We start from the raw sequence: 144179 nt of genomic DNA on the forward strand, positions 1-144179 counted from the left end.
AATCAAACACCACACATGTGTCACTTTGAGAGCCTAGTGTACTGTTTCTAAGCTGTCCAAGCCCACATGCTTATACAGCCTTCTGTTCCTTTGCAGAGCTGAGAGTTGCACATCCACCTGCACGTCCATTTGAAACAGACCCTTCAGCATTTGGGAACCTTCTTCCTATTCCCAAGCATGGCTCTGCCCAGATACGGTACAGGCTTCTCATTAAGTTCTGTTTTTCTTTAGATGTTAGGCTCTCATAATTACTAAATGTGAAATATATCACCATTAAAAATTAAATGGGAGGGCAGTAATTGTTACCATCTCTGATAGCTTATAGAAGTATGAAATTTGGTATACTGGAAAATCATGTTTCAATGGAATGTGTGCTTAATATTTGCTAACACCTTTGGGGCGAGGTCATAAGATTTAATATGTACCTTATATTACTGAGATAGTTAAATCAATTAAGTACCAGATCAGACACTTACACAATCCTCTCTGATGGACTATTATTGATGACTAGTACTATAAGAAATAACAGTTATTCCTAAATATAGATCACTTAGTTTTACTAGACCCAAGTACAAAGAAATTATATTTAGGGGTAAAAGGAGAATAAAAATATAGATTAATCTCTTGAACTTAGTCACCACTGGACTAGGCCAGGGAAATCATCCAATTCTCAAGATAATCTTACTTAAAGTTGATTTAATTATCCCATTTCACTTAGAGCAGGACATCTAATTTCCATTTCTGTAGTGTCATTTCTGGAAACACTAAAACATTTTCCCAAGTCTTCGTTCACTTTTTCATTTCTGCCTTTGCATCAGGTAATTTCAGAACCAGTTTTTTGTTTTTTTTTTAAACTAGTCTTTCCTCTTTGATCTGTCTTGGCATTCTTGTCAAAAATTAATTTACCATAAATGTAGGAGTTTATTTCTTGACTCTCCATTACATTCCATCAGTCTGTGTGTGTATTCTTTTGTGAGTACCACATTGTTTTCATTACTGTATCTTTGTAGTAAGCTTTGCAATCGGGAAGTGTGCTTTATCTTTGTTCTCTTCAAGTTTTAAAAATAGGGAAGTTCCCACTGTCTGTGTTCTTTTTAAAGATTGTTACGTCTATTCTGGATCCTTTATCTTTCCCTGTATGAATTTTAGATCACCTCATCAATTTCTGCAAAAAAAAAAAAAAAAGGCAACTCAGCTGGCCATCTGATAGGGCTTGCACTGAGTCTGAGAATCAGTTTGGGGAGTATTGCCATCTTAATTAAGTCTTCACATTTCACTGATACTAAGATGCCATCAATTATTAGATATATCATAATTTTAAATGTGACCAAGAAGAAAACACACTGCTAATTAAGTCAATTGCCATCTTAATTAATTCTTCTGCTTCCTCTTTCTGTTTCTCTTGCCACTGCTGGGTTTTGTTTGTCATTGCCACCAACCTGGATTGTAGCTTAAGAAAATTTCACTGGCTTTCCACTGCACTCTGCATAAATTTCAAACTCCCCACTCTGGACTACAATGCAATCTGTAGGCTACTTTTTGATCTCTTTGATATACTCCTACTTCTTCACTGCTTCAGTGGTTTTCTTTCTGGTCATAAACAGGCCCTGTTTGTTGCATATCAGATCCTTTGCTCTTTCTTTTCATTTGTCTGAAATCTTCTTCCCTGAAATCTTTGCAAGCCTAACTCCTATTTATCATTTAAGTCTTATCGTTACTGTCTCTTACTCAAGAGGGCTTTGCTAAGTATGGCATCTTGTGTTGAGAGAAAAAAAAACAACAAAAAACCTCACTCCCTTCTTTCCCCAGTTGCTCTCTTTACTAGTATTCTATTTCATTTTCTTCATAGTACTTATAGGCATGTGAAAATATCCCATTTGTAATTTACTCCTGTATTGTCTACCTTCTTACATAGAACATAGCATCTTAAACACTGTTTGACACATGGTTTGCATCCAATAAACACGCTAAATGTTGTTGCATGGATTTCTATAGTTATCTTCTACATGGTTTCTCAGGTAATAATAATACTGATATGTATAATAACAATAGTAGATAACATTCACCCAGCACCTATGTGTTAAGCTTTGCAGCTAAGCCCTTTACATACATTATCTAGTTTAATCTTCAATAACAACATTATGAGACAGGTACAATTATTCATCTCCATTTGAAAGATTAAAAATCTATGGTTTAGGAGGGTAAGTTATCAATTAAATGACAGAGCCAATATTCAAACTCTTGTAGTCTGGCTCCAAAGCCTGCACCCATGAACCTTCCAAGGCCTCCTAGTGACTAAATAAACATTTGTTCAAGGGCCTTTTGTGCTCTCGGTACTATGCTGGGTGGTGTGCATACAATGACCAATGACTTTAAAGAGCTCAATGTATACAAAATGATAAAGAAAATGTATGATGAAGTCATTTGGTAGAGTCCGGGATAACTTGCTGAGGAGTTTATTCTTATTCTCTTTGAAAATAGTAGGTGATATTAGACTTGATCAAGTAATTATATAATTTAGTTGTTCTATATTTAAATATATACAATAAGATTAGATTATGGCAGTTTTTTTAGTGGTTAAAATTAATAAACATCTCTGGAGAATATCTTTTTTGATGGATTTTTATTTTGCCATATAATAGCAATTCTAACTTGCTCAGAAAATTTTAAAATTTTAAAACTGTGTTCTTTTTTTCACTCTTGTATCTCCAATGACTAGAATAACACTTGGTATTTGGTAAACACAATACCACATTTCACTGATACTAAGAGGCCATCAATTATTGGATATATCATAACTTTAAATGTGATCAAGAAGAAAATACATTGCCAATTAAAGTATGACAAATTATTTATTATTGCTTTGAATTTTAATTAAATATTTATCCAAAATGTTATTTTGGACTTATTTTGACACAGATTTATCATTTATCATTCTAGTGAAAATGAAATTAGAGAATGAGAGAAGCTGAACTATTCCTATAGATTTTCACATTCAGAGTCCAACTTTCCTAACTGTGTATCAACTCAGAGTTGTTGCTATCCATGTTTTTCAGTACAATATTGCCTTTTGTTCCATAAGGGCATTTATAATGTGGTATTTCTAACAGTGCTATACTTTTGTCTCTGTGGTTTTTCTTGTGAGCCGTTCCCACCCATTCTGTAATATTGCTGCTAGTGGTCCTTTAATCTTGTCAGGTTTAATAGATAGTTTTCAGACTATAATAACAGAAATCATATCCCCTTCTCAAATAATTCTTTTAAAATAGAACTACCACATGATCCGGCAACCCCACTACTGAGTATATATCCAAAGGAAATGAAGTCAGTTATGTCAAAAAGATGTCTGCACTCCCATATTTATTGCAACACTATTCACAATAGCCAAGATATGGAATCAACCTAAGTGTCCAACTACAGATGAATGGATAAAGAAAATGTGGCACATATACACAATGAAATATTATTCATCCATAAAACAGAATGAAATCCTGTCATTTGGAGCAACATGAATGAACCTGGAGTACATTATGTTAAGTGAAATAAGCCAGGCACAGAAAGACAAATACCACATGATCTCACTTACATGTGGAATCTCAAAAGTTGATCTCAGAAGTAGAGAGTAGAATGGTGGTTACCAGAGACTGGGAAGGGTAGGGTGGAGGTTTATGAAGAGAGGTTGGTCAATGGGTACCAAATTACAGTTAGGAAGAAGTTCTGATGTTCTATGACACACTAGGATTTCTATAACTATAATAATAATAATGTACTGTATATTTCAAGATAGCTGGAAGAGAGGATTTGGAATGTTATCATCACAAATAAATGATAAATGTTCAAAGTGATAGATAAGCTAATTAGCCTGACTTGACTATTACACAATATATTCATGTACTGAAACATCACACTATGCCCCACATATATGTGCAAGTATTATGTGTCAATTATAAAGAAAAACTTTTAAAAAATCCTTAAATATCTCATTAATTGAAACCTCAAGAGAATGAAGCCATTCAGTAATGCCAGCAGGAATAACAATTAAGCTTGCATATGTGCAGGCAACGACAGGTATATACATCACAACCAACACCTGGCCCACAGTGTTTGCAGTTTCCCAACTGAAAGATGCATCCCAATTTTAGAAATGTTAAAATGTGAAAAATGTAATTTTTCAAACTGCTGAAATATGATATTGATAGAGGTGTCAGGGGAAGGCAAGCAAGATAGATGGGGATGGAATGTTTTACATGAAATAAATTAAGCATTTAGCTCAGTGCCTTATCCTTGCGTTTCCTTCCAGTAACAGAGGCTGGAAGTATTCACACAGTCATTTATACGCTCTTCTCACATGAAAACTATCATCAAGAAGACAGTTGGCCAAGAGTCTCAGTAAAACGTAATACTCTAATAAATGCAATACCATTCATTCATCTTATTGTTTATTGATAACCTACAGTATATCCAGTACTCTTCTAGTTGATGGGAATAGAATCACGAATTAAAAGGTCCACAGAGCTTACTCTCTAATGAGGGAAGGCCATATTTTAAGTAAAAATTAATTGAACAAAAATCTAGGGTAATAAGTTTTGTGATATTATTTATAGAGAATAATTGGGTTGGGTGGGGTGTTCTTAAATAGGTGGTCAAGGAAGGCCTGTTTGTGGGGGGATATATACTGACTGAGGCAACATGGATGGCTGGGTGAATAAGTGGAAAGAACATTTTAGAAGTACTGTCTCAGCATAGCTTTCACTTAACTTTCCTCAGGTGGGGATGGGTGGGCCAGTTTATTTCTGCAACAGAAATTCCTGCTACATTCCAACTTCAAATTTAAAGGGAGACAACCATTTCTCCAAATTAGAAAAGCTCTTGATACCTTTTTCTCTCTCTTTGTGAGCTTATTAAGTAATAAAACCTACACAAACCAGGGGACATCTCCCTGAATGGACTCATGATAGGTATGTGGTCAAAATTAAAGTTAGCTATAAGTCATGGTTTGTTTTTGATGTCCAGTCAGCATATGATCATAGAACCATGAATATTTAGTTTAAAAATATTTGCTGTATGTAATTACCCATCAACGTTTCTTCAGGCTTTGATTAAATTTTTGTTTTAGTAAGGGCAACTGATTTTTAAAATGTAAAAATGCCAAAATTACAAGTCTTTGAGAGTTTTTAAGAGAGATTCACCATCCTTGATCTCAGCAAAACTTCAAATTCTGAGGAACATGTGGAGACAGTTTCATTAAGTGTCACTTGGTGGTAGCATAACAAAATTGCTATAAAAGTTCCTGGCTTTGGAGAACTAAATTCTTTAACGAATAAGCTAATGAAAGCAATATGTTATGGCTGCTTTTAACATATAAAAATCATGCTAGTGTTTTTATAAGTTATGGAGGAAAATATTGTTAAACACCATAAGTCATAAAAATTTTACTTTCATTAATACAGCATTCATTAACAAATATTTATTGTTCCTATTATATGGCAGGAACTGAGTGAAGAGCTTGGGCTAGAAAGATTAATTAAAAGTAGTCTCTATTTTGGGATCTATTATGTCCCCCCCAAATTCATATGTTGAAGTCCTAACCTCTAGTATCTCTGAATGTGACTAAATTTGGAGATAGGTAGGATCTTTAATGAGGTAATCAAGTTAAAATGAGGTCATTAGGATAGGCCCTAATTGTATATGACTGTTGTATTTATCAGAGGAGGAAATCTGGACACAGACACACACGGAGGGAAAACTGTGTAAAGACAAGGGAGAAGACTGCCATCTACAAGCCAAGGAGAGAAGGCTCAGAAGAAACCAACCCTGTCATGTCAACACGTTTTGGGTTTTTTTATTTTGACTTTTGTTTGTTTGTTTTGTTTTTTAAGAGACAGGGTCTTCCTCTGTTGCCCAGGCTGGCACAATCACAGCTCACTGTAACCTAGAACTCCTGGGCTCAGGTGATCCTCCCATCTCAGTCTCCCAAGTAGCTAGGACTAAGGTGTACAACACCATGCCCAGCTCACTTTTAAAAAAAAAATTTTGTAGAGTCAGGGTCTTCATGGGCTATGTTACCCAGGCTGGTCTCAAACTCCTGGCCTCAAGCACTCCTCCCCACCTCAGCCTCCCAAAGTGCTATGGTTACAGGAGTGAGTCACTGCTCCTGGGCTCTCAACACCTTGATCTCAGACTTCTAATCTCCAGAATTGTAAGAAAATAAATTTCTGTTGTATAAGCCACCTAGTGGTATTTTGTTATGGCAGCCCTAGCAAACTAATGCAGTTTCTAGGCTCATGGGGGCTAACACCCTAATTAAAAGAAAAAAAAAAAAAAGTGGAGACAAAGTAATTATAAGACAACATGAGGGGTTTTGTAATAGACATGTTCTCAGAATGTGATGAAATCTTGGTGGGGGTGGAATTCATTCTTATGGATGATGCTGAGAGACATATAAGAAGATTCAATGTGTGTTTTTAAGAATGAATAGAAACTTCCCAGGAAGAGAAATGGTAATGAGAAGGAAAAGTATTTAGGTAAAAGAGGATGTTGTATTTGGAGATGGATAGGCATGGGAGCACAGGGAGTGTTGCAAAAACCTGAGTTGTTCTGAGTTGCTTGTGTTAGGAGACAACCCTAGAAAGGTAAGTTGGGAATAGACTTTGAAGAGATCATAAGCCCTGTAAAAGTGGATATTTATTGTCCAAATTACTTTTTTTCTTGTAAAATTGCTTACAACCCACCCAAAATGTATAAAGTAGGTTAAAAGGAGTTGACCAAAGAAAGAAAGAAAGAAAGAAAGAAAGAAAAAGAAAGAAAGAAAGAAGAAAGAAGAAAGAGAGAGAGAGAGAGAGAGAGAGAGAGAGAGAGAGAGAGAGAGAGAGAGAGAGAGAGAAGAAAGAAAGAAAGAAAGAAAGAAAGAAAGAAAGAAAGAAAGAAAGAAAGAAAGAAAGAAAGAAAGAAAGAAAGAAAGAAAGAAAGAAAGAAAGATAGATAATGGGTCAGTAAAATATGGTAACCATAAGCAGCAGAATGTTTGCAAGACTGGGCTTAATTTTAACATTTCTGGAGCCAGAGCACAATGAGAAGTGGGTAAGTGAGTTGGAGGAAGTTCAGTTTCTCAGAATATCATCTTCTTGGGGCCAACGAAGTATTTTCTGCATTAAATAAAGAGGACAATTTGACATTACATTTTATACTGGGGAATTTGAGTGATATAATGAATAATATCTTCAGCACCATTTTGCAGCTAACGCAGCAACAGGTTTAAAGTCTCTCTTCCATTATTCTGTTTTGCACAAGCTGAGGGCTTATCTTTATAGTGAGATTCCCTAAAGGTTCCAGTAGGGGATAAATTGAAGGGCTCGAGCAGTCTTCTAGGGATCTGACTGGAACCAGGTACGGGGTTTGAAGTATGTTTAAAGTTGATAATCATGCCTTCAACAATCTTTTCTAAATGTTGCTTCTCTCAGCTGAGATTTTTACAAGAGATGCTAGAAGATGTAGAACTTATCTTGTAAACATTGGGAAACCATTACAGATTAGTAATCTAAGAACCAAGATACACAGACAGGGATTTTGGAAGGAAAACTCTAGCCATCAGTAGAGGGGTAGGTTTCAGGGTAGGAGTGCTTGACTATGCAAGCAGTCTGAGCTTATGATAAAACCATGGCCACACTACTTTTGAGTGCCCCAACATCAAATACAACATTGCAACTAAAGTATACTTTAATTTCCCTGGAAAAATAGATTTATCTTTGTTCTTATGCATACTTGATAAAGATATTTGAGGATGTACTGGAAGTCATTAACATTACACATGCATATACTATTTAAACATTAATAAACTGATAGAAAACTACTTTCAATATTTCTTCAGAGCCCATTAAATCCCAAACTTAGCAATACTTGAAAGAGTCCCACAGAGTATAATTTATGATTGCCATTTATAATTATCTTTTTAACTCTTTTTTTTAAATACTTCATATTCTGTAGTCCTAAATAATAAGAACCTTACATAATTTCCCTTAAACACCTTTCTTGTAGAAAGCATATATTTGATAATATTTAAATGTTATTTTAAAACATTTTAGTAGTTTGGGAAATAAACCTAACTGATTAAAATAATGATGCCACTTATTATTTAGCTGATTGGAGGCTTCAGAAAATAATCATCTGAGCCAAATTGTTTTCATTCATTCTAAGCTCATTTCAGAACATATACCTATAAAACATAATTCTAATAGTGAATTTTAGTAAATAAGAAGATGTATCTTACAGCTCAAATTAGCAATGATGCTCAGAAAAATTTAAAGGTGGTTTGTTTGAATTGGTTTGTTGATTTTATGATCAGACGATTTAGGTTTCATTATTGAACTCCATCAATGTTTGCCATATCACTTAATCTTCCTATAAAATATTTACACTAAGTAAACTACCACTGGCTAATATGTCACATCATGAATTGATGGCCCAGAGACAAGACCTTATGCTGTTTATAGACTAATATAATTAGGAATGACATTAAGGTTAGCTTGTCTTGCCTTTCATCTAAAATATCTCTGAAGCACATGGTTAATGTGTTGCTAAATCATGTCTCCTTCAGTCTTAGAAAACAAATACACACACGAATGTATATACACATATATATAGGTATGTGTGTATCTGGTAAATATGATATCCAACAAAAATGGGCATGAAGATTGGCCTTCTAGGTAGGTGAGGAGGCTGAGAGAGGTACAGATCTCCATTCACACTCTTTTATTGCCATCACCAGTTCTCACCCAAGATTAACTGTGATAAAATTATAGAGCATAATAAGACCTTTAACAATTGACTGGCAGGTGAATTTCTAAACTACCAATTTTTACCTGGGGGGGGTATGTATATGTGTGTGTGCATGTGTAGCAGTTATAACAACTACCTGTGAGGGGTTATGTTAAATTACTCAAGATATTCAATAAACAAATCATACCCAAAGTGGGAGCTTGGAGGGGTGGGGTAGAGTATAGGTTTTATATTGATTATCACGGGGTTTGTCAACAATCGTAATTATGTTACAGTCTCTTATTCCTCAAGCACTTTGGTGAGAAGAAAGAAAAGGTTGAAATCTGTTGGACCAAAACTGCCAGAAATGATAATTTATCTGTATTGCTGGGCAAGCTCCAGCAATGAAAAGTACTTTACTGTTTATACTTCATTCTAAACCAGTGTTCTAAATCGTGGACAGTGATCATGTCTATCGCTAAAAACTTCCATGATTAAATCGGAGCCTAGCTCTTCCCTTCTGGTTTCCTAAGGCTAACAAGAAATCTCTAGACTTACACTGCCCAAATACACCTATTGAGCACTAAGTGTCAAGCTGGGAAGATGTTGTGGTAAAGCACCAGGAGTAATTCCCTTCTTAGCTTCTCAAGAGCCATCTCATACTGGGGAAAACACCAAAGACCCAATGAGAACCCTTAATTTCCAAATCCTAGAGCCCACATGAGATTGAGGAGAAGTTCATTAAACAGTTACACTTTTTCTGTACACCTGAGCCTTGTGATCAGGGAGTGTTCAATGTTGTCAACCAGAAAAGGTCACAGTGCTCATGTGTCCAGACAATGGAAGTCTACTGCATGATCAGGCTCTAAGCAGTAAGTGAGCTTTAACTTCAAAGAGTACTTAAAATGACTCTCCCATCACTATGGAGAAGTGATGCAAATCATTAAGGCAAAATATAAATGAGGAAATGTCAACAGGGAAAATGCAGACATGGAGTACTAAATGAGAGAGACCACATTATCTTGCTTTATCATTTTCTTGGCCCGTTGGTTAAGGGTTGTTAGTTCTTAAAGGATTTGGGGAAATGATGTCAGCATATAGAGTAGATTTTTCAAAATAATTGTATTTAAGTATTTCTAGTAAATCATATACATATAGTTTTCTGTTATGAGCTTAGTCATTTCAATAATTTTTGTTTGTTTGCTTTCTTCATGAAGGCTTTGATTAAAAAATGTACTCTTCTGGATTCTGTCAAGTTTCTAGCTACAGCAAATAGAGTAAATAACAATGGCTGTAACACTTGAAGTGGTATTTGGCTAATTAAGATCCCAGCAGGAGACCACTGATACATTCTATACCTCCTTCCTCCACAACTTTTATTCATTCTTATCTCTTCGATGTGAATTACTACTAATTTTAGAACTAATTTGACCATGTAACTGCACATCATCTTATTTTGATTTTTAACCATTTCATACACCTTGGCTTTCACTCTAAAATAATTATTTTAAAAAAGATCTAATACATCTTTGGTGATCCCTATGGAAGGCTTTAGAAACTGAACTAAATACGAGGCTGTCTGGAAAGTATTCAACCATGTAATATGAAAAATTATATTAATAAACAAGGCTGCATACTTTCCAGAAAGCTCTTGTATTCCCGTAGTATCATGTTGCTCTTTTCATTTCACATGAAGCCATAGTTATATTTTTACTCTCTATTAATATAATGTTTGCATAGATGAGCACTTGACCTTAAATATGTCAACTTGACTTTGTTGAAATTTACCTTGTCATGATACAGTTGTGTTTTTTTTTTTTTTTCATTTTCACATAAATCTTACGTAGTAGTCTGGATTCAAAACGTTCACTATTCAATAAACGTAAACAATGAACCATGACACTTCAGGGACATTCTAAGCATTTCGTTCGCATATCTACTCTTGGGTACTAGATGTATTCAAAGCTCTTAAAATAATTGAATCTACATGTAAGTCTTTGAACACTTTGATTTATAAAGAGAAATTTTGAGTTTACTGCTCTATGCTTGAATTTTCAGGCTGCTAGGATGGATTTATTCTGAAAACTCCTTGTGAGGGTACCTCACAAAAACATAATGACTTATACTGAGCAGCAGGAGTGCTAGGGAATTTACAGTCTGCCTTAGAACAAAATGGAAAGTTACCAAGGAACTAGTGAGGAGTATGGTAGCACGGGGTGCTTTACTCAAGGCAATCTTGAACAAATGCCTTGTCAGACAGTGTTTCCAAAATAGCAGTGAAAAATCACAGTTACAACTAATAGGCTCAAATGGACAGTTTTAAGATACAGTCTAAAAAGTGCCATGGAATAATTGAACTTCTTAATTGTCAACCAGATCTAGAAGTTATTTCCAGAGTTAGTGATACTGAGGAGTCTAGGTAAGAGCTGGGATCTGGATTCACAGAGGCTTCACTGGAAGCTGTGCCTGGAAATGCAAATTGTGTCAGGCTGGGGAGAAATTTCTGTCTGGCAACACCACTTGTCCTCCATCCTACCTGCATTATCTGTGGGAAAATGGTTTTCCCTTAGAGTCAATTTCATTTAACGAAAAAGTACATGTAATTGGATTTCTTTATATTTATTATCAGCAAAAAGAAATAAAAAGCATATAATATGAATCTTGGGAATCAGTATCATTGGATGAAAGTTTAACACAATAGTTGGAATCCTAGATTCTTAGCTAAAAATGGCTTTTTGGTTAAAAGAATATGGCCTGGAGTGGAAAATTACATCATAGGAATTTTGACAGCCAAAATCTCTTGTTAAGATTCTTCTAAAGGATCAAACTATCAGTACATACAATACCTTGGTAAACACTTTACTTTCTTCAAACAATTTTTGAATATTCCCATTTCAGGTTGAGAATTAGGAGACGCTTTCCTCTAAAACAGGGGTCCCCAACCTATGGTGAGTTGTATAATTATTTTATTATATATTACAATGTAACAATAATAGAAATAAAGTGTGCAATAAATGTAATGCTCTTGAATCATCCCCAAACCATCCCCCCTGTCCCCAGTCTGTGGAAAAACTGTCTTCCACGAAAACGGTCCCTGGTACCAAAAAGGTTAGGAACCGCTGCTCTAAAACATGAAAACAAATATGGCTGTAATGCTACTTCCATCTTTCCCTCTTCATCACACATAGAAATTTCTGAGTTTGATTTCACATTACTGCAGAAAAATACAGTTATAAAGTTTGTTTTAAAATTATGCATGTTATCTTTGGGGAGTTGGGGTGGGAAACTGGTTCTGAGTCAAAATTTTAATAAGAAAACCGATCCACTTCAGGATGGCATATGAAATAAAAGTCTATTACCGTATTTATAGAATGCTAAATGTATTAAAAAATAGTATTTAGCATTCTAAGTGAAATTGAAATTATTTTAACAGGAAATAGACAAAATGTTATATTTCATATAGACATTGTCATGGAAATGCTGAGGTTGCCAAACACATGCAGCTAAATTTTCCCACTGCTCTTATAAAATAGATTCTGCTCTTTCTCTCTGAACACCAACATGTGTTCTCAGTACAGAGACAAGTCATTCAAAACAGAAGGTGTATAGCTTCTGTTGGACTATTTCCCAGCACAGTGGCCTCCGGTGCAATCTTTGGCTATGTAAGCATGAGCCAGTTCAACAGTGCGATAAACATTCTTCCCTTCCTCCACATTAGTGGCCCAAATAGTAATTTGTCCAAGAAATTGCCTGCTGGTGCTATAATCTCAAATCTCTCTTCAACTTGCAGAAAGGTATTCATGTCCACAAACAAATAGAAGAAGAGGAGGGACATTTCTATTGAGCAGCTGAACACTAAAACACTAATTGCTTAAAGTAATTTGGAACATATTTTGGGGATCATAATACAAAGAAGAACATGACTTAAAGAAATTATTATGTAAATAGGAACAATTTGAATTATTTCTACCTGATCTCATTTCTGTTGAGCATTTACTAAGCATATGTAGCATTACTCTCCGAGGCTAAGCAAGCCAGCTGTAAAGTAATAATCATTTCTTTCCTTATGAAAATAAGAGTTACATTAAAATCAGAAAATAGCAGTAACAGCACTGTACAAATAAAATTCTCTGCAATTATGTAAGGAAATTGGCCAGAATACTAATAACCTCAGAATTAATTCAAAGTTGAGCATTTTGTTTTAACTTTACCCGGAATAAAAAATAAATTATTCACTGACAAAGAAAAACAAAGCCTCAGTTAAAATTACTTCATTCTGACCTATCCTTTTTGATCTCTCCTCTACATTCTTCCATTCTTAAATATACTCAAGGTTATGACCCCAAATATTTATTATTTGTCATATAATTTTCTATGATAATCACCTCTGTCTTGCTTAATTCTAATGGACCTTTTCTTTCATCTGACAATATCAATATGTGTGATACAAAAAACTCAAATTATTCCAGAGATTATAACATGTAGGATGGAAGATGAGTAAAAGGCAATACACATAGACAAAATTTTTAAGATCTATGTTGGAGCAAGAAACTAGAGATTTTTTTTGTTTTTGTTTTTGTTTTTGTTTTGGCTATATTTTCCTTAAATCCTGTAAGGATTTAAGGAAACATTTTGGCAACAAAAGGCAAAAGACCAGTGTTGCCTTTAAAAGGCAACATTTAAAAATATATGTATTGGATTTAGATGCTTCTTATTCAATTAAAATATGTAGAGTTATTCAATTCATTTTCATGCTATTGAAAATTTGTTAAATACTCTGCATACACAGTAGCAGGAGGCATAATCTATTTTTTATTGAAGAACGTCAATATTCTAATTTAGTTTCACTAGAGACGGTATATAATCTGCTGATGACATGATTAAAATGTGACATAAGATTTAACTTATCAGATAAGATAAAGTAACTTATCTGTACTTTATTGTTTATGATGTTTGTCTAGTATCTAGAAAAAAAAATCCTGTAAGTATAGTTGTGTTCATAACTACAGAAATAATTTTTCTTCAGTCCCTGAATGTGATCAGGAAAGATTGTAGTTAGAAAAATATCTCCATTAGTGTTAAATATTCAGATGTATTTATGTGCACAAAATTCTCTGCAAACTACAGATGAAAATATTCCAAAGATTTAACAATTCACCAGGAGGGAGGGTGGTGAGGTGAAATAAGATAAAACATTTATTGAAGGCATTTCATCTACTGAAGCAACCAAAAAAAGGAAAGACCAGTGTTGCTCAAAATTTAGTGTGCCCCAGGAGGCTGAGGCAAAAGGCTATCTTGAGCCCAGGAGTTTGAGGTTGCAGTGAGTTATGATGAAGCCACTGCACTCTAGCCCAGGCAACAGAGTGAGACCCTTTCTCAAAAAGAAAAAAAAGAAAAAAGTAGTGTGCATCAGAGTCACCAGGAATGCTTGCTAAAAATTCAAATTTCTAGATTCCACTGCCCAGAAATATTTAAGTATGCCTGGGACCCAGGGATCTGCATTTTAACAAGTACTCCAGGAAATTATAATGCATTTAATTTCGGGATCAAACTTTAAATCAAACACAGGTAAGAAACTAACTATTGGGTAAGTGTTAAAGAAGAAATTGGTAAAGCAGAGTACAGATGGGAAGGCAATCATTAGCAAATAAAGCTGATGATCTTGTTTCCTATTTTGCTGGGAAAAGGAAGCAGGAAAGGATTCCCAAAAGGTCCCCCAGAACATTTATCCAATCCTTTGCACCTATGACCCTATATTAAGTAAAATTTATTCCTTCTCGCAAACCATGCCCTTAGCTGAGATCAATCATTCCACTTGACCAGCAGTCCTGTCACCTTACCTACTAAAGATTCCAGAAATTCTTGCCTTTCTACTGCAGAACCACATTTACCTCTTTGTTCTCTGACCATTATCAAGAGCATAAAGTATTGTCACATTTCCATTACTTCATTAGAAAACACAATTCTCCATTTTACTTTCCCTTTTGGCTACTATCATAATTTTGTTTCTCCTTTTATAATAAAAATATCCTCCTAAGTTGTTTCTGATCACTGTTTCCAATTTCCCTACTTTCATATTTTCTTGACCTCTCTCCAATCAGGATTTTCTCCTTTCCATCAAAACTGCTCATAAAAAAGATCATCAGTGACCCATATGTTGCTATTAATAAAACCAATGATCAATTTTTAGTCCCTATCTCACATGGCCCAATACTGGCGTTTGACTTAGGTCATATCTCTAGATTCTATATCCTCCTCACTTGGCTTCCAGTACCTCAGGCTGCTTTACTTCTTAACTTCCCATTCCTTTTCTTCCCCTCCCACCAACATTTGTCCTTGTCTTCCTTCACTGTTTTATTGGAGATTTCACCAAGTCTCATAACTTTACACACCATCTACATGGCAGATGATTACCAAATACTTATCCCTTCAGAGTCATATTTCCCACAGTTCTTTTTGAATAGTCAATGGACACTTCAAATTTAACATTTTCAGGAACAAATTTGTAACCATTTTCACTCTTGTCTCCTCATCTACACTTCCACAACCTTTCCTTCCTCAGAAAATGGCAACTCTATACTTCAATTTGCTCAGACAAAAAATCTTTTTTTTTTTTTTTTTTCAAAAAGACATAAAGAATCTTTAATAAAAAGTTTAGGGGGAAAAAAAAAAAAACATGCCTTCATTCCAAATCCCCAGATTCAGGCTCTCAGGGACGCTTCACGGTAAAACTTGGGGCAAAGCAAGGCGGTCAAAGACGCGTGTGGAACTAAGAAGCCAGCCCCGGGCAGGCGGCGTGGAGTCTGCGCGCTGGGACTTGGAGGGAGGGGTCTCAGCCAGGTCGGTGAATTAAACTGCCAGCTACTTCTGAGATAGAGAAATTCAGAAAAAGCCCGGTGAGGGGGTGGAGAATGAAGTCATGGAACAGCTGGGAGGGTTTCTACTGGGGCAGAATGGGGTGGGGGGGGTCTCCTCACCAGCAGGACGACATTCACCCTGGACAACAGTCACTGCCAGACCCCGTGGCCTCCCTACCTCGCGCAGAACTGCTCGGATTTATGCCGCTGCCCGGCCTCGTCAGCCCTGGCTCCGCGGAAGCGACAGCGTCTGGGTTTTCTGTAGCTCCCCGGCCATTTCCTTATGAGGTAAGACCAAGACAAACCTGGCCTGAAAACACGGTGGACGCGGGGGGCAGGCAAACAAAGTAGAACGGCGCCTTCCCGCCTTTCCCCGACACGTGACTGAGGCAGGTCACGGCCCGTGGCCGCTGCGCATGCGGAGACGCCGAACTCCGCCAGTAGGAAGAGGAGGCCGGCAGTGCGTCACCTGTGGAGGCGGGGCCGCCGTGGAGTAGCCAAACAAAAAGTCTTGAAGTCATTCTCACCTTCTTTTTGTCACATCCCATATGTGATCCACTAGTGAATCCTTTCAGCTCTACTTTTAAAATTTGTGTATCCAGACTATTATTTCTTACTGCTTCTACTGCTAACATTCCAGACTAAGCTGTTCATTGCATTGTCTCACAAGGCAGACCAGAGTGATGCTATTTAACTGAAGTTCGTATCCTGTCACTCTTCTGTTCAAAACTTTAAAATCCCCATCTTACTCGGAATAAAAGCCAAACCCTTATAAGGGCCTTCTTCAATAGTAAAATTATGTCAAGTAAATTCAAGTCAAGCTATGTTGTCAAGCCAAGACATGTCAATCAATCCAAGCTGAGGCAAATCTAGTCACGTTGTGTCAGGACACAAGTCAAGACAGGTCATTTCAAGTCCTAGATGATCTCCCCACCCACCCTTTACTTCTTGACCTCATCCCTTCTTACTCTTTGTCTCACCAGGCTTCAACCACACTGGCCTCCAGCCTATTCCAAAGCTCCCAAATCATGATCTTTGCTAGTACTATTCTACCTGAAATGCTTCCTCCAGAACCTCCTATTACATGTTCAGTTATTTCTTTTTCATTTTTACTCAACTGTCACCCTTTCATTCAACCTCACTTTCCTATCCTATCTAATGCTGCAACATGCCCCCACCCAAAAGCATTGTAGCCCCTTTCTCTAATATGGCTTTGAATTTTTTAACTAATAACATAGGTTTTACCTATTTGTCTTGTTTATTATCTGTCATTTCCTTGTGTACCTCAAAATACAAGCTTCCTAAATTGAGGGATTTTTGTCGCACTTACTAACTTTTGTGCTATAGAGCAGCAGTTCCTGGCACAAAGTAGGTACTCAAAAAAAATAGTTCTTGAAAGATGAATGGAAGATAGTTAAGAGTAATATCAAAATCTAATTATTGGGGACCTCCTCAAATCTGGGCAAAATCTTAGTTAATTAATATGAAAACATGGAATGGCAGCTGATGATGAAGTAACAATCAAGACTCAGGGCAACCTCCTCCAGCCTCCATCAGCTACCTTCTTTCCTTTATATTTTATGCAACTTATCTTGTCCTTTTTAAAAGGGACATTTTTAAATATCCTCAGAGGGTTTTGGTAAAAAGTAAACATTTTTTCATCACATGGAATACTTTCTAAAACATTTTAAACATGATTGAGAAAATTCAGTTATAGACTTCCCCCTTTTCCCACTCCCTCCCTTAAAGATTTTCTTAAAGATACATGGATTGAGGGAGAGGCTTCACGATGCCTGACTAGAAGCATCTGGTATACGCCTTTCCATAAATAAGGACCAAAATAGTGACTAGATAATCACACTTTGAGTAGATCACCTAAGAAAGAACATTGGAATTCAACAGTGAAGTGACAGGAAATACCTAAAGCAATAGAGGAAAATAAGGCAGCCTGCTTAGCTGGGATTGGCTAGGAGCCTGGAGAGGTTCCCTAATGTGACCAAAGGGTAAGTGAGTGACCCCCGGCAGTCCATATTCCCATCATGGACTCTTGCATCCTAGCCACAGGAGAGCCCTTTGACCCATGTAGGCCCTGAGACTAACAGCGAGATTTCTGGAGACCATGTGAAGGCACTGCCCCAGAAAGGGAGCTCTGAGCTCTGAGCCCTAAGCAGTGACAACAGGGTGCCATTTTGAGAGGCTAGCCCTGGCCAGACTGTATCCTGTCCTGGGCCAACAGACCCTGCATCTCTATATCTTTGGAGACCCAGTGATATCCCCCAACCATAGCCACTACTACAGCTGGCTGCTGCCTCTAGGGATGAAGCATAAGCCAATGGCAAAGACCCTACGCCCCCAGCAGTGAAGCCACTGCATGTTTTCTCGCACTCTGAAGACAAACTCTCCCTCCCACAGCACCTGCCCCTGTGGGCTACCATAGCAAGGCTGAAGTCCAAGAGAAATTGCACCCCCTCAGCTGCCTGCATATAGCTGCTGCCATTAAAAGATGCAACTCTGCCCTCTCCAGTAGCAGAGCTGCAGCACAGCCACTACCACCCCCACTTGAGCATTCTGCTGGCAGCCTGTGGATTATCCCACTCCTGCCTATAACAGACAGCACCTGTACAACCACTGGGGAGCCTGTGGAAAGGTCTGCCCAACTCAGTTCCACCCCTTTCCCTCCCAATGCCTATGCATACCATCTGGGGGCCTAGGACTGCCCAGCCCAGTCCACCACTATTGTGACCTGAGTACTCCTTCTGAAAGCCTAAGTTTGGGCCTATCCAATCTGCTGTTACCACCACTGTGGGCACCTGCCCACACATGCCACCTGTGGGCCTGGGGATGTCCTGCCCAGCCCATCACACCAACACCAGCACAGACCACTTGGGACCCAGAGGTTAGTTCTGCCACTGCTACTACCATCACCTACATCACACCTGTTGCCCAGGAACCTGAGCACTGACTTACACCCACTTGGCCCACTGCTGCCACTATGAGCACCAAAGCAAACCACCAGGCCCAAGAATCTGCCCACAGAGACCTGCTAACACCAGTGGCAATGTACACTGCCCTGGGGCCCAAGGACAGGCATGCTCAGCCTACTGCTGCCATCACTTGAGCCCAAGACAGATCCATCTGGTGTCCCCATTTTCATCACAACATCCACTAACAACTGCACATTAAGCCACTGAGGAAATCACAGTCACCACTGTCATTGTTCACAGCCAAAGAAATCATATGGAGACTATACAACTACATGCACCCAGAATCAAAGCCAAAGTGCCCTACTCAACCAACACCATAGATACATATTCAGGAAACAGTTCTTTATGAAAGCAAATTTTAACAATTGAAAAAGGAGTGACTGTTATATCAGATGTTCAGATATCAATATAAGGGCATAAGAAACATGAAAAAGCAAGGAAATATGACACCTCCAAAGAAACACAATAACTCTCCATCAACAGATTCCAACAAAAAAGAAATTTATAATATTCCAGATAAAGAATTCAAAATGTTGACATTAAAGAAGCTCAGTGAGATACAAGAGAGTACAGAAAAACAAAATAAAGAAATCAGAAAAACAATTTGGCATATGAATGAGAAGTTTACCAAAGAGATAGACATCATAAAAAAGAATAAAACAGAAATTCTGAAACAGAAGAATTCATTAAATGAAACACAAAATACATTTGAAAGCTTCAACAATAGACTAGATGAAGCAGAAGAATTTTAGGGCTTGAAGACAGTTTTTTTTGAAGTAATCCAGTCAGACAAAAATAAAGAAAAAGAGAATTAGCAAAGCCTACATGACATATAAAGCAACCAAATATTCAAATTTTCAGTGTACCAGAAGGTGAAGGGAAAAATAAAAGGGTTAGGAAACCCATTTAAAAAATTAATAGCTGAAAAATTCCCAAGTCTAGCAAGAAATTTAGACATCCGGATACAAGAAGCTCAGAGATTCCCAAACAGATACAATGCAAAAAAAGGTCTTCTCCATGCACATTATAGTCAAATTATAAAAATCAAAGACAAAAAGAGAAAGCTAAAAATATCAAGAGATGAGTGTCCAGTCACATATAAGTGAACCCCTATTACAGTAACAGGAGATTTCTCAGCAGAAAACTTAGAGGAGAAAATAGAATGATATATTGAAGGAGCAGAAAGAAAAAAATAGTCACCCAAAAATACCATACCCAGCGTAGCTATCCCTCATAAGTAAAGGAGAAATAAAGTCTTTCCCAGATAAGCAAAAACTAAGCGAATTCATCACCATTAGATTAGCCCTACAAGAAATACTTAAGGGAGTCCTACACCTGGAAATGAAGGGATAATATTTACCACCATAAAGACCCACAGAAGTATAAAACTCACCAGAAGAGCAAATACACAAGTAAGGAAGAGAAAAGACTCCAATGTTACCACTACAGAAAACCACCAAACCACAATTATAAAAAATAAAAGAAAAAGAAAGGAATAAATAATATACATATAAATTAAAATGACAGAAATAAACCTTCACATATCAATAATAACTTTGAATGTAAATGGACTAAACATTATAATTAAAAGATAAAAACAGGCTGAATGGATTTAAAAAGTGACCAAAATACATGCTGCCTGCAAGAAACTTATTTATAAAGATACATATAGACTGAAAGTAAAGGAATGGAAAAAGATAATTCCATGCAAATGTAAACCAAAAGCAAGCAGAAGTAGCTATACTTAGATAAAACAGACTTGAATTCAAAAACAGTAAGAAGAAATAAAGAAGGTCATTATATAATGAGAAAAAGATCAATTTGGCAAAAGGATATAACAATTTCAAAGATTCAACACTGCATTACCCGGACATATAAAGCAAATATTATAAGATCTAAAGGGAGGGATGGACTTCAATACCCCACTCTCAGTATTAGACATGTCATTTAGACAGAAAATTAAAAAAGAAACATTGAATTTAAACTGCATATTAGACAGCAAATGTATTTAATGAACATTTATAGAACATTTCATTTATCAGCTACAGAATACATATTCTTCTCATCATCACATGAAACATTCTTCAGGATAGACCATATATTAGGACACAAAACAAGTCTCAACAAATTAAAAAAAAAATTAAAATCATATCCAGTATTATCTTAGGTCACAAAGGAATAAAACTAGAAAAAACAATAACAAGAGCAACTTGGGAATCTGTACAAATACATGGAAATTAAACAACATGCCTCTTCATGACAACTGAGTCAAGGAGGAAATTAAAGAGGAAATTCAAAAATTTCTTGAAACATGAAAAAATCACAAGACAACATATCAAAACCTATGGGATATAGAAAAAGCAGTTTTAGAAGGGAAATTTCTAGCAATAAACACCCTCATTAAAAAATAGAAATATTCCAAATAAAATAAACAATCTAATGATGCACCTGAAGGAACTAGAAAGTCAGAAGCAACAAAACCCAAAATCAATAAAATGAAAGAAATAATAAAAATAAGAGTAGAACTAAATGAAATAGAGACTAAAAAAATACAAAGGATCAACAAAACAAAAAGTTTGTTTTTTGAAAAGATAAAATAGATAAACCACTAGATAGGCTAACCAAGAAAAAAGAGAAAAGATCCAATTAAGCAAAATCAGAAAAGAAAAACTAGACATTACAACTGATACCACAGAAAAATAAAAGATCATCAGAGACTATTATGGACAACTAAATATATACTAACAAAGTGGAAAACCTAGAAGAAATGGATAAATTCCTGGACACATACAATCTACTAAGATTGAATCAGGAAGAAACAGAAAACCCGAACATACCATAATGACTAATAAGGTTGAATTAGTAATAAAATCTCTCCCAACAAAGAAAAGTCCAGGACTAATGGCTTCACTGCCAAATTCTACCAAACTTTCAAAGAACTAACACTCTCTTTAAATTATTCCAAAAAATCGAAGAAGAGAGAATTCTCCCTAACTCATTCTACAATGTCAGAATTATCCTAATACCAAAACCATATAATGACACAACAAAAAAAGAAAACTATAGACCCATATCCCTGATGAACACAGATACAAAAATCCTCAACAAAATACTAGAAAACTGCATCCAACAGCATATCAAAAAGATAATACACCAGGATTAAGTGGGATTTATCTCAGAGATGCAAGGATGGTCCAACATATGCAAATCAATAAATGTGATACATTTCATCAATAGAATGAAGGACAAAAACCATATGAGCTTTTCAATAGATGCAGAAAAAGCATTTGATAAAATTCAACATCCCTTCACAATAAAAATTCTAAAACTAGTCATTGAAGGAGCATATCTCAACATAATAAAGTCCATATATGACAATCCCACAGCTAATGTGATACTAAACTGGGGAAAATATGAAAGCCTTTCCTCTGAGAACTGGAACAAGACAAAGATGCTCACTTCAATCACTTCTATTTAACACAGTACTGGAAGTCCTAGCCAGAGCAATTAGGCAAGAGAAAGAAATAAAAGGCATCCAAATTAGAAAAGAAAGATTCTCCTTCTTTGCTAATGACATGATCTTATATTTAGAAAAACCTAAAGACTCCACCAACAATCTCTTAGACATGATCAATAAATTCAGCAAAAGTGCAGGATAAAAAAATCAACATACCTCTCCCAAGCCAGGGCTACAAGTGTGCCCTTCCCCCATACAGTGTGCTCCACACCCATTAGTTGTGAGTTTGCCCTCCCCACTATCTGTCTCTCGAAGGCATTATATGTAACCAAAATGTTTGTACCTCCATAATATTCTGAAAAAAAAGATATGGATTTAATAGATCTGGAGTAGGGCCTAGCAATTTCCATTTTAAGTGCCCTAGGGAATCTGGTATAGCCTACAGAGATGAAGGCAGGTAGGTTTCTTTTTTCTCCAATCACTAGATGAAGATAAGCCTGATTCAAAATATTTTTTCTTAATTTACTGTCTTTGTGATAATAATTTGAAAAAACTAGAATAAATAAATAACTCTTGAATATAAAAAAAATCAACATAGAAAAATCAATAGACTGTCAAGTGCAGTGGTTCATGTCTATAATCCCAGTGCTTTTGGAGGCCAAGGCAGGAGGATCACTTGAGGCTAGGAGTTTGAGACCAGTCTGGGCAACATAGTGACATGCATATCTATAAAAAATTTAAAAAATTAGCCAGGTGTGGTGGCATGTCCCTGTAGTCCTAGCTACTTGATATGCTGAGGCAGGAGGATCACTTGAGCTCAGGGGTTGGAGGTTATAGTGAACTAATGATTGTACCACTGCACCCCAGTGTGGGCAACAGAGTAAGACTCTGTCTCAAGAAGAAAAAAAAAAAAAAGAAACAATAATCAGTAGAACTTCTTTACAACAATAATGAAATAGCTAAAAAAGAAATCAAGAAGGCAATCCTATTCAAAATAAAATAAAATAAAACAAAACAAAATAAAAAAACCTGGAAGTACATTTAACCAAGGAAGTGAAAGATCTCCACAAGGAAAATCACAAAACACTGATGGAAGAAATTGAAGGGGATACAAACAAAAGGAAAGATAATGATACTCATGGATTGGAAGAATTAATATCATTAAAATGACCATACTGCCCAGAGAAATCTACAGATTCAAGAAAATCTCTATCAAAATACCAATGTCATTTTTCATAGAAATAGAAAAATAATTCTGAAATTCATATGGAATCAATAAAGAGCCCAAATAACTAAACCAATCCTTAGCAAAAAGAACAAAGCTAGAGGCATCACACTTCCTGACTTCAAAATACATTATAAGACTACAGTAACCAAACAGCATGATACGATTATACAATCAGATACATAGACCAATGGAACAGAATAGAGAACCCAGAAATAAATCCACGTATTTACAGCCATCTGATCTTTGACAAAAGTACCAAGAACATACACTGGGGAAAGGACACCCTTTTCAATAAACGGTTCTGGGAAAATTGGAAAATCATATGCCAAAGAATGCAACTGGACTCCTAGCTCTCACCATATAAAAAAATCAACTCAAAATTGATTAAAGACTTAAACTTAAGATTCAAAGGTGTAAAACTACTTGAAGAAAATGTACGAGAAACACTTCAGGACATTGGTCTAAGCAAAGATTTTATGGCTAAGACCTCAAAAGCACAGGCAATGAAAACAAAAATAGACAAATGGGACTATATTAAATTAAAAATATTCTACAGAGCAAAGGAGAAAATCAACGGAGTGAAAAGACAACTTAATAGGAGAAAATACTTACAAACTATTCATCTGAAAAGGCATTAACATACAGAATAGACAAGGAACTCAAACAACTCAACTGTAAAAAAACAAATAACCCAATTGAAAAGTGGGTAAGGGACATGAATAGACATTTCTCAAAAGAAGACATACAAATAGCCAACAGATATATGAAAAACTATTCAACATCAGTAATCATCAGGGAAATGCAAATCAAAACATCTCACCCCAGTTAAAAGGGAATGTATTAATAAGAGAAAAATTAAGATGCTGGCAAGGATGTGGAGAAAAGGGAACTCTTATACCCTCTTGGTGGGAATGTAAATTAGTACACCTACTATGGAAACATTATGAAGATTCTCAAAAATACAAAAATAGAACTACCATATGATCCAGCAATCCCACTGCTGGGTATTTGTCAAAAGGAAAATAAATCAATATATCAAAGGATACCTGCACTCTCATGCTTATTGCAGCACTATTCACAATAGCAAAGATATGGAATGAACCTAAATGTCCATCAATAGATGAATGGATAAAAAAGATATGGCATATATACACAATGAAATACTATTTGGCCATAAGAAAGAACAAAATCATGTCATTTCCAGCAACATGGATGGAACTGGAAGTCATTATTCTAAGTGACATAAGCCACATACACAAACACAAATATCACATGTTCTCACATGTAGGGGATAAAAAAGTTGATCTCACAGAGGTAGAGAGTAGAATGATAGATAGCAGAGGCTAGGAAGCATGTGTGTGTGTGTGCTGGAGGGAGGGAGGATAAAAAGAGCTTGATTAGTGGGTAAAATCATACAGTTAGGTAGAAGAACTATGTTCTAATATTCCTTAGAGTACGGTGAGTATAGCTAACAATAATGTTATATATTTCAAAAGAGCTAGAATAGAGGACTAGATCCCAAACATACAGAAATTGTAAATACTCAAGGTGAAGGACACCCCAAATACCCTGTTTTGATCAGTATACAGTCTATGCTTATAAAAGATATTATTTATGTACCCTATAAATATGTATAAACATTGTATCAATTAAAAATATATGGATCATGGAATATTTGTGGGGCTTATCAGGACACAAGCATCTACCATTACAATTATTATTTGTTTTTTAATTTAATTTTTATTTTTTAAAATCTTTAGCAGGTATAAAATCATTATTTCTTATAAGCCTGTGAGAAGTGAGGGTGGTAAGCTTGATGTGACAATGAAAAAATACAAAAGAAGGACCCAAAGTCAATAAGATACACTGCAACATCAATTCCAGTTGTAATTAGATTTCTAAATCTGTTTTATGAAAATTAGAGCTGGGCTCACATCTACATGTTCTTACTTATTCATAGCTATATCTCTATGATCTAGCACAGTGCTTGATATGTAGAACTCTATTTCTCTCTCTCTCTCTCCTCATTGAATTAAATAAAATGATTAATTGGAAACTTTGAGGACTATCTGGAAAGTATCCAGCCATATAACCATGATTGTTATAATAATAATGGTTAGATACTTTCCAGATAGCCCTTGTATATATGGTAAAATTGATTCTGTTTTGGCACTGATACCTAAAGGGTATCATTGAGGCCAACTTAATCTCAAATAGGATAGAAAAAATTACAAAAAATGAGATAAAGGTAATGAGGAGAGTCAATTCTATTTGTTTCTTTATCAAAAGCCTTGTTACATAACAGAACTGTTAGCTTAACTTTTATTTCTGAAATTCTCCAAATCAACCTACTAATAACATCAACTTTGATACTAACTTTGTTCTAGTCATGGTGCTAGATAATTTAGATACATTATTTACCTTAAATAGAACTCCTATGACCCAGAAGTTTCTTTGACCCATAGAACCCAAACTGTTTATCAGAACTCCATATATTTCATATGCATTAAACCCTATAGAGTCATAGAGTATTAACCCTGAGAAGGATTTTAGTGGATTTTCATTGATTTTGTTCTTGAGAAACATTGTTTCTCCCTGCTAAACACACTACAATTTTCCCCTTGAGGATCAATTTTTCCTGCACTCCTAGTTCTTGGTCTTCTGGTGATATAGTTCTAAGCAATCAACATGGCTCATTCTCCTGCATACAATGATTGGTTTAGAGGTGTACATGTGACCCAAAGTCAATAAGATACACTGCAACTTTTACTGGGACTTATGAAATTAAAAGAAAATCTTGCTATTCTCTTCTGCACTTAAGCCAGAAAACTTTTAGCCCTGGGACCTGTTGGCAGCATTTTGGAGCCAGGAAGGGAGAAATGCCCCCAAATGAGACCTAGATGAAAAAAAATGACATGTACATAGAGAAACTGAGCTCTAATTGCATCACCAAAGCTTTGGACAAAGCCTTGCTAAGTCCTAGACTGTTCCCTTATGTGACATAGTGAATCCCTTTTATTGTTTAAGCTGGTTTGATTTGGATTTTCTATCATATGCAACACAAAGTTTTCTAAATGATATAGAATTCTTCATATTTGCAATTCTAAGCACAGGTTCAAATAGAACTTTGTTCTTACTAGTAGTGTAAACTCAATTTAATTCATTTTTTAAAAAAGCAATCTGATCCATCAAATTTTCACCAGTGTTAGATATCCAATGTTAGATAATTCAATGGGTCAAATTTGAATGCTCGTTCCTGAGTTCAGGTGGTATAACAAAGTACCACAGATATGTCATAAATCCTTCAACTGACTTGAGGTAAGTCATCCAGATGAAAGTGTTGAGTCTGGGAGAGGGAGAGGAGATACTGTTAATGTGGTAGAGCATGGAGTCCAGCATTCTGGGCATAAGCAGAGAGAGGGGAAGGGAAGGAGGCAGGAATGGAGTCAGGCTGGGTGGAGACTTGGGGTGAGGAGTCCTTGAGGAGACAAGCTTGAAATTTAACAGGGAGCTATGTTCTTTGCTATGGGCAAAAGACAGCTGTCAGAGTTACTAAAATGGAGGAGTTGGGAGGGAGTTACTCTGGACCATTCCATGGGATGCATGTCAAGGCTAAGAAGAAGAAATTTGTAAGCAGTGTATGCTAGCTAGACATATGCCTCCTACTTTGACCTTTGGAAAGTTGTTTCTGTCCTCTCAATGTCTTTGTTTCTCTTCTTTCATCATCATCTCAGTCTTTAATTTCCAGGTTAATCTTTGTTTTTCTCCATTTGTCACTTTCAAATGGATATTTTATAGAATAGTAATAATAAGACCAGTATTCATATTTGAGTCAGTGCATTCTAGTTTTATGAAATAGTTTCATATACAGTTTCATGTGGCCCACTGAGGAATATATAATGTTTTTTATATATACATATACATACATATATGTGTAACATGTATATATACACATATATATGTATATAAGTACATATATGTATATATTTCCATATTTGAAGAAACTTTATTGCTTTCAGCTTCCAAGAAGCTGTTTAATTGTCAGTTCTTTTTAATCTTGGGAGGATTTTTATTTTCTTGTTCAGAATGTTAATGATCTTGATTCATATTCTTATCCTATCCCACATCCTCCTCTGATTTTGAGGTTTATGGTACATCAGATCCAGATGAATTCTGTTCCTTTTAGCAGAGTTATAGGTCACACAGCAAAGAAAGAAGGTAGCTAACATTTATTAAGTACAAATTATGTGACAGGCACTCTGCGAGATCCTTTATATGCACATTTAATCCTCACAATTACCCTGTGTGGTGAGTATTATGATTCTCATTTTATGGATGAAGAAATCTAGGCTCACAGAAGTTAAATAACTTGCCCAGGGCCATATAGCTAGTTAGTGGCAGAGCTAGATCCAAGAGCTCATGTTCTTTCTACTATAACAAATTACATTTCTAAGTTAATGTAGGAAAAAACTGTAGTTTTTAGAATGGCTTTTTATCTCTCCTCATATGTTATTGTCAAAAATTGAGGTGGCAAATTGAAGTCAGACTGCACTGACTGTCCAATAGAATAAGGGGCAACAAATGCAAGCCACATATGCATTTTGTAAAAATCTTAGTAACCACATTAACAAGTAAAAAGCTACAGGTGAAATTAATATTAATAGTATACTATATTTCATCTGAGATACCAAAATTATCATTTCAGCATGTACTCATAAAAAATTTCAATGAGATACTTTCCATTCTGTTTTTCATACCAAGTCTTTGAAGTCCAACATACATTTTAGACTCATAGGCTAATTCACACTAGCCACATTTCAAGAGCTCAATAGCCACATGTGGCTAGTGGCTCTCTTACTGGACAGCACAGGTGTATACCAGGCTCAATAGACCTAATACTGCTTCATTTCTTTTTCCTGACATGGAGGCTTCTTGGAGAGTCATGTATATTCAGTGATTCATCGTCCTTTGTATTTGTTTACTTACTAGAATGTGCCTGATTTCAGCCACCAGCATGCCAATTCAATTAAGATAAGATGACAAATTATCTTCTGGTTTCCTCATTCTCCACTTTTTGCTTTACTTAACTTCTCTGCTACACTTTGACCAGTATTGATCACTCTCTTCTGCCTCAAAACTCTTCTTTCTGGATTTCTGTGACTTCACTCATAACTGGCTTTCCTTCTGTATCTGTAGTCATCACTCTGATTCTACTTAGGCTCTTTCTCTCTTACATATAAACATTAGTCCACAACCTTCTTTTTACATTCTTCTTTTCTGGGATTGCTAAACTCCCACTGTCATTTATACATTGACGGCACTTAAAACTAATCTCCTCCAAATCTTCCTTCCTTCATCATAAAATAAAAGCTATATATTCAGATGCCAAAGTATCATTCTGACACATTTAAAATATAATTTGTAAAATGTCACACACACACACACACACACACACACACTCTCTCTCTCTCTTACAACTTCCTACTGACCATTAGGAGGTTGAGAGAACATTTTTTTTTCTTTAAAAAAAGTGTGGGCCAGGCGCGGTGGCTCACGCCTGTAATCCTAGCATTCTGGGAGGCCGAGGCGGGCAGATTGTTTGAGCTCAGGAGTTCGAGACCAGCCTGAGCAAGAGCGAGACCCCGTCTCTACTAAAAATAGAAAAGAAATTATACGGAGCTACTCGGGAGGCTGAGGCAGGAGGATTGCTCAAGCCCAGGATTTTGAGGTTGCTGTGAGCTAGGCTGACGCCACGGCACTCTAGCCCGGGCAACAGAGTGAGACTCTGTCTCAAAAAAAAAAAAAAAAAAGTGTGTAGGTGCTGGCCAAGTGGGTTATATTTTATTTGTCTAATTAAATAAATTGAAAAAATTAAGAAAAGCCATAAAAATGCTACATAAGTTGATAGAGTGAAATTCTTTTTTGTGGAACTGCATCTATCTCAAAATGAAATAATGGCCATCCTCTTGAATTCCATAATTTCTGACTGTCAGTTTGACTGCTATCAGCAATGCTACCATCCAAGGAATGTGACCATAAATTCTGGATAAATAATTATACTTATCAAATTCTTACTCAGACACAATATATTAGTCATATGTTAGAAACTGCAGAGTGAAGAAAATAAAAACACCAGAGTATTTATGGGCTCCATTGTACCACGTATTAATTTTCAGACTGTTTTAGTACAATGTGTGCTTTTGCACAGGAAACAAAGACCATTTTTCACATGAAGCTGAAAGAAAAATTAAACAAATTTGCTACAGTTTTTCTTTCTCCAGTAAGTTTTCCTTCCATCTTTAATTCCATTTTCTGTCTTTTCCAATTCAAATGTGCCGCTGCTGGTCATGGGGGTACATTTTCTCTGCATATGAGTGAGAGTAAAAGAGTTGTGTCATCATCATTCCCCCATCTCCCATTAAATATGTTATGTTTAATGGGAGATATATTATACATATGCATTAAATATGCTTTTTCTATTGGGAGCTGTTATTTGCAATCTCTTCTTTTTATGACTATATTTCAGATTTATCATCTGAAGGGGTTCTCCAAAGCCAGATGTGAGTCTCTTGCTATTTCTCAGTATCTTCAGTAAAATCTCTAGGTTTTCAGGCTAAATTCAGATTATTTATTCCACCTTTTCCCTTGTTTTCCTGCATTTGACTATCTACTTATTTGACAGATAAGTTTAGGATGGATGCCACCATGTCTTCTTCATAGATATCCAGCCTTATAAAGTTGTCTAGATGGGGAACACTGAAGCATATGAATGCTTAAGTGAATACAGTGTAGTTGTAATGCATGCAATAAACACTCTTCAATTGCCATGGCATGACTGTGTTTCAGACACTTGCTTTTCATGCTAATTGTCTTTCAATATCCATTTCCCCCTCTTCTTTAGTATCAGAATCCTGGATAATATGCTTAGCTAAAAGGCTCCCACCCTCACCTTCATAGTTGGCTATGGTCAGGTAACTAAGTCTGGCCAGCGGCATTTAAGCAGAAGTATGTATGTGCTCATAGGAAGTTTTCCTTAAAAGGGAGTGGCTCGCACAGCCTTGGATGTTGACATAATAGGAGGATCTCTAGTCATCATCTTGACCCTTGAATTTGGAAAGCTCAAGCCAAGAATGACAAAGCAGAAAATAGGAGCTGTGACAACACCGTGGCATGGCCATGGGAGCCCCCCGACAGCCTACTTAGGAATTCCTTTGATGTGAGGGACAGATAAATTTCCACCACTTTTAAACTATTTTTATGTTGTTTTCTTGTTAAATGAAGTCCAAACTAAGCCTAATTGGTATACACACTATGAAATGTTTCCTGAAATCCAGAGGTGTCAGATTTTAAGAAGATAGATATGATTGACCCATGTTTCCCAGAAAGATTAACAACCACGTTCTCAACATCCAAAATTTACTTTCAAGTATGATTTGTTAGTACTGTATTTGCATGTCTACTTTGCAGAGGGCACAGCTGACTACTTCATTACATTTTCAAATATATAGATTAAGTAACAGAATTGATTTGAGTTTTTCCCTTTTTCCTCCATGACACTGAAGAAATTCACAGGTATGTCTTGGACACTCCTCCCGTGGACTGTTACATATTCTGAATGATTATCAGGTCACAATCCCATGCATCCCTGCAGTAATTTTTTAATAAATCTGTATCTCTTATTTCTTTAGGGAGTAAAAGAATGTTACTTTGTAGTAATATGATTTCCCAAACATGCAAAAAATTCCCAACATACAACTGACATGCAAATAAAACATACACACAGTTGCTATATTTTTAAGAAAGTACATGGAATCTAGCAATATTTGAGAAAATTAAAGTCACAAAGAAAACAATATATCAAAAACCCATGTAAAATTATTAATCTCATTTTCTAAGATCATAGTTTTTAAGACAAATTTTATATAGTATGACTATTTGCCCAATTTCCCCTTCATAGGTCTAACTCATGAATTTTTAAAAGCTGTGTTCTAGTATGTTGAAATTTGCATGTTAGAATTCTTATGTGATTAATTTCTCACATTTGTTTGTATCGACAACCATGTATGTTTTAAGCAATTATTATAAGACTTAAATAATCAGTGATTATTCTTTCCTGTGAAGTAAAAATAATTTAGGTTATAGAACAATAGATGGAGATAATGCCTGTTTTAAAACAGTAGCAATTTTTGCAAGGATGTTTGGAAAGCTGACTTGGGTCTGTTGCCTTATTTATTCTTTATTTTTTTGAATTTACAAAGTTTTAGGCCAAACATAGTGCAGCCATATGTTGAGGACTCCTCATACATTAAAAAATAGGGAACTATGAACATCAAAGCCAAAGTTACTGGTGGATTCAGGTAATGAATTACAATAGACCCAAGTCTTTTTAAAATTGAAGAAAACCCACTAAAAATTCTTTCCTGTGGCTTTCAAATATCTTACAACAAAAGCTGCTTTGACACATACTGGGAGAAGGACTAAAATACCACACACATAACCTGTTCAGAACTGTACACTGTGTGGGCAGATTACTGACTGCTGTGGGTGTATTTCTTGGGTGTCATTATTGAATCTTAATCATTAGGTGGAAATAGTTTGGATAACAATATGCAGTACTATGGTCTTTTTTACACTGGCATTAATAAAGCTGTTCATTTATTTGTAATAAGGGAGATGTTCTGTATTCATTTAAATACTACTGTTAATAAGAGAAAATGGATTTCCAATTAAAAATATACATTTGAATTTCACTTGTCTTTCATTTAATAGCAAGAACATAACTTTAGTGCTTGACCACCAGAGCACTGGTCATTAAAAGGGAATTATTAATAGAAAAAGAAATGTAACATATAAATTTATTAATGTTTTAAGTATCTTGACATCATTTAATATTCAATATTTTGACATAGCTGTACATCCATATTCTTAAAAGTGAAAGATGAGATTGTCTAACATTTAATAAAACTTGATGATTCCCTCAAAGTGAATCCAACCATGCTTTAACATTTCCATGGAACACACTGGAAAACAGTGTCTACTGATGAAAGACAAAATAGGACAAAGAGGCAGTGCTTTCATAACAGCACACCTTAAGTGAGAGAGCAAAGGATAAATTTTTCTTTCTATAAATTTGTTTGCTTTCAGTTAAGAGCCTGGGTACCATGGTGATTATATAATAGGAACATGCACCAAATTAGCTACAATGCTTATTAGTTGTCCTTTTCCAATGAGTATTATTAGAGACTGAAAAAAGGTGATATAACTGAAAACTCACAGGAAAAATGTAATCCCTAAGAGTGAACTAGAGAGTTAATATTTGCTGAATGCCTACCATGTGCTAGCCACTGGACTAGGCAATAATCTACATTTCTCATTTAAGTTACTATTATAAGAAATTGTATGCCAAATTAATTATATCAGTGGAGATTTGCTTCATTCTGTAAGGTGGTTATTCAGTTTACTCACTTTGCAGCCTTATTCAAATGCAACTCCTTGATCAGAGAGCAATAGGATGAAATTATGAATTTCCAAAACAGTAGAGATAAGAGGCTGAAGAAGTCTGTACATGGGGCCTAGAGTGCTTATTTTAGCTCCTAGTCATTTGGTAATTTCTTTTCAATACTTTACCTTCTTCAAATTGGCATAAAAAGTGGTTGGTTCAAATCACGTTATTTAGATAACAAGGACCTATGGGATCACTCAATCCACAGTTTTCTAATTTTGCATATAAACTAAGGCACAGAGAGATCACAAGAATCACAACATTGTCAGCGGCAGAGATAAGAGCAAAAACCAGCTTCCATATTTTCCCTCTTGTGAAATGCCCTGAGGTTCCAGCCGCCACCTAGAAATACTGATCTGTTGACCCTAAATCTTCACAAAGGCAGTGTAGCAGTAGTCAAGAGTCCAGACTCCGAAGCCAGACTGTCTGGGTACAAATCCTAGTATTGCCACTGTCTTCCTGTGTAGCAAGTGTCCCATCACATTGGGCACAATAATAGTAAAAAAAAAAAAAAAAATAGTTCTTTGTGGATTAAACGACTTTACATTTGTTGAACACTTAAAATTGTGCTTTAAGTGTTACCAATAAGCATTTTAAATGATGTCTACCTTCATTCATTCACACAACAAAAATTGTGAGCTCCCACTGTGTAACCAGTATTGGGGATAGAAGGGTGAAGAATGTCAGCATATCCTCCCCTCTCCATAATGAGTTTATAATCACGTGAGAGGTAAAAATAAGTAATCAGGCATTCAGATTGCATGATGTTCTACGGCAGGATGGTAGAGGAATGCTCTTAGAACATCTAAGGGAAATACTTAACCCAAATTTGAAACTTCAGGAGCAAATTTCTACAGAAAGTACTCAGAAATGAGAGCAGCTTGGAGTGGGAGGCAGGGAAGAAAGTGTTCTAGTTAGAGCCTGCAGTAGGTGCAAAGCCCAGCTGGAATGAACTTAACATAGGAGAGACAAGCTGTGGAGTGTGAGAGTAGAAAGACAGGGACAGGAGTGATAGGTAAAGTCCAGAAAGGAGTTTATGAACCATGTTGCTTTTCAGAGTTTAAAACAATCAGAGAGAAATGGAGAGCCACTGAAGGATTTAAATGGGGAACTGATATGATTTGCATTTTAGAAAACTCACATAGGCAATAGTAGGAAAGAGAGGTTGGAAGTGGAAGCCTCTTCATATAGTTTCAGGTGAGAAGTGATGAATTAAAGCTTGAAGGTTTGTGGGAGTCTTTTCTAATGGAGCACACACTAGCTTCTGGACGGCTAGAGGCTACCTGGGGTTAACCTAAGCTTTCTATTAGTAAAGAGGACTCTGCTTAACATCACCATGTGATCAGTTTTAAACACAGGAAGAAGGTCTCTGGCCTCCTAGGGATGCTTCTGGGCAGCCAGAGACAGAGTCTGACTTCTAGTCAGACACCTTGGGATTAAATTCTGGCTCTACCACTTCCTTAGGTATGTGATATAGGGCAAATCCTTTTACAGCAAAGAATTATTATTATTATTGTTATTTTATGCCTGAAACAGATAACAGTACCTATATCATGCTGTTAAATGAGACAATACATGTAAAGATAAAGATTTTATCTGTGCCCAGCATGTATTAAGTATTCAGTAAAATTTAGGTCTTACATTAACTTTGCCTATATATATATATATATATATATATATATATATATATATATCTTATATACATAGTTTTCAGGATTTCAAGTTTCAAAAGCAATGATCCTCATTTTTCTAAAGTCATTGAAAACCTTAGTATTTTCAGGTTACAAGTCACCTAGCCCTTCAGAGTACAACAAAATACTTTTTCAATATACGAGGGAACAAAGAAAAGAAAAACCACTTTAGATAACTTTATAAAGCAGGAGAATTTGCATTTTTTAGCTCTTCACATATTCATACATTATTTCCATTATAACTTCTTCAACACTCCCTTATATTTAAGGGGCAGTTTGGTCTCTAAGTTGAGAGTTAAAAAACTAAATGGATTATTACTCTTATTTTCTGTTCCTGATTAAAAAACAAAGATACATCATGTTAATCCTCAGCAACTTCAGATGCTGCCCAGTCTCCCTGCCTCTGGTAACCTCCAGCAGGACACCGTCCTCCCACCATTCTCAATCATGATCGTTTCCACAAAACAGACCTAAGCATGTCACTGTCTGCCTGCCCCTAGCCCTCTACTCCCATGGTCACACCAGTCCTTAAACTTAACATGTGTGTTATCACAACCCTCCCTTTGCTCGTGCTCATGCCAGGGATGTCCTTCTTGAGAGTCTGACATTTCTATAGAAAGTTTTTTATGGATGTCATTCCTAGGAAACCAGCCCTATTTTTGTTAGTATTTCCAATATTATAACTAACAGTAGACTTTCATCATAAAACCAACAGATGTCTCAGTCACTGCGCTAAGCATGAGGGATAGAGATAAATAAGAGCTGGTTGTTGCCTTCAAGTAGTCCACATTCTACTTGGAGAAAGCAGATGCATAGAACTGCATTTAATACAAAGTGCTACCACAGCAGATGTACCAAATATTCTGAGAAAAAAACTAAAAGAGTTATTAATTCTGCCTTGAGGGGGTAATAAAAGCCTCATAGAAAATGTTAATTTTGGAAGAGGTAGTTCATTTTTTGCTTATTCATTTACATGCACGGTTTGTATGTGTGTTTATAAAATGGAGATCGGAGATCCACCAAATGTACGTTCACAGAAAGGCATCAGTCATAGGAAGGCTTTATTTATTTATTTACTCTGTCGCCTGAGCTAGAATGCAGTGGCGCAATCATAGCTCACTGTAGCCTCAAACTCCTGGGCTTCAGTGATCCTCCTGGCTCAGCCTCCTCAGTACCTGGGTCTACAGGTGTGTGTCACCATGTCTGTCTCATTTTTTTTATTATTGGTAGATATGGGATCTTGTTTTGTTGTCTAGGCTTGTCTTGAACTCTTGGCCTCAAGCGATCCTCCTGTCCTGGCCTCCCAAAGTGCCATGAGTCACTGTGCCAGGTCAGAAGGCATTATTTTTAAAGGCTATTAAAATTTATGTTTGGGAAAAAATATAGCTGTCTAGTACTACCACCAATACCACTATTACCATTATAGTGAAAACTCTACAACATGATAAGTGGCAACATTGAATGGTGGGAATAGGAGAGGGAGTTCCACACTTTAACTCATATTGAACATTTAACAATCTTCTCAAACTATTATTCCCTCTAATTGTGAAATCACCCCAAATAATCACTGAATAATAAATGTAACTCCAAATATTTAAGCACACAGAAACATTCACACACACACACAGAGGCATCATTTTTTTAAATGTTGGATTTCTTACTACATAACATTTACTAGACACTGTGACACCAAGCTGTGCCTTTTCTTCAAAGATGATAAACAAAATATATAGGCTGAAAGGAATAAAGAATTATGGATCTTAAATTAATAAAGCATCGCTTTTAGATTTTTATATGAAGCCTGCTTTGTGAATCCTAAGGGTTTTCAAATAATCATAATCATTGTTCATAATCATAATCATAAAGCTAGCTTCTTAAGGAAAAAATTGGAAAATACAGACTACCACAGAAGGATTTTAACTTAGCTCAAGTTACACTATTATATTAACAGCTTTTTTTCCCCTAAGTTTTTCCCTCCTATGGTTGAAAACATGTAAGAAAAAAATAAGTAAAATGAGCTTATATTTTCATGTTTTAAAACTTTATTAATTGCTGTGTAATATCTCATAAGGGAAGAAAAAATATTTTTAAGACCTATGAGAGGTATACTCCCAAAAGTATAAATTACATTTTAGCGATAATATGCCTTAGAAACCTTCTAACAAAAATATTAGTCATTTAAAGCAAATTGAGTTCAGTGTCAGTGATATTTCCAAATGTTATGCATCCTGTTTTCCTTTAATTACTAAAAAGTATTGGGCCACTTTAAAAAGCAAAACCTCCCCTGACATCTTAACACAACCAATAATGAAACAGAGCAGCTGGGAATTTCGCTGCTGTGACAGATGTTCAAAATCAGAATGAGACTCCTTTATGCACTAAGTCCTCATTAAAGCATGGTACTGATGAAGATAGGATCTTAAAAATTCATGGAGCTCGCTGAATTTACACCCAGGTGCCAAACTTCTGACAGGAGAGGAAAGAATATATTTTCTCTTTAAAACCACAATCATGATTCAGGGTCTTTTCTTCTCATATTGTCAGAAGTTTGAGGCCAATGAAGTAAAACTATAAAATGAAGATCATTTGACGTGATATTAAGAAACGGTGCAGACTCTGGAGCCATGCCAGGTGGGTTTGAATCCTGGCTTCATCTCTTCCCAGCTGTGTGACCTGAGGCAAACTGTTGACCCCTTGTAGACCTCAGTTTTTCTGTCTGTAAAATGGAAAAAAATAAAGAGTACCTAACTCAAAAGATAGTAGTGAGGATTAACATTTAGGCAGTTCCTGGTCATATGGTGAACACCATAAAAATGTTTTATATTATTATTATGAGGATTTCATCATGAATATGAATATAGGCAGCAGGTAAACACCTGTTTTAGAAAGGTTTTCTTACAGACTGTCTTCGTGAGAAATGCTGATAGAGAAGACGATGTGCCTTTGAGGGGAGACAGTGAGACTGCTTAGAGAAGTTCTAAGGGACACACAGTTTCCACTCAGGCGCCTATTCTTTTCTTTTTACCTGATCAAGGGAGATACTAACACACAAAGAACAAGTTATTACCTGTTTAGGAACACTGACAATTATGTATACAGCAAATTAGAATAACGGCATGATTACAGTTACATAATGATATAAAACTAAAGCACAACTGTCAATTGTACTTAAAGAGCTCCAAATCCTGAAGTGTTCACAAATGATGCCTAAGAAGATACTCCATGGATGATCTCTCTCTCTCTGACACACACACAAGCACCCTTTAGATGGAATTTGTAAAATAAAGTCAAGTGCAAAGAGAAATATTAAGAAATAATTGGTAATGCAGAAAGATCCACTATTAATATTTGGTGTATTTCTTTCCAAACATTTTTTTTTTGTCTACTGAGAGTTAGAAAATTAAAAAAAAGTATTTGTATTTTTTAAACTTATATCATAAATATTTACTTACATAACTAAATTACCTTATAAATTATTTCAACAATTAAATGGTTGAAATATTAGAAGTATACCATAATTTATGTAACTATCCCTCCTCTGAGACATGTAAACTATATTTTCAATATTTTGCTATTTAAACCAATACAAATATCAGTGTATAATTACCTTGAAATCTCTATTTCAATTTCTATAAATTGACCATATGGAAATATTTGCCAACATGATAGCTAAGCTATAGCTACTACATTATTAATAACCAAAGATATGCAAATTAAAACAATAAATTTTGTTCAAATAGTTTGTCTCCAGGATTTAATTTCACTAAAATACCTGTATCATACTTATCTTTCCTGTTATATCAACGAATGTCTTTCAGTCCAAAAACCCATGAATATCACCGGCCCAACCTTAGTCCCATCAACAGTCAGAACCATCTTGGCCATCCTCTTCAGACTCTGACACAGAACCAACACAAATGAGAAGATATTTATAACTGTCAAGTATGTGCTAAGAGTCGAAAGAGGGAAAGAAGAGTTTTTGTGAAAATAAAGTCAAGGTCAAAATTAAAGACATGAAATTAAATTAAAGACATACTGAGTGTATTAAAGCAAAGTAATGTCAAGTGCAAATTCAGCTTCACATAGGCAGAGATAATTTCTTTTTCTCTGTTGCATGCAGGCCCCTATAAGTGCCCAACAAACATTTATTCAATGAATATTAAAATGTAGTGCAAACAGAAAGCCCAGGCTGAGAATGACCTTAGAATTGGTATTAATTTTTAGCCAGAATTAAATTTTTTTTCTGTTTGAATAGAAACAGCTTAGTTCCTTTCTCTTTCTCTCTCTCTCTCTCACTTGAATCTTCCAAAACATAGTTTTTAACATGTAATTTCTATCTAGTCATAATTATCTCTTTCTCTCTAAAGGCTAAAAGTAGAAATTTGATTGGTTCTTTCACTGTTTCTCAAACTGTGGTCCATGGACCAGCATCATTAGCATAACCTAGGAACTTATACAAATTTTTGGGCCCCACTCACATCAACTGAATCAGAACCTCTAAAGGTGTAGCTCAGCAATCTGTACTTTTAAAAAGTCCTAAAGAATCACTGATACAATCTGGGGCTATTCTCCCTCCAGTGTATTACACACACACACACACACACACACACACTGACACACACACACTGATTTAACTCATTATCTAGGATACCTGACTTACAGAGAAGGTAGAAGTGAGATAAGAAATTTACAGTTTGAGATTAACTATTTCATCTCTATACAGATCAATGTCCCCCACTTAACAAAAGGCAAATATTCATCAAAAAAAAATCTCAATTCACAGCATAGTAACATTACAATGTGCTTGCTTTTTCACATTACAAAATGACTGTTTATAAAGATAAACATTGTAACACTTCATTTAATAATTTGTTTTCTTGGCTCGGAACATAGAATTACAATTCTTTAGCACATGACTTTTTACAATAGAACTATTAACCAAAAGAAATTATACATGTATAATATTCCAATATTGCCAAGGCAAAGTGAAATAATGCAAAATATTACCATGGCACTCTAATAATTAGTATAATATTGAGTCCTTAAAATATGTTTGTCACTCAGTTTGTCTCTGTAGGCAAAAGATATTAATACAATAAGAACCCTATGTACGATTGCTTAGTATGCTTACTATTGATCATGAAGATGGTTATGGGAAGCCATCCATATCATTTTGACTACATAATGTTCACATTAGTAGCTACATATGGAGTCAGTGTCAGTTTTAATACTTGCAATATAATTATGATATTAGTTTCCTGTTCTCACTGACAAAGCCATTTTTAGACTCTGTCAACCAAATCCTCTGGGTTCCATGGAGACATGTGCTACATGAATACAAAGCCTTATTTTTACTCTTTTCACATTATTGTGGGGATTGTTAAATAGAGGAACAGTATATTAAATGTTAATAGTTTTTTAAGCATTGAAAGCTGTTTTACACCTTAGTTAATAGCAACACACCAAATTGAAAACCAAGATACAAGGTCATCTCTCACTTAATATTAATAGTTCTGAATTCCCACTCAGTTATTCTATAGAAAGATGCTTCTCTTTTTAAAAGGCCAAACTTATCCAAAGACCTAAAGTTTCCAAATTTATTATAAAAATATAAAAAAAACAAAGGAAATACCACCTTGATAAGTGGGCGTTAGCAGTTGCCCCAATGATAATTTTATATTAAAAGATAGACCATTGTCCAAACAGGAAGAAAGGAAACAAACTAACCTTGTCATGAAGAATGACCAAATACTTCTTGCCTCACTATAGCACATCAGCAATAAATTACCTGCCTCTTACTGCTGTTTAAAAGTGAAAGTCACTTTATATTGAGGATCATTTTCCTAGTTGATTCCAATTTCTTTGTGGCTTTAGTAAATGCTGATCAGTAGTAGTTACATATATGGGTGATGAGTCAAGAGTTTAGACCACACTCTTCATTTACCACCTGTATTGTTTTGGGTGAGTTATTTGACTTCTTTGAGTCTCAGTTTTCTCATACATCAAGTGGGCATTATATTGGCTTCAAAAGATTATTGTGTTTAATTATACATACTACATATATATAATATAAAATATAATAATTTTAGCAGGGTATCTGGCACATAGTAAATATACAATAAGGATTTCTATTATTTCTATTATTAAAATATGATCTTAATCCAAATGTATCACAAATATATACTTCACATAAATTCCTTAAGCTTACTTTACTATTTTATCTGATGTTATTTAGACACTCCTTCAGGCCGATTTAATCTGAGGTGAATAAAACTTGGACATTAACTCATTCTTTGAGTATTTTTCAATTAGTACAAGCATGTCTGTTTTGTTGTCTGCTGAGGGCTGCCACTCACATAAACTGGGAAGGGTTTGGTTCTAGGTCTGTGGGAGGTGAGTATGTGTACTGGCATTTCAAAGCAAAAAATAACTCCACTTATTAGAAGTTATTATCCTTTCCTCTTTTCATTCTTACACAAGAGACTGTCCTTTCTGTTTGAAAAACTAAGACTGAAAGGGGAATTTAGGACCGTTGAAATGTTTTCCATTTTAAATATGAAATCGTTTAGAAAAATAAAAGTACATTTGGGAATCATGAAATGTATATACAGATTATTATAATGCTCATTATTTCCCTGAATTAATAGAGACTTAAAACATGATACTCAAATACATTTAAATTATTTATATATGCATAAAGGTGACTTTACTGAGTTTTTAATTTGTTAACCAGAGCCTTTTGCAAACAATTCCACTTGATATAAAAATATAAAAGACAATGAAGTTAAAACATATACATATCAATTAATTAAAAATAATAACATTAACAACTCAAGTGGAAGCAAATAATTTTAAAAATTAGTAGCAGGTCAATGTATTCTAAGAATTTTATAAGTAATCAACTTTAAACAATTACTTTTCTAATATTCTCTGGCAATGTTTTTTCCTTGGTGAAAGAAAATTTTGGCTTCCAAAGAAATCAACATTTTAGAATTAAGTATGATAATAGATTACAAAAGAGTAATGAAAAAGATATGCTATCCGATTACCTGCCCACCAACCCATCGATGTCATCCATTCCATACACACATCTAGTAAATGCCTTTGAGAGGCAGCTGTGACATTGGGCAATGGAAAGGACTTGGAATTAGGAGACCTGGATTCACATTCTGGTTCTGCCACTTAACTTCTTATGTAACTTTAATGTTCCATTTTCTTATCCATAAAACAGAATTAATATTACCAACCTCACTGGGGTGTGAATATTATATTAGATAATATATATCCCAGTGCCAAATATGATACTTATATATTGATAATGTAAGTGGGCATGGTTAAGAATCAAAGAATGGAGAAATGGTTATTTCAGTTCCCAACAGGCTGAAAAATATCATTTTGAATTTTAATTATATTTAATTTAGGATTTTTTCATATATTGTCTCATAATTTCTTTCATAGATAATGCTTTCAAATGCAAGTTTTACAATTGTTAAATAATACATGAATTCACAGCATAGTTGGTATTATGCAACTCTTTTATATTTTGTCAAACATTTAGTTCAGCTAGGTATACTGAATGTTCAATAAATGCTATAAAATATATAGGAAAATATAAAAATGAACTAAAATGGAAAAACGATGAGATTGGAGTTTAAAAGGAATGGTCATGACAATTTAAGAAGGGAGAAAATTTTTCAGTTGTTTGTTGAAATCTGTATGTCTTAGGCTAGTTTCTTAGTAGTAGCAGGACCATTGTACCTCTATTGTTTGGATGAGATATACAACCTCAGGTATTGGGGTATAATGTGAAGGAGAGACCGAAACAAGAATAATTAAATGAAACAGTATGAAAATAGACATGTTAATCATTTTAAAGGGTAGTTCTTCTCTCAGTCCTCCCTGAATTTCTGGTCCACAAGAACTTTTGAAACATTTCTTTAACTTAACCACTCATCACAAAAACAAAACAAAACAAAACAAAAAATCAAAATTTTGTTCTCACAGGTAAAGCTACACGCTAAAAGCAGTTATCCTGAATCTTTGACCAGTTTTGAGGTCCATCTAGCTATTCAAGTCTAGGACTGAAGATGCCTAAGACAAGGACTCAGCAAATAAGCATGTTCAGAGTGAGCTAATTTAGGATTTGAAATATTTCCAAATGGAGTCATAGCTCTTTACATTCCATTCTATGAGGTAGGTCTCATACAGCAATCTATCACAAGGACAGAATTTATTGGCAGATTATATAACAGAAAATCCCATGATTTTGTTGGAAACAAATTGCAGAACTGCTCCAAAGACTGAGAAGAAGAGATCAGAAGGAGAGGATGTCCTTCAATTTTATGTTCACAATACACAATATGAACCACTAACTGTGACCTGGACAGTGAGACTTCATGGATGAAGCAATAGAGGATATGGTAAATGTTTTCCCTTATTTAATTTTTAAAATTAATTTTCCCACCCCTTTGATCCATGAGAGATTACTTCATGTTATAATTAGTCTTTCCTCAATAACTGGAGAATTTCCCCTTTCTGGATCCATTCATCAGATGAATTGTTTTTAGATTTTGTTCCAACGTAAGAGTATCATAAGCTACCCAAACTCAACGTAGCCACCACTCAGAACAAGATTAATAAATTCACCTGTGTGCTCAGGTACAGCTACTAGCTGTTAAAACATTGAAATAGTTCCACACCAGGTGATAAAAAGATACCATGTGAGCCACCTCAGCACCTGCTTTTGACCTTTCCACAATCTAGTCATTGCAAAGTATTATCTGGTACTGCAAGCAGCCTTGGCTGTGTACTTGTACTAGTTGTTAAACAATTTGAATATTCCTCTGAGTCTGACTATCAGGTGACTCTCTACTAAACCACATCTATGCATGCCCAAGGAGTATGGTCCCTATTTTAAAGAACTATCGTATGCTTGTGGAAAGAGTAATGTTGTTGTATTACAATCTCTACCTATAGCCACATCACTCCTGAAATTTCAGAGAGCTTAGTTGAGAATCTTCAATGGAGGAGATACAAAAAATGACAACCATGTGATGTTTCCCATCAAAGATCTGTAAAAGAGAAACTGGGTAATGATGACATAGTCTGTCCAGACAGATTAAATTCTAGCCCCCTATCCATCTTCATCAGATTATTGTTGAAAGTATCATTCACTGATACCTGTATAATTACAAACAATTTTCACGGGCTACTTTAAGAACATTTAAATGTGGTCCAAAAGGAGTGGTTTTAAAAACATTAAAAGTCTATAAGTTAAAATCCATGCTGAAATTTCTCAAGGATAAGTGCTTTGTTTCTTGGTTTGTATTGTTGAGCTATGAATTGGTGAATCATCTTTGTAAAAGAAAACATAAATATAAATGTACATTGTAAAGGTCACTTTTAATTTGGGGGAAGTTCCCCTCTAAAACATGCAGATATTCTGAAGATCTTACAAAATTGACAACATGAATCATTTTCTCTTAACAGAAATGGAAAGATCTATAATGACTTTAGCATAGTTTATTTTTATCAGAGCAGAGTTTTTAGGTTGTGTTTTCAAGCTGCATTTTCCTTCTTTGTACAGTGCTTGAGTGAACATCAGTAACCATGGTTTATGTATAGAAAAGGGAAAAAAATGCCTGCTGTGATATCAGTGGCATTGATATAGCTAGAGAACTCTCAAGGTCAAGAATAAAAAAAAATCCTTGAAAAAATATACAGTATAAATACTGAAGCAGTGGGAAAAATTTATAAAGAAAAGGCAGGATATATGTGGTAATATAAAATTGTAAAACTATGGTTCAATAAACACAAAACTTAATATCAAAAAATAGTAAAAAAATATAGAAAATAAATAGAGTCCAAAATATATACTAAGATAATTTTATTATCTCAAGGACACAGCCATATCCTTAGTGGACAAAGGATGGGTAAATCTTTTTGACAAATTTTAAAATCCAGAATCATATGATATATAAGCACATTTAAAATGAAGAATTACATAAAATGCTAATTTAAAAAGAAATAACATCTTGCTGTTATTAAGTTAGAAATAAAGAAAAAAATAGCTAAAAGCCATTGAGGATTTTGGTAGTTAGATACATTACTCTCCTATATTATTTAAAATGTTCAATAGATTGGAAGTTAATCAGGCAATATATATCTCCTTAGTCTATATTTCTTTAAGATCCTGTACTTTCTCTTCTGCAACACTGTACTTAGGCATAATGACTTAATGAGATGTCTATCTTCTCTTCCAAACTGCAAGCACCTATTATTTGGGGACCACATCTGTATTGTTCACCACATTCTTTTAGCACCCAGCATAGAATAGACAACTATCTTATGACCAAATGAATGAGTCTCCACATAATTTAACCAATATTCCCATTGTTGGGAATCAACTCAAATTAATAATTCAAAAGAAAAAAAGTTATGTCATAATAATAGCTAATGATTATTGAACATTTATTAATACAATATATTGCTTTACATGGATTACTTCATTTAATTCTCAGGACAGATCTATCAGGAAGATATTCTGTATCCATTTAGGACATAGGTAAATTGAGGCTCAGGGAAGTTAAATAACATGTCTAATGTCACACAGGTATTCAGAGATTTGACAGGATTTGAGGCTTAATCTGCCCAACTTCAAAGCCCAAGTTCTTAAACACCAGTATATTGTATAGTGCCACAAAATGTTTATGGTTGAGTTAGTTATAAAAACAAAAACTGGGATCATCTACCTATCTAACAACATGGAATTAAATATTGTTATCATTTATGTAGTTTAAAATAATGACCAACATGAAAATAAAAACAAATATGCATAAGAAGGAAGAAGCAGCTGTCTAGTATAGTATTTCTTTTCTTTTTTTAAGGACACAATGATTGGAATAGTATTTATTTATAATGTATGTAATGACAAAACCAGAAGAATGGAGAAAATTTAAATAGTGTGTTAAGATGACGAGTTAATGGTATACCAGATTTTTCATGCTAACAATGGTTTTTAATAAATAAATATGAATATTTGACATTTTTTAGCTTCCACATATAAGTAAGATTATGAAAAACTTTTCTTTTTGTGTTTGGCTTATTTTACTTAGCATAATGTCCTCCAAGGTCATCCATGTTATGTCAAATGGCAGGATTTCCTTTTTTAAGGCTGAATAAAGATACAGAAAAAGAGAATTAAACGGTGGTAATGGAGGAGGGGAAGAATGGAAGATGTAGGTCAAAGGATACAAAGTAGCAGATATGTAGGATAAACGAGTCTAGAGATCTAATGTACAACATGAAGAGTAGTGTTAATAAAATTGTATTGTATTAGGAATTATTTAAACAGGTAGATTTTAGCTGCTCTTGTCACCAAAAAGTAACTATGTGAGATAATAGATGTGTTAACTTGCTTCACTCTAGTACCCATTTTACTATCTATATGTATCCTATAACATCATATTATAAACCTCAAATATACACAATAAAATTTTTAAAAAATAAATTGAATCTGAAATTTAAAAGTCTATTAAAATCTTTATTGGAGAAATACCAAAAATCTACCTAGTTCACTGAGTTTTTGCATTTGCAGAATTTTTAAGTGATCTTTTCACTTTAAAAGATGTGTAACATCGAGGACATTTTATACTGTGCATTCTACTGTGAAATTCATTGCGAATTCTATAGAAGTGCAATAACTAATTGGAACATATAAGACTCTGCTGCATTCGCCCTGCCAGATGCAGAGTGCCAAATTAAATATGTTGTGCACATTCCTATACATGTCCAGGGTTTCACTTCACATGAGGATAAAAAGAAAATTGCAAATAGAAAGAACTACAGCATAAGTCAGCAATACAGAAAGAAATGCACACAGATTTGACTGAAGTAATCAGACCAGTTGGTTCAAATTTGAGATCAAGATTCTATCAGTCCTTCTTGGTACAATTAAAGGTGATGACTTTAATCTGTAAATACTGACATTCATTTACCTTGGGATCACCTCTTAAAAGAGCACAATAGTGAAAATCTGCTGGGCAACAGTGTTCTCTGTTTTCCAAGTGGAACCACAATACCCACAGAGATAACCACATAGGACAATGCTCATTGATAAGGCATGTTCTTACTCTGACTAAAAGATGGAATACAGGACTCCATCCTGCCTCACTGCCACCTGGGTAATTGAACCTTTAATTGTGATGTGGTGTGTGCCTACTAGTCAGACATCCTATGTGTGCATGCTTCAGCATTACCACCATGCTGGGTTGCATGCAAGCAAGTGAAGCTAGTGACCCAGGAACATCTTCTTACCTATTTTTAGGACAAGTGATGACTGAGCTGCAATGAACATAAAACATCCTTTGTGACTGTGTCTACCTGCAAGCTTGGCATGTGGTAAATGTTCTCTAAATGTTAGTCATTTTAAAATAGGAAAAAAAACCCTTTTGGATTCATAATGATTAATTATTCCCTTTGCCAACCTACTGCTGTAGCTTTGGAATGTTTCATTTTAGGGGACAGTGAGACAAAGGGTGGGGCTATTTATATGTTGCTGTTCTACACAGAGTTTGGAGAAGCAGGGATCCAGCTCTTATGTTGCTGTTGCTTCTGCCTTCTGTAGTCTAGTGTGTAGTTTAAAAACAAACCAACGAACCTCCATTTTTAACAGGAACCCAGATGTTTCTGAGCTAGGTATCTGGGGACCAGACTTTGAGAACTGCCACTCCTACACTTCAGAATAAATCAGAGAGATAGCTTAGGTGGACATGAATGCTGTTTTAGCAGCCTTCCTTCTATCAGAGCATGCAGCAATAACACCATGGTTCTGACCAGCAAGATCAACAATGGAGATTCTGATCAAAGTCCAAACAACTTTTTAAACCAGGGTCTTTAACCTGGAATCCATGTACCCTAAGAGTCTCTTTGGATAAGCTTCAGGGGCTTTGTGAACCCCACACAATTATAGGCAAAATATGATATATGTGTGTGTGTGTGTGTGTGTGTGTGTGTATCTATGTGTATATATAGGTGTGTATATATATATATATATATATATATATATATATATATATATATATATATTTTTCCTTTTTTGGAGAAAGGTCCTACTGCTTTAATAGGTTGTGTTTCCATATTGGAACGTATTTTTGCTCCCTTGAGATTAAAGAGCCAAGAATTTTCCTAAAAACCAACATAAATGATGGAGAGTCTTGCAACTGATCCTTGAGTGAGGAGGATCACTCAACCTTCCCTATCAACTCATGGAGATACTCCCACTTTCTGCTAAGGGACAGTGAGTGCTTCCTTGCCTCTTCAGCAGCAGTCAAAGCCAAGTAAAAGACATTCTGATTCTACAGAGAAAAAAATATGATCACCTCATTCTGTTTAAACGGCTAATCAACATTTAGATGTACACTTTTTGAAATCAATATTGCCATGCCAAATTGTTCAGCATTTCTAATTTCAGCTAATTTCTAATATTTGGCAATTGTGTATGATTTTTTAGAATCCTGTTTATTTATCATCTTTGTACGGTTAAGTGATATAACCATACAAAGTTATAATTCTGTTACTTGATTTATCAGCTTTAAGTGATATCCTTTGACTCTACACTGTCGTAGATGAAGTAATCAGTAAATATTGTACCCATGATATTCTACATATGGTACTTACTCTTGTTCAGGCTGAACTTGAACAGCTGGCCTCAAGTGATTCTCCTGCTCCAGCGTCCCAAAGTGCTAGGATTACGGGTGTAAGCCACCATGCCCAGCCTCCCTAATTCTTTTTATCTCTCATTTTTGTTTTGCTTTCTTGCATTGTCTAATTAATATTCTCTTTGTCTTTCCTCTGTTTTCTACAATGTCTATTCTCATATCTGCTCCTTATAATTCTTTTATATTTCTGTGATGGCTTTAGCTTGTTTCTTCCAACTGAATTCTGCCAATTGACACTCTCTTTCTTTCCCCCTCCTTGAGTTCTTACATTTATAATGCATAGTCTTCCTTCACAGAATAAGAGCTTTTTAAAATTTTTCAATGCATAGGAAAACTTTAAGTCATAACTTTCATATCTGGTCTGTAGCAACATTTTTCTTGTAAGTGCTCATCTGTTGAGAAGTTTATTGTCCTCTTTTACATTTTTTCCTAATGGTAGTTTGGTGTCAATTATCTAGCAGTTCCTTTTTTATTATTTGTCTATTGAAAAGTTTTGATTTTTCCTACACAAGCTTTTGTATACTAATTTTCTATGTTAAGTGTGTATATGATTGGGGAGGGTGGGAGGGTGTGTGTATCTGTCAGTGTGTGTGTGTGTGTGTGTGTGTGTGTGTGTGTGTGTAAATGTCCAGAAGTGTTTTCCAGGCATCATAACTCAATAGCTCCAGCCTTTAACTTAGACTCTGGTTAAAGCCTGCATCCTTGGGACATCCATTTACCTAAGGTCTCATGGACAGGACCAGCATCCATTCTGGATCCCAGAGAATCCCTTAGTCATTTTGTCAAATATGGGAGCTCTGGCATAGAGTTATCCATGGAAAATCAGAACTCACTGAGTGAGACAATCTCTAACTAATATGAACTCTTAATACTTATTATAAAAAGTATTTACAAACTGTATCCAGTGAACTTGGCAATCTGTCTGCACCTGATAACACAGAACTTCAGTGAAAATATCCTTAAATCTAGAGTTACATAAAAGGTAAGTTTGGGCACATAGCTCTTATATGGTAAGCACTGAGCTAAGAAATGCCTGAAATTCATATGGGGTAAGAGAAAATTACTTATCCCATTATGATGAATACCCAATGGAAATAAATATTTTGGTAATAAAATTACCTGGATTTAATCTCAGTTCTAAGCACAAGATCATGAACAAATTGTTGAACTTCTATAAGCCTTGTTTATATTATCAAGAAAATGGTGTTAGTCAGCAGGGATCTGATTCATAAGTGAAGTTTAATAAATGTTCAGTTTCCTTTACCTCCTACATCAACATTGGTAGAAATAATGAATTGTGTTTATTAAAAACCAAAACTCTTAACCAAGAGGTAATACTTCTTGGATTATTTGTTGGACAAGGTGATGAAAGAACACAAGTGAAGAACCATTTGGTTAATTCTTGCACTGACCCTCAAAAGCTGAGGCCTCACTAACAAAAAGAAAAGGAAATACCTTAGAAGGGTGAGGAGTCATAGAAATCAACACTCCTGGTTAAGGAGACAGTGTGCAGTTATCTGTTGTGGCCAAGAGAGCCTTTTTCATGAGGACCAGGATGGGGAGTTCTTTCATACGGTGCTGTTGTTAAACCTGACCTGGTTAAGGATACCATTTGAAATGCCAACAGATTGAACTCTTCAGTTGAATTGCCAAGGGGTTGAGCTGTGAACATCCAATGGCTGCCTTAACTTCTCCCCCAATATTCAAGCAAGATGCTGGGAACCCTACATTACCTTGCTGCAGGAGGGAGAACTGGATAACTTCTCACACGCACCTCATGCCATCTTGGCCCTGGGGGTCACAGTTCTGCTCCTCAGCTCCAGCTCCACTTGTTTCCACTACCTAATTAGTGAAACCACTCCTCTTGAACTCATCCACCATCTTTCCAGCACATTCCTACTACACTGGAGGCTGATTCCCAGTGAGAACCTCACACAGAGGGTGCTCCTACCCATGAGGTTCCTCCCTCTCTTAGTCTCACAAGCCTTACTCACCCTATAAAGATACATTAAAAGATGTTGTATGATGAATACATTAGTGAGCCAGAAATTTCAATTCTTCCAGTTAAACCTTGAAAATATTGGATCCTCAGAAAGTAAAGGGCTTAGGCCTTGTTTTTCATTCTCTGCAAGAATAACTCTGTTAAGATAGAGTGTTATGCTCTCAGCACTGTTAGAGCATCAATAAAAGAAATGTCCCTTGAAACAAGTGCATCTTTTACAAAACTGTAGTTGAAGACATTCATGCTATTCTATGCTCCAATATCCCTTACAAAAGAACTAACAAAATGGATTTTATCTTTAAGTCAATGCTTAGATAGTTTTTCTCTGTGGAATTACTTAGATGCTTTTTACCTGTTACATAGTAAAAAGGATACAGCCTAAGAGATTCTTCTTAATCTGAGTTTCCAGAAAACCTAGAATCATATTCAGTGCTCATTTGCTAGTAGCTAAGTATATTCAGATACCAAGGACTGCGTATTATTTTTTTCCACATATTATTTTGTTTCTCTTGAGTTACTTATTTGACTTTTATTCCACATTCAAAATACTAGTCTCTACTAAGTATCATGAGGAAGCACATTTTTTTAAATGTACAGCTTTATTGAGGCATAATTGGAATACAAAATCCTGTATATATTTAATGTATACAATTTGATGAGTTTGAATATATGTATAAACCCATGACATCATTACCACAATCCAGCTAATAAACATATTCATCACTTCTGAAAGTCTCTTTGTGTCCCTTTCATTACCGTGTGTGTGTGTGTGTGTGTGTGTGTGTGTGTGTGTGTGTGTAAAAATATGGTAATGTGGAATGCTTTATGAATTTGCATGTCATCTTTACACAAGGGCTCTACTAATCTTCTCTGTGTCATTCCAATTTAGTATATGTGCTGCTGAAGCAGGCACCATGAGGAAGCACTTTGAATGTTATGAGAGGACACTAATAAACATATCTATTAACATGTACTCCACAGACAGTTAGATTTGGCATCTTGATTCTACAACTCCATCTGAAGGAGGGAGGAGACATTTATACTTATTTTTATTATTGATTTTCACCAGTCTGAAGTCCTTTCTTTAAAAAATGGAATTGGCTACAAAACTGCCTAATTACTCTTTTTCAATTGTAAAAGTAATATGTACTCTGTTAAAAAAACAGAAACAAAACAAAGTGAAGATACCACTGCCCTGCATTTCCCCAATCCTGTTTGTTGTAGCTAATCATTGCTAGTAGTAGTTCTTTATATAGCATTATAGAAATTGCTTTCAAATTACCTTTTAATTAGTTTTAATTTTCAATAGGTCACTTCAAATCTATTTACAATGTATCCAGAGTATGGGTTATAAAATCAAATAAGTAATTGGGGGTCACTAAACGGTTAGTCAGCACTGACAAAAAATTATACTAAAGTTCATCAATTCATCCGTCTATATATTTGTACAAAAGCCTACATGTCTAATTAGCTTTATATAGTGATTTAATTCTAAATGATATAATGTATAGACCATTAAATTATAGAATCTTAGAGCTGATAGTAACCTTGGAACTAAATTAGCATTACTTCCTGATTTTACAGATAAGGTAACTAAAACTCTGAGGACTAAATGAACTAGTTCAATGAGATAGAACCAAATCCCTAGACTCCCAACTATATATGAGATAATGTGGAATTCTGTGAATGGGGGAGGTGACAACTAACCAGGGGCACACAACAAATCAAAGTGAAATACAAAACAGCCACCTTATATGTCACTGATAAAAAAAAAAAGCACAATAAATCAAGCCTAACTGTGTCAATAATGTTTGAGGACCTGCATTACTCTATGAATAACAAAACAGAATGTACTTGTTCCCAAGATGTTTACAAGCCAGCTGGGGAGGTAAGACATAAACATGTGAAAACAAAACCAGAAATACAAACAGAAATTAGTACAAAATGACTTATGAAGAAAGAATACGAGTGCTATAGGAATGATAGGCAGGAATAACTTGCTGTGCATAGTGATGGTGTCATGGAAGAGTTAGGATTTCAGCCAGGCCTATAGGATACATAAAAGAGAGAAGTTTCCAATAACAAAATAGGCATGAAAAAAGGTACAGAAATAAGAAAGATTTTGGTGTGTTCAGAAGATGGTGAGTAACTGAAGTTAGCTAGAACACTGGATTTGTATATGTGAAAACTGACAGTATTAAATGGCAGGTATGCTTTGATGGGTGGACAACTCTAAACAGCATACTTAGAAACTCAACTTTACTGTGTAGGTAGCAGGCAGCCACTGAAAGTTATTGAAAAGAGGGCAATATAAAAGTGGTATTTTTTCTGGATGACTCGGGTAAAGAGTATGCTAGAGAATTGGGGCTGGGGTAAGAGTTGATGTTAAGGGAGCCAGTGAGGAGATCATCTCCTATACTAGTGCTTGGGTATATGTGGAAAACAAGCCCTCTTCTGATAAAAATTGTCTCTATATCTTTAATTTCTCTGGATAACTGTAAGAGACAGAGAATCTCAAATGAGTAGATGATCTGCAATATGACTTTAAACAATGTCCATATCCATCTATTCATTAAATAGTGTTATGGGTTGAATTGTGCTCCCCTCATTCGTATGTTGAAGTCCTAACCCCCGGTATCTCAGAATGTGACCTTGTTGAGAAATAGGGTCACTGCAGATGTAATTAGTTAAGATGAAGTCATACTGAGTAAGATGTTCCCCAATCCAATATGACTAGTGTCCTTATAAGAAGGAAAAATGTGGGCACAGAAACACACACACACACACACACACACGGAGAATGCTATGTGAAGATGAAAGAAGAGACCTGGGTGATACTTCTATAAGCCACAGAATGACAAAGATTGCCAGCAAACGACCAGAAGAGGCATGGAACATTTTCTCTCACAAGTCTAAGAAGGAACCAACCCTGCTGACACTTTGATCTTAGACTTCTAGCCTCTAGAACTGTGATACAATATATTTCTCTTGTTTAAGCTACTCCATTTGTGGTACTTTATTACAGAAGCCCAAACTAATACATGTATCAACACTAGAATCTAAGAATATAAAAAGACATCAAGTCTTGGAGCTTGGATTTTGATGTTCTCTTGAGGCTTAGAAGGAAAAAAATGCTATTAATTGAATTTGCTAAATTTGAGTACTGAGAAATTCTCATAATGCTTGGTTTTTGGATGTGTTCTAAAAAATCCAAGAATTGTGAAAAAGAAGAAAAATCTAAGTTAAAAATAAACCTTCAAGGTTCAATCTTCTTGGTTCTAAAGATTCTGTGTGATAGTAACAGCTTTTTCTTAATATGTAGTCATAACTGGCATCTTAAATGTGCCTGAGTTCAAGTCATTTTTTCACTGGTTATTTTTTAGCCAAGAAAATCACCCCTTATCTGTTATTTCTACTGTTGCATAGAAAATTGCCAAATGCGAAGAGGAATATTACCATATGATTTGGCAATAATTTCCATTATTATATTGCTCATAGGTAAACCATTTCTACATCTTTCTCTTATTAAAATTTTTCTTACATTTTACCTGTCAGATTCAAAGGAAGAATAGAAAAAAATTGGATGGGATGAACAAAGGAGTTCCTCCTTTTTGAGGGAACAGTAATACTCGCCACTGAAATTTTTCTGAGGTTACCGTTCAGACCTAATTATCAACAAAGAACCATCATTTTTTTTTCATTTCCTTATAAGGAGTCTTTCCCTAAAATCCCTTCCTATTTGCATTTCTAATCCCATTAGGAAACCACTTATTAACACAAGTAGCTTTATTTCTAACAATTGCTCTTGTGAACACCCATATAATTTCCTATGAACACTTTGCCTCTCAGAAAAATCAATCTACTTTTGCAGTTTTGTTTTCAGCATATAAAATTTAAGATGTAACACTTTACCATGAGTTTTTTCCCTTCTAAATTTCAACCTGTGGTAAGAAATCTTCCTAAACAGCCTGTGGTTCTGATTTCTCTTGCTCAGAAATATACTGCCTGCGCAATAAAGAATACTTCCTTTTCCAGGCACTAAGGCCCTCTGCAACTTGCACTTAGTCTTTCTCTAGTTTTCTCATCCATTAAATCATCTAAACAAAGGTAGCATATTCACCTTATGGAGTGCTGAACCCTCTACATTCCTGTGCTATTGCTCCTCCTCAAGTTTATTAGTGTTGGAGTACTTCCCATTCCTAAGGCCAGGATCCCAGATTAAACCTTTCTTTACACCTACCTGATCTCCTTAGGCAGAAATGATGGCTTCTTCTGCATTCTTAGAACTATGCACTCACACAAATACAGAATGGCTTGCAACCTTGTGCCTAAGTGTGTTTCCAATTCTTCCTTGAGGGCAAGGTATGTGTCCCTATACAATTGGTTATCACTCATTGAATTCACATCTGTGAGAGTAACACAAATATTCTGTTATAGTATCTTATGTGAGCACAGAGCCTCTAGCTTGCTTTAACAACCTGAGTCATTGGTTCTCAGATTCCCTGTAAATGGTACCATTTCTTTGTGGCCATTATCCTAGCAATTATCGGCCCCAACAATCCTCACCTTTCTTAGGTTAATTTGAAAGAGTCTTCCTCTTTATAGTTTTTATTTGGCCCTAACATGTCTTATACAATGTTTTCTTTTACCAAGAAACTGTTCCATAAATATTTGTTGGTTAAAATAATGAATAAGTGAGTATCCATCATGTAAACATCTTGCAGAAATATACATAGTACTCTAAAACAATAACAAAAAAGATCTGACCCTACTGTCAAATTTACTATTATATATTTAATTCTTTATAATTTTATTAAATTATTTAAAAACATGATCAACACTAAACATCCTCATTTCTGCCTACTCAGTCCTGCCTTAATTACCCAAGCCTCTCTGTTCTTCCATAATCCAATGACTCTTCCTGTGTTAGCCTTTCTTCTTTACTTCTGCCACACTGTGAATCGTTCCTATATTGGGGAATTTCTTCATTGACACTGAGTGATCAATTTTCCTTCTTAGCTTTTCAACCAGGCCTACATTGCACATGGATTATGCTACCTCTCAGAGCTCTGTTTCTCTTCTCTTGTCTCTTCTATCTTATACCTCTTCCTTGAGCACCATACTTGCACTTCCAACTTACCAGACTTCCCACATTGAAGAGCTGACTTTTCACTCTTAACTTTGACATACATAATACTGAAGGGATTCCTGAGAGTAACATGTTGTTTGTTTATCCCTTTAGTAGACTTCAGCTGACAAGTCTAAGAAACAGTAATGAACAATAAAAGCATGGATAACATTTGCGTAGTTTTTATTTGGAAATATTTCATGTATATCTTTGTATGCATGGACATATACTTTACCACTAAGGTATACTATCTCAAAATTATATCTTAGAAAAATTTTAAGTAAATTTACTAGTTCTGTATTATTTAGAAGATTCAATACCACTTAGCATCATTTACACATTATCTTCTGATGGTGATAAATTATCCTTAGAAATTATCAGGGGAAACTTGCACTGATTAAAAAGCATGCTAGTTGGTAAATCCTTTGCTCTAAAAATATAAGGACAAGAATATTAAGATTGTGCACATGATAAAATAAATAACCAAATAAGATACAATCTTATTAATGAAATAAGTTAGCATTTTTACAATTTGTGAACAATGCCTAGTTAAGAGATGATTTGCATTTTCTGAAATGTTTTATTTATTTTCCCCAAAGCAAAATGCTGTCATTTAAGCAATCTTATATCAGCTCTGTTTTAATGTGTTATAGCTCTTGTAGTTTAATCTCACAAATAAAGGAAATTACAATGATCTTTGAAAGTGAAAATCCATTGCACCTCTGATACCATTTAATGTAATCAGAGTATGGTCATAATGGGAGACCATTTAATGAATATATATGCTCTGACATTGGCTCAACTTTATTATATTTATTAACCAAACTGTTCAATGCTATTAAATAATTATACTTTGCACTGGTAACTAAGTAACATGCTAGGAAAAAATATATAACTAGTCATTGTAATGTCCTTCATAGTCAAAGCTGTGTCTTATCAATTTCACTGTCTCCACTAACTTGCATATTGCCTTGCATATAAGTGCTCAGTAATTTGTGTGTTGAATATTAATTTGAAAGGAAGTCTAGAAACTGTTTTTCTCTACGTTTCTATAAATCAAAAAGATCAGGTTTTTTTTTTCCTTCTTCTTCCTTTTTTTTTTTTTTTTTTTGCCATCAGAGAAAAACAACTTCTCAGGAAAAGTGTAGCATTCATCATTTACAGCCACTTTTGATTTTTCTATTTATGTAGCTCATTACTTTTTTTCCAGGAGAAGGAAAATATTTTTAATCTGTTGTGAAATCAGAGTTTTATCATTTTTGAAACTTTAACAACATAAAATATATGTGCATTAATCACTGTGCTCACTTCTGTTTTAGAACAAAATATGCAATGCAGAGGAAGTCGACGCATTTAAGACAACAGGAGAGAGTAACAACTCTGCTCTACATCATTAATTTTGACAAATATTCAAGCAGTCTTAAATTTTTTAGCTTAAAAAAAGACATCTCTCACATTTAAGTAAAATTATTTTTGCCATCATTTTTTACTCACAATTTTCTGTGTAATATTTTATTTGTACATAAAAGAGGCTATCATTAAGTTTTATGGACTTATAAAATATAGCAGTATGTTCATAATTTGCTACTTCCTTTTATCAATATCCATAAAAATTTACAATTAGGTGATATTATTTCTCAGTAGAAATAGGCAGATTGCAGAAAAATCTCAGGGATTTATAAAATGATACAAATAAATTCTAAATGTGCCATCAAGCATTCATTATCTTTCAAATGTTGTTTTTGCTTACGAATATAACACTAGATTGGACGTGAGGAAATCTGGATGCTGTTTCTCTATTGCTTTATAATTTTGGGCAAGTCATTCTGCTTCTTAGGATCTTAGCCTATTACTTGGAAAAGGAAAAGATTAAATAAAATGACCTCCAAAGACCCTTCTACTTAAAATTTATAATAATAATAACAATAATAATAGCCAGCACTTACTATGTGCCAAGTCCTGATTATTTAATCCTCACAGCATTCTATGTGGTAGTTGCTATTATTGTTCTTATTTTACATATAAGAAAACTGAGTCCAGAGAGGGTGAGCAAGGGTGACCTTGTTCAAGGTCACTTCGTTTAAAGGTGGCAGTGCTAGGAATTGAACCTAGGCAGCATGGATCTATAGTCTGTGCTCCTGTCATATTCTACTGACTCTTTTTATGAGGAAAATTACATGTTTCTACTTATGGCATTAATTGAAAGTTTCATTCTTTCCCTCTTGGTGTTGAGGGAAAATGAGCTTTAAAGCCAACAATCTTGAGGTTTTTATCCTAAATCTATCATTTACCTGCTCTGTGACCTTGAGTTAGGTGCTTATACTCAAGTCCCTTTCCTTTCCTTATCTGTGAAATACGAATATTCACCTATCTCACAGGGCTGTTGTTTGAGGGTTAAGACTTAAGATGCACGGTCTTGCATGTATTCAACCAATTTTATTTTCTTCCCTCATATTTAAGCTACAGGAGCAGATGCTGAGGCCAGAATTTGAAGTTAGGACTGCATAGTAGGCATTTTTAGGAATCACACTCCTAATAACTCAAATGAGACTTAAAATAAGACCAGTACAGAAGTGTGGGGAGTCATGAAACGAAATTAAAAAGAGAAAAACTTTCATGTTCCTCTAGGGTGTACCCAAGTGCTTCAAAGTCTTAAAAGCTGGAGTTCCTGGTAATTTGTTCAACTCAACCTTTATGTTAATCCCAGGGACATGCAAACCATCAAGATCATCTGGTAATGATACAACAGTTTGTTAGAATCTCAATTTTCGGTCCACAACCTCATGCACTCTGCCTTTTTTACACGAATCCTTAAACACAGAATTTATTTTAGTCTTTCAAGGGCATTTTGGGAACACAAAATTTAACACATTTCATATTATAAAGAACAAAATTCTGAGAGAAAATGATAATAAGGGCCTTGCCCAATTTTCTTATTATTCTACAGTTAAATCAATATCTGTCCCTCTCCCACCTTATAACTCTGTTTTAATTATAGATATAAGAAAAAGAAAATAAGGGAAAGAACACTTGGCATACATCTTCCTTTGAATTTCTGTGTGACAAAGACTTAAACAAATATTTTAGAAGATGGGCTGAATGAAAAATAAATTGACAGTAGGATTAGTTTTGAGGAAGATTCAAGGATATGGATTAAATAGAGTCATTTTTCCTATTAAAATTTTGAATTCAGATAAGAACCACATCTCTTTGTTTTTCTATTGAGTTCTAAATACTTTGGTCTGTTACTGAGAAATTACTGTTATATATTTTGGTGTTTAAAAAAAGTACCTCAGAAAGAATCCTTGGAAATTAGGAAAATCTGTGTCCCTTTGCTTAGTTGATTATACAAACTAAATGGACAAACCAGTTTAAATAGTTCATTGAGAAAAGTTAGAGTATTAATTTATTTTATTTAATGAAAACAGCTTTATTAGGTAACTTTTGTTACAGAGTAGTCCCATATACCTAAAGAGTCATATAACATTTGAAAATAAAATAGTGAGTTTGATTCTAAAACCAAGAAAAGTTGTATAAAGCAAAGAAGTAATATACTGCAATATAAAAAGTACACTTCATGTTAAAGAATTATATAACATTATATGTATAAATCTATTTGAAGGTATTCTAGAGTTGAAGGATTTATACTAAAGTAACCAGGATTCATGTGAATCAAAATATTATAGTGGCTCTGTTTTGTTTTGTTTCACATCTGTTAAAGTTTATTTAAAGTTAAAATTATCTGTTCACAAACTTTAATTACCTACAGTTACGTATAACAGAAGACACTGCAGAATTGTATCAACACAATAATTTCAAGTTTGTCATCTATTAACAGGTAGGGAGGGACTTCCTCAGTGAAAATTATGCTTGGAAGAAAAATTGAATAACGTACTTAATATTTTATCCATGCATGAGAAAAAGTATAAAGGGGACATGCTATTCTAAGTAAAATTCCACAACTACTATGGAAGAATTATTGTAATATGTCAGATGTATCAGTTTAGGTTGAAATAGATGTTTTAGTTAAAATGATTAAAACAGCAAATTAAGCTCCGGGATTGTGAAAACGTACAAAATTATTACAATTCGTGGAGTATATCCAAACTTTAAAAGCACTTCAATGTGAAAGATGAACATTTGCTAAAAAACATGGATCAGTCTGTGCTGTGCAGAATTCACATGAGGCAAAGCACTTATCGATTGACATGTACCTTAAATCTTTCTTCTGCCACTTCAATATTTTAAAGTGCCTGGCACTGTGGTGAGTGATTAAAAGTGTCAACTATTTCACTGTTCTCAGTGATTCAAACTTGTATAGACACAAGGCATAGACCTACAGGGAGTAGATCAAAATTATTAATTTATTTCTTCAAATCAAAAGCACAGTAATTAGCTATATTTTGTTTTTATTGAAATGCAGTCCCTTGTCAGGAACATTGCCTACATTTCCTGCAGCAATAAAGGTTATAAGAAAATGCTGTATATAAATTAAAGATAAAAATAATGCACCTGGATTGCTGGAGAATAAATGATGCATTCCTATCTTTTTAGCAAAAAAACACATTTAGCAACTCTTCATGCTTATGGGACTACTAAAAATAAATCTTGGGATTTTCATAAACTCCTCACAAACACAGATGACTTGAAGCATGAACAAACAGCTTTGTCTCATTTGAGGAAGTCTTAACCAAGCGGTGATTTGGGAAATGGTGGTCAGCCAAGTAGAAATCACTTTGAAAACATTTTCTCTGTTGGTAGATTTCCAAACACAACTTTGTGAAAGTCCTGGGTTTCTTGAACCTACTTCATACTGGTCAGAGATGGGTAGGAAGGTCTCTTAGAGGTCATCTAGCCCAGAATTGTAGACAGTTCAGAAATCTCTTTAATAAGAAGCATCCCAGACTCTGTTAAAGTATATCCAGGAGGCAGGGTGGGGAGTGGGTAGACTTTGCAATCTGGGTGTCCAAGCCCTGCTTACACTGGGATGCCTGTTCCCATAGGGCTATCATTACTTGAGGACTAACCTGGGCACCAGATAATGTATGATAGAATTTAAGGAAACATTATTCACTAAGAAGCTACAGTAATCATTAGTCTCAGATCTGAAAGAACCTTATCTCAGCAGATGAGGTTGAGAGTATAACTAACGTGTTTATATTCAAGGGAAATTAAACTTAGAGAACAACATTTAAAATAAATAAGCTCGACCAAGAGTGACACATGGTAGCTGAGTTTTAGAATTTTGAAAGAGTTCTAAAATTGGGAGCAGAGTCTTGCAAATTGTATAATAATGCCAACTAAATAATTTTGTTAAGCCCTTCCAGTATGCCAGGATTATTACTTAGTGTGCTTAGCGATTTTACATACTTTAACTTATTTCATCCTTCCATCAACCCTGTGAGATAGGTTCTATTAACACCTTCATTTTAAAGTTGAGGAAATGGATATTCAGAGAACTTGAAATGTGTTCCAAGACAAAGGAATTGCAAAAATTACAGAAAGGGAAGAAGTAGGAAAATTAAGGCAAAATTACTAAGGTGTAACAGCTTTCTCTGCTGCTCTCTGTGGCTTGTTAGCTTCCAGTTTTATGGTTTTCCTTACTTTCTAGTAGTTTTTGAGGTATACATTTTAAATTACACCTACATTTAAAGAAACAAGCTTATTGCTACTGATCAGAACACAATCACAACCCCTAATCAAAACAATGGAGACACAGTACTGTTTTAGTAAGGTTTGAATGGTGAATTATTTGAAAGGCAACCCAGATGGTTGTGGGGCCTTTCACACAATGTGTCTGTCACTGCCATGACTTTTTTGTTTTTCCCAAATCAGACAGCTACATAGATAGACTGACAGATGTAGATGTATTGCTTTAACTGCTTACCAAAGAAACCTGATTATTAATTCCCCTTTATTCTTTGTGAACTAATTAGTTATACTGACAAAAAACAATTGCTGTATATATAAACATTTCAAGACATGGTATCAACGGGGTCAAACTTCCTATTTTGAAAGAGGCTATATTAACATATTTAAGAGATTAGTATCTTCTGACTCTTATAAATATAATTCTGAATCTTAACTTTATATGATCATGCCTATATAGAAGCATATAAATATTAACATGTCATTTAGAAAATTAAATTATTTATAGAACGTGAAATTGTAGACAGTATCTTAAGAAATTACCAGAAAGAAAAATGCCCACATATATATTTACAGCATCCATCTTGCTTAAAGGATGCAATGTTGTACTATCTGTTGTTCTTAGACAATAGTATTCACAGGAGTTGTATAATAATGATATGTGAAATGAGTTATATGAAAACAGTTTTAATTCATAAAGCAGAAATGTGTAGAGTATCTAGGAATTTATACTATTACATGCATTACAAAGTCAGTTAGAACTTAAAATAATCATTAGTTAGAAGGATTTTCTGTTGAATGCTTATTCTGGAATTGCTAATGAATAACCTGCTGTGTTACAAATCTCTCAGCCCCCACAGTAATCTATATCAGCAATCAGTACTAATAAGAATAGTGGAAGTGCATCTATCTTCAGGAAGTCATTACTACTGCAGTATTTACTCTGTACAATTTAAACATTAAGGAGGAAAAACAGAAAAGTATTTTGAAATGAAAACCGAACAAAGCATGCAAATGTTTCTTATTCATAGCATCAATCAATTTTCAGAAAAATCATGTTGATCTAGGAACATTCTCAACTTTCAAAGCCTTTACATTGTTTTGACCCTCAAAAAAAAAAAAAAGAAAATACAAACAAGAACTGTTCAAGATTAAATGATAATCTGAAACACGTTCTAAAGTATTGAAAAACCTGGCTATAATACTGGCACTGACAAAAAAAAAAAAAAAAACAGTCAAAGTAGACCTTTATTTCTAGAGTAAAAGAAATAAACTGTGTCACTGTGTTTAAGAAAACCATGTCATAACCCACAGCATGACTGAATACAAGACTAAATACAAGACACAACATTTTGGGGTTTTGTCATGGGGTCTTACTTTATTAAAGAGATTATTATTTAAATCAATGAGTAATACTCATTCCCTAGGTCCAAAATTAAGGGGAAGTCTAGCAAATTTCAGTTTTGCCTGTCAGCCAAAAAAAGAAATTCTCACGTTTAAATGTACAACTATGTGTATAACCCTCAAGTTTAAATCTAGAGACAATTACAATGGGTATTAAAAATAATCCCCAAGGTCATTTCACTCATTTTGTAGATTCTTTCAGTATTGGAATTCTGACAGTCAAGCTTGTTTAATTGTTGAAACACTACTGAATAGCCAGAAGCTGTGATTTCTTCAGATTAGTAAATAATAACCCAAAGGACTTAAAATCAAAGAACAACTAACAAAGAGCCAAAGCACCAACATTGTATCTCATCAGGCTTGTTGACAATGCATCCTGGGAGACATGACTCTATACTCAAAGCAACACCATGCAAGTTTCACTCACTGAACCAGGCATCTTATGCAGGGCTCCCAGCAGAATTACTTGCCAACTCAGAAAGAGCATTTAAATCCTCACTGAAATTATGCTGACCCTCAGAAAGTTGTCTGCATATCAAGGAAACCATTTGTTCCATCAGAAAATAAAAAATGGGCAAATAAAAATAAATACCATCACTTTAATATTCTCTCTTAAGACCACCCTGCTTCATTTTTAACTTTAGATTTTAAAATCTAAAGTTAAATGGTTTACTCAAGAGTCACACAAAAACCTATAAATGAATATTCATAGCAGCTTTATTTTGCAATATCTAAAAACTGGTATCAGCCCATATGTCCTTCAACAGTCAAATGGTTAAAGAAACTGTAAGTAGGCACACACCATAGGATAACAGCAATAAAGGGATTTATTGCTGAAGAGATTTTTAAAAATCCCTTTATTGCTGATTTTTGTCACTTTAAAATATTTTAAGAATATTTTACAAATGCTTTTTAAAGTAACAAAATATTTTAAGAATATTTTTTAAAGTAACAAAATCTTGATACATGAAACAACTTGGATGAATTGCCAGGGAATTATGCTGTGTGAAAAAAGCCAATTCCAAAATATTATATACTATATGATTCTGTTTATGTAACATTTGTGAAATAACATTTCAGAAATGGAGTTAGAGACAGAGTGGGGGAGGGCTGGTCATAACAGGAAAACAGGAGAGAGCCTTGTGGGGTTGTAACTCTTCAGTATCTTGATTATGATGGTGGATATAAAAATCTACTTAGGCAATAAAATTGATACAACTTCGTACACACAAAGACACACAAATGAATCCAAGTAAAACTGGAAATATTTGAATAATATCAGTGGACTGCATCAATGTCAATATCTGGTTGCGATATAGTTTTTCAAAATGTTATCACTGAAGGAAACTGGTTAAGTATACAAGGGATTATTTCTTATGAATGCATATGAATCTATAATTATCTCAATAACAATTTCAATTTAAAAAGTCCTGCTAAATTCCAGATTCACTATTAGTGTCCTTTTCTGTCATGTTACTACTGAAATAGAATTTCTTCATAGGATATATTTTAATGTTAGGTAAAACACACACAACCTGGTAACTAATGCCTGGTATACAAGGATTTTTTTTCATATACAAAATTATCTTTATTAAAGATGGCAGTTTCCAAAACTCATTTTAAATATTTTCTGTCAATTTATAGAAATTATTTTCCAAACTAACTCAGATTTAATAGAAATATTCTCTCATTCTAGACACAGATGAACTTCTTGACTTTAAACACAGACTGCTAAGAAGGCCAAGGGTAAAACGTTAAAAATTAGCTGATTCTGGTAGTTCAAGAAAACTATAGATCAAATCCCCTCTTCGTCTACTTAACCACCATTTGAAAGAACTCTAAGATCAGAAATTGCAAGAATAGTGCTGTGGCTAATATATGGAAGAAATGACTATGAGTATATAGAAATATATGAATTAAACTAATGGGATACATGATATTTAACTATTTGTCACTTGCCAATTCTTCTAGAGGACTATACTACTGGTATAGAATTAATCAGTGGAAAGTCCTACTCAAAGAATCTTAATGCATTATTGATTTGGCTTTATTTTTATTTTATTATCTTTTAATAGTCAGGTAGTTCTAAACAAAATTGAGTGATTTTGGAAGAGGGAGGGAACAGAGTTGACCAGGCAATGCAGTAAAGAATTAAAGCACGAAGGGTTCTTGGCAGCAGACAGACATGGTTTTCACCAATTATGTTCTGTGATGTGTAAGTCAATTTGTCTAAACCTTAGTTTTCTCATCTGTAAAATAATGATTGCAATAGTAATGACTTTATAGTGTAGTGGTAAACAATAAATGAGATCATCTGTATGTGTTTAGCACAATACCTGGCACAAAATATATGTTCAATAAAAAATTCTTATCAATTTGATTCATCTAGTTTTCAGGTAGGGTTTTACAGCACTTTATTGATGAATAAGTATTTCTAATTACTTTTGAAAATCTTATAAGCCAAGACAAAGTTGGATAGATTTGGGATATCTTCCCCATTAAGCTCTTTATTAGTACAGTGGATATACCCCTGAATGCCCAGTTCTCATCAGAATTCATATCCACTTCTAACAAGGGCTGAATAGAGCCCCAAAGCCCCAAGGCTGTGGAGTCAACACCAAACCTTGATCCAGGCTTGTCTTTCACAGTGGAGTTTCCTATGAACTGGCAACCAAATGAAAAAGCATTCCTGAAACTTTGATAATCAGGAAGGGAGAATATTCTATGGACAGGACTGGGCCCTTACAAGATGACTGGACAATATATACTGTTTAGACCAGAATTTTTCAGAATGAGGCATGAGTCATTTGCATCATACTCAATTCGAGAAGGGCTAAGTTGTGCACCCAGGAAAACACAGGGCAAAATAGAGATAGTACACTAGAGCTAGACAGGGCATGTAAACCTCAGGAATCAGTGGAAATTCTAATGAAAACTTTGGACTTAACCTAGACTTGAACTGGCTAGCATCTAAATCTGTTATACCTACATCTTTGAAGAGCAGAGGGTACCTAAAATGAAACCCAAAGTGATAATTGAGTTACACTTTAGGGTCCCATCTGAAGCATCTTACACTAAGTTAGCAAGGTCAAGGTACACCTTGATTAAGTCATCTCATCTCCCTAGAGTAGACCCTCACTATGTTTGAGTGTGGAACTACTTGACGTAGGGTAGAGGAAAGTAGAGCTTGACTTTGCCTGTGCTATTCTGAGAATAACACTTCAAATTCATAGGGAAATTGTGGACAATATTTGGGGTTATGGGGCAGGAATATACAGGTCAAGTTTGGATGGTTGAGAAAGAAAAAAAGACAGAAATCTCAGGTTTCATTTTGCTCTTTGATCAGTCTTAAATCCTAATACTGTGCTGTGTGAATCAGTGTAGACTCTAATGACATCTGATGACCAGGAAGAGTTTTACCTTACCAGATGTGGTTGAGGAGTCCTGGTGTGGGAAATGTTTCCTTATATAAGGAACTAGGCAGAGCTGGGGAATGCAATACCAAAATAGGACCGAGGAAAGCATGGAACCAGAGAAGTACAAGATGTCATAAGTAGCCAGAGAAAGTTTTGATTCCTTTGCTTGTCTTTACATAAGGCTACAGGAGAAGATTTGTTGCCCCAAGAACTTGCTGGTTTTCAGGGTTCTTGGTTTTCAGGCACTTTTTTGCAATGAGAAGCATGACCATGGAGATATTTATTGAGGACTCATACCACTGACATCTCTAAGGTTGTATTTTTTTATATTGTTATTATTGTTTTGCTCTTTCTCATTCTTGACTATTTTAGAATAGTCATTACAGGAATATTCTGTTTCATTACTGGAATATTCTGATTCTTATAGTGAAGCTATTTCACAGTTGCATAGGAATTTTTCATTGCTCTGATGTATGCTAGTTTTTAATTACTAATTGGATTTGCCTTCTATATAATTTAATTACTAATTTAATTTCCCTACTATAATTTGTATCTTTAGATTTTTCTGTTCCTATATGGTCCTTTTCCAAAATAATGAATCTTTATAATTATTGAATGCTTTTGAAGGAAAAATTATTCTATTTTTAACCCTATTATTTATTATTTTACTTACTTTGTTATTTTACCTACTTCAGTTATTGATGGTGTATCAGCTAATTTTTTACTTTATTGGTTATATCTTCATTTTATTTTGGATACCACTTACATTATCACTAATTATTTTTTAAAATCTTTAATATTTTTATCTTCAGGTATATTATACTCCTTTCATATGTCTTCACTTCTATTTTACTCACATTTTAATCTTCTACCATCCCTTTTTATTTTAATGATTATTTACTCTTCTCTTGTTCATACTTTGCTTTTTTATTTAAGTTTTTCCTATTAGTAGAGTCTCCAGGGGCAAGTGCACCCATGACCAGGCTCCACTTCTGCCCTCCCAGTTGTCTCAGAGGTCACCAGCTCCCTTTGTGGGTCTCTCAGAACCACCTCACCCAGGAAGGATTGAGATGATACTGATTTGCAGCATAGTCTTGACTTTCCTTCAGATTGAGTAAGTCCTTTACAACATGAGTGGGTGTTATTTTTTAGGACAAAACATTCTTTGAATTAATTTCTTTCAGATGACAGGGTTGGGGAGGGAAGAGTCATCCTGACTTATCACTGGATTTAAAGAGTACTACTTGAGTAGTGTAAAATTCATTAGTTACTTAAGCCACAAAAGAGAAAGTGTGATCCCATCATCACCATTCCCGTGACCCATGTGGGTGTCTACCTCTTAAAGCTAAAGGTTTTTAAGATCATTATTGATCAAAACATAGGAGGAAAGAATTCATATGTGAACAGGATATTCTACAAAAAGCATATTTATCCAGGTATAGTTCTGAATCTCTTTTAAGAAGAAATAGGAACCATACCTGAGCGTCTCTACTATTAAATGTAGCTCCTACACTGCAGAAGCAGGGTATGTAGCAGGCTTTAGACAAATACCCAAACTCAGAAAACAACTTCTTGTGAAGTCCCAGAGGGTAAAAATAAGAGCATTGATTTTTAAGGTGCTTGGCAATTCTACTGCTCAGACCTAATCCCTCCTTCTTTACTCCATGTCCACAGGCTGATCTGCAGGCAGGTCTTTCTCACTTTTTTCATAGCATCACGTCAGATGAAACAACTCAGCTTAGTCTGGATTCTGCAATGAGGGAACATACATGATTCATTCAATGCAGACAGATGCAAAGGCTTTTCCATTTTTCCTTCATCCACACATTCTATGTCTATTCAGGAAGCCTGTTTGAAATTTACATAAAAATCTATTGTAGAGAATATTGAGAGGTCCCATGATGCTACCAGAATAAATAAAGACAACAGGAGGCATTGAAATTTGCAGCTACAATATCCTGATCCCAAATCTGTTTTCCTAGGCTTGTACAACTCTTAGCACAACTTAAAATTGGAAATCTACAATGTGCGATAAAGGATGTGGGCTTTTTAGTGTTGCATGTGGAATACGTAATACACATACCTACACATATGTGTGTGTTTATTGCTTTATTGTCTGTAAACTTGAGAGGAGTATCAAAATATCACTCACCACCCAGAATTGATAGCTGATCAGATTTGTTTTGTTTTATAAATAAACATAAGCAAACATCATAGATCAATTTGAAGTTTTCCTCCATCCTTAGTCCCACTTGCCTCCCCATCCCAAGAGGCAAATTCTGGCATAAATTTAGTATGTCATACCCAAAATTATTTTTATATTTCTTTATATTCACATATTATGTTTACTTCTCTATAGCTACACTTACGCTTTTATTCTCTTAAATTAGGTACATGTTAACATAAATCGTTCTTTTTAGTGGTAATCATAATATGATTAGACAGGGATAGATGTGATAACTGAATAATTTATATCTACCTTTAAGTTAGATATTTATACTTTGTGTGTTTTAGCTTTTATTTTTTAATAAGAATCTCTAGGCAATTTATTGTATATATCTTCAAAGAGAGATTGGACAATACATACAAATTATAAACAGTTATTTGATTTTTTTTTAGCACTAGCATTTGCCCACATCTTCATGACCTTACTTTTACTTGTGGAAGCAGTGGATACCTTACTGTACTAGATAACCTTATTACATTTTACTAAGGGTAAATAAAATATGTATACATTCTTTGGTAGACTCATGGAAATTGGAAAACTTAATATGCAGCTTTGGAAAGTATCTGATTTCTCTTAATGCAATTTTATACTTATAAAAAAAAGATTCATGTCTTACTTTGAATCATTATACTTATATCAATGAAGGCTACAATGTTTCAATCAATTATAATGAGTAAAAGGAAAATGATAATTCACACATAAAATAAAAATCCTTCTAGCAGGACTGGAAACAATGGGCCGGCCAGGCTTCATGGTTCAGAAAGAATTAAATTGCCCATTTTGGGGAGCTGCATTAGCTGTCTTTAATGGATGACCATTATAGAAAAGACTGACAGATAAAGAACCCTGGTTCTACTTTGCTTGACCCTTAACAAAATTACTCTAATCCCCATACTATAGCCTCAGATTCGAAGGCTTAATATATCAGTGGAAAAGTTTGTAACAGAAATATAGCACTTCTCTGCTCTTAAACTTTCCTTTTACTTCTAAAGGATGATTACATATATAAAAAAAACCTAAATTACTTAATTCATGGTCATTTTTCTCATTCTTGAAGCAACTTTTTCAGGAATTTTATGGCTTCCAGAAAGTGTAGATATTGTTGTCTATTTTAATTAAGAAACACTGGAGTGAGAAATCAAAACATAAGAAATATTATGCTTTTACCAAATGTCCATTGATGTCTAATTATATTCCAGTTTTTCCATGAAGTCTGCTCTGGTCCCTCCAAAGACAGTAATCTTTTCTTCATCTAAAATCTCACAGTATTTTGTCTATTCCTCTAGTGTTTTCTACCTAGTATTTTAAGTATTAATTTACATGTCCAGTCTCTAAAATAAAAGTATAACCACTGTCTTAACATCTTAGAATGTTCAGTGAATAGAAAAGTACTTGAGAGTTGGTAAACACTGAAAAATATTTTCAAAAATAAAAGGATTGTCAGGTTAATATTCTAAACTTGCCTCAAATAACTTACTCTATTCTTAAAAAATTGTATTACTCAAGGGCATAATAACTAATAATTATACAGTCATGAGCCACATAATGACATATCAGTCAACAAAACACCACCGATACAATAATGACAACAGTGGTCCCATAAAATGACAATATATTTATACTATATCTTTTCTATGTTTAGATATGTTTAGATACACAAATATTTACTGTTGGATTATAATTGCCTACAGTATTCAGTATAGTAACATGCTGTATAGGTTTGTAGCCTAAGAGCAACAGGCTATACTATATACCCTAGGTGTGCAGTGGGCTCTACTGTCTAGGTTTGTGTAAGCACACTCTATAAAGTTCACACAACGATGAAATTGCCTAATGGCCTGTTTCTCAGAATGTATCTCTGTTATTAAGTGATGCATGACTGTACTAGTTTTTAGAAATTTTGAATGCTTATAGGTAGTTCTTAAAGTTTAGCTTTCATAAGAATCACCTAGAGAATCTAATAAAAAATTCATTTTTAGTTCCTATTTTTAGTGATTCTGATTTAGCAAGAGGCAGCCAATAATCTACTTTGTTCCACGCACACAGGGTATTCTGATGCAGGTGGCCCTCTTTGAGGAAAATACATTGGACATTATTTTTCATGCTGTATAGGCATTATATGACTTAATATCCACTACAGAACAACCCCATGAGTTAGCTGCTGGTGTACTACGCTATTTTATCAGTTAGAATCTGAGGTCTAGCTAAAGGGTCAAAACCTATTATACGTTGCCTGATTCCACTCCCTTATTCTTAACCTATGGTACTTCATGGAATTCTAACAGAACATTAAGTTAAAAATTTGTGCTATAAGGCAGACATTACATTTCCTTTTTTTTTTTTTTTCAAATGAATGGTACTAAGATTATTGCCAGGGTAGTAATATTCATGCTATATTGAAGTTATGTCTCCTTTTTATTGTTGAATAAAGATTAATGAAAATATTGGAATTGCTCATTATTGGCAAAATCTCAGGGAAGATGATATCAAATGGGTAAGGTGAAAGAAGAAACACAATAGCTTGAATCTTCTCTGACCAATATAATTACCTTCTGAAAACTGTTAAGTACATCCAGGAGAACTAATTATCACAAGATCACAGAATGTTCAAACTTGTCTCTTCCAATTCCTATATTCCATCAATGAAAAAACAGGTCTATAGAGGGTAAGCAATTTTCCCTAAGCCACATTGGATGGAGATGGGAAAAGAATATTGGTGAAGTAGACTCTAATTGTTCTACTATATCAGAAATAATTATTATCCACTAGCATATTTTACTTTCCATCATTAAGCAAAAAGTTACTACTCAACTACTAATGAAAATATTACATGATAAGTGAGTACCAAAGAGGACATAATTTCTAGTACTCTGCTTAAGAGGAAGCTTTCTGTAGTGGACAGCATCACATCACAGTCTTTGAGTCAGAACACCTACATTCGGGTTATTATGACACTTTTTAGTTGTGTTACCTTGCAAAAATTACTTAATCATTCTCTAATTTTATTCATAAAATAGAAACAATAAATCTGTCTCATTTATCTTTTAGGATTGTTTAGAAAAATAAGTAAGTTAATGCCCAAGAAAGAATATGGCGATATCATCTTATATGCAAAAACAGGCTTTAATTAATAAATGTTTAAATTCAATGGTGCTTGTTGGTAAGAACCTTATAATCTAATCACTAAACAAAGATATGTGCATAAAAACTATAGAACAAGGCCTAACGGGGTGGGGGGTGAAGGTGGAAGCACATATGAGAGAAATGAATATATTGTAGTATGTGCCTCAAGTGGGATGAACTCCTTCTGATTGGGTTGTTAGGGGGATTCTTCATGGCTGAGTTTGATTCAGAACTCAGACTTAGCTATAATGATTACTGAAATCATTAAAAACAGTATTCCATTATAATAATAGTAATACCTGTATGCTAAAATATTAGGTACTTAATAAATGTTTTGGAGTACATCACAACGTTAAGGTATCAGTTCCATGAGATGCACAACAAAGAAAGTGAAACACTGAAAAGTAACTAGGGCTATTTTTTGATTCTCCACAATTTCCACATTTGCTTTAATTCCTTGCCCACAAAGAATCATTTCACTTATGTCTTCTATCTATCTACCTACTTACCTACCTACTTACCTATAATCTGTCTAAATCCAAGCCTATAGTCTAAATTATCCTATAGTTTGACACCACAGCTTCTGTTTAAAATAATTATGTATAAGAGGAATCGTCTCATTAAATTTGTGTTAAAGTGTAAGGATTAACACTTTAATTGATGTGAAATGTTTAGAACAGTATCTAGCAGAAGACAAGCTCTCAATATATATTATTCAGCATGATTATTATTTCACATTTAAATAAATTTTATTCCCAAAGAAAAAAAAATCCCAATTTTAATTGATAGTTTAATAAATGAAAAATAAATAAATGTAAAATATAAAACTCAAGATGTTATTTTTCACTGAAAATAGTGGCAACTTAAAAAATTTTAATTTGTTAATTTCAAATATTACTGAAGATATCAGGAAATAATACACTCATACCCTGCTGTTGGAAGTAACACTGGACTGACAGATTGGAGGCCGATTTGATAATAAGCCATCAAGTGTAAAATGCACATTAAGTCCTAACGAATCTTCTCTGTAATACCTAATTTACAGAAAGTAATATGCACAAAGCAACATTATTTTTAAAAATGAATTAAATCAAAAATTTCAAAATTCCATTAATAGGGAAATGTCTTATTGGTAACATTATGTCATGTTATTTTAATATTATGCACCAGTGGAAAAGAATATGTGAAAGCTATGTGTACTTACTGGAAAGCTCTTCAAGACATACCACTGACTGAAAAAAAACAAGTTACAGAAACACAGACTATGATGTGGTACACAAACACCCATACACACCAAACAGTGCTATTCAGTTTATAGGAACATATGTATGTAAGTGTTATGGGTCGAATTGTGTTCTTCAAAAAAGATATGTTCAAGTTCTAACCCCTTGAACCTCAGAATGTAACCTTATTTGGAAATAGGGTCTTTATAAGGTAATCAAGTTAAAATGAGATCATCAGGGTAGGCCCTAACCCAATACGACTTATACCCTTATAAAAAGGGGAAATTCAACATGGAGACACACACACAGGGAAAATAACATATTAATAAAAAGACACATGGAGAAGGCTATCTATAAGCCAAGGAACGCCTGAGGCTACCAGAAGCTAGGAGAGATGGCCCAGGGCAGATCCTTCCCTTTGCTTTCAGAGGACACATGGCCCTGCCAACACCGTGATTTTGAACTTCTAGCCTCTAGAACTGTGAGACAATGAATTTCTGCCTAGGCCATTCAGTTCGTAGTACTTTTATGGCAGCCCTAAGAAAAGGAAGTCATAGAAATAGTCTTTTATGCAATACACAAATAATATTATAGTGGAAACTTCTGGGAAGTGGACTGAATTTGCATATGGTGTTTAAAGGAGAAATGCCAATTTTTTTTTATCACAATAATGTATTACTTGTGTATTTAAATTTTTTTTTTTTTTTTTTTTTTTTGAGACAGAGTCTCACTTTGTTGCCCAGGCAAGTGACGTGGTGTCAGCCCAGCTCACAGCAACCTCAAAATCCTGGGCTTCAGCGATCCTACTGCCTCAGCCTCCCGGGTAGCTAGGACTATAGGCATGTGCCACCATGCCCGGCTAATTTTTTCTATATATATTTTAGTTGGCCAGATAATTTCTTTCTATTTTTTTAGTAGAGATAGGGTCTCGCTTTTGCTCAGGCTGGTCTCAAACTCCTGACCTTGAGCGATCCACCCGCCTCGGCCTCCCAGAGTGCTAGGATTACAGGCATGAGCCACTGCACTGGGCCCTAAAATTAAATAAATTAGAAAATTACATTTCTTTATGGGTAAGAAGAGTCCACACAATCAAAACTCAGAAGTAGACTTATGTGGCATTAGTAAAGTTTTCCCTCAGTTTTCAAGTTCCCCCTTTACAGTCCCATCTGCCTTTCTGGTGCTCAGTGGCAGCACTACTGCCTTTTGGTTACCCAGTGTCACCATTTGTCCCTCTGCTATATGCAAAGCAGTCACCAAATGACGATGTGTGCAAGTGGGCACTAAGTAGAAGCTGGTTCTCTTCTTTCTGCTTTCTCTTTTCTTTTCTTTTTTTTAAATCTCAGAATATTAGAGGGTACAAATCTTAGAGGGTATGAATCTTTGGTTACATGGATTGCTACTGTACTGCTTGAGTCAAAGTTATAAGTGTGCTCATGATACAGATAGTGTACACTGTACCATTAGGTATGATTTCACCCATCTGCTCCTACCCCTTCCCATCTGCATGATTTCCACTGAGTTTTACTTCCATCTGTGCACATGAGTGCTGATCAGTTAGTTCCAATCTAATAGTGAGTACATTGTGGTGTTTGTTTTTCCATTCTTGCAATACTTCACTTAGGAGAATGGTCTCCAGTTCCATCCACATTGTCGCAAAAGGTATGAATTCATTTTTCATGGCTGAGTAGTACTCCATGGTGTACTACTCCACATTTTATTAATCTTCTCATGAACTGATGGGCACTTGTGTTGATTCCACATCTTTGCAGTTGTGAATTGTGCTGCCAAAAACATTCTGGTGCAACTGTTTTTTTAATAAAATGACCGTTTTTCCTTCGGGTAAATACCCAGAAGTGGGATTGCTGGATCAAATGGTAGATAGGTCTACCTTTAGTTTTTTGAGGAATCACCATATTTTTTTCCATAGAGGTTGCACTAGTTTGCAGTCCTGCCAACAGTGTGTAAGTGTTCCTTTCTCTCTGCATGCATGCCAGCAACTATTGTTTTGGGACTTTTTGATAAAAGCCATTCTCACCGGGTTAGGTGATATCTTATTGTGGTTTTGATTTGCATTTCTCTGATGATTAGTGATGTTGAGCATGTTTATGGGCCATCATTCTATCTTCTTTTGAAAAGCTTCTGTTCATGTCTTTTGTCCACTTTTTAGTGGAGTTGTTTGATTTGATTTTTTCTTGCTGATTTGCTTGAGTTCTTTGTAGATTCTGGTTATTAGCCCTTTATTGGATGTGTAGTATGTGAATATTTTCTCTCATTCTGTAGTTTGTCTATTTGCTGTGTTGATTGTTTCCCTGGCTATGCAGATGCTTTTTAATTTAATCAAGTCCTTTTTTTGTTGTTGCTGTGATTGCCCTTAGGGTCTTCATAAATTCTTTGCCTAGGCTGATATTGAGATAAGTTTTTCCAACATTTTCTTCTAGAATTCTTATGGTTTCATGTCTTAGATTTAAGTCTGTTATCCATCTTGAATGACTTTTTGTGAGTGGTGAGAGATATAGATCCTGTTTCAATCTTCTACACGTGGCTATCCAATTTGCCTAGGACCATTTATGGAATAGGGCTTCTTTCCCCTAGTGTATGTTGCTGTCTACTTTGTCAAAGATCAGATGGCAATATGTGGATTGTTTTATTTCTGGGTTCTCTGTTCTGTTCCATTGGTCTATGTCTCTATGTTTGTGGCAGTACCATGCTGTTTTGGTTATTATAGCCTTGTAATATAGTTTGAAGTCTGCTAAAGTGTTGCCTCCAGATTTGTTCCTTTTGATTAAGATTCTTTTGGCTATTCAGGCTCTTTTCTGGTTCCAAATGAAGTGTAGAATTATTTATTCTAGATCTGCAAAAAATGATGATATTTTGAGGTGGATTGCATTGAATCTGTAAATCACTTTGGGTAGTATGGGTATTTTAACAATGTTGAGTCTCTTGATCCATGAGCATGATATATTTCTCCATTTTTTGCATCATCTGCAATTTCCTTCCTCAGTGATTCATAGTTCTCTTTGCAGAGATCTTTCACCTCCTCAGTTAAATATATTCCTAGATATTTTATTTTCTTTGTAGCTATTGTGAAAGCTATTGAATCTTTGATTTGATTCTCAGCTTGACCGCTGTTGGTATATAGGAATGCTACTGATTTGTGTACATTGATTTTGTAGCCTGAGAGTTTGCCAAATTTGTTTATCAATTCCAGGAGTCTCTTGGTGGAATCTTTGGGGTTTTCTAGATATAACATCATATCATCAGCAGAGAGCAATAGTTTGACCTCTTCTTTCCCCTTTGGATGCCCTTCATTTTCTTCCTCCTTTCTCAGGGCTCTAATGCTCCAGAATTACCTTTTTTAAAATTTCTGCCTATTCATAATGACTTTCACTTTTTAGTAGGTTATTTAAAAGAAAACAACTAGATTTTCAATAGTTGATAGCTTTCTCATTCTTTGAGTTATTGATAAACAAAAATAATATTTAAGAAAAGCTAAATATATGTGGATTGCTTATAATTTCATTCTATATGACCAAATGAACTGTAGAATTTAGTCCCATAAGAAAGATTGAGGGTAAGGTCAGTAGGTTGTACACTCAGCATGTAAACCTGGTTCTACCCATAAGGGGTTCATTGAACAAGCCATATGATGTGTTTGTAACTAATGATGCTCCTGACTACAGAACTGGGAAGCAGCCTTCTGTCTTCCGAAGAACATCCTTCCTACTGTGTATATAGTTAGAAACTCTAGTAACACCAACAGGAATGAGCTACAAAGAATCCTATTTTCATCAACTGAAAACAGTCTTATTGTTTAATTTGTCCCTCCAGTGCTTTAGTAACAACCCAATTATATATGGTATTTTATCTTTAATAGTATATTTTTAATACTTAGCCCATTTGATCTTCAGAAAAATCTTGTGAGGTAGGCTACACAGATCTAATTATCCCTAGTGCCTGGCGTGTTAATTCAGATGAGCTTGACTGAATACTACACTGACTACAACAAACATTGAGGAATCCAGAAAGTGACAAAAAGACAAAGAATGGGGGATTCATGATATATGGGAGGAGGTCAGTCTGAATAACAGAGAGGGTTTCAGTTATCAAATTATAGAACATTTAATAAGATCAGCTTGAATTATAGGTATTTTAAATATTTAATATCATTCTTTTTTTTCAAATTAATTAAAGACTGCTTCTAAGCAATGGTCATATTGGATATATGTTTTAAATGACTAGAGAAAATTGATGCATAACAATCATCTGGTTGATTTACATCATTTTCTTAAAGTGATTTTTTTAAATATAGGTCAATATATGATTAGTTTACCTAAAAAAACCTCTTTCATTGTTGGCCCAAGCTATACTTTTGCCATAATATTCTCACATACTTTATATTAGCAACCTACAGGTGGGTTGGTCTTAACTACATGTGTTTATATATATCCCCCTTTATATGGGAGGCCCCCAGTGGATGCCTGAAACAGAACCCTGTATATACTATGTATTTCCTATACATACATACCTATGATAAAGCATAATTTATAAATTAGGCACAGTAAGATCAACAGCTAATAAAACAGAACAATTATAAAAATATATCATAGTAAAAGTTATATGAATGTGGTCTGTCTCTCAAAATATCAGCTTATACTTTACTAAACCTTCTTTTTGTGATGATGTGAGATGATAAAATGCCTACATGATGAGATGAAGTGAAATGAATGACATAAGCATTGTGACATAGCATTAGGCTTGTATTGACCCTCTGACAATCATCAGAAGGAAGATTATCTGCTTTGGGTGATCCTGGATCATCAAGCCATGACAATGTTGATGGTTGGATGTCAGGAGCAGATGATGTTTATGACTAATGAGCAGGTAGATATACAGTGTGGATATACTGGATAAAGGGGTAATTCACATTTCAGATGGGACAGAGCAGAATGGCTCAAAATTGCATCATACTACTCAGAACACCTTGAAATTTAAAAGTTATGAATTGTTTATTTCTGAAATTTTCCATTTAATAATTTCAGTCTATGGTTGATATGGGTAACTGAAATCACAGAAAGCAAAACCATGGATAAGGAGAGATTACCCTGTTTTGTGTGCGTGTGTGTGTGTGTGTATGTGTATTTAACACAAGAAATAGTAAATGGTTATTCACCATCCATGTGCAGCTTCCTGGGTATGTGCTTTGGGAAATGCAATGATTAACAAGAAACTATTCCTCTACTTGATAGTGTACTAGGAAGGAAGAATAATACGTAAGAGAAAAATTGTGAGAATTAAAATAAAGTACTATAGGGGTTTAGGGAGAAAAGCCTTCTGCAAATATAAAACTAAAAGTTTTTTTTTTAAAGTTTTGTGCTTTACATTTCATTCTTATTAAAATATCCTTTTTAACAACTAACAACTACACATTTAAAAAGTCAGATAAATTAGGGCTGGTCTGTGAAATGGGAGTTATTTTCATCCTTCAAAACAAAATTATAAATGGAGTCAATTCAACTATTAAATTATCACAGGGATGACACAGTACCAAACTGAAGAAAAATGTACATGATTCAGCTCCACAATAGGAAACTTGAAAAATTGTAGCACAACAAGCCTCCAGCTTTAAACTACACAGTAGGCTTGTGAAATGATGGCCTCCCAAGGAGCTCTAATGGCAAGAGATTTAGACTCATTTTTTATAAGCATTTTCAGCTGGAGGACAAGATTCATTGCCATCCATTATAAACAGCATCAATATCAAAATCAATAATGATACTTCTGAACACTATTAAAATATTGGCAATGAAGCTAAGTTCTTACATTTGAGCAAGTGAAACAAATGCAAGATAAAAAAAAAAAAAGAATGCCAAAACAGCGGTTACATGATGAGGTGAGGAATGCAACCAAGCACAAGTGGACAGCCAAAAAGCTTCAAGGGCAAACTAAAGTATAATTTGAACCCATGTAACATCAACATCAATTGCTTCAGAACATCAGCAGCAGACAGGCGTCACTGGAGGGAACAATTAGTGACAGTGACTTCATTACGGAAAAATTAATGCCTACAACAAAAACAGGAGATAACAGATATGCCATCAAAAGCTACAAGAGTAATAGCTTTCATCATCCTCATCAAAATAATAATATATGTGGGTCAGATATAGGTCATTTTTTAGCCTTCCTCATCTTTATGGAAAATACCACTAGGAGATAAACTTAATGAATGCACAAGGTTCTAATGTATGTCACAAAAATACATTAAGCTGAACATTGAGTGATTCAGACTAGAGATGTTTTCACAGATAATTAAGAAATCCTGGTTAAACAGATGGAGAAGACAGATGCTGTTCCTTCTAAGTTCTCAAATTTTGGGGGTCAAGTCATCCCGTGATTTCTCTCATGGCCAGATGCAATGTAAATATGGAAAACATCTGATATGGTGGATGCTGCTCAGGTTATTATAAAAGGTAAGTGGAGTAACTAAGCTTTGATATAATTATCTAGAAACAGGAGACAATAGGAAAAGGTCATTTAGAACTTTACCCAAGTTTTAATAATAGCAAAGACTTATATATAACACTAACTATGTAGCAGTTACTTGTCTAAGTGTTCCCAAATATTAACTCATTTAATCCTCATAAAACTTCCGTGAGGTAGAATTGAGCTATTTCTCAGATGAGGACACTGAAAGACTGGGAGGAAAAGTGACTTGACCAAAGTCATACAACAAATAAGTGGCTGTAATTTAGAGTGTTAAGAGCTCATGTATGACTACAGCAAGAAATTTAAGGGATATATGACTTCGTTGTCTGGCAAAGATTCTTTGAAGTGGAAAAATAATTTCATTTATGTCCCCAAGGGTACACAGGGAAAACTGTCAAGGAGATAGCATACTGACATTAATTTTTCCACATATTTTCCAACCATCAAATTCATATTTCTCAAACCAGAGGAAGATCAAGCTCTTTATGTGGGTGATTACTATGCATATTTTTAATGTAGATAAATCACTTCAATATATATTTATTAAGTTCCTTTACTATCTACAGAATATGAACATATGGGAGAATACAGTAGAGAACGGTAATATATAATTCTCTGTTTTCAAATTTAAGAATAAGAGCTAACCATAGCTAGGAATTAACTCTTTCAGTCACAAATAATTTATGCCTCAATTTATGAGAATAATGTTTGTAATTTAAGCCAGGCATTTTTCTACTTTAATAACAAAGTATTCTGAACACAAGTTAGGTCTGAAGATACGAGTGTGAAATGTGCACTGACTTGATAGCTTTAAACAGCCCTGTGGGGGAGGCCATGCTCCAAACCCCTCTGATGCTCTGTGCTAGCTGGTCCCTCTGTGCAGCGCAGTGAGGCCTCAGGTGCTACTGAATCACCTAGGGCTGACTGCCTTGTACTGAACCTCCCCACACTGCTGCATGATTCCAGGGAATGTTCTTTCTCTTTTCTGTTCTCTTTCTCAAAGAATTTCTTGCTACTCTTTCATCTCTTAAATCCTTCACAACTTTGCCTTCTTTTGATTACTGTTTTCCCCCTTTCTTTATTTTGCCTTGTGCTTCCCGTCTATCTAACAACGATGCGCATTTTACTTTTTACAGCCTTTGCTAGCTGAAGAGAACATTCTTTCTGGTCAGCAAAAGGACAAGCCATACTGCAGAAGAGCTATACTTACTATTGTCCACTAGTTCTTGAATTCAATAATGTGTATCACCTCCAAGTTTGTTGCCCCATTGGACCGCTGAGGGTAGGAAAGTTAGTGCTATCACCCTAGTGATTTGAATTAACTGCTGAATTTGAAGCCTTTTTCTGATTTTCTGTTTTAGATTTTCACTTAACATCATTCTGTGGGTTTTTTGTTTAATCTTTTAGAAATCCATTACAATTCAATCTGAATTGTCTTATTTGTCTTTAAATGAGAAGTTGCTTCAATGAAGGCTTACAAAGGAAGTAGCATTCAGAAACTCAAGAGAAGAGGCTGCTATTTGGCTTACTTAAGACCATAAACTGCTTTAGAGTATTTAAAAGTAACTATTTACATATCATTAACAGGATACTCATTTCAAATGATGACAGTAAACATTATTGTAAGTTTTTAAGGAATAAATTTTAGTATAGTACATATGTGTATATATACATACAATAATGTATATATATTTTATACACGTATATATGTATATAAAATGATGGGTTATTCTTTTTTTAAAAAAAATATAGTTCAGACTATGCCACTGAACAAACCTGAATTAGTGATGTATTACAGCTAAAATTGTTCACAGACTTTGCCTTCTGTCCATGAACCTCAAGTTACCAGTTTGGTTCAGTGTCTTATGTCTGAGAATTCAATGCCATGTCAATGATGCTGATCTAAGTTGATGTTAAACTGTAGTCTTCTCATAGGTAATCTGCATGTCTTTTTTACTTCAACACTGTTTTCTCCTGATTTCCTAAAGAGAAATTTATAATATTCTCTTTTACAATGAATTCCAAATCCTATTTACCACTTTCTGAAGAACTCAGTTCATATGCTATACACTTTGCTATATAGCAAAAGGCTTTCTTATATTTAGACTATGCATATTCTCTATTTGATACTTAGAGACATTTCCAATTCTTTCATATTTAAATATTGTCCTGCAAGGACTAAAATGCACCAATCTTCAGGAAGATATATTAGAATGGTTATTTTCCTATATGCAGTGTCTATTAATGCAAGATACATAATGACCCATAGAGATCAGCAAATTATTAAAGATGCTGGTGAAAATACTTGCAATCAACCAGATTTGAGATTAGACTAAACTGGATTTGAGTTAATATCTTTTTATTGAAGTTCCATAAACTTTGTAAAATGAGGATGGTGGTGATGACTAAATAAGATAATGAATGGGAAGATTTTGATTAAGTGCTCATTACTAGTTTGTTAACATACTACATAGATATAGCCTTCTTTTTGTAGTTTCAAATATTTCTCTTGTAAATATGTCATTATACTGTAAACATGTTATTAATAATCTTAGTTCTAACTAAGCAAATGCATTTTAAAAGTTACTATTAAATCGAAATGAAAATTTTCATAATATTTGTCAGATCTCCTCACTCATTTGTTCTACCCTAAAAGTACAGTTCAAGTGTTCCATCATGACAACATTGATGTTAGTCCTGATACTGCTGGGGAATAGGGAGAAACAGTATTTCTTTTAGTCCGTCCTCTGTGACAGTCTAACGACTTTTGGCAAGCTAGAGAAGAAATAATTCCCAATCTCTCCTTCAGTCTTGAATCTAAATCTTACCTTTTTTATGCTCAACCATAAATTATTTATCTAGACAGGGATCTCACTGTCTCTCACATTCATTTATGATGAGTGTTTTACTTGGGATAAAAGGGGTTCTTTGAATTATAATCTAGTGGGAATTCCATTATAGCTCAAATTTACTATAGAGAAGAATAGATCAAAGCAGGTTTATTAACAGAAGAATATTTTTCTCTTTATTCTCCCCAGGAAATATATTATAATAAATTTCTACCATTGAACTCTTATTATTAGAACTTCATGATATAAATCTCATTGCACCACAACATTCTGGGTTACATGTGGCCAGACATAAGAGAACCAACACAGGGTTAAGCTTACAGGATCTGGAGCCAGATTGCCTAGGAACTAAATCACGGCTCTATCTCTTACCATATGGGCAACCCGGGGCAACTATTTAACACCTATGCCTCAGCTTCCTATGTGCACAAAGGGAATAATAATAGTGCCCATCCAATGAGTTATTGCAAGGGTTAAACAAACTATATATGTAATGTACAGTGATGGAGAGACACATTGCACATAGGAACTGACAAATAAATATTAGATGTTATTATATTAAATAAATATTGACTATATAAAAACACCATATTGGAATATGTTTTTTCATATTAGGACAATAGTTTTTGTGCAATCATACAGTTTATAACTGTGGCCGAATGAGTGACGCCTTGATCCTTAGCTCATCCCAGATTATAAACCTTTGAGGGCTATCCCCACTTCCTAAAAACTAACTTTATAAAAAGATATCACACATTTCAAGAAATCTGAAAAAAACCTCTATTATTCGATACTCCCCTTTAGCAACAATAGCAATATAAAATAATTTCTAATGTGTTTTCAAAATATCTGAAAAAAGATCAGAAACTTTTTTCTTAAAGAGGACTGAAATGAGAAATTGAAAATATGGTTTTTTACATCTAGATTCTAAGGAGTATATTTAAAAACAAAAGTGAAAACACAACTTGGTGAGCCCAGGACCATTGGTGGCTTTTCCTCTGCCTGGGGATATTGTTCCATAAATAGAACTGTCTTCATTCTGATCTATAAAGGGCCTGTGAAGTTGGATGGCCTAGAGTTTCCCAAGAAGGAATGTCCATGAGGCTTCACTTCTCTTTCTGAATTTACATTGCATAATAAATAATCATAGATTGGCTCCTCTTTTTTTATTTGATCCTAGAATTCTTAGAAATACCATAAGCATGGCTAATAAAAACATTCAGAGAAAATGTTTAAGAAGTGCTAAATAATAATATCAAAATATAATATATGTTTAAAATTGGATTTTAATGTACCTAGTCACATGACTGAAAACAAAAATATTCTGTGAATCGTGGTCCATACATTTTTAAATGAATTTTTGTGATTTAATCTATTCCTTACATAGTTATCTCTGAGAATAATAATTTTGAAAAATGTTTAAATGTTTACACACTAAAAATTCAAAGATTATATTTATTCATATTATAGTCATACTTATTTATTTTGTTCTTATTAAATAATATATCATGACCAAGACTGCAAAGACAGTTTAATATTAACAAATCTATTAATGGTGAAATTGAACATCAATAAGTGAAAAAAAATTCTGTTTATTTTGACAGATACCAAAATAATCATTTGATTAGCATAGGAGAAACACAAGGATGCTTCCTTAATATGATACAGCAACCCAAAAGCTGACATCATTTCAAATGATGAAATACTACAAGGATTCCCATTAATGGTAGGGATAAGGCAAGAGTAATATTTTGGATATACTAGACAGTGCAATAAAAGTTGAAAAAGGAATAGAAGTTATAAACATGTTATAGGAAGAGACAAGTGTATTTTAGTACATAGTTATGATAAAGCCATTCTAAAGAGTAGTGAAAGAATGGAGTGTTTAATGATTTGGGAGTAATAGATTAAGGTATCCAAGAGAAAAACCCATTGCATCTGCCTAACATTATATATAAAGATAAATTCTAGATATATTTAAAAGAAAATTGTTGGCCGGGCGCAGTAGCTCACGCCTGTAATCCTAGCACTCTGGGAGGCCGAGGCAGGTGGATCGCTCAAGGTCAGGAGTTCAAGACCAGCTTGAGCAAGAGGGAGACCCCGTCTCCACTAAAAATAGAAAGAAATTATCTGGACAACTAAAAATATATATAAAAAAAATTAGCCGGGCATGGTGGCGCATGCCTGTAGTCCCAGCTACTCGGGAGGCTGAGGCAGTAGGATCGCTTAAGCCCAGGAGTTTGAGGTTGCTGTGAGCTAGGCTGATGCCACAGCACTCACTCTAGCCCTGGCAACAAAGTGAGACTCTGTCTCAAACAAAAAAAAAGGAAATTGTTGAAATGACAATGACAAAACTCACAACAGGAGAAACATTTATGCAAACTCAGGCTAGGAAAATCATTTCTATTAATATAAAAACTAAAAGATAGGAATCAGAGAATGTTGTTAAATATAACCACGTAAAACTTATGATCACCAAGGTGAGTTGACCAGTATGAAAACACAATATGAAAACTTGAATGCTTCTTGGAAGCACTGGCAGCAAGTCTGTTCTGTGGTCTACTTTATTTTTTTTTTTTTAAGTGAACTCCCAGGACAAAAGGGATATACTTTTATAAAAGTAGTACAAAATAATATATTAGACCAAATAACAACATCTGTGGGGTCACTTGCCATAGAACTAATCATCTCTGTTAATTTTCTTTAAGAATGTAGGCAATTTGTTATAAAATAGCTTAAATATGAGAATTAAGTAAAATTTCCAAGGTATTAAGAATAAGTAGCACACTATATTTTTCTGGATAGCCACTGAACTACACACTCATGGTTATGGTTTCATGGGTGTATACTCATCTCCAAATTCAACAAGCTGTATACATCAGATATGTACAGCTTTTTGTATGTCAGTAATATCTCAATAAAGTAGTTTTTGAAATTATATTCAAAATATTTTCAGAGGTTCAATGAACAACGAATGAAACATTTAGGACACTATTTTTTTGGTAATACATAAAATAAAAAAGTTTTCATCTGTATCAACCATGGAAACTTCAAAGAGGAACATATTAAACTTGTTCATATAGATGGAAATCTAGTTTTTCTAAAACTATATAAATAGTATACTATTTCACAGAAAAATTCTCATTACACTCTGTAACCATGTATCTTCTTATTGGTATAGTGTATTAAACTAACTAGTATTAGCGTGAAAAAATTTCCAAAAAAGCTTATAGGAAAATGGGAGTTTCAACCAAACTAGCAGCACCTTTATTTTCTTTATAGCATTGTAGTCAGGAGAAGGTTTAAAGGAACTTTAAAAAGATCTAAGCATACTAAAATTTTTGCAGTAGTACAAAACAGAGCCTGTACATAAAGTGTAATAAGTGGAATGCTGTTATGGACTAGAAGGCAGTAAGATCTCTATTGAAACTATCATGTACAAGCTTCCATAAATGTAAGGCTGTAATAAAAAAATAAGGGGGTGGTTTCTGAACCTGGAGTACTATTTAACAGCATTAGTAAATTTGGATTATACTTCTTCAGGACTAGGAATGGAATAATGGTTGAGTATCATAAAAATGTTTTAAGATAAAGTGACTTTAAATTTCAGATAGTGTTTCAGTTTTAAAATATATTTCCTTCATACTTCTATTGTAGAATCAGTGAAGGTAGAAAGCCTACTATATTCCATTTAACAATGCCTTTAGCCCTATGGATTAAAATCATACTCTTTCATCACACATTATAGCAGAAGCATCTATTTTCTTTACTCATTTTTGACCTTATAAAAGTACTTTTAAAAAATATTCCACATATAAGTGAGATCATGCAATTTTTTCTCTGTGTCTGGCACACAGAGATAGGGAATGAAGCAGTGGTTACCATGGGTGGTAGTTGGGGGAAGGAAATGAGGAGAGGTAAGTCAAAGGATACAAAATAGCAGATATGTAGGATGAACAAGTCTAGAGATCTCATGTACAACATGAGGACTAAAGTTAATAAAATTGTATTAAGGATTTTTGTTAAATAAGTAAATTTTAGCTGCTCTTGTCACACAAAAAGTAACTGTGAGGTGATAGATATTAATCTGCTTCACTATAGTAATCATTTTACTATTTATATATGTCCCATGACATCACGTTGTAAACTTCAAATATGTACAATAAAATATATTTTTAAAAAATAATTATTCAAAAGAAGATGTCCTTCTCTGAAATAGGAAGATTATAATTACATGAAAATTACTTTCACTTTATTTTAAGCTATCAGAAGAAAGCAACAAGCATTTTCCAAGTAGAACAACAAAAAAATAACATTATTATGTCTGTTTTCTCACGAACTCTAGATTCTCAACACCATTAATGATAATGTATACTAAGGGTATAAATTCTAATTAAATTATTAAAAATTATAAAACTTATTAATAAAATGTTCATACATAATTAAGTCAAAATTGACAAGAATATCTGAAAGAAATTACATAGAATGTATTTAACAAATCAGTGTTGAGAAGCTGTCTGCACAGTCATTTCTAATGGTTGGAAGAATATTCTACTTGGATTCAAAACTTTGAAATAAAATATATATTTTAGTAATTGTATAGAAAAGTTTAGAGTATCAAATTGTGCACTTGGGATTTAAAAAGGAGATATTTTGGTTGTGATTGACAGCAAAGCCAAAGCAACAAGTCATCATATTACTCATAAAAAAAGAGTATTTATACCTAGTTACTCTTCTTAACTAACAGTTGAGGCTGATACTGTAAATCTGGGGTCCCCAACCTGTGATGAGTTGTATAATTATTTCATTATGTATTACAATGTAGTAGTAATAGAAATAAAGTGCACAATAAATGTAATGCACTTGAACCATCCCAAAACCATCCTCCTCTCCCGGATCCATGGAAAAATTGTCTTCCATGAAAATGGTCCTTGGTGCCAAAAAAGTTGGGGACTGCTGCTTAAAATCAGCCAATAAGACTGAATAAGCCATAGTGGAATACCACTAGGAGACAATTCTACTCCTCCGCTTCGTGGCTGCTGTGATGTGAATGTGTGCTTCCAAAATTCAGGTTGAAAACTAATCCCCATTGTGGTGGTATTAAGAGATGAGGCCTTGGGGGAAGTGATTAAGTTATGAGGGCTCTGACCTCATAAATGGGATCAGTGCTCTTAAAAAAGAGGTTGAAGGGAGATATTTTGCCCCTTCCACCATGTTGAGGACACAGCACCAAGGAGCCATTTTAAAGCAGAGACCAAGCCTTCACCAAAGACCGAATCCACTGGTGCCTTGATCTTGGACATAAACTATTATGGCTCCTCTTTATACATCTGGAATTTTTACCCATATTCACTGATATTTCAGTTTTGTTCTTCCTTATATTCTCTTTTTGTCATAGTCATCTTATGTGCTAAATTTAACTGCTAGCTTTAAATAATTTAACTTCAAATTTTGACTTTTCCTTTCAAGACTCACCTATAAGCATTTTTAAAAAAGGGTCATATATTATAGAATAACATAATTTTGCATAGGTTTAGATACTTTCTCCTACTTCCTTCCTTATTTGCCTTTTTCTTTTTCTTTTTTCAATCTGCAAACTATGAAAATTTTAATACATTTTTAAGAAAACACAATAATCATATGAGACAAATATTTAAATTTTTATTAATTTAAAACATCTGATTTCAAAATGTTGAACTTTTTATGAATAATGTATTATATGACATTAATATCAAAGTTATTTTATAGATAGTAACTAGTGATAATTATATTTCTCCAAACTAAAATAATAGTATTCCTACTTGCTTGACAATGATACATGTAGAAAAGTTTGCAATTTGAAATTAGGCTATTTATGAGATTAGAATCCAGTCTAGTGTTATTTTTAGATTCAGACCATAATCATAGTTTTTCCTGTGGTTCAGGTGTAATTCTCTTTTATTAAGACCATCCATTTTTCCTAATGCAACATTTAATTTGCAGACATGTGTCTTAAATCTCTGACCCTTATTTTTGATGAATACCTATGCTAACCATTGAGTTTACTGAAAACTATCATAAATTAAGCTTACTTTTAATTCAAACTACAGTAACACCTCAGTTAAAAAGTGTACACAGTACCCATCAATGCAGCTAAAAAATGAATTCAACATATGCAATACTTATAAAGCTATAAACTGAGTTTATTTTCATCTAATAATATCTACAAAACATGATGCGACTTTTATCAAGTATATCATTATTAAATTATTAGAAAGTTAGTTGAGGCTTCCTTGGACATTGAAGGGTTAACTCATTTTACAAAGAAAAGAATATTAAAATTATAGTAAAGAAAATATATAAATGCAATTAAGTTGATCGTTTTTATTTTATAATAATAAGAACATTTAAGGCTGGGTGCAGTGGCTCACGCTTGTAATCCTAGCATTCTGGGAAGCCGAGGTGGGAGGATAGCTCAAGCTCAGGAGTTTGAGACCAGCCTGAGCAAGAGCGAGACCTCGTCTCTGCTAAAAATAGAAAGAAATTAGCTGGACATAAAAAAAAAAAAAAAGAAAAGAAATTGACTGGACAACCAAAAATATATATAGAAAAAATTAGCCGTGTGTGGTGGCACATGCCTGTAGTCCCAGCTACTTGGGAGGCTGAGGCAGAAGGATTGCTTAAGCCCAGGAGTTTGAGGTTGCTGTGAGCTAGCCTGATGCCTTGGCAGTCTAGCCCAGGCAACAGAGCGAGACTCTGTCTCCAAAAAAAATAAATAAATAAAAATAAGAATATTTAGACAGAGTCTGCCTCACTCTTTGACTCAATAATGAATCTTACAGAAAGGCAAACGGTTTTACAGACTAGGAGGTCATGTAGTTCACATTGTACATTCCACTTTTATGAGAAAGGTGAATAAGAAAAATAATAATCAGGCTTACATCAGAGTCGTAACCAAAAAAGTAATTTCTAGTATATGTCTTGAAATCAAATCAGATTCAACCTTATGAACCACATACACCAAGTCATTAAAAAAATACAGTCTTGGCCCAAAGCAAAGTACAAGCTTAAAATAATAATAGTTTCAAAACAGAATTGTAGCAATGGTAGCATTATTAAAATAAGTATATAAGCTTCTAATAATTTAGTATACTTGAAGGGGATAAAACTTTATTTAATATTTAAATTCTGGATGCTCCTTAGAAATTCAGAAACTTTAGAGTTTCACTGTATATACTAGAAGGGTTTTTATCAAAGAATTAAAACAGCTTTTTTTAAATAAAGAGTTAACCTTAAGATTTCTTGAGATATTGAGGCATAATTATATGTGATAATGTGGTAACAAATGAAAAGCATATCTTCTATTCAGATATATCATTAATTAATAAATTATAATATTTCATGTTTTTATTTTCGATATTGACTGATATACAGGATAGTTTCAAATTTGTGTTATTTCAGAAGCAGTATGTTGAGCATGTGATAGAAGAAATTATGTGGATAACTGTCTCCAAATTCCTTATGGAATAGCTAAATTGTAAAATTCCTAGGAAAAAAAGCAAATTTCTGAGATATCAACTGAAAATGAAATTTACCTGAAAAGGGCAAAACTTTAACTTAACATATGATTATTATCGTGCATTATATGGCTGTTTTTGGTCCTTGCCTTTCCTGTCTTTGACTCTATTAACTATTTAGTGGCAAATGCTACATCATAAAGGATATCTTAAAATGCCTTTGAAGATAGATAGTATTATTCTAGATTAAAAACTACATGTATCAGAAATTCTTTTTAATTGTTTTGAGAAAAATCATAAATTTCTCCCTGATTTTAAGATATTTATTTCTTGTTGACCTGGAAACAAGTCATTATATTTGACTTAGAAATTACAATGGATTCTACGAGAATGAAAAGAATTCTAGTGTATATAATGGCAGGGGGGTAGATTTCCTGTCTGAATCCCCTTTTATTTGCCATAGGACTAAAGCTGGCTGTGACCAGGTTGAGTTTCTTGGATCTAGAGCTTTGCAATGTTTCCAATAGCTGAAACACTGGAGGACCAGGCAGGAAGCCAGGGAAGACCCCTATATAAAGCTGAGATTCAAATGCTAGGAAGAGCTCATTCATTCCACAGATATATATTGGTATCTTTTAAGTGACAGGAACTGTTCTAGGCATCAAGGAAATGGTCATGAACAAAATCAGCAAAAGATTCTCATGGAAATTATATCTTAATGCAGCAAGTATAAATCCCATGTTCAGTGGTCCAGAAAAATACTAAAAATAAGATTCCATAGTTTAGAATTCAGATGTGTGTTGACAGAAGGTAGTAGGTAGGAATAAATAAGCAGATTCCCATATGGCCACCAATCATCTTGGCTTGACAAAATTCCCCTTTATGAGCCTGGGTTGACATGACTCTTAAACATGTCTGACTAGAAGAACCAGAAACTCAGGATGCAATTCCTGTATGGATGAGAGGTGCTGAGCAGAACAAATCTTCAGGCACAGTGTTCTTTAGTGTTCTTTTCTTCATAGGTAGGAGAGCTCTATGTGACTCAATCCAATTATAGTCTTCTCCACTTTAGAATTTTGTAGACAAACTGGTCTAAACATTTCAAGGAAAAAATGCATGTCTTGGTTGAATAAAACATTAAAGCAGATTAAATGACCATGGCAATCTAGAAGCAATCCTATTTTATTTACAACTCAGTTATAAACTGCATTCACAAATTATATCAAGAAAGTTTTATTTTCTATATGAGATGATGAAGGAGGGGGCATAGAAGATGTTGTCAAGAAAAGGTAGAGTGGGGAGTTTTGAGAGAAGCTGAAGAAAATGTCTTTCTGCCACCAAAGTGGATGGTGATAGCTAAATCAAAGCACCATCTGTAAAGATTTTGATCCCAGGGCAGAGTTCAGTGCAGTCCCTTCTTCCTATCCCTCCAAGCATGGGTTTCAGGAACTCAAGTCATAATTCAGGCCAAGAAAGTCTTGGTAAAGGGAGAAAATGCTTGGCGAGAACAACATTCAGCCTAAGGGATGGATTTCAGGAGGAACAGATACTTCTAACCTCTCCAACTTGGACTGACAGAGATAGCTATACTACACTCTGTGTGACAAACTCCTTCTCTTTCAAGTCCCCAGACCTCATTTGCACAGGGGCTCATGGCCCAGTGTGAACAGCCCAATTCACAGTATCGTAAATCTGCCAAACATCTTACAGTCTGGAAAGCATTGAACTCAGTACAGGAAATGCAGCTACAGAAATTATGATATATTAATATCCTATATTGTCATCACAGGGCTTCTATTAATCCCTGACAGTTTTTTACAGAAAGAACTTTGAGAGACCTCAGAACAGCCAGGAGTCAAGGTGTCTAACTGGACTTCCCAAATAAATGAATGAAGATACCAAAATAAAGTATAAATGTCTCAAATAATCTGGAAAATTGGTAAAAAGAGCCTCTTTTCTGTCCTTAGAGGAACACAGGAGAGCTGGCTTAATAGAATAATCCATAAATTTTACACAGGTAGGTTAAGTAATATAAGAAAATGTAGACTCCTTATGACTTTTGGAACATTAGACAAAGATGTGAAACAAACTAAAAGATTTTAAAAATACAGGAAATAGCTCTATCCTGGCTCAAAACTTCATCATTACCATGTACAACTTAGGCTTGCTGTAAAATTTTTGGAAAATAAATGGTTAAAAGAAAGAAAAAAAACCACTAGGAGCAATTGCCTTTACTCAATTTTCGTTAAGTTCTGTGTTTAAACAAAGTTTACTAGGGCCTAATTCCAATTTTATAAATTCAAAAAGTACCCTGTTTCCACCCATAATAAACACTTCGCACTAGCCCAAGCAGTTCTTCCAGGCTGAGCTAAAGGACAATTCACCAAGAAGGTCTATGGGTGATGGAGGAAAACAATGGATTTAACACTCACATATTTTACTGGAATTTGATGATAACTGTCTTCCCTCCACTCTCACAAATTGCAACACAGAGACATAACATAACCTAAGCTAAGGAAGAGATTTTCACTCATCAAAAAAGTTACTCCAGCTTTTTTTTTTCTTTTCTTTTCTCCACTAGTATCTATTTGCAGCATATGCTTGGCTGGGAAACTTGATCATAATCTTTAAATTACTATGGAGTGTGTTAGTAGTTGAAATCTGTTTCATTAAATGGCTGCAAAGGTGTATTTTCCCATTTTGCTGATCTATTATAAAGACACAAATGGTAGAATCCTGTAATAATAGGCTCCAGTAACAACAGTTTAAGAACTTTACATCAGACAGGCTGTATAAGTAAAATGGTAATTACTAAATACAGCACCCAATGTTTAATAAAAAAATAGCTTTTTATAAAGTTTTTTAAAATTAGCTTTTTCTTTCTTCTTCTTTTCATGCAGTGATTCATCTGGGTAAAACAAACTCAATTCCTAATTTTCTGAAATATTAAAATTCTATAGTGCTTTAATTATCCTTTGATATGGTTATTCTGGAATGTAAACCAATGTTACAGATAAAGTTTTATAAAACTTAACATGTAACTGAAAAAAGCCAAAAAAAATTGTCATTCTTAGGTACCTATAAACTTCATTAAACACTGATTTCAGCATATTGACATTTAGAAGCAAATTTCTTGCAACACATGAAACTTCATTTTCTTTGTATTATTTGCTTCACATTAATAAATAATTAACATTTTAAGAGGAATTTGATGGCACTTTATTATTTGAACACCACTAACTCTCTTCCTCCAATGAGTTGAATATCTGAAAGTATTTTACTTGCCCACATTTTACTGATTTTTCTACAAAAATATAGTCAGTTCTTGTTTCCCTAAGATGACCCAGATGTCAGAGATAACTTTTAGGCTCTTCTCCTATTAAAGCCTAAGAAAAGCAGAGCCAGGTCTGGCTGTCTACAGAGCTACCAGGGGAGCATGGCCTTCAGATGGGATCTTTTTTCTTTTCTTTTTGTATCTGTCTTAAGGAGCAATTATCATCAAGTTGGAGACTTCCTACTTACCATCTGTACTGTATATGTCCAGTCTGCATGTCTGAACGGCTGCCGGGTCAATGGAATACAGTGTTCCTCTAAGACTTGCAGCCACATGCTTGTTCCCCAGTTTAGGAGCCCAGATGGAGGTGGGTGGGAAGTAGCCAGGCACCTCCCCTGATTTTGTGCAGACTCTTTCCCTGAGGTTAGACCTGAGACTCTAGATCCTAATTCTAACATGCCCCAGGCAACTCAGATGAGTCATCCTGGACATGTGATCTAACAATGTGAGCATAGGTCTGTCCTCAGATCTATGCCAGTCTTGGATTTATGCCAGTCTTGACTGGAAAAAGAGCTTTCCCTATCCCCATGGACTTGGACTATTTCAGAGGACAGGCAGCCATATGCCCCAATTAGTCCCATTGACTGTCCTGATTCCCATTTCTTGGTTGTCATCTTCAGGTAGGTGGGATATCCTTGAGTGCTATAAAACTGGTAACCTGTTACTTCTGGCAATTTTACACAAATGTGATATAGCATGAATAAAATCCATCCCAAACTATATAATTACAGTACAGAGAGCAAATGGTTCTCATTTTAGAATTAAATTATAAAATAGGTATTATAAACAGTGGACTAGAATGTCTCATAAATACACCCACTTTGTGCCTGGCCTCCTTTCCCGTGCCATGCCTCTTTCTTCATCCTACACATAGTAATCACGTTGTTCTTGTTGAAATGGAACTGCTTGAAATGGCAGTAGTTGTTTTTAACATTAGAAAGTTGTCACTATATAGTCTCAAAGCAAGTCTTTCTCACTTCCTCTCATTGGTTTTATTTTTCTAGAATGGAGGCAAACTAAATTTCTAAGGCCCCAAATAAAAGTTAAAACATAAAACTTCTTTCAGACTATAAATATCAGTCCTTTGAAGAACAGAGTGTTACAAATACAAATGTGCTTGGAACAATTTATGCCTTTAGTTTTTTGCACTTCAATTTTCTGAATAGATGGTAATGTTAAATTCTGAGGAAAAAAATCAGTCATATCTATAGTACTCTCAGGGGCATAGATATTATGTGCTTCTTAGGTTTGATGATATTTAGCTGAAAACTGCCTTTGAAATCAATTGGCCCAGGTTCTTTGAGTGGGTCATATTATAAAAATCAGTCCAAAGTTTAAAGAAAAGAGAGTAAAGTGCAATTAAAGAAGACCAATTTTTCTTAGAAATGAATGTAACAGTGCAATTTTTAATGAGTTTACCTTGGATAAAGGGAAAATAGTGCTGTTAAACAGAAACCCATGTAATTACACAACGAACACAAAATAGTAATTGTGTGAAATGATATGATCAAAGGAAAATATAAAATTATAAAATTTCACAATGATTATGAAACTGTATATAGAATGCTGGTTTTCAGAAGGCTTATGATTGGTATCTGAAAATAGGATTTCGTAAACATGGGAAAGTTTCATTATACCATAATGTGACATAAGAGGTACAGGAGCAAATTCTTGTGACTATGTCACCAGTGGTTTGACTTCCCCACCCTTTCTAAGGGGCTCCAGAGAGCTCTGTGCTGGAACTGTACAATGTACTATACAATGACTCACACTGTTCCTTTGTTTAGAATGTCAGTTCCCATTTTCATCTCTAAAAGTCTAAGTTCTACAATTCCATCAAGGTTGTATTTACATTGAACCACTTTTATTAAGATCATTCTGATATATTGTAATCACTCTATTATTTCCAGTTCCTGCAGAACATACTGATACAAACTTCAATATAAAATCAGGTATGTGATTCTATGCCACCTGCAGTTAGACACTGTTTATTTCATGCATGTATGTACCTTTTTCTCACTCCTTTTGTCATATACTCTAGAGCAGCTATGCAGACTTATCAAAGTGAGAAGAATACTGAATAAATGAATGAACCAAAAAAGACTGTCAAAAAATAAATAGAAACAGGAATATACAGATATTGCTCTTACAGTAGAAGAGCCTTACATAGAGACATCTATTAATTTTTTAATTAAAATTATATAAAAGTTTATCCTATACTACTGGGGATTTCTAGAGTCTTGAAATATTCATCTGTGTTATCCCATCATTTAGCACAGCAACTGGTATAATAATAGTCTGCTAGTTTTCACCAAAAATCCATTCCCACTCTTTCTTGGGCACACAACTAGATTACATTTGCCAGCATCCCTTGCAATTAGGTCCAGCCAAATGACTCATTCTCAGCAGCAAACTGTGTGTCATTTCCAGGCTATGCTCTGAGGAAGCGTCTGCCCATTCTATGCTCTCTTTTTCCTTCCACCTGATAGATACAGAAGACAGTGAAGCCCCAAGGGTGGCAGAGCCATAGAAGAGAAAGAGATCAGTCCCCAAATCAGCTGGGGAAGAACTGCCTGCTGACCAAGAATATCTGCTTGGGTTAGGAAGAGGCTAGAGATGCACAAAATTTAAGGAGGCACTTTATCTCGAGTTCATTCGGTAGACAACATTCTTAATATAATTCAGTTATTGAGAAAGATTCCTGCTGAGGAACAAGAAGCTCTGTACCACTGATGAAGTTTTTCCAATGGCGATATATAGCTACCATTTAAAATTGGAAATTAATCTTAATTATGCTAATTTATACCCTGTGGGTTTGGACAGCATATACTACCCTAATTACCACTGGACAAGTAGAAAAATAAACTCTCTAACAAGTGGGATTTAACATCAGTGAGCAGACTGGAATTAAAAAATGTGGCTATTTTAAGGGCCTAATAGAAATTACACTTAAAAGACTTATCATTCAATGGAAATATTCACATGAGTCATATATATTATGCTTCTTAAAACTGATAGCATTGACCTGGAAGAAACAGTTCCATTTCACATATACCAAATGGAACATCTTGAATGTTAAAACCTTAAAATGCATTTAGGAAATAAAAATTAAGTATGAGAACATTAAAGAGAGTTGAAAATTAGAATGTGAATTAAGATTATTTCTTACCCCCCTACAAAAAGATGTAAATATTTCTTAATTTTCTAATAATGTTTTCCTTTATTGTCAGATTATAAAAGTGTTACATATATATACTTTATTTAATTTGAAAATTAGAAGATCAATTGATCCATAAGATTCACTTTTTAGTAGTTATCCATTATTTATATTTCCTGCATACTTTATTTTATCATCTGTACATATAAATATATAGATTATATATGTGTGTGTACATGTGCATGTGTGTATATATATTAAAAATAAAATTGGAATCAGACTCATCAACATAGATTTTATTCTGTTTTCACATTTAATTACAATAGGAACTTTTTTCCATGTCATTAAATAATCTTCACAATTATAATTTTTAATAGTTGTCTAAAATTCCCTGTTTGAATTCCTTTCTATTTAGCTCCTCTCCTGTTGAAATTTATGTTGGTTGTTTTTACTGTAATATTTCTAAATATATATTTATGTATATTTTTTATTTCCCCTAGGTAAAATCTAGCCTCCTAGGTTTTAGATGATTGTGACCATCTCCAAGTTGATTTCCATACTTCCTCAATTGGTGCATATGTGTATTGATCTCATCATATGCTAATCAGCATATAGTAATAACATTTGTTAATATTTGTTAATTTGATAGGTAATAATTATCACCCATGGTTTTTTTTAGTAGCAATTCTTTGCTTACTAATTTGAAAAAAAAATATTCATGCTTTTATGAGTTGTTACTTCATGACTTTTGCTCATCTTGCCCTTCCCCCATCCTTATCAAGCTGTATGCCTTTTGTGCAATTTAAAAGTATTCACCAGATATTAACTTTATTAGCTTTCAAGATATCATGTATATAGCAAATATCTTTTTTTCAGGATATTACTTATGGTATTTATCATACAGGCTCAAATTTTTAAGATAAACACACTTATTTAAACTTTTCTCCCAGTTTCTTCCTTTGGTTTTATGTACAGAATGTCCTTATCTAACTCCAGAAAACATAGTTAATTCTTCTCATACATTTTGCTCATGTGCCTTTAAATTTGTTTAGTTTTCCTTTAGCTTTTTAAATACATATATTTTGGTGCAAGAAATGGTCACATAACCTGTCATGCACGCAAGTCTTTTGTCACATGCATTTTCGAAGCTCCTCTGCTTTCTGATAAGAGACATAGTGACCAGCACAACTAATTGGACATGGCAGCAACATGTGGCCTCAATGTAGTGAAATTAGGTCATTGGGAGCCACCTATTTTTACACCAAGATCTTTTTTCTTTGAAGCTTAGTATAGAGCACTATCCATTTGGTCTGTGTCTCATTTCCCTTCTTTTGTTCCTTCGGTCTTTGTCTTAAGACCCAGATTTTCCTTTTGGATTTTACTGGCTGAAAAGAAGGCTGTAATCTTCTTGCATTCAGTGGGTTCATGATGTCTGTGAGAGGCATATCTTGAGACAAATTCCGAAATCTGTCAATGTCACTATAGCCTGAGATTTCCCTGATAAAAAGCAGCCAAGTATAATTGAACAATGTAAGCTTTGGAGAAGTATTCTGTAGTACCATTTTTCATCAGTGATTAATTCATCTGGACAGGAAGTTGTTTTCCCCAAACCTAAACCAATTACTTCCATACCAGTAAAATCCTTTCTAGCACCAGTGAAATCCCACCCATGGAAAATTCATGTTTATTATCCCCCTCCAAACGGTTGTGAAATTTAAATGTAGGGTTTCTATTAGTTCATTTAAATTGTTAATCTAAAAGGTTGATGTTATCTGATTTTTTTTCTTGAACTAATTTTTCTTTGATTCAAAGGACCTAGTATTATCATGTAAATAACAAGTAAAAAAGAACTGATCTATAGCAAAATACAGATGTAAAGGAGATAAAAACTCGTTATGAATATAGCTTAATTGTTATTGCCATAGAGCTTAGATCAAATTTCTCTAAGAACCCTAAATTAGCCAAGATATTCCATGTTCAAAATATTTCTTTTCACATAACAGAGCTCAGGAAACTTTCTGTTTTTCTACCACTTTATTCAGAATCATGAATTTGGGTCTCCTTCCATTCACCAGTATCATTTCAACTCATGCAGGAATCACTATTTCTTAGGGGCTAGTAGGTTGAGTTGCATAACTGCCAGGATTGTAGAGAGCAATCTTGTGGCTGGGTAAAGATTAGGTACTATTATTATATTATAGGAAATACACACCCTAGGTACACAATACAAAAGCAATAGATGCAAGTGGAATGCTTCTAGAAGAAGGCCTATCAGCAGAAATTTTCCCCATGTGTCTTTTGGGTAATTGGTAGATTATGCTCTAGTTTAACAACCCTTAATTCTTTAAAAGATCCTATTACTATTAAAACTATGTTTTTTCTGTGTTCCAATAAGTTGTATTTTCAACATTGATGTTTCCAATTCAGTCTCAGAATGAAAGCTGCAGCAAATATTAAGCACTTGCCTGAAATAGATGCTAGGTAAAGATTATTAAATCCAACTGTTTTCCAACTGTCATATATCTGCCCTAAGACTATTACATCTGTATTAATCATAATTCTAAATAACACAGTATTAGTGCTCATATAGCACTAATCTATTTATGCATTCAAAATATTTAGAAGAATATTTTAGTTCCATTTTATTTTATGTAATGAGAAAAATAGGGGGATATATGTGAATTCAGCAAAGGCTGTCAGAGAGAATAGAATTCATGGACCATACTGCTCTGCTCTATCTCAATACAATCTTATTTTTCTCCACCCTTTCCTTTTTTTAGCTGTTCTCTTCAATAAGCAGACATACCTATAGGGAACAGAAAGAAGGGCTCTCACAAAAATGATACATATTGCAGAACTACAGAATAACAATGTTACCAATGTGTACAGTATTACTGAATTAATGAAATTATGTTTTAACATTCTATTGTTCATATATAAAAAAACTTAATAAGGTACACATGTACATTAAAATTTGTTTGCATATAAAAATAAATACTTTGGAAGAGTAAAATCAATTATGCTTTGAGGAGAAATCATTTAAAAAAAAAGGCTATAGTGCTGACTTTGTGTTTCATCTTTGGAGGTACAAAAGCTATCTGCAAAGGCAAGTAATTTATAGTCACAGTTAACATATACTCCAAGGGAAAGATGTACAGAACAGCAGCAGAATAAAATCTTTGCCCTGTGGCTTCACTACAGAATTCCCTAAATACATACTGCAGTGATTAATATAGTATTCCTTAACTGATTTTCAGTAACTGTATATTCCTCGTCATGACATACATTATAATTCGTGGAGCTTATAAATAAATATACTCTCTTGGACTCATGCAACTGCACTTCACAGTTAAAAAGAATTTTTCTACAATGATACACTAACCACAGTATACATAAGCATGTTCTTTAAGCACAGCCATCCAAATGTTTAGCAGTTCTTTAGAAGTGTCTGCCCCCATTACAGTGGTTACGTTCAGTGTAATATGAATTGCCACCACCCAACATGCCAGACCTTGATCATGACCATGGAGATACACAGGATCAGTTATGGGTATATTTAATGTATTTCACATATTTTGTTTAAATCTCATAGGTTAAATACCTACGATCATCAAAGCATATTTTTATTACACTTAAGTGGTATTTTCAAAGATTTTTATATTTATTCTTTACAAATAACAACAGTGTCATGTTCTATCAAATACAGATAATGTTTAAAACTGAAAACACCCCAGCAAATAGTCTTGATTTGTGTATAGATACACATGCCACATGCAATCTTTTTCATTTGTGCATAGGCCATGATTAATCTGTACACAAGCCAATTTGCAAGTCTATTATTTTAATAGCATTTGCTATCACCAATGTAGTGTCATAGAAAAGTGTAGTGAATCAATGATTTATTTGAAAGATACGCTGCTTCTCTCATTCTGGCATCACTTTTCAGGCAAGATATAGGATGTCCAAACTTGAAGAGTGACAAATAATGTGGGCTTATTCTCAGATGTCATTTTCTAACACATTATAACTATGCCATATTGCCTGTTTTTATTTGTTGACTTTTAATTAAATTGGAAAAAAGACACATGCCCTCAATCTTTTGAAGGTGGCTGGATGCCAGCCTAGCTTTAGAGATAAAAGTCCAAACTTAGAGACAGAACACAAATAATGACACAACTCCAAAATGATAAGAGGACTGAAAAAAATACATGGATAATTACTATATTGGTATTCTATTCTTAACATGCTAAGATTTTTAAAAAATGAGACCTGTGTAGAAACAAAAAGATAAACTTATTACTACATGATCAGTTCAGGCCCCCACACATGATGAAAGTAAAGTCTCCGAAAGTCAAAGAAATGAGGAAATGAATAAAAACAGCTTTTCAAAGTATGATCACAGCATCAACAGAAATAAATAAAAGGGACATGATCAAATTAAAAAGCTTCTGCACAGCCAAAGAAACTATCACTAGAATGAATAGACAACTTACGTAATGGGAGAAAATATTTGCATGCTATATATCCGATAAAGGGCTGATAACTAGAATCTACATAGAACTCAGAAAAATCAGCAAGAAAAAAAACAACTCCAGTAAAAAGTGGGCAAAGGATATGAATAGAAGTTTTTCAAAAGAAGATAGACTAATGGCCAAAAAGCATATGAAAAAATGCTCAACATCTCTAATCATCAGGGAAATGCAAATCAAAACCACAATGAGATATCATTTAACCCCAGTGAGAACGGCTTTTATCAAAAAGTTCCCAAACAACAAATGTTGGTGTGGATGGCAGAAAGATGGGAACACTCATACACTGCTGATGGGATTGCAAACTAGTACAACTTGTATGGAAAGAAGTATGGAGATACCTCAAAGAGCTAAAGGTAGAAAGAACTACCATTTGATCCAGCAATTCCACTACCAGGTATCTACCCAAAGGAAAAAAAGACATTCTATAAAAAAGACATCTGCACCCAAATGTTTATAGCAGCATAATTTACAATTGCAAAGATATGGAAACAACCCAAGTGCCCACCAATACATGAGTGGATTAATAAAATGTGGTATATGTATACCATAGACTACTACTCAGCCATAAAAAAAATGAACTACCTATTGTATTATCCTGGATGGAGCTGGAGCCCATTTTTCTAAGTAAAGTATCAGAAGAATAGAAAAAAAAACAACACATGTACTTACCATCAAATTGGTACTAGTTGATCAACACTAACGTGCACATATGGGAAGTAACCTTCATAGGGTGTCAGGCAGGTGGGAAGAGGGGTTAAGGGGATGGATAAATCCACACCTAACGGATGCAGTGAATGTTGTCTGGGGAATGGGCACACTTGTTGGGTGATGCAAAGGCAATATATGTAACCAAAGCATTTGTAACTCCATAATACTCTGAGATAAAAAAAAATGGTTAGGTATTATTAACAAATTAAGAAAATCTCAAAAGTGAGGTTTTTCTATTTGAAAACCTAAAAAACTATCAATATACAAATTAAATTGTAACTCTATTGTACATCTCAACAAAATTGCTCCTGAAGCTTGGCCATTTCATTCTTAATTTTCTATGTAATAATAAATGATTAAAAAGTAAAAAAAAAAAAAAAAAAAACTTTGAAAAGTGATTTAGCTAAATTCAATTAAGGTATGTCTCAACTTCACTAAATATCCCCCCAATAAAGAATAGACTTAAATTTTGTAAGGAAGGTTTAGATTAAGGATAAAATAATATTCATGGTTGCAAATATCATGAACATTAGAACTGGCTGTGTTAAAATTTTCTAACACCAGATTCTGATACACTATTAGCTGTCCTAAATCTTCATACTAAGTAGATAGCCTTTTAAGTTCTTCTTAAGCTACACAGTTCTAGGAAAATAACTATAAAAATACAGTTTTAAAAATCCAAGACTATGTTTCAATAAAATAACTATTAAATTATTTACAATGAACTAATGGATTTTTTTAAAGGGGCAATTTTTATGGTAACCATGAGATTATATAGATACTAGAAAACTATGATATCATCTAGCCTAATTCTCCTATTTTTCACTGAAAACTGAGGCTCAGAGAGAGGGAAGGGTATAGGAAGAAGGTCAGGAACTTTTATTTCATATTCATCTATTATACAAATTGTTATAAAATTGTATACACAATATTTGATTTAATCCTCATACCAAGTCAGTGAAACTGACTTTCCATATGTTCCAGTGTTACTTTCCATATTTTATAAATGAGGAAATTGAAGCTCAGAGAGGGTAAGGTGACTTGTTCAATGCCACACAGTCCTTCAGTGGCAAAAACCAGGACCAGTTTCTCTCCTCTAAGTCTGTTCCTCTTTTACAAATCCAGAATTTCATGGAAAATGTACTATTATTCTTTCCATTATTTTTTCATTCAGAAATGTTTTTCAGTGTCTACTGACTTCCATTCCCTATAAATTCTATAACTTTCCAAGAGCAATACTATATAGTGAAGAAATTCAGAATGACTAATTCAAACTTCAAACTAGTTCCACCCCATATTAGTGTGTGACCTTAGACAAATCACTTACACACTCTATGCATCAGTTTCCAAATCTGTAACATGGAGACTAAAGTGCGCCTATTTTATTGGGGTTGGTGTGAAGATTTAATGTGATCAACCACATAAAGTCCTTAGAATAGTGCCTAACACACACACACACACACACACACACACACACACAGGTGCACATTGCACCTGAAATTTTTGCTCTTGTGTTTTTTTGCTATTTCTAGCCAATGTATAATAAAAAATAGGGGAAATTTTACATAGTTTATTCATTACTTATATATTTACTAATTTCTCCTTATGTCAAGTATATTAACAGTATGTAAAAATGATTTAGCATGTTTCTTAATATTTAATGAATTGATATATCAACTGTTAGTTTTTTGATTACATGACTATTTTATGAATAATATGTAAAATACAGTTGAAATGCAGACACCTTGAAGAAAACATTTCTTGCTTTCTTTGTAAAAACCGCTCAATAGTAATCCCTTTAAAATTATTTAAAAAATAATTTCTGGATGAAGTGCAGGTATATATATTTTAGGTAAAAAATATAACCACAGTCAAAATTTTATAAACTCTTTCCAGAAAGCACAGTATTCAATTCCAGCTAAATTTTTGTTTCTAACAAACAATTTGAAACTAGGCCACATCCTGCGCTATGCTTGCCAAGAACGAAAATTTCAAAATCTGAACTCATGTTCTACTTGCAAGGCACACACAGAAGTCATCTTATATTTAATCTAGTCAATTCAAAAATTACTATTAAGACTTTAAAGAAAAGATAATTTCAAAATATAAAGTGAACACAAATTAAATCTCATAATTCAACATTAAATCTGAGAGAGATGACTGCATTATATAAAATATGAGCAGCTGCAATGACATAGAGCAGTGTATGATATGAATTTCTACACAGGAAAACTGCAGTGTTAAACATAGAAACCTGCAGCACTTTGGCACCTGCTGGAATTTGGTGACAAGAAAGCAGAGGTATTTTCAAGGGCCAAAAAGAGAGTAGAAAAAGGCTCTCCTTAACTCTCCTGCTTATAGGGGTGACAATGTTCATGTTTACCTAAAGAACTAATTATAGCCACCTGCTCTGCCAACTGTCTGACAGCCCAGCCCTATGACCCAAACAGCTAGAGAAATAACATCCAACAAGAACACAGCAACTATGAATTTCATTCTCAATTTTTCTACCAATGTTAGCTAGGTTCTTATATAGTCTTATTAATATTCTAATTCATTAACAGGAAACATTGATCAAGGTAAATGGAAAATAAGATCAAGATCAAATAGGATGAATCTCTGTTCATAGTCTTTTGTATTAATTTTGTCTCTAATATTTCTTTTTGACTTACAGGAATACATTTTTCTTTTTAGAAACTGCTATGCCATCACTGTCTTCATCACACACAGTTGCATATTTCCCAGGAACAATCTCTCATTCAGGAAAAGGCATGTTTAAACAAACACACGAAAAAGCCAGACCGTCCTTAGACCCAGACCCTTTTCCTAGGCCCAATACTGTTGTTCTTCTTGTCACTACCTTTCAAGGAGCTAAGGATCTATAGGGCCTAATGACTTGACCACCCAAAGCCCATATCCCTCTATCTAGACTGCTCTCTCAGTGCTTGGAACTTCCAAATTCCCTGATTTTACTTCCAAGTATTTTCCTTAGGTCTGTCTTCCTAAGGGGAACCTTGTTACCCACGTGCATACCTCTAGGCCCAAGGGAGACCAAACAGCATTTTGTTAGGGTCTGGAGTGTGGCTGCAGATTGGTCATGCAGGCTGAGGAGCCCACATGAGTACACGAGTCTCCTCATGGTGCTGGATGGAGTCAGGATAGGAAGAGAAAAGAGCAATCCATGGACCAGGACTAGGCAGTCAGATTCCAGCATGAAACTAACTGCAGGGTGTCAGAAACATCTAAATTTGAACTTGGCTTCCTTAGTCATTGTGGAGCTGTATTTGATAAGATAGGAAAGACAGGAGACAGATCAGCTATAATGTTATAGCTTGTTAGTTTGATTTACATCAAATATTTAGACTTACAGTATCCATTTGTACTTGCCCCAGGCCATGCATGTGTTAGGGGTTAGCTTGAAGGAGGTCAATGGCTTTACCTGTTCAAAATGTTTTCATTCATAATATATATCAGGGAACCTTCCTCTTCCTTCTCTGCATGTCAAAATTTAACTTTTTGTCTCAGGAACTTTAAGTGAATAAGAAAAGAAAAGCATAGTATTCAGACAGCATGGTCACATTCCATAGTTTATAAATTATTCCACAGTTTATAAATTCAGGAAAAGATAGCAATCCTTATTGATACTTATTTTACTAGGAGCTTCACCTTTGGAAACGAAAATTCAAATGGTACCCTAATTCTACTGCTTTCTCTATGGCTCACTGCACATTCTCTTCATACCCCAAGAGCAGTACTATGTTCTTTGCTATATTTGTATAGAGATCACCACTGTACCTAGGCCTTTAAGTCAATGCAAGTGCTGAACTTAAATGAGTTCCATGGGACCTGAGCAAATTAAAAAACACATTCAATATCAGGAGTAATTTTAGACTCTAAACTTTTAAGCTCCATATAAATCACTTAAGTAAACTGGGTCAGAGAAAATATCCTTTCCTTGATGATTGACTGATCTAATATTTTTGAGAGCCCAAAATATCTTTCATGCTGGTAAGAGACACATCACATTACCCTCTAGGGGGCTCCACTCTGGAACAAAAATGACCTTGTAATCACAGTGCAAAATAAATGGATGGCTTTGCAGTTTATGACAAGAGGAATAATTTAACCCACCAAATCATGTTGTTTGAGTATAAAAGATTTTTCTGCAGTCCTATGCATTTGACTATGTAGAATATCTAAATGAATAAATAAGAGTTCTAAAAATTTAGTAATTTCAAAGTTTACTGTGTAAATTATACCAAATATTTTTATTTTTAAGTACATTTTCTGTTTTGATAGTGGCATTTCTTTTACAACTGGAATCCATAAATCCCTATTTAATAGATTTAAATAAAGGCAAGGTACAAACAGACTACAAATAGTAACATATTAGAGTATACCAAGATATTACAGCCACGATCATAAGGGATCTGAAAAACATTTCATATAATTTTAAATATTTGAAGGCTTATAATATGGTAACATGGGAGAGGTGCTAGCTTTAAAATGATTTCAATTAAAAGAATGCAACTAGAGCTGAGGCAGGGGGCATGTTACAAGAATGCAGCTCTTCCTTAATTACATTTGAGCAGCTAGAGTTACTGCAAAGAGGACTAGTACTTTCTGAGTAGTCATTGTCTATCAGTGAAAGAGTGGACATCTGGCTGCATTGCAAACTGTCAGCCATACTTAGAAGAGGATGTTTCATAGGTTGGGAAGCTGAACAGAGAGAGTTTCAGAGTTTATGTCAATAAACAGGTTCTGTGATTTATAACTAATAAGTTCCTGTAAAAAGGTAATATAATCAATTCTTCATCTTCCAGGTTCTGAATTTTCTGCTTTTGAGTTATATAAGGATCTCTTACATTTATCTTTGACTCAACTGCTCTGATTCAGCAAACATTTATTGAGTGCCTACTATATGTAAAACCCTGTGTGAAGGGCTATTAAGAAAACAGAAATGAACATTATCTAGACTTTTCCATGAAAGATGCCCTTATGAAAGTTGAAAAGGAAGTTAAAATCTAAATCAGTCATTAATGCAATTTACTAGCAGTGCCTCTCAAAAGGTAGGGTAGATAGATATGGGGAGTTGTGAGATAGAAAAAGAAAAATAGAAATTGAATGCTAATACTAGCTTTCTAAAATACCTATGGCCTTCTAATTGTCCAGATACCCTTGCTCTGTGGCACAGTGGCACCAATGCTTTTGAGACGTTTTTGGTTTTTGGCTTAGAAAAATGGACTATTAAAGAAAAATATATATTTTACAAAAAATGACAGGGCTAAAAAAAGTTCTATGTGTTGTGTAAAAAAATGTTATAACAGTATAAAATAAAATTGCTTTAGAATCATAATGATGAATTTCACATTTGTAAAACCTTGACCTGATATTCATGCCCATGTCTATTAATGGCTAATAAAGATAAATCTTGGATGAAACTGGCATATGAACTGCCACATTAAAGAAAACCTTCACATGGCCATTCTTCCAGATCAGCCAAGTGACTCTTACACATCCTAAAAGCCATATTATCTCAGTTCTTGGCCTTGATCAGTCCCTGTGTCTCAATATGAATATTGCCATTTCCAGCATCCAGAATAGCTTTGACATCCAAAATTTCTGATGTAAAAGCAAGTGTTCCTTATGAAACATAAGTTAACAAGATCACATGAACTTGTTTGTTCTAATTTGCACATTGATGTGAATATGGGCAAGACACTTCCTATTTCTGGGCTGTGCATGAAAGGTTGGTATGATCAACACTGCCATGGGTTCATCTTTTATAAAAATTTTAGTCAGTAACAAGGGCCAAGGCTTCTCCAATCAAAACTCAATTTTGGTAAGCAAAGCAAATTCTGCTAAAACTACAAAAATAACCATAAATATGTCCTAAGTTATAAATTTCAAATAGTCCTAAAATCCAAACACATTTCTTATAAGAACAATATATTCTGAGTTATTTGGAAAACAATTAGACACAAACATCTACAACTTTGGGTTTTCATGTATGCGTGGCATACGAAATGTACATATAAGCCTGTGTTTCTATATTTGCATATATTTATATTATTAAACCTTTAAATTCAGATGTGTCACCCTAACCACAGACAACAGATAAAAATGCGCTTTTATAACGGTTAGCATTTAAATAATATTTGTACAATTAAACTTTTTAAGTTTTCCCATATAACTTATTCACTCTGGCATGGCTTGTCTGAGATAGCTAATATTATGCCCCATTTTAAATGCTATAAATAGAAATAGCCTAGCCCAGAAACCTTGATTTTACTACAGCTAAATTTTACTTCTACTAAATATTTTGCTTACTGTTAGAACAACAAAAGCTATTTGTGTGCTTTCTCCCTATTTCTTTCATTGTATATCTCCTAAAGGCAATAAAACTATTAGTATGAATACTATAAATTATAGATATTTTATAATTGATTCTGTTTTACAAACTTTCTAATAAAATGTATTTTAAGAAGTACTATATCAACATTTATCACTAAAATATAGGGAATAAAATATTGAACAGAAATCATTAAAATCAAAGTTGATAAAGAATGTCTAGAATGGATTTCTTTGGAAGTTTACCTACCAAAAATAGTAATTACATGGGTTAGGAGATGCTACAGAGACAAAAGAAAATAAAAGAAATAGGAAAAAACTAGGGTCTGTTGTTCCCATGAATGAGGGATGAAATAAAGGACTAGTTTCCATGAATGAAGGGTGAAATAAATGACTAAACGGAAATGTGTACTTAAACAAAATTAATGATTGAGTGAAAGAGCAGAACGCACATCAAAAGTATGAAGCAAGTTAGAAAACTTAGTTTATTAACAATTAACCCAGAGAGGCAAGCGGAAACCAGGAACAAGGGAAACAGAAATTTATGGAAGACTTCTGATGTTGTAATTCAGGCTGGGAGAAAAAAAAAATGATGAATAAGTATTTCCTTCAAATTCTACATTTCAAATCTGTAGATTATTAATTTAAGGACTTACAAAACTATGGTTTAAAAAGTGAAGATAAATCAGTCAATTCTACAGGTGTGAATTCTAAGATAAATTCAAATCAATGTCTTAAGCATTTTCCAGAAAGAAATTGAACAACTAATAAAGTAAAAGCAGCCAAGGTTTAACATGCACAGAAAATATGTGTCATTCTAAACAGCTGTTGTCACATAGATGAAACAAGTATTTCAGATGTAAATCCGAAAACAATCCTCTACAGAAATATAGGCTGAACCGTGTTCATACCCAAGCTTTAGCAGAACTTAAATGATGTTTTTTCACAGCTACCTGTGGAAACAAAATTACATTTATCAGATATACTCAGAACAAAAATTAAAACAAGTATTCCTTCATAGCAGTGCAACTGGGAACTTCATAGAGGTGCCAAAGATTAAAAAATATTCTCAGAGAATGTCAGTAACTGAAATCTTTTTTGATTTAACCTTTTTCTTTTCTCTTTTTTCTTTTTCTTTCTTTTCTCTTCTTCTCATCACATTAAAGTGATTGCTACCACAAATACTCTTATTTTTTGAGACCTGAAATGTTATTAAACCAAAGGCTGATATACATATATGAGCTTGAGGACATGAATAAAGTAGATTATTTCAGTATGAATTTAACAAAGATTTAAGAAAAGCACTTTCACAATAGGTGACATCCTAAGGCAAGTGGAAAAAAAGATTATATGTCACAACAAATCTCTCCCATTATGTCTAATACAGCATGGAGTAGCCAGAGTACAAGATTATTTCAGTCTTTACAACTGAGAGTGCAAAGGAAGTAAGAAGCTTACAGGCTTTATCATTTACTTACATGTCCTAGGTCAATTTAATCATTGATATTTAGTACTTTTTTTTGTCATGAAAACAAAGGATAACATTTCTAATTAAAGGCTGTCAAAAGTTGAATCAATTTTAACTGATATAAATTAGACATAGGCAGATAGAAAAAAACATACTTTCATTTTTTAACATTTGATGAGCAAAACAGAAATCACAATTTCAAAAAAAGTGCAAATAGAGAAAAAATTTAAAATGCGTGTAGGAATCTGGGTGGTGGTATTATATCATTATCAAAATAAAATTCAAGTATCAAGTCACTAATAATGACAATAATAGCTGTGTGTAATGCTTATCACACATAGCCAATATTAAAAGTATTTTTATATTTAATAGTTTTTCCAGAGTCTTTTTCACCATTTTAATTACATTTAGTGTTCACTTAAATTAGAATGTGTTTATACATAATGAAAGCTGCAAATCTAGTAATGTTAAATTACAGGAATTGTGATCTTCAGGATTCGAATCCTTATTATCCTTGAATCCAGGGTTATATTTGCAAGTCAGGGATAATTAAGGAGTAGGAAGAAATCAAAAAGGGAGAAGGTGAAATAGGCTTTTATATCCACCCAACAGTGCCTCACACATTATGTGTACATTGTGTTTGCTTAATCTACACAAATATTGTGATGCCACATGGTGTTTAACTGCCACAGATTGTCTTCCTGCCAGAGAATTTTCTCTTTTGAGTAAGGAATGACTTGGGTAGAAGTGTGTAAGCAACAGGGATGCCAAGGAGGAGAACCACCTGCTCAACAGTTGGCATGACTAATCTCAATATGTCATGATAACCTGCATAAAGGAAACAAGTAATCGACTAACTTTCCCTAAAAGAAAAAAAAAAATTTGTATTATTTCATATGTCCCCAAGACAGGTTTATTGGTCATCTTTATCAATTTTGCAGGATTTGCATCACTATACTACATTCTGTGAAAAAAAAAAAAACTTTCTAACTTAACTAATGTGCTAATTGCCAGAAGTGAAAATTTTTAATGCATGTGGAAGAAAACAGTGGATGTGGTATTTACATAGACTATATTTTGAATTTCACTATATTTTCTGTTTTGTTCAAAATGACTGTTATCTGAATGTAGTAGCGGCCTACTACTTGTACACATACAGGTACATTCTGATGGAATAAGCTCAAATAATTAGTAGTTAACATATTAATATTATTCGGCATGGATTTAGCTGTCAGACATGCTTGCCTATAGTGAGGTGAGGGGAAAGGACTGGGTTTCATTTTACGCATTAGAGAAATATTGCATTGGGCCCACTAATCACATATGCCCCAGCATGAAGTTCTCAACAGAGATAGTGATATCCTCAGTCGCTTGCTGTCAAGTGGCAGTAACAGCTTTTCACCTTAACCTTCTTGAGCTCTGTGGTAGGTAGAAAAATGGCTCCCAAAGATATCTAGGTCCTCATCTCCAAAATCTGTGAATATGGTGAGGTTACACAGCAAAGAAGAATTAAGGTTGCTAATCAGCTGACCTTAAAATAAATGACCCTAGATTATACAGGTGAGTCCAGTGTAATCACAAGGGTCCTTAAAAATGGAAGAGAGCCTCTGAAGAGAGAGTCAGAGATGGCAGTGTGCAAAAGACTTGACTTGATGCTGCTGGTTTGAAGATGTTAGAAAAGGCAAGGGAAATGATTCTCCACTAGAACCTTCAAAAAGGAACACAGATATGCCAACACCTTGATTTTAGCCCAATAAGACACATTGTGGATTTCCAACTTCCAAAACTATTAAGATAATAAATATGTCTTGTTTTACATCTCTAAGTTTCTGGTAATTTGTTACAGCAGCATGAGGAAACTAATATAGCCTCTTCCTTCACTAAGTTAATAAGGTAAGAAACAAAGACCCCTTTCTTCAAAGCGAACAACAGAATCATGATCACAGTCTTTTATTTCCATAATCATTTCCAGCTCTTCAACTGAAAATACATAAACATCTCAATAAAAATTGAGAACTTATATGTGTTTAAGAAATGTTTCCACTAATCAAGATCATTTAAAACTAAAATTAAGTATAAATATTTACTTTAAAAAAGATTTTTAAAAGTCCAATCAATTTAGCATTCATTCTAGAAAGCAGTCATTTCCTAAGCGACACAACTGGCAAAAACCACATGGAAAAGAGGCCACTCATTTCATGAATTAGCTTTGTATTTTTCCTTATCTTACTGGAATATTAATGATTTTTTAAAAAGACAGTCTTTTGATCACCATTTTTAACTCAATTGAGTAAAAAAAAGCACCCTGAGGTGATGTTGTACAGTAGTATTTACCAAGGGTCATATAGAGCTATTTCATTGCAATGTATATTTATAAGAATTTAAAAATTAGAAATTATATATATGTATGTATATATATATAGAGAGAGACTGAGCATATACTTGTTTTCTGCAATAGAAATAAAAGTGCTATCATTAGAAGTAAAATGTGCATTATTGTCCTGATACTGCTGAAATCCAGGACTATATTTTGATTTGACAACAGCTCTTTTTGTGGTATGGCTAAGCTCCCCCAGGAGGCTGTCCTCAGGCATCACAGAAGAAGAACAAGGTCATTTTTGTTGTTCTTTACCTTCCTTTCTCAGGTTGTTCTTCCTCCTTGAATATTCCTTTCTTTCCCAAGTATTAATACCTCTTTTTGTCCTCTTGGCATAGTATTCATCCCTAACAAGGTGTGGCATAGAGGAAAGACTGGTGCTGAGAATCAGAATATTTGGCACTAGTTTTGGGTTCTGTAACCAAATCATTTAACTTTGTGTACAACACTTTACCACCCTGACTCTCAGTCACCTCATCTGTACATTGAAGACAGTAAGTTCAGTGTTTTGGAATCCAAAATGCTATGATTGTATGAGCTCTAAGAGATCTCTCCAGTTTTGGGGTTTATGGACGTAAGGGGACATCCAAAACTAAAGACTTATGTCACTGATACTTTAGATATGTTCACATCTTATTAGATGCCTATTGAGGAAGGAAATATCTTCAAAACTTCAAATGAATGAGTGAATCTCTAATAAAAAAGTTTCAGAAACGAACTTGAAGGGGTTTTGGGGTTTTTCTCTGTAAGTCACCATCTGGACAATAAGTATAGTCTTGCTTATTGCCAGTGGTCATGACACAACTCAGAAGATAAGGCAATGTCACTACTGAACAACCTGAACTTTCACTCAAAGAATGAATATGGATAAGGATGGCAAAATTTATATTTAAAAGAAATTTGATATAATGTCTTCTTTTCCTCTGTAGGTACCCAGTAGAAAGTTTGCTGGATTGAATGGTAGGTCTTCTTTTAGTTCTTTGAGGTATCTCCATACAGTTTTCCATAGAGGTTGCACTAATTTATAGTCCCTCAAATAGTGCATAAGTGCTCATTTTTCACCACATCCATGCCAACATCTATTGACATTTTTTTGATTTTTTAATAATGACCATTATGACAGGGGTAAGATGGTATCTCATTGTGGTTTTAATTTGCATTTCCCCGAGGGGAAAGGGAGGGAGGGAGGAAGGACAAAAACTTACCTATCAGGTACAGTGTATACTATGCTGGTAACAGGCACACTAAAAGCCCTGACTTCAACATTGTACAATTCATCTAAACAATTCAAAAACAAACAAAACAAAAACAATTCAAGGTTTTTGTTAAAACAATTGTACCCCCTTAATATTTTGAAATAATTTTTTTTAAAAATTAAAAATAAAAGAAATTTTGCAGATAGCTAAGATGTCATATGCAGCTTTGATCCTACCAGGCCAATGATGTACATACTCACACAAATAATCCTATTTCCCAAGTAGTTCCTATTTTCCATTCTATCCTCTAGACCAGTGGTCCCCAACATTTTTGGCACCAGGGACCAGTTTCATAGAAGATAATTTTTCTATGGATTGGGTGGAGGAAGTGCAGCTCTGTGGCCCGGTCCCTAATAGGCCACAGACCAGTGTTGGGGATTGCAGCTCTAGACAAAGAAAGAGATTTTTCTATATGTCTACCAGTAACGTGATGGAAAATCCTGGCCACTTATCTAAAGCTGGCAGGATTTTTAACAGCCAAGTTAAGACACACTGTGAATCAGAGGCCTTTGTTGATTCATCCTAACCCCCCTTTTTTTTAACCCTACCAAAAACCATCACAGTAAACAGAGTGAGTGACTATGCTGTGTCAGGTTATGCGAGTGGCACAAACACCTCCTTTAACAGCTGAGGCCTGACTGCTGAGGAAAAACTCCTTTAATTACACCTCAGAAGTGCACATAATGAGAAAAGAGCCAACTGTACTGCCTGAACCCGTAATGTGGACTGGCTCAGAACCAAGTCCTTTGTGTCAGTTCTTCTTTCATCCTCCCTCAAAGTGGTGCTGGTCTATAAAATTATTCTGCTTCTGCTTTCTTTCTAATCCCTTTTCATGTCATCAGGTAAATTTCTTCCTACCTTCCTCCCACTGTTCCTCAGCCAATATCTCTTTGGCAATATTTTCCATGTTGAAACACCTTTCCCTTCAACATCCAGTCTGTTCAACAGTTCAAGCACTCAGGCTTTCTGTCTATACCACTCATGTATCCATTATTAAATCATCCATTCATTCAGTTTATTAATCTCTGATGTTTTTACCCTTGGTGATACAAAGGCCGTAAAAGATATGGCCTATAATCAAGGATATCACACAGATCCTTGGGGAGGGAAATCCTATATGAGGATACATTATGAAAGAATATATAGGATTTTCTAGGACATCAGAGAAGAGAATGGCTATCATTCTTCCAAGAGTTGGCAAAGGCTTTGGTAAGAGGCTACATGATACAATGTCTTGAATTATTGAATTTATTGTATAAATTTCATATAAATGATGACTGGTCTTAAAGGCCATTACATCTTCTCAAGAGTGCCTTGCAAATAATGGATACATTGTGTATGCTTAATGAACACACACACATTTTAGTTGTGCATCGTAAGTGTCATGGCAGAGGTACAAGCTGGTTATTCCTGCCCTAGACCTTTCTCTTTAAAATTGTTCTTCCTTCTCAGATCTCCCTTCTTTTCTCAAGTACCTTTCTTTAGTTCCCTTAGCAGAGGCTTTATCTCTCCTAAGGTGCGTCATAGAGAAAAGAACTGGTGAGTTCCATTTATTTAGCTCAGATAGGTAGACAGCGTGGTCAACATTAAAGTCTGTACACATGATTCTTATGTTGGTCTCTTTGTCTGACTTTCAAACATGACCAGAAGTGGCATTTGTGACACTGGCCAGCCATTTTGCAAATGGATGTACTTGTCTTAAAAAGGTTCCAGATGACAGAATATGACCAGCTCAGGATCATATTTGGTGGCTTATCTTCAAGTACTAAAAAGTATACCCCCTCAGTCCTATAAGTGAATAGTTTCCTAATATTTACATCTTTGGGCATTTATTTATACATAAATGTATTTACTTAATACTTGCTACCTTGACAAGTGTTGTGGGGCACCCAAAACTGAAAAGAGTCCTCATGTTGGTTGGAAACAACTGTCTCTTCTCCTCTTTTCCTGTTTCTAAGGGTTAGCCCATCCTGCTTACTTCTACTTCTGCTAATTTAATTTTTAGTAGGGTGATTATTTTTAGGTATGTCTTCTTTAGTAAACTGCCAGTTTCTTGAAGGCAAGAAGTATACCACATTAACTTCTCTCTAAAGCCTGGCAGAGGGCCTGTCTCTGAATGGATTTTACAGTTGAGGAGACAGACCTAGGCAGTTAAAATGATGTGGCCAAGATCTCAAAAATGTTAATTGGGTCTTTTCCTCTTTATAAGCCCCATAGGCAAAGAACACTAGATGACAAATCTACTAAGAATAGGTTCAGAGAATATGAATCCAGTTTTGTTCTTTAATCACCTCTGGCCTATATAAGAAAAGGCTACAAATTCATAAGAAATTCTGAAAAATTGGTAGAGAATGTCAATTTAAAGAGTTTCTGGATTACTGCATCATTCTCCTTTTCTTACACTAGCAAAAATTTTCTTCCCTAACTCAGGATAATTTTGGAAGCTGTACCTCTAAGAATCCCTCCATGTGAGGCAGACTAGAAGTAGCAAAGCTTTGAGACAGGACTATATTGGGAGGGGCCTATATTTCCAGCATTGGACCCAACAACAATGTATGTGTTTTCCCATTAGCCTAGTGGATTTCTGAAAATAAGTCTTCTTGAGAGTTCAAAGGCACTATTCTCAAGAAAACTTACTGTAAGATAAGAGAGGCCCAAAGAAAGTATTTCTAGAAAGACAAAGGCTGAGAGGAAGCTGCAAGTTATCAGTCAAAGACCTAAAGTTTGAGTCTCCAATGGTGAAAACTCTCAGAAAAACCCACAAAAGTGCTTCAGAGACAAATAGCAATCACTTAGGTATCTGAAAAACAGAGTAGCCTGACGCCAGATTAAACAGCCCCAGAGACACAAAAGCATTCTTTTATAAAATGATTCTATCTACATTATTTCTTGTTCCCTCTCTTACCATTGGATCTGAAACTGGAAGATCCAGAAGAAGCAGTTAGTCTGTAAGAGAGAAGGCTAGCCAAAAATGAGACTAAATCTACTTGTCCCTTCCCTGGTGTAGGACAGAGCAGGCCTGGGTGGGAGGAGGAAGGTAGAGGGAGCAAAAAAACTTAGAACTGAGTAAGAAAATAAAATTGTGTATTAGACTAGACTATTCAATATCAAGAGAAAAGAGTCTATTTCTTAATATTGAGTAGAAAACTAGGAGGAAAACTAAGAGCTGGGAAGAATGCTTCTATAGAGGTTGCTTCAAGGGATAACAATGAGAATCAAGTTGCTATCTGCTTATATCCTACTGAACCTAATTTGTTCAATAACTGGTTATACCACCAATAGTAGAAGCCAAATTTTCTGACTCAAAACCCATTATCTATTGCCTTTCCTCTTTCTTTTTTTTTTTCTTGAGACAGAGTCTCGCTCTGTTGCCCAGGCTAGAGTGAGTGCCGTGGCGTCAGCCTAGCTCACAGCAACCTCAAACTCCTGGGCTTAAGTGATCCTACTGCCTCAGCCTCCTGAGTAGCTGAGACTACAGGCATGCGCCACCACGCCCAGTTAATTTTTTCTATATATATTTTTAGTTGGCCAGATAATTTCTTTCTATTTTTAGTAGAGACAGGGTCTCGCTCTTGCTCAGGTTGGTCTCGAACTCTTGACCTTGAGCGATCCACCCGCCTTGGCCTCCCAGAGTGCTAGGATTACAGGCGTGAGCCACTGCGCCCGGCCTATTGCCTTTCCTCTTAAATAAAACTAGGAACATTAATTTGTTCTAAAAGCAGTGCAAGGTAAAAGAGACTTTAGGAACACAATAGCCAAATGCAATTTTTTGACTTATTTTGGTCCTGATTCATGAGGAAGGAAGGGTGAAGGGTAGGAGGGAAAGAAAGGGCAGAGAGGAGGGGAGAGAGAGAGAGAGAGAGAGGAAAGGAGGAAAAGAATAAAGAAAGAAACAAACTGTCACAAGACATCTTTAAAATAATCTGAGAAATTTGAATACAGTCTAGGGATTTGAATTTAAAAAGTCACTAGCAATTTTGTTAGGTGATAATGACAAGGTTATATTAAAAATCTACTTCTATGTGAGTGCTGTGTACTGAAATACATATGGGGAAATAATACAATGCCTGGTATTTGCTTTAAAGTACTGTGGGGTTGGGGAGACATGGTAAAGGTAGGTGAAACAAATTGGAAAAATACAGATAAGTGTTGAAGGTAGGTCATGGGTACACAGAGGTGCATTTCTATTCTGTTTGTGCATGTGATTAAATTTTCCATAACAAAAAAAGTTTAAAATGAATAAAGGAAATTTACAGGCTTGTATGTTTTGATTTTTTCTAACTATGCCTCCTCAGCAATCTCTGACTTATATAAATAAGACATCTTCCCTTAAAGATCACTTCTACAGAAACATAATGCATTATATCTAATTAGTTGTATTAAAATTTCTTTATTTTTTAGAGCCTTGCTTGAAATCTAAAACCAATAGAATGAATTCAAAAGCTGTTTTCTATATTGAGAAAATCAGATTTCCCTTCTATTGATGATATAATTGAGATTGAATGTTCCTAAGTATCTTTTTATTTAATGGTTAAGGTTCAATGTACTAAGGTCTCAGGTACTATATCTTTGCATACAGATCTTGAGTACCACATCTCTGACGAGGGCATCAGAATTATGACAGTTAGAGGATGCTATGAATACCAAAGTCCCTTGGGAAACTGCCTTCACAAGAAATTGAGATATGGGAACTGATCATTTTTCAGACACATCTATGTAAGTGATATCTGTATGTTCTGAGACTGAACTAATTCAGACAACTCCCAGAAGATATACTAACACAATAACACATTTGTTGTCAATTATAACATGCAGGGCTTTCACATTTTAGTGGCTCTGATCCTGGAGTGCAGTTTAAATTAATATTGTCTGGGCTGCAATAGTGACATAATTGAATACACCTACATATGCACGTGTGTGCACGCACAACACACACAACCTTACAGAATGGAAGTCAGTCACTTGGAAGAAAGTTCTGGAAAACCTGGAGATTTTTAATAATAAATGCTGCTTCACCACATTATTAATGTAAAAACAAACAAAAAACAATTACAAAAAGAAACAACACACACAAAAAATCCCATACATCAATGATTCTAGGTAGAAAAGTAATTCAGAAAAGTCAGAATCTCAATGTAAAAAAATTTGGGGATACTTTAACCAATCTATCTCATGTATACTTTACTTTTTTCATGTGCACATGCATTATACATCATAAATATTTGCCTAAATTTAGATAAAATCTCTTTTTCAGTAAGTACAAAATGAAAATTCTAAATTATAAGAAATAAGTGTGTCATATTTTAATTGGCAACATTGTTTTTCTTTCCTAGTGATAGATAAAATAATGGTGCATCTTAAAATCAATGAAATATAGTACCTGAAAATGCAATAAAACTTATAAAGGTTTAGCAAACTCATGTAGGTGAAATAATAAGTTATTAGGGTAATTACAGATAATCAAAACATGTCCTCAATGCTATAAGCTCTCCTTAGAGAAACAGTCATGATTTCACATCACTATTCTATAAAACTGGATATAACATAATTATGCTGGTAGCCCATTGGGATGGCTGATGGGATACCTCTAGAAGTTCATATGTACTTGCTCTAAAGATACTCCTTCCTATTCCCAACACTGGAAATTGGGTAAGTCCAAGTTGTCATAAGAACCACAATCAGTTTAGATAGGCAGGTAGATTTCAGATCATTACGATGAAAGAGTGTAACAAACGAAGCTCCCATCTTGGAATGCAGGACTTCAGTTGCCATTTGCCATGCTCTGGGAATGGTCTGTCTTTAGGAAGGAAGGCTAGACTAGAATGATGACCTACTGAGCCCATTTAACTTTATGATCTCATGTTTCTAAATAAAATCCTCTGAACCTGCAATTGACAAATATTTCAAGATAAATTCTACAATTAGACACTCACCCCTAGGTTCATTAGCCCCACCAATGAAAAATGAAAAGCAAAGTTTCAATACACATGAGATAATATTCTGTTAAATAGTCGTAAATAGAATTCACAAGCTCATACATATTATTTTGTTTTAACTTTGGTCTGAAATTAAGGAAAAATTAATTAACAATGTTACCCCAACTCTGTCTCTAAACAAATAAATAAGACAGCTTCCCTCAGAGACTCACTTTTAGGTAAACATCCTACCTTATTTTTAATTTATTTTACTTGCTATTGACTCTTCATTCTTGAGCTGCCAGTGACTCTTATATTATCATTTTTAAAATATTAAAATTAATATGAATCTTTATGTTTATTTTACCAAATAATACTTGTTTTTCCCTTTGCATTTTTTGATAGATTATCTTTCATGGAGGAAAATGAATACTGAGCTGCCTAGAGTATTCAGTTCTTGACATGATGACTCTTACAACAAATGCATTTAACCAATAGTACTTTAAGAACAGAAGAAAAAATGTCTGTTACAATGTGAAAGACAATCAGAAAGTGGAAAATGTAACAAACAGGAGGAAAGGGGAAGGAGAGAGAATGCATACTTTTTCTTTATTTCTCTGAAATTGACTAAATAGGGACAAATGTAAGAATGTGATAGTTCTAGCTTTGAATTCTCCAAATTATCACATGGCTGTTTTTACTCAAATGACAACAGACATCTTTCTGGCATGTCCACACATTAGCTTTGTTTTTGCATCTGAAGCTTCCTTTTATGATTCATTCAATATACGAAGAGTAAACTATTAACAAGACAGTAAGATTATATGAACCATATATTACATTCCAATTTATTTCCCTATTCATGTTAAGCACAGCATTCCTTGTTAAACAACATTTTCTCTAATGTTATAAATATTTATATCATTATTGAAGTAGCAAATGCAAAACCTTAAAAAGCCTGTTTGGTATTAAGGTAATATTGGCTTTGTAGAACGAGTTGGGAAGGATTCCTTCCACAGCAATAACAAAAATAAATAAATGGGACCTGATCAGATTAAAAAGCTTCTGCATAGTCAAAGAAACTATCAATAGAACAAACAGACAACCTACAAAATGGGAGAAAATATTCACATGCTATACATCCAATAAAGGGTTAATAACCAGAATCTACAAAGAACCCAAGCAAATTAGCAAGAAAAAAATCAAACAATCTCATTAAAAAGTGGGCAAAAGACCTGGACAGAAGCTTTTCAAAACAAGGTAGACTAATGGCCAACAAACATATGAAAAAATGCTCAACATCTCTAATCATCAGGGAAATGCAAATGAAAAACAACAATGAGATATCACCTAACTCCAGTGAGAATGGTTTTTATCAAAAAGTCCCAAAACAACAGATGCTGGCATGGATGCAGAAAGAAGGAACACTTATACACTGTTGCTGGGACTGCAAACTAGTACTAGTACTGCAAAGCAGTACAACCTCTATGGAAAGTAGAATGGAAATACCTCAAAGAACTAAAAGTAGACCTACCACTTGATACAGCAATCTGATTATTGAGTATTTGCCCAAAGGAACAAAAGTCATTTTATCAAAAAGATGCTTGTACTAGAATGTTTATTGCAGCACAATTCACAATCACAAAGATGTGGAATCAACCCAAGTGCCCATCAATATATGTATGGATTAATAAAATGTGGTATATGTATACCATGGAGTACTACTCAGCTATTAAAAAATGAATTAATACCTTTTGTAATAATCTGGATGGAATCAGAGACCGTTCTTCTAACTGAAGTATCACAAGAATGGAAAAACAAACACCACATGCACTCACTATTAAATTGGAACTAACCGAACACCCATGTGCACCATAGGAAGTAAAACTCAATGGAAATCAAATGGGGGGGGGAGTGGGGAATGGGTGAAATCATACCTAATGGGTACAATGTACACTATCTAGCAGATGGGGACACTTTTAACTTTATCTCAAGCAGTGCAAAAGCAATCCATGGTTACATTTGTAAAATTTGTACCTCTGTAATATTCTGAAATTTAAATTTTTTTAAAAATCCTGTTTGGTTATTATGCTAGAATATTGATGACATGAAAAATAAATTCAAGCTAAAGATTGTAAATAATGCAAGGACTCTTTGGTAGCATGGGGAATAAATTATTTCCCCACTTGAATTAAATGTCTACCTATGTGTACCTAACAATTTATTGCAGGAAGTTAATCAGTGGCCCATATTGGCCCAAGAGTGCATATTATGCTAACATCGATGTTTAGCAGGATGTCTTACTAGAACTAAATATGATAGCTTTGATTTCTTTGCTGAGGACCATCTAACCTAATTTTAGATGGCCTGGATCTTTCTCTAAGTAGAAGCCATGCTCTGCCTGATTCTATTGTCCTGGAAAGCAGAGTGAAATATGCATCCATTGACCTTCAAACAATTTCATTTTGAAATAATATAAAGGTGGAAAAGATTGTGCACATTCACACACAAACATACACTTCTGTCTCTACCCTTTCCTAGAAAATTCACTTTAAAATGCTATAATATTGATGAATGTTGCTGAAAAAATATAACCAATGACATTAAAATTAGCCTGTTATAAAATCAAGAAACTGCTCAAAAGTGTGGGTCATTTCTAGCGATGCCCTCACTCAGCACATATACTCAAACTATTATAAAACTCCATAGGATTTCTGCTTGCCTTCCTAACCATGCTAATTTTTAAGTGCATATTGTTTCAAATTCACTTTTCTCAATTTCAAAACTATTCATCTCTTCTGTGATCAATGTGGAAATGAAAAAAATAAACACAGCACTGAGCATTTCAGACAGGACAATTAAACATGCAGTTTCTCTAGGTACATATTACACCATCAGCATTTGCAACCATTAGCCACCGATGAATCGGGCTAAAATAAAGTTTTCAGCGGAGCTGACACTTTATTTTGCACATATGCTACCAAGATTATGTCATCATGGTTAAATTCATGGTCTACTAATATTTTGTTAAGAACTCCAAAGTTCAGGCATTTTTACTTAAACCATAAAAATCCAGAGGAAGCCAGCCTCTACCCTGACATCATGAACTTGGAAATTTCTGTTGCATTGTTTCTTTTTATTGCATTAAAATATTAGCATTACATGTGAATCTGTAAAAACTTAATGCAATGACTTCAAGTTATAAGAAAGCTTCTACACAAATGAAGGGATGTTTTGTTTACTATTTATAATCTCAACAGTGGTGGTGTAAGTTATGTAATAAAATCAAACATATTATGCACAAAAATCAATAAAGTTAAAGATAAAATGTAACAATACAAGGCAGAACAACAAAAATATTCCTTAGGGTACCATGGACTGTGTTAGCACTTTGAGAGATACAACAGAAGTGAATGGCGCAGTTACAATAAATCTATTTAACATTATTACTGCAATTACTGCTGATTTTGCTTACAGATGACTTTATTTTTTTTATCTATATATCCCTACTATGTTGCTTGGCTTATAGTAAGTGCTCAATAAATATTTAACAAATAGTTTCAATGTTTTATTTGGTCTTCACAAGAAACTTTTAGTATTACTGGTATTGTTAGCATTATTCACATTTTATTATTATTGTTTTACTATTTAGTATTATTAATAGCCTTCCACAAATGAGAAATCAAAGTGTGAGAGAATGTCAAACCTTTAGTCCATTTTGTCTGATTCTAAACCTAAGCGCTAACTACCATACTATTCTGTCTCTTCTTGATAAACAAAAAACAGAAAACTAGATTTCCTACGAAACAGTAAGTGGGAAAAGCTCAATAAATATTATAGATCACTATGAGCTAGGCTAGTAACCAAAATTTCATGAATAACGTGAATATGAGCTAAAAACCAGAATATAGCCAGGATTAAGACAAATGAGGAGCTAATAGTTAAAGCAGAAAGAGGTGGCATGGATCAACTGAGGGAAGAAGGCATAATTTACATTCAGGCTCAATGAATGGATACATCTCACTTTAGTGCAGTGTGGGCTACATGGATAGGATTCTCTGCGGTTGGCACATTGAGTACCCAAAGCAGGGTGGGGGCATGCAGCAGCCAAGAGGCCAGTAATATTAGTGGGCCAGGAATAGTAGAAGTCTGGAAGCTTTTGAAACTGCAAATTAGAAATAAACCAGAGGTAGAGAGTGCCAGGTCAACCATAATTTAAAAGAAATTGAAATATTGGAGGGCTGGGTTGGGTCCTATTATCTCATAAGTGCCAATTGTCCAGTAGATATGTGAGGCTGCAAACATCTAAGGGCAGATTACCTTAAGGCCTGTATCACAAGAATGGAAAAACAAGCACCACATGTACTCACCATTAAATTGGTATTGACTGATCAACACTTATGTGTACATATAATAACAACATTCATTGGGTGTCAGGCAGGTGGAAGGGGGGAAGAGGGGATGGGTATATACACACTTAATGAGTGCAGTGCGCACCGTCCAGGGTATGGACACGCTTGAAGCTCTACCTTGGGTGGGGCAAAGGCAATATATGTAACCTAAACATTTGTACCGCCATAATATGATGAAATAAAAAAGGGAGTGCAGCAGAAAAAAATAAATTAAAAAAATACCCCTAAGCTAGCCTAACTTGCCCAGCACCATGAAAGAGTATCATACCACATATTGCTAGCCCAGGAAAAGATAAAAATTCAAAATCTGAAGTATAGTTTTTACCAAATGCATATTACTTTCTCACCATCATAACGTCAAAAAATCATAAATCAAACCATTTTAAGTTGGCCACTAGCTGTATATCATGCTGTCATGCATGGTGGCTGTAAAGTTTCAAGCTATGACATTGGGTCATAGGTATAAGCCACTATTGATTATATTAATATCATGTGTATTTTAATAGCAGATGTTTCTTTTTATTAAGTAAAAGGTTTTTTTGAGAAACCTAACAAGGTCTCATATAATAACGCTGAATGTGACAAATCATATACTATTTCCAAATATATCAAAATAAATTGAGATTTCAAATATTATTTTAAAAATTTGTGTGTTAGCTAGCACAACATGTAAATATAAGCCTGTGATGACAACACTGTACCATCATCTGGTGAGCTGTTTGTCAAGGCCTGGTATGAGTTTGCATTTAACCTACCCACGCTCCTCACCAGCACATACATGCTCAGAAACAGGTCTCAGGAAGAGTGTAGGGCAAACTGGCCCATGTGGGACTCAAACTCTTGATTATGGCTTCATTAGTGCAGGCTGTACTCAACTGAGCATTAAATAACCAGATTTTTTTTTTGTTTTCATAACTTTAAGGTTAAGACTTTATTTTTTGTTTGTTTGGGTGGGAAGCACTAATTAGTAAAGCTACTGTATATACTATCACCAGCATTAGTTTTGTCCACCCCCAAATATTTTAAAATAATTAGTACAGATGACGATTATCTCTAAAAGTATCTAATAGCTTATATCACTGGCATTGTGGAAGATTAAATAAAGACAAATTATTGTAGCTTTATCACAAATATCTAGATACTCATGCAGATATTGGTGTGTGGGCTTCTCTTGACTCTGGTAAATACCTGTTTTCTTTTTTTAAATTTCAATAGATTTAGGGGATACAAGTTGAATTCTGTTCCATGTACATATTGTATAGTGGTGAAGTATGGGCTTTTAGTGTACCCATCACCTGAATAGTGTACCCCAAAGGTAAATGCATTAGAGGCCAAGTTAACAACACCTCAATGTAAGTGTATGAGCCTAGACCTTGTAAACATTTTCATTCTTCCATCCCATCATGTTATTCCATTGGGCATTTACAATATGATGAATAAAAAGCAAATGTATTTTATCTGGACTCTGAAATGACATACTTTATTTTATTTGGAGGATTTGAGATATAATAATATCTGTCATTGAACACTTTTGTTGTTTATTGCTATTGTTTTTGTTTTAATGAACCAGAAGTATTAATAACAAATATTTATGAATGAACAGAGTTACTTTGCATTTCTGTACAATTGGGGACTAGAGGAAATAATTTTTTGACATATAAAATTAATTATTAGTTTAAATACCAAATTTGGGACTTTAAAAAAACTGAATCAGGTAAAGTAGTCCTAGCATGACAGTTCTATTTTGCTTTTAACATACTCTTATTAACAATGATGAAAGAATTAAAATGATTAGAGGTACTGCTTAATGTATCTGACAGGAGCATTTCTTTATTGTCAACAGTGTCATATTGCATCTTTTTTGTCTATTACCTTGCCTGTTTGTATGATTGGCTCTATCTCATGGCAACATAGTTGTCCTCACTAACATGGTGAACCCTAATCTGAAGCATATGATATTCTTATGATATAACAATATGATATTCTTATGGTATAAGAATACGATAAGTTACAACCAATACTTTGAAAGCATATCCTTGAAAACATTGACAACACAGACTAAAACATTTACATAGTTTTGATGACTATACACTTGAGTGCCAAAGGATAAAACAAACACAATTTTCACATCTAATTGGTAGACATATGTCATTTATGCATTTTCAATATGCTGATTTCTAATGTCTGGCTTCTATACTAGTATTCTCACATTCTTGTATTTCTTTCTATCTGAACTCATGCTGCTTTCACTGAGATTCAAACAAATGGGAATGTTTCATTGTTTTAATCCCTGGCCCATTTGTTTCCATTGCAATACACAAGCCAGCTGTGCTCAAATGTAGCATCTGAAGAGCAATGCTGAAATAAAGAAAGTAGCCTGGCAGGACCAATCATGCTAAAGAAAATAACTTTGGGCAATTCTGAAATAGTAACACAACCGTAGTATTAGTTGGCTGCTGTGGTATGCTAATAAATACTACATGACCCTTTCGGCAATAGAGTGGAATTATTTAAACCCATATTTTACACTTCCAGCTCAACTCTGTCACCCAAATTAGCTCTCTTCTGTCCTCGTCTAAGTAATTTCTTCTGTGCTTGTAGGGCAGGATTCTTTTGTTTTATCTGGGTGTCCTAATCCGAACCCAAATTATGAGATCTGCTTTGAAGTAATCATATATATCACATATGTGTTTAGCTACAGAATATTTTATATCTTATTTTCCAAAAATAAATTCAGGTACTTTATGTAATTTTATCATAATTTCAAACAATAATATCAGGAAAAACATGCAAAATGACAGAAATATACATTTGTTCCCTTATAATAGAAAATAGTGTGAAACTAAAGCTATACTAAGAATTTCATATTGACATAAAATAAAATGAAATTCAGTTGGATTCATAGCTTTGCACAATTTCAAACAGTAAGGCATAAATTAATTAATAATAATTTTTGGGGGGGCGGTTGGTGGTTTTTCTGGTTTGTTTTTATTTGCTTGATTTTATTTAGGAAGGTTTTGCTACTACTGATTTTGTTCAAGGGAACAAGGCCAGGTTCCCAGTTTGCAAAAATGCAGCCTGCCTCTGGGAAGGCTCAGTCAGAAACTAAACTTGGAACTGTCCAATGGCAATAAATATAGAACGCCAAGGTAGATAGAGAAACCTGCATAATGCTAAAACAAAAGGAAGGGGTTCTTGGCACACAAAATGATTTTCTCTCATACCAGAGCCAATGTCTTACACATCATTAAAGCTTTTTTAAATTTGAGCCACTATAATTAGTAAAAAAACAACAAATGCATGAAAGATATGAAATAAAGAAGAGAAAAGAAATACAGGTAAATAAATTTATAAAATTGTCTTATATCATGACCAAATAAATTATTTGTTAATTAGTATAATGTTTCCAAACATAGTACTCTCTTGGAACAAACATAAGACAAAGATAAATACATGTACTTATACTTTTTAGTAAGTCACTTTAGAAGTGTTTTGAAATTGTTGTACAATTGACCAATAAGAAATTATATTTATTATTTGTAAACAGATTATCACTTTTAATTTTCAGCACCATGAGGAATTAGACATTAATTCTCTATTTTAGAGATGAGGACACAGATGCTCAAAAACAGTCAGTAATTTGCCCCAGATCCCAAATCAGATCTGTCTTATTTCAAAGTTCTCTTTTTATTCAATAATATTAACTGCAATGAAATACATATTATAAATTTTACTTAATCAGAAAAAATTCTAAGAAGTAATACTAAATATCTACTATATACCCAGCACTGTACTATTGTAAACTATATTGGGGATATAAATACAGATATAATCTAAGTACAGCTTTTGTGGGGAAATAGCCCTTTAAGAAATACTTAGAAAATTATTGAAGTATTTAAAAAATATTTAGATACAAACTATATACATTATGTAGCTGATACCATTTTTTTCAATATCTATTTTGAAGATACCTGATATCTGAAGATGGCAGAGCAGAGAAATGGAAAGAAGACATATTTTTAGTCATTCAATCAACTAATCCTGTAGTGTGCCCTATCTTTAGACTTCCTGTTATGTAAAATTATAAATATCTTTATGATTTATGCCTGCTTGATTTGGCTTTCAGTAACTTGAGCCTGAAAGTTTCATAACTAATGTATATTATTATATAAATGTGCAGAGAAGTTAATAACATCTAGGAAGAGTTAGGAGTAAGGAGAGATGTCTTTTTGGTCCAGGTAACTTTCACTATGCATGTTCATTTAACAATAGTTCTCCAAATTCCAATAAAACCACTGTTCCAGGCATTGCTAATACCAATATGAAATGCTGCCTTTCCTCAAGGAGCTATTGGGCTCTGCACATTAAAGATATTCAATAAATGACAGAATATTAGAAATCACTTAATCCCGTGATCTGATTTTTTACACAAGGAATCTCAGGCCACCCACATGGCTAATGGCAATGTGCAATAAAAACATGGACTCTCATTTCTTAACCCAGAAGTTATGGTATTTCCCTGAACATAATATCCTCCAGATTCATCCACATTCTCGCAAATGGCAGGATTTCCTTCTTTTTTGTGGCTGAATAGTATGTTAAGTGAAATAAGCCAGGCACAGAAAGACAAATACTGAATGATCTCATTCATATGTGGAATCCAAAAAAGTTGATCTCAGATCAAAAAAGTAGAGAGTAGAACAGTGGTTACCAGAGGCTGGTGGTTAGTGGGGGAGGAAGGGTTGGGGAGATGATGTAAGAATACAGATTTACAGTCAGACAGGAGGAACAAATTCAAAAGATCTATCGTACAGCGGGGTGACTATAGTTAATGACGATATACTGTACTCTTGAAAACTGCAAAAAGAGTGGATGTTGAGTATTCTCCACCACTAAAATGATAACTGTGTGAGGTAATGCCTTTATTAATTAGCTATATTTAACCATTCCAGTGTGTGTATATATATATATACTTAAAATATATACATATATACATATATACTTAAAATATGTTACACATGATACATATAATTTTATATGTCAATTTTAAAACTAAATAAATTTTCAAAAAAAGAGAAATAATATGGTACAGTCACATGGTCTATAATCACTTGGAAGGAAATTTTAAAATAATTTTTCAATATCTGGGTTGGATCAGGCAAATCATTTTATTCCTCATGCCACAGCCTTATGTCATATAAAGTAAATATAATATTATACTTGTATATTTATTTCCATTCAGCTCTCTATAATAGAACTCTTGATTTTTTTAAGGCTCCCAAATAAAGCCACATCTGCAACTAGGTGCAGTATTGTGACCAAGTGCTAATCAATAGGATGTCTATCACAGCACAATTCACAATTGCAAAGATATGGAATCAACCTAAGCACCCTTCAACTGATGAGTGGATAAAGAGAATGAGGCGTGTCCACACACACACACACACACACACACACACACACACACACACACCCTAGGGAATACTACTCAGCAATAAAAAGGAATGAAATAATGTATTTGGCAGCAACCTGGATGGAATGGAGGCCATTATCCTAAGTGAAATATCTCAGGAATGGAAAAACAAATACTACATGTACTCACCTAGAAGTGGGAGCTAAATGATGGGTATACAGGGTCATACAGAGTGGTATAATGGACTGTGGTCACTCAGAAGAGGGACGGGTGGGAGGGAAGATCAAAAATTATCTATTAGGTAATTCGGGCGATGGGTACATTAGAAGTCCTGACTTTACCACTATATAATTCATCCATGTAACAAAAAACCACTTGTACCCCCTCAATCTATTGAAATAAAAAAATAAAATACAATAAAACCCCTCCAAAAGAATAAATTACCTTTTAATAATCCTTTAGCTTAAAAGAAAATATTTCAGATTAAAAAAATACATTAGAGATTATCAATAATATCAAATGTACTCAAAAGAATTCATGAAATAAAACACTAGAACTAAAAACACAGCCTGCTATGAAAGTTTCTTCCTATGATTATCTTTACCAAGGCTCACCTACCACCCCATCTATGTAGAAGAGTTTCCATTTTACACTAAATATAAACTGACTCATTTTTTCTTTCCTCATGAGCTGATTCTTAACTTTTATTTTTTATTAAGAAAGAAGTGCTATATTTATATGTTAAAAGTTCAAGGTGTACAGAAGCTCTTGTAAGGCAGGACAGCCATCCTGCAGGTTTACTCTCCAGTTCTGGGTGCTGTTTCTGTAACTCTCAATTCTGTGTCCAAGCTGCTCTTTCTTGATTGATCCCATTTAGACACTACCCTAAATTAATGGCTTTGCAAAAGAAGGATTTGACTTTGTTTTTCCATTTTATATTTTCCTACCTTCCCAATATCCAATAATTATATTACATTTTAGTTCCTTCGATTTTCTTTTTAATTTTAAATACCCATACCAATCCTTTTGTGTTCCATCAACCTTCAAACTCTTTTCTAAATGAGTTGACAAATAAAAATGACATATGTTTATTACGTACATGTTTTGAAACATGTATGCACTCTGAAATAGCTCAATTGAGCTAACTAAAATATATATTACCTCACAAACTTTATTACCTCATATTTTTTGGTGTGAGAACACCTAAAATCTACTCAACAATTTTCAAAATACAACACATTGTTATTTACTACAGTCACCACGTTGGCTGTACAATAGTTGATTGCACAACAGATCGTTTGAACTTACTCCTTCTCCTTAAACTGAAATTTTGTATCCTTTGACCAACATCTACCCAAGCTCTCTCTTAATTTCCTAATCCATAAATAATATTATCACCCTGCTTTCATTCTACAAATTAAATGTTTTCAAACAAGAACTTCAATTCTTTGACTTAGTTTTACATTTTATTAATATTATGAAAATTTTGTACACATGAAAATATATATATGCGTGTGCCCCATTCAGCCTAGGAAATATTACTAATAACTATTAATGCCTTTCTCAATTTTATATCTTTCCTTCCTACTAAAATTAACCACCAAATCTAAATTTTTATTTAATAGTCTCCTGGTTTTTATAATCTATTCATTATATATATATATATATATATTGTTACATGATAAAATGTTAAAATTGGTGTTTTTGAAATGTATATAGTTTTGTTAATATACTATGTATATTAGGATATTTCAATTAATATTTTTGAAGTATACCCGTATATTCATGATGATGTGTGATGCTCACTTATTTCCATTCTGTATAGTACTATGTTCTATGAGCATACTATAATTTACTTATTCTACTTCTAATGGTCATTTAAGCTTTTCCTATATTTCACCATTAACACCATTGCTACTAGGAATTTTTATTTTCCCTAGTGTATAATGTTTTATGTAGAGTTTTGTTATCTTTTAATGGCTTAAAAATGTCTTTCGAGAGTTTCTATCATGAATAAATGTTGAATGATATCTAAAGAATTTTTGGCATTACTTGAGATGACCATATAATTTTCTCTTCTTAATCTATTGATGTGATGAATTATATTAATTGTTTTTTTAAGTGTTAAATCAAACTTGTTTTCTTGGAATGAACCTAACTTGTTTATGAAAAAAGAAAACGTTGTACCAGGAAAACTCAGTGTTTGAACTTGAATGAAAGGCACTGTATCGTTTTAAAGAAAGAATCTTTTCATAAATGATTGCTCAATCTATTGTGCTTAACAGAATCTAGTTGGATGTTCTTCAAAAACATTACACACATTTGTCTTGATCCCAAACTAAGAATGGTTTCATGGACCTGTAAGACCCAATGTTTTAGTTTTTAGTATGGAACTGCCAGTATCCCTCGTGTTAGCTATACTCTGAACTCTCTACAATCTCAGAAATACAATATAGGAGTTATTAGATGAACTGAGTATTCAGAAAATTTGGTTGACTGAATAGATTCCAAAGATGAATGCATAGATCATTTGATCAATAATTTATGTTCTGGATTAAATCAAACTATTTTCCTTCTCCCTTTCTCCTACTTGGCATCTTCATCAAAGAACTTCTCAGACCTGCATAAAGATATATAAAGTGTTGTCAATGTAATATATTACCAGAGGCCAAATAAAAAATGATTTCTTGTGTCTCTAATAGAAGTTAATAAACTAGGAAGTTTCTCATTTTCTCACAGCTTCCACCTCTCTTCTCTCCTGAGGAGTTCAATGGAAGATGTTAGTTATTCATCTATTCAGGTATACTGTTTTGAGTAAGTTACTGCATATACAAATAGAATCATCCAAGAACGTTGGTCATTTATAATCTATCTGTATAATTTTTTAAAATTAACCAGGGATGCACAGTGTCAGAGCTAAACTTTTTACATTTTAGTTTTGAAGCCAGTTCCCCTTAGAATTTACTCTTTGGAAAGATATTACTTTTGAACTACAGATCCAAATATTGGTGTGGAGGTGTCTACATTAATGATATCTTGAGCTGTAAATACAATAAATCTATTTTCCTTTGCTTGATTAGAACTGCTTTCCCAACTTCTTCCCTATTCAGATTACATAATTATATTCTTAAGTATTTTTTTGAAAATTAGGTTATTTCAACCTGTATGCTTGAATGGTTCTGAAGTTAGTTTTAATACCAGAAAAGAAAAAAAATATTCTCTACTTCTACCAACTTCACTATCTTCTGATTGTAGGGCTTTATTACAGAAAAACTTAAAAATAAAATATTGCTATGGTTTGCAGTTGGATACAAATGCACACAATCTAGACTCTAAATTGGCTGTTTGTAGACACAAATATTCATGCATGTCTTGAAACAGATATCTTCTTCATTTAATAAATATTTATAGAGTACTTCCTTGTGAAGATACAGGGAATGGGGCTAGGAAGATATATACACTTGAACGTCTAAACTTAAGGATTCTATAAAACAGTAGATAAGGTGACATGTGATTCTTCAAGGTGGCTTGTAATAAGTGCTCTGAGACTGAGGAGATATCACTTATAATAGAGCCATCAAGGAATAATATGAGAAAGATGTGGCATTAGAGCCAGGCAGAATTTTCAGCAGGCAAAATAAATTAAACATGTCTGAGATGCAATGTATATGCAGGGAAATGGTTTCAAATATATACAGAAAGTTGAGTTGAGGGTTTATTGTATAGAGTTCTGAATGTCCAGTTAAGCATTTAGAGGTTATTCAATAAGGGAAAAAAAAGTGTAGAAAGAGGAGGATCATGTTGAGTGCTATTTTAGGCAGATTAATTTGGTAGTCACTTGCTGGATAGGTTGGGCAAGGGAAAAACTGTGAGCAGGAAAACAGATCACAAGCTATGGTATTAGCGCAAGCAAGAGAAATGGAGGGACACATATACAGTGTTAACAGAGAAAAGGGAAGACAAAGAACAAATACAAGAACTATCACCAAGACTTAACTGACAGGACTAAACAGATTAAGGATTCTGAGAAAAAGAGAGAATGTGAATGTTCAAAATTCCAGTGTAGTTGAATTAGAGACCCATGGGGCCACGAAAAGAAAATGGGAAATCAGGAGGCAGAGCTTACTAAAATAACTAAGTCGAATTTCAGATCTTTAAAGGAAGAAGGGGGGCATACATGTGGAAATATCCAGAGAGCAACTGGAAAGCATGAAACTGGTTCCAGTCAGAGAGAAATGAATGAAAATTTGGCCATAGTCAGATTGGAAGTCAGGTCTGAACATAATGTGACCATACAAATTTATTAACAAAAGTAGGCAGAGAAGTTGGGCTTTATAAGTCATAAGTAAATCTTTTCTTCAGAGGAAAATATAATAATTGGTATATCTTTAGAAATAGAGAGTTGAGATAAAAATGGAACAGTAGTTCTATAAGCCTTTCTAGCTTGAAGGAGCCTTAAATATGTTATAGACCCATAACAACAACTTGTATTCTCCATGACCACCACCAAGAATGACCATCTTGCCATATTGGTGTCCCTTTGCTAGGATCAAATGCTTTGGAGTATCATTATTTATTAACAGGCTAGCCTATCTTTATCATTGGCAAGGTTATAAGTATACGAGGGAAGTAAAGAATGCCTAGATTTGTCACTGAATGTCAAATTTTGAATTTTTAAAATTATTATAATCATCATTATCTTTGTTTCTTTATGATACAGGAATGATCATGAGGATCTTCAAAAGTTGGATGCTAAGCAATATGAACAACATGAAACTGAAAAAAACATCTATATTGCATTTCCTTATTGGATTATACTGGATGACAAATTACCCGAGTTAATATTTTACTGAAAATGTATAATTGTCATTGCTCTCACTTTCCCAAGGTAAGTGCCTTGGAAGTCTTTTATTTTTAAGAACACAAAAATATCTATCATTCTTTTCCAATAGTTAAATATTTAGATAGCACTTTAGATATGTTTTATATAAAGCCCTTTTAAACATGCTTTATCAATTATAAAACATTGATTATCAATTATAAAAACAATAATAAAAGTAGACTATGTATTGATATGTAACAGAAAGAGCCTGTATATAAGTTCTATATACTCCACTAGTCTATGTAAATATCCCTGAAATCAAATTCACATTTACAATGCTTTATAAACTAAGGATATATTTTTCCATTCCCAAAAGGGCTTCTCGATTTTTTATAAAAAAAACATTATCCAACAGAATAGTTTTTGATCTATTTCTTCATTTTGTTTGAATCAAATCAAATTGTTTCAACATATAATAAATTTTGAACATAAACAAACTATAAGCCTTATTGACAAGTCAATAAATGAAAAAGCAATTTTTTATTTCTCTTTATTTCTTGAAAAAATTTATAATGTTGTTTGAAAAAATTTCTGTCCCCTACCTTCTACAGAATTTTGTGTTATTTTGTTTTGGAGGTAGTAACAGAGGCAAAAGAAAAATTGGAAAAATACTTTTATATAGGTCTATTAGAAAATCTTTTATTTTCCACATAGCTGACTCTAATAATAATAACGATAAAAAGATCTCATTGAATACAGAGTCACAAGTCTACCAGTGATTAAGGGGATTTACCAATTGACTTTAAAGGTTATTTTCAAATTAATCTTTAATATATAGGAGTTATAATGTAAAACAAAAACATCAGTCACTTATAGGCTTTAGAACAAAGAAGATAGTATTAACCAACGAAAAATGTCTCCATCAGTGAATACTATTCATAAAATTAGAGAAATGTGTCTTGTTTATAAACTAACTGGATTCAAAATGCAAGAAAATAATTTTATGAAGAGGAATGCACAATGCGTTTATTGCAAAGGATATATGTGTAATTGACACAAATTCTTATTTGCTAAATAAGAAATTTCCAGGTTTAATTTTTTAAATATTCTATAAAACTTAAAAGTTTTCAACAGCTCCATCTCCCACATTTACTTATCTCTGTACTTTATAGTGGTAAAACAAGGCTTTGTAGAATTTTTAGTTAGCCTTAGCAATTAGGATTACATCAGAAAAAAATGACAAAGAGGCAACTTCATAAAGTCAGCATCTAATTTGACGCCTGCATTCCCTTATTCCCCCTCACACTGAATCCTTGAGTTTATAGAAAAGCTTCAGAGCAAATTTGTTCAAAAGAGTTAAGTTCTTAGAAGTTCTTATCAAATCTAAGAAGAGTACTTGGGGAAAGAGAAAAATTGTCTCTTGCCATAAAGTTACTAAAGAAACACAGAGGAAAGAAGCAACCTGTATATATGAGTTTCTTGACTCCTCAACTGCCAGTTTCACAACCTCCAGGTATACAGCTGCCTGGGGCCCCAGGCATGATTACAAAAATAAAAAAAAAATCACCCAATTGTTTCCAAATCACCCCAAGTATGTAATCAGCCATCTAACTATAAATATTGTTTATATTTTAACACATATGTGCTTCTGACCCCTACTTTTTCATATATTACAAGTATGAAGAATATAACAAACTCAACAAATACAAATCCATCTTCTCTCTAGCTTCTCTAACAGAGGACAATGGCTTAATCTATCAGAGCCAAAGAACAAAAAAATCTTACTTTCCAACTATGTTATAGTGTTAAACTGTGTCTTGCATACACTTGGGTTTTTGTCTGCAACGCCAAAGAAGACCAAAATCAATATTAAACTGCTAACTCCAAATATTAATAAATAGTTTCTGCAGTTAAATAAAGACTGATAAGCTCGAATGTTAGCTTGAGGGAATAGACTATTCTTTTCTTTCCCTTTCTATATTTGCTTTTGCCAAACTTCACTCAGGCTGGAAATAATCATAATAATTGGAACCAGCAGAAGGAAATAGCTGATGCTGCTAGGCAAGATGAAATAAATCTGCAACTCAAGTAATACTAAATATAAGCTCCACATGAGCATACTAGAAGGAAACACCTGAGATAAGACAGTTCTTTGGCGCCAAATCCCCAAGTTTACAGTTTACAAGTAGATACATTTTAGAAATGCAATATTTATAATGTATCTGAATGCCACTGAGTATAAACAAATAGCAGATTTATGTCAACTGTAGCATAAGACTAACAATATTTTAGGGGGTAAAGATGACACATAAGAAATGTTTGATATCTGAGAAAAATATTCATAAAAAGTGACAATATAATAAATAAGCTTTTAATCTCACAAAATAGTATTTAAGAAATCGGTAAAACATAGAAACACTGTTAGGGAAATATTAAATTCTTTGCTATTTGTAGTATTTTGCTTTCATTGTCCTTTAATATAGTCCTATTGTAGTATTTTTATAGTTGCCAATGAATGGTATATGCTGTGCAATATTGAAACAGCAGAATAAGAAATATTATAACCCTTCTAAAATGCTTATGATTTCAGTAGGAAAATTAACAATTAACCTTTAAGTGTTTGAATCATTCTAAGACGGGAAGGAGAAGAAATAAATGTCATTTCTATCAGAAAAATTGAAGCTTTGGAAAGGGAAACTGAACTGGAAAAGTGATGCACTTGCGGACTGTAACTGTCTACTCTGCAGTTTGGGGCAGCTATCTAGGGGATTGATTCATTAATCCTCTAGACTCTGCCCTATTCTGTTTTAGCAATAAAGCAAAGTGGATAAGAAGGTGGACTTTTGAGCTAGGAAACCACTTAGTACTGAGTGGTCTTTGGTAATCTGTGCGACCTTAGACGAGTAATGAAATTCTTTTGTGTTTCAGTTTCCTCATGTTTAATGGACATGATGAAAAAATGCTCTCTTCATAGAGTTAATGTGAGCCTCAGATGAGTGTAATTAGATGCGAAGTGGGACTTTTCCTGTTTTCCTAGAATGTAGCTAAGGCTTCAAAGCTGAGGACAATGGGAAATAAGCAAGTTATCAATCATATCCGTGGTAAAACCAGTTCAGAGACCATCACTACCAACAGCCTAGGTAGAAAGATGAAATATTTGAAAAAAGATTCTATGAAAAAGATGCCTTGAAGGGAATCTTAATAGACAATGGGGTATCACTTCACCTTTGCCTCCTAGAGGGAAGGGGCATGTTGCACAAAGGAAGTAGTCAGTCACAAGGTCACTCTCAGATCAGCTGCTTGTTGAACTTTTGAAACAGTTATAGTTGCCACATGCTGATACCCACAATCAAAGGGTGAGAGAGTTCTTGGCAGAATTTGAAAGGTTTTCCATGACTCTGAGGGATATTCATAAAAATAGGGATTTATGCCTACTTTTTGGCAGAAGAATTCTGAAGATGGGAACCCAGGTAGAGCTGCTCATGATATTTAGGCAAGAATGTGGCTGCATTTCCACTACATGATGCCTCAAGGATGTATGAAGTTTTCCATGGCAAATTAGACATCTCAGAAGAAAGCAACTAAAAGTTCTCTTGAAAAGATGCTGACTAAGAGGGCAGCCTGCTGGGTCATGGGGACAGCAATAGACAGACCCTGGAGGTAAAATGCAGTGGGCAGGAGCTTGACAGTGGAATTGTAAATGGTCAGGTTTAGAGTCCATTGCCCCTGTCAGGAAATGCTGCAACAGACACAATGGGGTGTGCAAAAGGTGATGAGGAAGGTGGAGTGTCTTTAAAGAACATACAAATATGATCCATAACAGAAAACCAGCATCTGGGTGTCTGCCATACCAGAAGATTCATAAGGGCAGATTAAAAAGAACTGGAGAAATAATCCTTTGCTTCTTTATTCCTGTTTCTCCTCTTCTCCTGTCCTCACTTTAGAGGAGACAGAACAAGTTGGGGGATGGGAGGAGGTGGAGCAAACAGAGCCAAGAAACGGAGCACACTAACCTCCCTCATGACTGATTTCCAGAGCTCTTGATCAAGACTGAGCCCAAAACATGGAAGAATATTTAAACTGGATACAAGGTTAAAGTTTGTATCTGGACCAGACTCCATTTTTGTTTCATACCTGAAATTTAGACTATTCTGATACACAAAAGTAACAAATAGTTATGAAGTAGGACAGAGATGCTGTCTGGAGCTGAAGTAGTGAGGTCCAATAGAGTGCACTTCAAGGCAAGGGTAGATGAGAGCAAAATAATTGTTTCTTATTTGTAGCCTTTGAGACAACCTGTTTAATAGACTGGTCATATGAAACAGTACATGTGCCTGGAATATAGTAAGTCATCAATACAGCCTAGGTGTTTATGATTATTCCTAAATATTTTTTATTAGTTTCCCGAAGAATTCAGCAATGTTTACATTGCAGGGCTTAGTTAGACAAGAACTTTCAAGTTCGACATTAATAAATTTAAAGAATGCCACATGAAAAAATAAAAAATAAGAAAATCAGTTCATTTGCCTATCAACCAAACACATCAAAATATCAAGTGGAACAAAAAACAGAAAAAAAAATTCTTAGTACAAAAATGGGTACTGTGATTTTCCTTGTCTGGATAAGCTCTTATTTCTGATTACTCAGACAATTTAAAGGTATTTTTTTTAAAGGGACAGCACATGAATACTATTTCATTGCTAATTTACTATGAACTACTTAATCTACCACCTCTACATTTTCCTTAGTTCTTAAAAAGAGCAATGCTTTCTTTCTAAAACAGCCTGAAACAATTCTTATCCTAGATGAAAACCTGCCTTTTGGAGCAAAAGAGCCAATTTAATTCAATTCTTCCAATAAAGACAGAGTCTCACTCTGTTGCCCGGGCTAGAGTGAGTGCCGTGGCGTCAGCCTAGCTCACAGCAACCTCAAACTCCTGGGCTTAAGCCATCCTACTGCCTCAGCCTCCCGAGTAGCTGGGACTACAGACATGTGCCACTATGCCCGGCTAATTTTTTTTCTATATGTATTTTTTAGTTGGCCAGATAATTTCTTTCTATTTTTTTTTTTTTTTTTTTTTTTTTTTTTAGTAGAAACGGGGTCTCACTCTTGCTCAGGCTGGTCTCAAACTTCTGACCTTGAGCAATCCACCCGCCTGGGCCTCCCAGAGTGCTAGGATTACAGGCGTGAGCCACCGCGCCCGGCCAAAAATTTCTTATTCTAACTAAACTTCTAGGTTCCTTTTGATACTGGAGGCCTCTGGAAATGTTATCCTGCCTTCATCATTAGCAGGCAAACTCTCTTGGATGTCAATGAGTAATTGACTCAGCAACCTGGCTTTTCACGGGGCTTATACTATTTTGAATCACAGTAAGCATAGGTTACATACTGCTAAACTATTCAACATACAACTTTTAAACTAAACAGAAACAGATACCTTTTCACAATGGTTTCAGTGTAAGGACAAAAAATATATTCAATAAACTGAGAAAAATCATAATTTAGATTAATTATAAGCAAAAATGCATTTTAGAACAAAATAGGATCTTACCATGCTCGATTTTAGAAAAATAAAACATTTTATGCAAAATGAGTCTCATAATTGATGAGGTAAGTAGTGATTGCACTGCCAAAATGTACCACAGCATAATATAGTGAGCTCTAAGTATATTCAAAAAGAAATTATTTCAATTGTTTTAAAATATTTTTCAAGGATGTAGCTGTAGGCTAAAATGACTGTACTTACAATGTTTTTAAATTATGAACAAAGATTCTTAATGTGTGTGATGATTAATTTTATGTGTCAACTTGACTGGGCCACAGGGTACCCGGATATTTGGTCCAGCATTATTCTGGGTGTTTTGGGATGAAATTAGCATTTATATTGGTATACGGAAAAAAGCAGTTTGCTCTCCCTAATGTGGTGGGCCTCATCCAATTAGGTGAAGGCTCGAATAGAATAAAAAGGCTGACCTCCCCCTAATAACAGAGACTTTTTCCTGTCTGTCTTTAAACTGCAACATTGATTTTTCCCCCCTTTCCCATACTCTCAAACTGAAACATCAGCTCTTCCTGGGTCTCACTCAAGTCTGCCAGCCTTTGGACTGGAACATAGCATCGGCTCTCTTGAGTCTCCAGCTTGCTGATTTATCCTGCAGATCTTGGGGCTTGTTAGCCTTCATAACTGCATGAGCCAATTCCTTTTAATAACTGTTATCTATCTATCTCCCTTATTGGTTCTGTTTCATTGGAGAACCCTAATGTAATACATCTCATTAAGTCAAGTATTACAGGGAAAGAGGACCTTTCCATTCATGCATTGAGTGAATATTTTCAAAACATTCTACATATTTTGAGACATAATTCCAGGTACTAGGGAAACAAATATAGCTTAGATTTTGCATGCCCTTGTTGGGCTCCAGGTCTAGTTTAAGTAACATATTTGATAACTTCATTGGCAAACTATTGTCATAGCAAATTAAAATAAGTACTTTTTTTTGGATATTAAGAATCAGGAGAATTTGGAACTAATTCTCACATACCAATTCAGGATACAATAACCGAACTTTCAGAACTTGGGACACAAATGCCATCCTTTTAATTTATAACATAATTGCATAACACATGCAGTTTAAAATGTTCCACAGTTTGTTTCTGGGCCCCTGAGCTAGAGAAACTACCTATAAAAAAGAAGTATTTCTTTTTTTTCTTTTAAAATTGAAATTGTATGTCTTCAAGGTGTACAGCACAGTTGATGTACATAATAAACTGAGTCTTCAAAAAGATGCATATTCTAATCATAGCCATATGGAAATATTTGAATAATTTTACATGTCAGAAGAAGGTAATTCATTACAAACATAGTCTCAATGAAGAATTCTTAGTACAACTTAAAGAAAAGTTTGCATTTTCAAGATTTACTCCAAATATAGCCTAGAACCTCCGAGCAATGGTCAAGGAGATTGGTCTTAAAATAGCACCTCACAGAATCAAAAAGTAGTGTACTGTTTAGCTTCTGTGACCTTTGAATTAAGACCAAAAACATACAGTTGATAAAGGCAGCACTGTTGAAGAAAGAATTCTTATTATTACTGTTTGATTTGACTTGCTAATAAAATAGAAATGTTATCTTCAGTGCTTCAAAGTCATAAATTAATATTAAATATATAAGATGAATCTATCCTATATGTTACATACTAACCCAATTTATGAAGACTGATTTGTATATTATTACAGATGTGTCCCCACCTCCCCCACCCCCCGCTGCCCCCATTAGAAATACTAAGTAAAAAAGAATATATGTGCAGGCCTGCTAAATATAGGCATTCCTCAAATTTCTATGCTTGGCCTCTTCTGATTCTCAGTGCTCTCCTAAAGGAACCATAGCTCTCTGCAGGGCTACAGCTATTATCGTAAAAACAATGGATCTCAACTCTCCAAATTGCAGGTCCAACAATTCTGTGAATTCTAGACATATGTTACAACCAACAGCGTTTGAACATCAGAAACATACCCTCTGCCAGGCACCTCGAACACATTATATTACCAGACACTCATTTTTACCATCATATTACTTATGCACTAGGAGCCACAATTTCTAAAAGTAACATGTTGAGTCTTCTGCAGTTCTCAAAGAAGGCAATTTTTTTTTCTAGAACAGCCTAAAGCTATTTCCCCTATAGATTAAATTTTAATCTCATAGTTAATGGCATCTCCGTCTACTCTGCACACCCACCCCCAAGTCAGAAACCTTAGACTCATCTTTGCCTCTTGCATCCCTTCACCATCATCTCCATTCAACGGGATACAAATTCTTATTCACCCTGCCTCTACAATACCTCTCAAGTTCACACTCTCCCTCTATTCCCAGTACTGATGCCAGACCTTAGGCCTTGTTCTCAGTTTCTTCTCCCTTCCACACATATCTCAAACCAAATTTTCTCCCTGTCTCCAGCCCCCGCTCCAACACAAAAAAGAACAAGAAACCCAACCACTTTGATTATGCTTGCTCAAACACCTTGCTCAAACCCCAGTGGCTTTACTGACCTACAGAAAAATGTCCATAATCTTTAGGTTTTTATTTAAGGCCTTCCCTGATACAACTCCAAGTCTGCCTTCTGGAAAAATCCTTAGTTACCACTGGAAGTACTCAGGTATCCCTTTCTTTAGCCTCAATGATCTATATTTGGTTTTCTAAACAGGAAGATCATCTAGACCCTCTCCCACCTTTGGTCATGCTCTTCTCTCTGCCTCCCATACTTCTTCTCCTAGACTTCTATTCAAGCTTCAGAGACAAGCTCAAAGATCTATTATGCTGTGAAGCACTCCCTACCCCCACTCACCATCTTCTATCACCTAATAATAATATTTCTAACTGAATTGCACTAAAAGTTTTACAAACAACTTAGATTCTAACAACCACCATGTAACATGAGGAGACTGAGTCTCAGAAAAAGTTAACCCCCCCACCAAGCAGTGATAGCAATGGACCTAGGACTGAAATCTAATTAAGTCCTTACACTCCAAGATGCACACTCTTTATATTATATCCCTCTGCTTCTTCCTCTTCCTTCTTTGTGCTCTAAAGACAGTATGTTTATTTTTGTGCCATCACACTAAACACAGTGCTTTAAGGTTAGCTTTGTACATGATTGCCTCTCCTCCTACTCTACATTCTTGGAGGGTAAGGTCTGATGCTTATTATTGTTTTAATGTCAGGGTCCACCTTTAGCGTGACATAAAACAAAAAAGTGATGAATACTTATTTAATTAATCAAAGGATCATAATTTGTTAGAATATTTGAATATTTATAAGATGAAGTATATTTGTATGACAATACAGAAATCCAAGCTGAAGTCTCTTCCATCAAAACACACACACACACACACACACACACACACATCCCTACCCCTCTTAACCACAAATCCCTTATAGAGCATCTGTCCATTATACTTTATTAGTAAGCAAGTTTCTTGAAAGAGTAGTATGCATACACAACTCCTATTTTTTTACTTCCTATTCACTCCTCAACCCTGTGACATCTGGCTTTTCTGTGCCATCCATTCCACTGAAATGGCAAAAAATAAAGATAGCCTCCATTTTTGCCAAATGCAATGGAAACATTCTGAACTTCATATTTCTGACCATTTCTACTGTGTTTGGCAGTGTTGACCACTCACTCAATATTAAGTATTAACAATATTAATATTGTTTTTCTCTTAGTACAGTCTTAGTTTCCTTCCTGGGATCTGTTGGCTTTTTCTCAAACTCAGATGTCATAGCATTTCTTTATTCTTTTCTTTTTTTTTGTTTACATGGCCTTGTTGGATAATCTCATATTCCCTAATCTGTACATTCTGTCCCCAACACTCTTCTGACTTCAAGACTGGGATAGTCAGATGTCTGTTACTTGAATTCTTTCCAGGCACCTCAAGTTAAATATATCCCAAGTGGAATTACCTTCTACTCAAACATGCTTCTCACCTCTAGTCTCCATTTCAATGATTGGCACCACCCAGCAGAAAACAGAAAGTCGAGCAAAATTCCTTTCTTTTTTTCTGTATTCGATCACATATGCTAACAATTTTTCCATTTACATATTTCTTGACTCAGTCACCTCTTCCCCATTCCTCCATCATTGTTATAGTTCATGACCTCGAAACCGCTCCTCTTGATAATTATGTAGCCTCCTAAATGGCCCTCTTGTTTGTGCCATCATCCCCCTTTAATTAGGTCTCTTCATTGCCTAAATGTGTTCCTTGAAACGTTGTCGATGTTTTCCCTCAGTGGGAAAACACTGGACAAATATGACCTTGCCAATTCTGCTCTTAAAATCTTTCAAACACTGAAAGACAAGCAAGCACAGTGGTTCAGAGAAGTGACTGGGTTTGTGGCTGGCCTATGTGGCTTTGTGCAAGTTTCTTAACCTCTCTAGCCTGTAGTTTCCTTATTTTCAAAATGAAGTTAATGATAGTACCTATCTTATAGGATCTTATGAACATTAAATAAGTTAACATATATTTAAGGTGTTTGGAACACTGCCTGACATATAGTAAGCACAGCATAAATATTTGGTATTATTAATAATAATAATACTCAGTGGCTCACCACTCAGTTCTATATGATCACTTACCCCACATGTAATTCCCCAAACTAATCTTTCACTATTTTCTACATCAAATTCCAGAAATTCTTTGTCACAGTCCTTGAATCCATATCAGTGCCTATGTACTTTTTCTCTGAGAAAATTCCCCTACCTCCTTACCTGGTCACTTACTTCAGTATTCTTTACTACATGAAATGTTGCTTAAAATAGCAGTCCCCAAACTTTTTGACAACGGGGACCAGTTTCGTGGTGTCATGGAAGACAATTTTTCTGCCAGAGGTGGGGGGCGTCGCTGCCTCCGGCTCCACCTCAGATCATCAGACATTGGATTCTCATGGGGAGCAGGGATCCCTGGATCCCTCACATGTGCAGTTTGCAGTGCGGTTCATGCTCCTGTGAGGGTCTGATGCTGCTGCTGATCTGACCAGGAGTGGGGCTTAGTGGTGATGTGAGCCATGGGGAGTGCCTGTGGGTGCAGGTGTGGCTTTGCTCCCTTGCCCACCCCTCACCTCCTGCTGTGCTGGTGGTTCCTGGCAGGCCAGTCCATGCCCTGCCCGGGATTGGGGAACAGCAGGCTTAAAACATCAGGAAAGACCAGTGCCCTTCTGCTAGGCATAGGTCTTTTGAAACATTTATGGTATTGAAAATTCTCATTCTAATTACTAACTAAAAAGAATATTAATATATAATGCAAATGCTACTAATTATATATAATTATAATAACAGCAAACAGTTACTGAAGCTATACTATATTCTAGGCTCTGGGCTAAGCATGTTGTATTCATTTTAACATTTCATCTTCATAACACACTTATGAAGTAGGTTCTTTAATAATACGTATTTTAGACCCAGCACGGTAGCTTATGCCTGTAATCCCAGCACTTTGGGAGGCCGAGGCAGGAGGATTGCCTTAAGGCCAGGAATTCAAGAGCAGCCTGCGCAACATAATGGGACCCGTGTCTCTATAATAAATACAAAACTTAGCTGGGCATGTTGATGTGCACCTGTAATGCCAGCTACTCAGGAGGCTGAGGCAAAAGGATTGCTTGAGCCCAGGAGTTTGAAGTTGCAGTGAGCTACGATGACACCCTTGCACTCTAGCCTGGGCAACAAAGCAAGACCCTGTCTATAATAATA

At 34.4% G+C, this 144179-nt stretch overlaps 2 pseudogenes; both read right to left on the reverse strand.

Annotated features, from left to right (window-relative positions):
* Positions 1 to 16005: 16005 nt before the first annotated feature.
* On the reverse strand, positions 16006 to 92800 carry LOC123646973 (annotated as a pseudogene).
* LOC123647838 lies at positions 50993 to 51106 on the reverse strand (annotated as a pseudogene).
* Positions 92801 to 144179: the final 51379 nt, after the last annotated feature.

This window comes from Lemur catta, chromosome 11 (assembly GCF_020740605.2).
Source record: "Lemur catta isolate mLemCat1 chromosome 11, mLemCat1.pri, whole genome shotgun sequence".
Lineage (NCBI taxonomy): Eukaryota > Metazoa > Chordata > Mammalia > Primates > Lemuridae > Lemur > Lemur catta.